The sequence below is a fragment of the Oncorhynchus masou genome, chromosome 24 (assembly GCF_036934945.1).
Source record: "Oncorhynchus masou masou isolate Uvic2021 chromosome 24, UVic_Omas_1.1, whole genome shotgun sequence".
Taxonomy (NCBI): domain Eukaryota; kingdom Metazoa; phylum Chordata; class Actinopteri; order Salmoniformes; family Salmonidae; genus Oncorhynchus; species Oncorhynchus masou.
In genome coordinates, this window is record NC_088235.1 from 65,687,543 (window position 1) to 65,809,701 (window position 122,159).

The 122,159-nt window shown below is 41.9% G+C and overlaps 3 protein-coding genes across 3 annotated transcripts; all 3 read left to right on the top strand.

The window, feature by feature from the left end:
* The first annotated feature begins 15,274 nt into the window (after positions 1–15,274).
* On the top strand, positions 15,275–50,340 carry pprc1 (PPARG related coactivator 1). Its single transcript, XM_064934590.1, is given in 15 exon segments — positions 15,275–15,511; positions 19,650–19,790; positions 19,983–20,135; positions 24,579–24,659; positions 24,903–26,048; positions 26,051–26,975; positions 27,124–27,177; positions 32,199–32,259; positions 32,523–32,590; positions 32,903–33,620; positions 37,485–37,679; positions 38,462–38,540; positions 38,839–38,960; positions 42,431–42,582; positions 48,154–50,340. Coding segments are annotated over 15 exon segments (4,080 nt in total). The 5' UTR covers positions 15,275–15,430; the 3' UTR covers positions 48,258–50,340.
* Positions 50,341–64,206: 13,866 nt separating this feature from the next.
* LOC135512503 (protein O-GlcNAcase-like) lies at positions 64,207–96,955 on the top strand. Its single transcript, XM_064934591.1, has 18 exons — positions 64,207–64,907; positions 74,376–74,427; positions 74,628–74,725; positions 75,123–75,253; positions 75,532–75,703; positions 75,800–75,898; positions 76,059–76,343; positions 77,109–77,267; positions 78,604–78,791; positions 79,053–79,307; positions 79,800–80,003; positions 82,919–83,093; positions 87,947–88,032; positions 92,301–92,405; positions 92,662–92,753; positions 92,847–93,039; positions 93,226–93,385; positions 93,739–96,955. Exons 1-18 carry the CDS (start codon positions 64,736–64,738, stop codon positions 93,873–93,875), a joined length of 2,763 nt encoding a protein of 920 aa, XP_064790663.1. The 5' UTR covers positions 64,207–64,735; the 3' UTR covers positions 93,876–96,955.
* A 4,760-nt stretch (positions 96,956–101,715) lies between these two features.
* Positions 101,716–104,584, top strand: npm3 (nucleophosmin/nucleoplasmin, 3). The gene is made up of 5 exons (XM_064934592.1): positions 101,716–101,889; positions 102,186–102,271; positions 102,541–102,660; positions 102,913–103,006; positions 103,361–104,584. The coding sequence occupies exons 1-5, from the start codon at positions 101,805–101,807 to the stop codon at positions 103,456–103,458; spliced, it is 483 nt and encodes a 160-aa protein (XP_064790664.1). The 5' UTR covers positions 101,716–101,804; the 3' UTR covers positions 103,459–104,584.
* The last annotated feature ends 17,575 nt before the right edge of the window (positions 104,585–122,159 follow it).

The window sequence follows — 122,159 nt, forward strand, 5'->3', positions numbered from 1 at the left end:
CTCTTGTGTAAGAAGTCTTGGACACCAGGGTCAGCATATCTAGGATCCAGGTTAACTCTGATAGCAGTCTTGTCATCCCTTGACAACTGTGGGTTCATCTTCATCAGATGCCACCATTGATTTCATAGGCAGGACCATGGAAACTGATGGGATGCTCTCAGTGCATATTAGTGTTGTGACTGTTTAGAGAGGTTTGCACACTTGGATAACTTCCTCTGCTAGTCTTGAGTCATTTTCAGACAAAGTTACAATATCTTTGATATTCTTCCTCACAGCTTGATCAGTCAGTGTAGAATACACCACAACTTTCTACTCAAGCTATCTCTCAAACATGTCATGGCTTGAATTCCATCTTGTAGGGACATATTGGATTAGTTTGTGGTTTGGCAGCTCCAGCAACTCCTGTTTTGTCTTGAAAACATGTGCAGCAGTTGTGCTTTTATGAACAAAGAATTCCACCTTCCTGATCTTCGCTGGGAGGCTAGAGATTGGATTAATTGACATTGCATTTTGAGATGCTAGATAAAGTGAGCAAAACATCCTGTCTGTGGCCCCAATCCAGCTAGTGCAACTGCATTTACAATATGTCTAGTGTTGTCAGTGGTCACAGGAATCGTTACATTATCCCTCTCCTACTTCCACACTGCAACTACTTCCCTTAGCTCTACCCCCAAGTTTACACTGGTGTGACTCCTCTCAAGGGGAAGTGTTTGAAGGACATGGCTTTTTATCTCCCACTCTGCCGTAATGAAATGATCTGTTACAGTAAAGTAGCTCTCTGTAGCTCTAGACGTCCAACTGTCTGTTGTTAGAGCAACAGACTGCGTTTCTGACAACTCGCTCTCAAGGTGTTCTTTTGTATAAGGCAGGTATTAATGTCTGGGGAAAATGTGTACGGGAAGGAATAGTGAAGCGCGGCTCGTCCAGTTTTCTGAACCTCGCATTCTCTGCCACAGAGAAGGGTCTCATATCTGCCGCTATGAATTTTGCTATCGCTACGTTGATTAGTTTAGCCCTACCGGAGTCAGAAGCATATTGTTGCCAGAAGGCTGAGTCAAATAAGAATGCGCAAATGTGCTTGCAGGCGGTCCAACGTGGTCCAACTGCTAAATAAACAGCTGCAAGCGGTCCTGCAAGCGTCAAATTAACGCCTACAGCTGCTAAATATACACATACACAAGCTAAATTAATGCATTCTTTAATATGCTAAGTTTACAATCCAATTTCTCTAGCTCCTACTTTCAACCAGATTTCATTAATCGGTGTACAGTCAGTTTGAAGCAACAACACCATAATTGAAAATGGCGAGAAAGACTTCCTTATCCACAGCAGGGAGACCCTAAATGACTGCACTCTCCTTCTGCTCTCCGATAATCCTGGAGTTGATGCCCTTCAGTCCACGTTATAACAAGGTTGATTCTTTTTAAATACTATTATTACTTAATCATAAAGTTGATCAGCTAGCTAACACAGAGGACGGATCTGTTTATGGCTATGCAGCTATGTTGGAGGCTCAGACATTGAGACAGCAGTACAAGTGTCATGACTTCCTCCGAAGTCGGCTCCTCTCCTTGTTCGGGCATTTTTCATATATACATTTGTCTTGTCTGGTTTTCATTCCCACCTAGTTTTCATTTCCCCAATCAATCTAATTGTATTTAACCCTGTTTCCCATCATGTTTTGTGTGTAATTGTTTCCATGTCATACGATGCTCTTTAGCGTTTTACTTTATTGTTCCATGTTTTTGAGCGCGTTTGGTTTGTTGTGCTCCCGTTTTGGAACTTTAATAAAGTGTGCTTTATTTATTATACTCTGCTCTCCTGCACCTGACTTCGCTTAAAGACACACCTTGACAGAATTAAACACAGAGAAAATGGAGTCAGCAGAAACAGGTACCCCGGTTAGAGGAGTCGAAGAACTCGTCCAGGAACATTCGGCCATGCTACATCATCTTGGTGCCATGATGGATCGCGTTGTCCAGACCACGGACCACTGGGAGAGACAGGAGGTCTCTCCAGTGCCTCGACCAGCACAACCGGGGTTGTCTCCACCCTTTCCATCCGGAGGGAATTCCGGGGTGCGGGGGGTGCGTCTCTCCCTTCCCAGGGAGTATGATGGTACGGCAGCACAGCGCAAGGGATTCTTACACACCTTGACAGCAAGTAACTTAGGCCTATGTGTTGCTAATATTGTAAGTCTGATTAGGCCAAGAGAGTTTATATATATATATATATATATATATATATATATATATATATATATATATATGAATGAATAAATAAATAAATGCTGGTATTTAAATGGCTTAATTACAAAATTAGTTACTAGTTAGCTTGCTAAAGTTCCTTAGCCACAAACACCAGCCATAGCTGCAGTAAACGGCGCCGTCTTGTGACATTTTTACAGCCCGCATGAAAAAACATGTAAATGAACTTTTACAACCACTGAAACATGGCATGGCTATGCTTTAAGACTAGCTATTTAAAGGTGACTTATTATCGAGAAGTACTGACGTCAAACATGTTTTTGTATTTTTAGGCAAAACAACAGTTGAAGGTATAAAACTTCAGGCAGGCTGACTGGCTAGCTATAATTTCAGTGCTACTAGCTCGCAATTAGCATGAAAACACTTACAAAGCTCATATAAAGCTTATTTCACCCAGAACAACCCTGTAAAAACTTTGCTCATATCTACAACATATCTTTCCAACAGCACAGATATTATTTTGAATACCTTTTGAAATATTACTATTACATCTAAGCCTATGATGTAGAAATTAACAACTTCAGACATAAGGGAGTGTGGCGAAGTCAGGTAGGAGACCTGCGCCAACTCCCTGTGCTTACCGTGGAGAGAGAGGGACCGAGAGAGGGACCGGGCAGGCACTGTGTTATGCCGTGAGGCGTACGGTGTCCGCGGTGCGCAGGCATAGTCCGGTGCGATATACATAGCAGTGCCTCGTATCGGCCGGGCTAGAGTGGGCATCGAGCCAGGTGCCATGAAGCCGGCTCAGCTCATCTGGTCTCCAGTGCGTCTCTTCGGGCCGGGGTACATTGCACCAGCCTTACGCATGGTGTCCCCGGTTCGCCAGCACAACCCAGTGCGGGCTATTCCAATTTGCCGCACTGGCCTGGCTACGGGGAGTATTCAACCAGGTAAGGTTGGGCAGGCTCGGTGCTTGAGAGCTCCAGTGCGGCTTAAAGGTCCGGTCTATCCGCTGCCACAACCACTCACCAGCCCTCCGGTGGCAGCCCCCGCACCAGGCTGTCTCTCCGTCTCCTTCCTACAGGTGCTCCCGCCTGTCCAGCGCTGCCAGAGTCTCCCTCCAGTCTGTCCGGATCTGGCGGAGTCTCCCTCCAGTCTGTCCGGATCTGGCGGAGTCTCCCTCCCGTCTGTCCGGAGCCGCCGGAGTCTCCCTCCCGTCTGTCCGGACCCGCTGGAGTCTCCCTCCCGTCTGTCTGGAGCCGCCGGAGTCTCCCGTCCATTCGGGACCCACGGCGAGGGTCGCAGCGTTAAAGAGGCCACTGAAGCAGGTAAAAGGCGGAGAAGGACTATGGTGGGGTCCACGTCCCACGCCAGAGCCGCCACCGCGGACAGACACCCACCCAGACCCTCCCCTATAGGCTTAGGTTTTGCGGCCGGAGTCTGCACCTATTGGGGGGGGGGGGGGGGGGGGGTACTGTCACGTTCTGACCTTAGTTCTTTTATTATGTCTTTGTTTTAGTATGGTCAGGGCGTGAGTTGGGTGTGTTGATTATGTTAGTTTTTCTATGATTTGCTATTTCTGTGTTTGGCCTGGTATGGTTCTCAATCAGAGGCAGCTGTCAATCGTTGTCCCTGATTGACAACCATATTTAGGGAGCCTGTTTTCTATTGTGTTTCGTGGGTGATTATTTTCTGTTTTCTGTTGTGTGTCTGCACCAGCCAGAACTGTTTTCGGTCGTTCTCTTTGTTCGTTTTGTTATTTCCGTGTTCATTTAATAAATATGGACACATACCACGCTGCACCTTGGTCCTCACCTTCTTCCACCAACGATGACCGTTACAGTACCTCAGATGGCAGATATTCTACATGTGTCCCGATCGACAGTCAAATGTCGTCTAAGGTCACTTGTGCTTGGGAGTAACGCTATATATGTTTCCAAGATGGCGTAGCAGTCAGACGTTGTGTCCCGTGTATATATTTTTATATATTTTTTCTTCGCATATCTTGAAAAATATATTTTTTCTAAAACTCAACTTCAAAACACCCTCCTGCAATCCGCCTCACCCAATATGGTGCGGATCTGTTTTTTTTCTTCTAAAGTATTATACACCTCGAATCCGGAATCCCCCAACAGAAGCTAGCCAGCTCACTAGCTACTAGCTAGCAGTCAGCTAATTAGTGCTAGCGGTCATCAGCTAACCTTTAGCTCAGAAAGCTCTCGCCAGTTTGTACAACGCGTGTCAAACCAGAGCATACCGGACCTATTTTCTCTCCATATCCCCGGATTCCTACCACAAGCTCTGGACATTTTCACCTGGATCTTCGTAGCTAGCTCGCTGCTATCCGAGTACTGCCTAACATCGGTCCCGGAGCAAGCACCAATTAGCCTGGAGCTAGCCCATGCTAGGCCCTTTCTCCCGGCTTGCTAAAGAGGCCCATCAGCCACCCCTGGGATACAATACCCGGACCCGTTCTTCTGCCGGTACGGGGCACGGAACCCCACCAATCCTTCACGACTGGACTACGACTTAATCTGCAAGAAGGGGTAGTCAACTGGCCTCTACATCGCGACCACCCATGAATGCCCATATGCAAGCCGCGGCCCGCTAGCTGTCTAGAGCATATTGGACTGTTAGCTGTAGAGATCCATCGGCCAATTTCTTGGGCAACTATACCTATTTTGCCAATTGGACTTGGACCCCTCTGCTACTCAGAACCATACTAATCCATCACGACTGGTCTATCAACGTCACCAGCGCGGAGGCCAAAACAGACTTTACTCCGTCGACGTCCCTCTAAGGCCCTTCTGCTAGTCCCGGTCTGCTAGCTTGTAGCCCCTGTCTGCTAGCTTGTAGCCCCGGCCTGCTAGCTGTCTGAATCGCCGTAGCTCCAGCCAGCCCAACCACTCACTGGACCCATATTGATCACCCGGCTACGCATGCCTCTCCCTAATATCAATATGCCTTGTCCATTACTGTCCTTCACTGTAGAGCCTCTAGCCCTGCTCAATATGCCTTAACCTACCATTTAGTTCCACCTCCGACATATGCTGTGACATCACCTGGCTTAAACGTCTCTAGAGACAATATCACTCTCATCATTACTCAATGCCTAGGTTAACCTCCAATGTACTCACATCCTACCATACCTCTGTCTGTACATTATGCCTTGAATCTATTCTCTCACGCCCAGAAAACTTTAGCCGTACCCTCATCCTACTCCTCCTCTGTTCCTCTGGTGATGTAGAGGTTAATCCAGGCCCTGCAGTGCCTAGCTCCACTCCTACTCCCCAGGTGCTCTCATTTGTTGACTTCTGTAATCGTAAAAGCCTTGGTTTCATGCATGGTAACATTAAAAGCCTCCTCCCTAAGTTAGTTTTATTCACTGCTTTTTTATTTTTTTATTTATTTTATTTCACCTTTATTTAACCAGGTAGGATAGTTGAGAACAAGTTCTCATTTGCAACTGCGACCTGGCCAAGATAAAGCTTAGCAGTGTGAGCAGACAACACAGAGTTACACATGGAGTAAACAATTAACAAGTCAATAACACAGTACAAAAAAAGGCGAGTCTATATACATTGTGTGCAAAAGGCATGAGGAGGTAGGCAAATAATTACAACCTTGCAGATTAGCACTGGAGTGATAAATGATCAGATGGTCATGTACAGGTAGAGATACTGGTGTGCAAAAGAGCAGAAAAGTAAATAAATAAAAACAGTGTGGGGATGAGGTAGGTGAAAATGGGTGGGTTATTTACCAATAGACTATGTACAGCTGCAGCGATCGGTTAGCTGCTCAGATAGCACATGTTTGAAGTTGGTGAGGGAGATAAAAGTCTCCAACTTCAGGGATTTTGCAATTCGTTCCAGTCACAGGCAGCAGAGTACTGGAACGAAAGGCGGCCAAATGAGGTGTTGGCTTTAGGGATGATCAGTGAGATACACCTGCTGGAGCGCGTGCTACGGATGGGTGTTGCCATCGTGACCAGTGAACTGAGATAAAGCGGAGCTTTACCTAGCATGGACTTGTAGATGACCTGGAGCCAGTGGGTCTGGCGACGAATATGTAGCGAGGGCCAGCCGACTAGAGCATACAAGTCGCAGTGGTGGGTGGTATAAGGTGCTTTAGTGACAAAACGGATGGCACTGTGATAAACTGCATCCAGTTTGCTGAGTAGAGTGTTGGAGGCAATTTTGTAGATGACATCGCCGAAGTCGAGGATCGGTAGGATAGTCAGTTTTACCAGGGTAAGTTTGGCAGCATGAGTGAAGGAGGCTTTGTTGCGGAATAGAAAGCCGACTCTTGATTTGATTTTCGATTGGAGATGTTTGATATGAGTCTGGAAGGAGAGTTTACAGTCGATCTTTAGCACGCTCTGCCTAGCCGGATGTCCTAGCCATGTCTGAATCCTGGCGTAGGAAGTCCACCAAAACCCCTGAAATCTCCATCCCTTACTATAACATTTTCTGACAAGATAGAACTGCCAAACGGGGCGGTGTTGCAATCTATTGCAGAGAGAGCCTACAGAGTTCTGTCTTATTATCCAGGTCTGTACCCAAACAATTCAAACTTCTACTTTTAAAAATCCATCTTTCCAGAAACAAGTCTCTCACTGTTTCCGCTTGCTATAGACCACCCTCTGCCCCAAGCTATGCCTTGGACACCATATGTGAATTGATTGCCCCCCCCCCCCCATCTATCTTCTGAGGTGACCTAAACTATGACGTGCTTAACACCCCGGCCATCCTACAATCTAAGCTTGATGCCCTCAATCACACACAAATTATCAATGAACCCACCAGGTACAACCCCAAATCCATAAACACAGGGACCCTCATAGATATCATCCTAACTAACTTGCCCTCAAAATACACCTCTGCTGTTTTCAACCAAGATCTCAGCGATCACTGCCTCATTGATGCATCCACCCCTCATCACTGTCAAAGGCTCCCTAATACACTTCAGCGAGCAGGCCTTTCTAATCGATCTGGCCTGGGTGTCTTGGAAGTATATTGACCTCATCCCATTCGAGGATGCCTGGTTATTCTTAAATAAGCATGACCCATTCAAAAAATGTAGAACCAGGAACAGATATAGCCCCTGGTTCTCTCCAGACATGACTGCCCTTGACCAGCACAAAAACATCCTGCATTAGCATCGAACAGCCCCCGTGATATGCAACTTTTCAGGGAAGTGTTGTGTCTTTACTATCATTAAATTGAAGACTTAGTTTTATCAAAGATTCTCTGTAATTAGTATTAGGTGATTAGACTGATTAATCATGTACCCGTAATTAACTAGGAAGTCAGGGCACCAAGGAAAATATTCAGATTACAAAGTTATAATTTCCCAATATAACCTTTCAGATATTTTCATGTCTGATCAATAGTCTTCTGATTAATTAATTATTTATTTTACCTCACGTTAGTCTCATTCCAAACGTCGGAAATTGTTGGTTATCTGCACAAACCCACTCTTCACTATGGGTCATCCATACATCAATTGTCTTAAATAATTTATTTTATTAATAACTAAGTAATTCACAGAAATGCATAAACAAAACAACAAAGTTAATATGGTTACAAGAAATGATAAGAGAATGTGCCCTAGTGGGCTAAACCGGCATCGCAGCTTGGTGGACATGGGGAGTGGGGGTCAGCTGAGAAGTCACTACAGAGTTGATAATTATAACAATTGAAATGATAATCATTTGCACGTGAACGCTCACTCATTCGGGAACAATTGCTATATATATTTACGCTCAGTGTGTCATCTTGATCGTTGGTGAAAAGTTTGTTTCTTTTGTAGAATTGTCCATCTCTCTCCCTCGCTCTCTCTCTCTGTTGTGGTTAGAGTGGATTGTTTAGAGTGACATTCCTTCATTCGTAATAGAATGTATGTTTCGGCGGTTGTCGTTCTTCATGTTCAATGATACCGAATTCCTAGCTGCAGACTAGTAATTAATATCAAAGACTTGTTCTTATTCTGTTGGTATAGATAGTCTAAGAGTTTAACCACATGCATGGTTAAAAGATTCAGCAATGGTCTACAACCTTTGTACTCCCGTAATTGAGAGAAACATGGTCTACTTGAGAATTTCTCAAAATTGCAGAAAAGGGGCTGTCCCAGGATGCCTGACCCTAACTGGGCTCATAGGCGGTCCTCTGATTTAGTTCAACTCAAAAGGGAATAGGAATTTCCTTAATTAAACAGTCCCAAAATCACATTACACAATTTTACAACCATTATCATACTCACTCATTCATCTTATACAACAATTAGATGTAAACCTCATATCTGAGGCTATTATATAAACAGCCTTATGGTAATGTGGCCACACCGTCTCCCATGAGCTTCCCCAAAATGTAACAAATGGACCAGTTCATAGCTGGATTCTTCACCGATCTTTTATACCTTGTCCGGAACATGAAATTTGTTCGGACCTCAAGTTCTGTGAGGTGGAAGAAATTCCTTTGTTCTCTATGAAAATGTATTCTGCCTCTTATACTGTATGCATGAGGAGATCCTCTCCTCAGGAATTTACGACCTCTCTCTGACCACAGCCAACTAGTTGGGGGAGGCAGGGAGAGGGGGATGGGGCTTGCTGTACCCAAAGAGGGCAACGTCATGACAGAAGTTGGGAACAAATATACACAGGCAGTTAGGAAAGCTAAGGCTAGCTTTTTCAAGCAGAAATTTTCATCCTGTTGCACAAACTCAAAAAAGTTCTGGGACACTAAAGTCCATGGAGAATAAGAGCACCTCCTCCCAGCTGCCCACTGCACTGAGGCTAGGAAACACTGTTACCACCGATAAATCCACAACAATTAAGAACTTCAATAAGCCTTTTTCTACGGCTGGCCATGCTTTCCACCTGGCTACCCCTACCCCGGGTCAACAGCCGGAAAGCTGCCGCGGTCATCCCCCTCTTCAAAGGGGGAGACACTCCAGACCCAAACTGCTACAGACCTATATCTATTCTACCCTGCCTTTCTAAGCTCTTTGAAAGCCAAGTTAACAAACAGATTACCGACCATTTTGAATCTCACAGTACCTTCTCCGCTATGCAATCTGGTTTCAGAGCTGGTCATGGGTGCACCTCAGCCACGCTCAAGGTCCTAAACGATATCATAACCACCATCAATAAGAGACATTACTGTGCAGCCGTATTCATCGACCTGGCTAAGGCTTCGACTCTGTCAATCACAACATTCTTATTGGCAGACTCAACAGCACTGGTTTCTCAAATGATTGCCTCACCTGGTTCACCAACTACCTCTCCAATAGAGTTGAGTATGTCAAATCGGAGGGCCTGTTGTCCGGACCACTGGCAGTCTCTATGGGGGTGCCACAGGGTTCAATTCTCGGGCCGACTCTTCTCTGTATACATCAATGATGTTGCTCTCACTGCTGGTGATTCTTTGATCCAACTCTACGCAGACAACACCATTCTGAATACCTCTGGACCTTCTTTGGACACTGTGTTAACTAACAACCCTCCAGACGAGCTTCAATGCCATACAACTCTCCTTCTGTGGCTTCCAACTGCTCTTAAAGTAAAACTAAATGCATGCTCTTCAACCGATCGCTGCTCGCACCTGCCCGCCCGTCCAGCATCACTTCTCTGAACGGTTCTGACTTAGAATATGTGGACAACTACAAATACCTAGGTGGTTAGACTGTAAACTCTCCTTCCAAACTCAGGTTAAACATCTCCAATCCAAAATTAAATCTAGAATCGGATTCCTATTTTGCAACAAAACATCCTTCACTCATGCTGCCAAACATACCCTCGTAAAACTGACCATCCTACTGATCCTCGACTTTGGCGATGTCATTTACAAAATAGCCTATCCAGCCCATCTGTAAATAGCCCATCCAAATACCTCATCTCCATACTGTATTTATTTATTTATCTTGCTCCTTTGTACCCCAGAATCTCTACTTGCACATTCATCTTCTGCACATATTACCATTCCAGTGTTTAATTGCTTTATTGTAATTACTTCACCACCATTTCCTATTTATTGCCTTACCTCTCTTATCCTACCGCATTTGCACATGCTGTATATAGATTTTTCTACTGTATTATTGATTGTATGTTTGTTTATTCCATGTGTAACTCTGTTGTTGTATGTGTCGAACTGCTTTGCTTAATCTTGGCCAGGTCTCAGTTGCAAATGAGAACTTGTTCTCAACCAGCCTACCTGGTTAAATAAAGGGGAAATATATATTTTTTTAAATAAAATAAACTACATAGACTTTAGATGCATGGTTTCCAGTTTCTTACCAATCAAACCATTTTGTATGACTACAATCAAGACAGGCCTTTTAAAATACTATGATGATATATGTTACCTCATCCCTGGCCATTGTTACTCTTTTTTTATCCAGACACTTCAATCTGTCACATGCACTGTTATATTTTGACATGTCAGAAAAGATTAAAGGACTTTGTGGCTGGGAGCAACGAACTTGGACCGGAGGCTGTTCGAGCACAATTTAGGACAATGGGAATCCGGGTGCAGAGACGCAGAGTGAGGGACGGCATGCTTCGTGTTTACCCAAGTGTGGCTGCCCTCAGCCATGTCGCAGAGGCTGCATAGAAGGTCATACCGTACATTGTAACATTGTACATTGTCACGTCTCAAAATGTTCATCATCAACTTGTTCATCAACAACTAACAGTTCAGTTTAGCAAGCAATGGCCCTTGATACCATATGTCACTAATGGATAATAATTGTTTTATTGTGGTTCTGCTACTTCTGTGATAGAATATCTGCACCATGAAATTAACAAACATGCTCACATTGAGGACATACGGAGGTAAAAACAGTTGGAGAAAAGTATTTGTGCCTAAGTGTGAACAACAGGTAAGTCTGTCCTTTTGACTCATCAAGATAAACATGGTTATTTTTCCAATTGCAGTAGATATAGTAATCACACATCTACCGCTGCAGGAAACAGTCTTGCACAAACCCTTGTTGTAGCCTTTGGAGGGCTAACAGAAGTACTTATAGTTGTGATCCGCGTTTAACATTGTTCCACATTTTGGATGTTCATTTAATATTCGGTCTGCTGCTTTGTTATATACTGCAGGAACCTTTTACAGCATCTAAGCGGTAAAGGAGGATGGTGATGTTTGTATATTTAATGTGTCTTCAGCTTTTGTATCAACCAGTGCTGTATTTTCTGATTTAGGTGGAGGATAGTCATACATGGTGGCATTGATGGATACAGCCGCCTCGTTGTGTTTTTCCGTGCTTCCAGCAACAAACACAGCAGTATTGTAATGGATTGCTTCATGAATGCTGTCTCTAGATATGGCATTCCCTCCAGAGTTAGGATGGACCATGGAGGTCATAAACAAGCAGATAACACTGTCTGCTTGTTCATTAATATTTTCAGAGGCTCTGGGAGAGGCAATGCTCTCAGAGGAAGGAGCATGTACAATCAGCAGATTGAGAGACTATGGGGTGACCTGTGGTTTGGTATGACCAATGTGTACCATGGCCTGTTCAATTTCTTTAAGTGCGAGGGCATTGTGGATGTGGACAATGAAATGCACCTCTGGGCTCTGTATTACGTGTGCCTGCCGAGAATCAAGAGACTTAACAGAATTCTGCAACCAGTGGAACCATCATGGTTTAAGGACTGAGATGCACCAGTCCCCTCTGCAAATTTTTATTAGGGGTTGCCTTGCACAGCAAAGACTACCAAACACTGCAATGCATGACCTGTTTGCTGCCATACCCTCAGAAGTTGAAGGTTGGTAGATCGTTAATGAACAATCTACCAACACCAACAGGTGCTTCCGGGACAGGAGACTGCGGTGCTTCCGGGACAGGAGACGGCGGTGCTTCCGGGACAGGGGATGGTGGTGCTTCTGGGACAGGAGACGGCAGTGCTTCCGGGACAGGAGACGGCGGTGCTTCCGGGACAGTAGACAAAGGTGCTTCCGGGACAGGAGACGGCGGTGCTTCCGGGACAGGGGATGGCGGTGCTTCTGGGACAGGAGACGGCGGTGCTTCCGGGGCAAGAGACCGTTCTACAGCAGTAGAGTCTGTTGTAGCCTGGCTAGAGAGAGTGATTTTACATCAAAAACCGTTTGTTTAGGACAATGCTCACATGCAACTAATTGTCGAGCAAATTAATTTCCTCCAGAGGCTCTAGAGCAGGCCTAGGTATGGACATTCTTCAAGTCATATCTTTCCTTGGGTCCTCAAATGTTCAATAACTGTTGCGCATGTAAGATTTATTTTGCGTCTTGCTAATGCATACAAAATGCATGTTGAAAATTTCAACATTGTTTTCTTATTCCATAACTTTTTTAATGTTTTAATTCAGTCTATGCTCAGTGCAGAAAATGAGTTAGGACTTCACTGCTCACTTTACTGTTACTATCTAGTATAAAGTACACCCATTCATTAAGCTAACATTGTATGACGGTCATTAATAATCGCATTTTCATGAATAGCTGTCTAATGCTGTCTGTATTATCTACGTAACTGAAGCTTTTTATTATTTCACTGAGTATCCGTGTATTCTACAGTCAAGTCAGATTGACATCTATTGGACAAATTAATACCTAAATGTTAATTTTGTTTTTACCTTAATACAGATCCCTTCTATTCCACCCCCGCTCAAATCCCATAAACGGGATTGATTTGACAACACCCAGTGAAATAGCAGCGCGCCAAATTCAAAAACAGAAATACTCATAATAGTAATTCATAAATCATACATGTGTTAGACATGGGTTTAAAGATTAACTTCTTGTTAATCCAGCCACAGTGTCAGATTTCAAAAAGGCTTTACGGCGAAAGCAAACCATGCTATTATCTGAGGACAGCACCCCAGCAAACATACACATGAATGTCACAATTCAACCCGCCAGGCACAACACAAAAGTCAGAAATACAATTCATGCATGCCTTACCTTTGAAGATCTTCTTCTGTTGGCACTCCAATATGTCCATTAAACATCACAAATCGCCCTTTTGTTCGATAAATTCTGTCGTTATATATCCAAAAATGTAAATTTATTTGGCACGTATGATTCAAAAAATACACTGGTTCCAACTCGTTCAACATGACTACATATTATCTAATTAGTTACCTGAAAACTTGATCCAAACATTTCAAACAACTTTCCTAATCCAACTCCAGGTATTTTTAAACGTAAATAAGTGTGCAGAAGGGCATGAGACAAAGGAATGCGTAGTATTGAGGAAAGTTGTGGAATGTGTTAATTGTAGGGGTGCCCATGGAGCTGGGGATCAGACATGTTCCGTGCGAGAGAGGCAGGTTGAGGTTTCCAGGGTTAGAGTAGTGCAGAAGTTGTCATATGCTGAGGCAGTGAAGAAAGTAGAGGAAGATGGGTCAAGGGGGCGGAGTGGTGAGAATAGTAGAGATATACAAGTACAGAGGGATAGGCCAAAAAGTGATATAAATTCCAGTAAGATTTTAGCATTTATAGCAATGGTTATCAACTGTACTGCAGATGTAAAGGATGTGAAACGGCTAGCTTAGTTAGCGGTGTGCGCTAAATAGCGTTTCAATCAGCTCTGAGACCGTAGTTCACTTGCTCTGAGACCTTGACTGTTGTTGAGTGCAGAGGGTAGTTCCCCTTGCGGTTTAAAATTATCTGCATTGAGATCACTGGTTGCCCGGATCAGCTTAGTTAGCGGTGGTTGCTGCGGACGTCACTTGCTCTGAGACCTTGGGGTGCTCTGCAAGGCCGCAGCTTTTGTGGAGCGATGGGTAACGACGCTTCGAGGGTGACTGTTGTTGCACCCGGGTATGGGCAAGGGGGTTACATTGATGCTGTTGACCCGGATCACTGGTTGCGATGGGTAACGACAATCGGTGACGTCACTTGCTCTTTGAGTTGGTGACTGTTGTTGATGTGTGCAGAAGGTCCCTGGTTCACGCCTGGGTATGGGTGAGGGGACAGTTTAAAAAATTACTGTTATCCAGAGATGGAACAGAAGTTGCAGAAAATTGATGTTGTGGTGGCTGCTGCAAGTGTGGGTGTGTGAGACTTGACATCAGAAGAGTTACAGGGTGTGTTTAGTGGTGATATTCCATCCTTTCAGGTTGATGTCATGAGGTAGGAATACATACATTGAATTAGTGGAGCAAATCAAATCAAATTTTATTTGTCACATACACATGGTTAGCAGATGTTAATGCGAGTGTAGCGAAATGCTTGTGCTTCCAGTTCCGACAATGCAGTAATAACCAACAAGTAATCTAACTAACATTTCCAAAACTAATATCTTATACATAGTGTAAGGGGATAAAGAATATGTACATAAAGATATGAATGAGTGATGGTGCAGAGCAGCATAGGCAAGATACAGTAGATGGTATCGAGTACAGTATATACATATGAGATGAGTATGTAAACAAAGTGGCATAGTTAAAGTGGCTAGTGATACATGTATTACATAAGGATGCAGTAGATGATAGAGTACAGTATATACGTATACATATGAGATGAATAATGTAGGGTAAGTAACATTATATAAGATAGCATTGTTTAAAGTGGCTAATGATATATTTACATCATTTCCTATCAATTCCCATTTTTAAAGTGGCTGGAGTTGAGTCAGTGTCAGTGTGTTGGCAGCAGCCACTCAATGTTAGTGGTGGCTGTTTAACAGTCTGATAGCCTTGAGATAGAAGCTGTTTTTCAGTCTCTCGGTCCCAGCTTTGATGCACCTGTACTGACCTCGCCTTCTGAATGATAGCGGGGTGAACAGGCAGTGGCTCGGGTGGTTGTTGTCCTTGATCTTTATGGCCTTCCTGTAACATCGGGTGGTGTAGGTGTCCTGGAGGGCAGGTAGTTTGCCCCCGGTGATACGTTGTGCAGACCTCACTACCCTCTGGAGAGCCTTACGGTTGTGGGCGGAGCAGTTGCCGTACCAGGCGGTGATACAGCCCGCCAGGATGCTCTCGATTGTGCATCTGTAGAAGTTTGTGAGTGTTTTTGGTGACAAGCCGAAGGTGGTGTTAATATTATAAAATGTAGAAATTAGTGAGTGTAGTGTTTGACGGTAGGGTATTTATTAAGTACATTTGTATTTTTCCAGAAAAGTGCAAGGGAGTTGTACTCCAGTCTAGTAGGTGGCGGTAATGCAACAAATTGGATGCCAACCACCGTTAAACCTCATAGAAGAAGAATTTTCACAGCGCGAGAGTGTTGTAAACTAAAATGGCTGCGCAGTGGGGAGCAGGCGATGAGATTTTAGCTGCCTGCAACATGGAATTTTTCTCTACAAATACACTAGACGAGGTAAAGTACAGTGGTACTATATTTGGTATCATCCGTGTATCTGCTGTATGGGAATGTCTCGTGTGCTGGGAATGATGCGCTGGAAAAGTGACACGTGGATACAGCCACTGTCCAGAACAATCATGGCATGGTTGATTATTAGCAGCCGGTTTGAGAATACCGATTACATCTCATCCCTTGATAAGTAGATCGATATGTGTGTTTGTTTTAACTGCTATAGTGACTCGGTAGCATCCAAACCGTATGTGAAGTTGCCGGCTGGCTAACTAATGCATTGCTAGCCCGGTTGTGTAGTTAGCTAACAGTTAGACAAAGTGCTTTTTGGCTTTAAATGCGTTGAACCCAGTCTTTTAGATTTCATTGTTTACTAACTGCCTCGGTCAAACGAAAGTGGATGATTTATATAGTGTAGTTATCCAATGGCCGTTCTTTAATGTACAAATATACTAAACGTAAAACCACTTGGACGAGTAACGTTCGCTAGCTACTTAAAGCTACTCGCTTTAAGTTGGGAGATGTCCAGTTTGTTCGTCCGAGATGAGGCCATTGACAGCTAGTTGGACGTCTGTAAAACATCGTGAAAGTCAATGTTTGGCATTGACATGATTGAACCAAATGTGCTGATTTTAATATCTATCTATATGCCTCATGTTGGTGGATGTTTCTTTAGCCTGTGCCTCTTCAAATTCAGTCTCGAGTCGGAGTCATTTACACGTGGTTCTAAATCCATGCCGTCGTAAAACGCTAAATTAGACTGCGTTCTTGTTATTAGAAGTATTGTTAATAGCTAGTTACAATATGTAATGTACAAAATTGTCACTACCGGTTACGTTATTTTACAGTTGGCTGCAGGTAACTCGAGCTTGATGTGTGGAAATAAACGAAATCCCTAGCTAACTTGCACTGAGTTGAAAACATGCAGGAATGTTTGTTTAAATAAATATGTTGGCACCACCTTGGGTGATTTGCAGCAACACATCTCTTCTTGCCTGAAGTTGTATATGATTATAATAGTTTGTAAAAAAAAAAAACAATCCTCTGCCATGCAGGGTAGCCTAGTGGTTAGAGCTTTGGACTACTAACCGGAAGGTTGCGAGTTCAAACCCCCGAGCTGACAAGGTACAAATCTGTCGTTCTGCCCCTGGACAGGCAGTTAACCCACTGTTCCCAGGCCGCCATTGAAAATGAGAATTTGTTCTTAACTGACTTGCCTGGTTAAATAAAGGTAAAATAAAATATTTTTTTATGAGAAACACGTGGTGGGCAATGCATCACATGTTGACGGATTCAAACAGCTATACATTTACTCGTTCAACTCAGAAACCAGCATACCAGTCATTGTGTACATTTCAGACCACAAAAATATATTTGCGGTATTATGAGCACAAGTGTGTTTACAATACTGCCTGTCTAGATTCCACGAGGTACCTTGCTTCTGTGATAACGGAGCCCGGTTTGTTGTAGTGCAAAACGTGATAATTAGGAAGGAGATCTCTTGGGGAAAGGTGCGTGGTAGCAACATTTCCTTCTGGGCAGGGTCCAGTTCAATGGTGCACATAATGACACGTGGGTTACATATATGTTGGTTGCTTGTGTAACGGATGTGAAATAGCTATCTTGTTAGCGGTGGTGCGCGCTAAATAGCGTTTCAATCTGTGACGTCACTTGCCCTGAGACGTTGAAGTAGTCGTTCCCCTTGCTCTGCAAGGGCGGTGGCTTTTGTGGAGCGATGGGTAACGATGCTTCCTGGGGTGACTGTTGATGTGTGCAGAGGGTCTCTGGTTCGCGCCCGGGTATGGGCGAAGTGACGGTTTAAAGTTATACTATTACACTTGATACTGTGTTTGGACCATGAGTTTGTTGGTGACACTAACATCGGCGGGAGTTTCAAGTTAATTGGTGTCCAAAGGGCAATACTAAGCCTACTGTTAATTAATGATTATTATGCCACTCTAATTTCCTCCATCCAAATCAGAGCAGCAGGATCAACGTACAGCGAGCGCACTTAGCTTGCCTGCCTGTAAAGATATCTATTTCATTTATTTAGATCACGTAGCACATCGCACTTGATTGAAAGATGTGTGCGGGCACCTGAGAATTATATATTTTCCGATCGTGGATAATTACGATTAACATCAGAGTACTTTTTGTATCAGGAATATTGGCCATACCGGTTATGAAACTCTGACCTCTTCAGAAGGTTGCAGGAAATACGAAACACTGATCCATTCTATTAATGTCTTATGATAAACTTGGGCTAATTATTTGTCAATACATTAAGTTTATTCCCTACGAAGTTAGCATATGGTTGTCTGGATTCCCCGTTAACGGCCGTGTTCTCCGCATCCCAGATTTTATAGCCGCCCCCTCGCACACTATCTGGATTTCGCTGTCATTATTTTGTATACCCTTACTTCACGTTCTGTGGGCAGTTGGTCATTTGCGTCCGAATGCTCCCCTCAAGGCTCATTTTCATATTTGTTGAGGGGGGAGTTTTTGTCCTGGCCTGCACCCATCGATTCAGCCTAATTTTGGTAAATTATGTTGCTGAAATTCTAAGGGGTCGACAAACAGTCACATTTTTGCCATATAGTAAAAAACAAAACAAAAAAAACGTGACCAACAGAAAATACTGTGCAAGTAACTTAAATTTTTCATTAAGAGCTTAATGAAAACAGGCTTGCTATTGTTGCATATTGTTGTAAAGTCAAAAGGCTGTAGCCCATTATTGAACATGCAACTGCTCTGATGAAGAAGCTTTTTCCAAAATGCTTTTAGCAGGAAAACACTTCAAAACAGCGCATCTAATGCCAGCGGTGCATACATGTGACCGATATGAAGATCTCCTTTAAACATTTTGCTATTATGACAAGGATTGTGCCTTTGGGCTTCTGGACAAAGAAGTTCATGAAAACCAATGCAACAGGAGAGAAATGCTGGTTATTCCTCAAGTCAATTTCCACTGCCCCACAGAAGTTTAATTACTATAATAATAATAAAAAAATCCTAATTAAAAAAAGTGGTAGAATTTTAATTACTATAATAAAAAAATCCTAATTAAAAAAAAGTTCATTTTTTTCAATATACATTGGTTGGGTCTGTCTGTCAATATTGGCCTTCTGCATCTGCAGTGAAAGGTGGCAGAGCAACAGCGGTCTTTCAGACCATGAGACATCCCGAAAATCTGTCTTCTCATGAAAATATCTAGCGTCTGAACAGTTTGTCCTACAAACTATTATGAAGGTGAGATTCACAAACATGTACAGTAACAGTCAAAAGTTTGGACATTTACTCAGTCAAGTTTAAAAAAAAATATATTTCAATTTTTACTAGATTCTACATTGTAGAATAATAAAGACATCAACACTATGAAATAACACGTGGAATCATGTAGTAACCAAAAAAGGGTTAAACAAATTAATATATTTTAGATTTTTCAAAGTAGCCACCATTTGCCTTGACAGCTTTGCACACGCTTGGCATTCTCTCAACCAGCTTCACCTGGAATGCTTTTCCAACTGCCTTGAAGGAGTTCCCACATATGCTGAGCACTTGTTGGCTGCTTTTCCTTCACTCTGCGTTTCTATGGTCTAATGGCAGTAACAGTAAGGCCCATATTTTAATGTTTCATCAAATCATTATTTTACCATTACACTCCAGTATCAGCTTTTTGAGGAGCTGCTCTCACGCTGTCTGACAGATGATGGGCCATTTTCTTCTGCAAACTAGGCTCTGTATGCTATGCATGTGTGGCAACTAACGAAAATACATGGGCCAATTTAAATTCCACAAAATTATGCAAACCTATAGACTGATAATAATGACCGGTAAAATGTATTTTCGGCAGCTAACCAATTTTAAAGGTTAACAGCTAACACCCCTAACGGACTTCATCATCATCATTCATTCATCATAGGCCCTCTCTCCATGTGTAGGTTTGAGAGGAATTGAGCATGGTTAAAGTAAAAACAGTGAAAAATAAATACCACCCAGCCTGTCAAATGGCAAGATGAAGCTATCAATAACTACTGGATATACTTCAAATATGACTTAGACACGACTTGCTTAGGTGCTTGGGGGCGATTTTTGGATCGTTTGACTGTCTCCGGGCTTACTGACCCAATCCCCCCCCCATCAGGTGGTGGATCTCCACGGGGGCCTGTCCAGTGAAAGCCTGGCCAGACTGGAGCTGGATACAGGAGAGGCCCTGGAGGCCCTCCACTGCTTTGGCTTGGACCCCTCCATTCTGTCCATCTTTGAGGACACACCCTCAGGAGAGGTAATGCCCCAAGGACAAAGTCCAAACTACGCCCTGTTTCCAATACAGTACACTACTTTACTTTACTTCAGACCAGAGACACATTTATGTAGTAATTTTACTTTTTGGTAATTGTACAATAGTTCTAACTTTTAACAAACTCGTCTGCTACTTAGCTGAATTGTGTGAAATGTAACCCCCCCCCTCTCACAGAATACATTTGGACTTGATGAGGTGAACCAGGCTACGCTGCTCACAGCTTTGACGGAGATCCTGGATAACGTGGACAATGAGAACATATCACACTTTGACACACTGTCAGACTCAGACCTACTGTCTGGCCAGAAACGTCGGGAACACTCTCCGGTGAGTCCTAATGCACACCATACACATAGGAACTGTGACCGTATCCCTGTTTGACATACTGCCCGACTCTGAACTATTATCAGTTCAGGGAACACACCCCGTGAGTTCCCAGCTGGTCCTGGCCAACGTGCAAGCACAGCTTGCACGAGGCTTGGGCAGTGTACTGGGGTATATGGAAATAGCCCCATTGTGGTTTTTCAATACAGTTGAAACTATTTCTTTCAACTTTTTCTATATTTTAATATTTGCAGCTACTTAATCTCTCTAGCGTAAGCGTTCTGCTAGCGGAAACCCTCGACAACATTCCGCTGAAAAGGCAGCACGGGAAATCCAAAAATATTTTTGGGAAATATGTTAATGTGTGAAAGTTACAAGTCCAATACAGAAAATGAAAGATAAACATCTTGTTAATCTAACCATCGTGTCCGATTTAAAAAATAAAAAAATGCTTCACAGCGAAAGCAACAACATGAGTATGTTCGGTCATAGCCAAGTCAAAAAAACACAGCTGTTTTTCCAGACAAAGAGAGGAGTCACAAAAAGCAGAAATATAGATAAAATGTATCACTAACCTTTGATCTTCATCAGATGACACTCATATGACATCATGTTTTTTTCTTTTTTGCCTTTATTTTACTAGGCAAGTCAGTTAAGAACAAATTCTTATTTTCAATGACGGCCTAGGAACAGTGGGTTAACTGCCTGTTCAGGGGCAGAAGGACAGATTTTGTACCTTGTCAGCTCGGGGATTTGAACTTGCAACCTTTCGGTTACTGGTCCAATGCTCTTACCACTAGGCTACACTGCCGCCCCATGTTACACGATACGTGTATGTTTTGTTCGATAATGTGCACATTTATATCCAAATATCTCAGTTTACATTGGCGCGTTACGTGCAGTAATATTTTGATTCCAAAACATCCAGTGATTTTGCAGAAATACTCATAATAAACATTGATAAAAGATACTAGTGTTATTCACAGAATTAAAGATGGACTTATCCTAACGTTTACTAATACCTAAAGTTGGATTACAGAAGTAGTTTGAAGTGTTTTGTCAAAGTTTATAAGCAACTTTTTTAATTTAAAAAAATAACGTTGCGTTTAGAAACAGTGTTTTTCCTGGATCACACAGTCTTCATAAATGGACATTTTGGGTATACAAGGACCGATTTTAATCGAAAAAAAGACCAAATTGTGATGTATATGGGACATATAGGAGTGCCAACAAAGAAGCTCGTCAAAGGTAATGAATGTTTTAAATTTTATTTCTGCGTTTTGTGTAGCGCCGGCTACGCTAATTCTTTTGTTTTACGTCCCCTTCAGGTATTTCGGGGTGTTGCATGCTATCAGATAATAGCTTCTCATGCTTTCGCCGAAAAGCATTTTAAAAATCTGACTTGTTGGCTAGATTCACAACGAGTGTAGCTTCAACTGAGTACCCTGCATGTGTGTTTTAAATGAACGTTTGAGTTTTAACGAGTGCTATTAGCATTTGGCGTAGTGCATTTGCATTTATTGTTGGCAAGGTGGGACGCTAGCGCGTCGGGTTGCCCAGAGAGGTTAATTCAACCGCTGTGTCAGATTTTTAAAACTTTATGGAAAAAGCATGATCTGAGAACGGCGCTCAGAGCCCAATCCAGCCAGAGAAATATCTGCGATTTTGGAGTCAACAGAAGGTAGAAATAATACTAAATATTCACTTACCTTTGGTCTTCATCAGAAGACACTCCCAGGAATCCCAGTTTGACAATAAATGACTGATTTTGTTCCATAAAGTTCCATCATTTATGTCCAAATAGCCACTTGTTGTTAGCGTGTTCAGCCCAGTAATCCATCTTCATTATGCGTGAGCACTTCGTCCTGACAAAAACTCAAAGTTCCGTTACAGGTCGTTGATTCAATACATCGTTTGACTTGTTTCTATCTTTAGGATGTTTTTAACATAAAACATCAATGTCCCAACCGGAGAATTCCTATGAAGAAAAGCACTGGAACGAGCGTTAACTCTGTCGGGGGCTCTCGTCACGAGCCTGAGACACTCTGCCAGACCACTGACTCAAACAGGCCTCATGAGCCCCTCCTTTATAGTAGAATCCTCATTCACGTTTCTAAAGACGGTTGACATCTAGTGGAAGCCGTAGGAAGTGCAACTTTATCCATTTCCCACTGTGTATTCGGTAGGCCAAGCTTTGAAAAACTACAAACCTCCGATGTCCCACTTCCTGGTTGGATTTTTCTCAGGTTTTCACCTGCCATATGAGTTCTGTTATTCTCACAGACATCATTCTAACAGTTTTTTTTAGAAACTTCAGTGTTTTCTATTCAATACTACTACTACTACTACTAATATGCATATATTCTCATCTGGGACAGAGTAGAAGGCAGTTACCTCTGGGCACGCTATTCATCCAAAAGTGAAAATGCTGCCCCCTATCCCAAAAAGGTTTTAACTTCTTGACGCTACCCATCCCTTAAGCAGGATAATTGTCATCAGCAACCGCTGAATAGCATAGCGCCTCAGTCAAATAATATTACTAAAAATGTTCATGAAATCACAAGTGCAATTTTGCAAAACACAGTTTAGCCTTTTGTTAATCCACCTGTCGTCTCAGATTTTGAAATTATGCTTTACAGCAAAAGCAATCCAAGCATTTGTAAGTTTATTGATCGCATGACAAAACATTAAGTACACTTAGCATCAGGTAGCTTGGTCACAAATCAGAAAAGCAATCAAATTAATAGTTTACCTTTGATCTTCGGATGTTTTCACTCACGAGACTCCCAGTTAAACAACAAATGTTCCTTGTGTTCCATTAAGATGATTTTTTTTATATACAAAGTACCTCTGTTTGTTTGGCGCATTGTGTTCAGAAATCCACAGGAAAGAGTGGCAACGACAACACAGACAAATTCCAAATAGTTTCCATAATGTCCACAAACATGTCAAACATTTTTTATAATTAATCCTCAGGTTGTTTTTAAAATATACAATCGATAATATATCAACCGCAAATGTCTTTCACAGTAGGAGAGGGAAAAGCAATACCTATCTAAACTATGTTGCGCGAGTAAAACTCATGTGACCACTTGACGCGATGTTATCGTTCTGGCTCATTTTTCAAAATAAAAGCCTGAAACTATGTCTGAAGACTGACACCTTGAGGAAGCGATAGGAAATAGGATTCTTGTTGATATCCCTTTAAATGGAGCAATGGGAGGCTATGGAACATGGAGTTTTCAAAATAGAAGCCACTTCCTGTTTTGATTTTCCTCTGGATTTCGCCTCTAATATCAGTTCTCTTATACTCACAGACAATATTTTGACAGTTTCGGAAACTTTAGTGTTTTCTATCCTAATCTGTCAATTATTTGCATATTCTAGCATCCGGTTCCTGAGAAATTTACTTTGCATTTACGTTTACTTTGGGAACGTTATTTTTCCAAACATAAAAATAGTGCCCCCTGGCTTCAAAACGTTAAGTAAATACCTGCAGTCAACTTGTGCAATATGTTAGAAGATAAAGCAGACTGTGATCTTCATTTAACCTGTCACATTATGAAGCTTTCCAATCTTCCCCTGTAACAGCTGAGACAGTACACGTGTTTTACACGCTTCAGCACTAGGCAGTCCCGTTCTGTGAGCTCGTGTGGCCTACCAATTCGCTGCGGAACCGTTGTTGTTCCACTTCACAATAAGATTTACAGTTGACCAGGGCAGAAATTTGACAAAATTACTTGTTGGGAAGGTGGCATGGTACAGGGTTCAACGTTACTGAGCTCTAAAGTACGGCCGTTCTACTGCCAATGCTTGTCTATGGAGATTGCATGGCTTTTTGCACCTGTCGGCAACGGGTGTGGCTGAAATAGCCGAATCCACTAATTTGATGGCGTGTCCACATACTTTTGTGCATACATAGTGTATTTCTTATGCTTTTATCTTATTTTCCTGTGTGGAAAAATGAGTTTAACTTGCTAGTTACCTAAGTGGCTGAATTAATAAGGTGACTGGGCATCATATTGTGTTGACTTTCTGCCATGTTTGAGAAGTCAAAGCCCATTGGATGAGTTATCTGTACAGCTGCCACTGCTGTTTTTTTATTTATTTCTTTGCATTTTTTTTCTCCTGACATCTTTGCTGCAGTTCTCTCTTTCAAAACAAGATAATTAGCTCACTGACGACTAGCATTTATTTAGGATTTATAATTTGGATATGCCATGTAGTAGTGCATATGTCTTAGTCACTTGGTTGCAGAAGGTTGAATGGACAGTGAGTATAATCTAGTGGAGGATAAGATGGACCCAGCTTTAAGAAGCAAGGCTGTCTAAACGAATAGGCAACTGGAATTAATGACAACGTTTTATGCTTAAACTGTGTTGTGTTGATTCACTGTTGAGGTTGTCCTATATGTGATTGTAATGTTTGTTTATTCTCATATTGCAGCTGAGGAGAATGCTGTGCTTGTCCTGCTCGCCTCCAGAGAGAGAGAGAGACTGCAACACACGCCAGTTCTCCACAGGAAAGGTAGTTCATCTGCTTTCATTACATCCCAGTTGTAAATGCATTAGACTGTATCACTTTAGTTATTTTGGTATTTTCATATTGACACATGCATACGAAGTTCATGCAAATCATAATTATTGCTAGACATAACAAATAGTGTAGCTGGTGAGAAAGTCTGCATATACAGGTGGTCCAGGCATTTTAAACCTCCAAGCTGAACGGAGAAAGCCCCAGACGTTGACCTGATGTTTCCCCTCTATCTAGAGTCTCCCCAGGACACAGAAGTCCGTCCAGAGGAGTGATGGAGAGGAGGAAGAGGATGGAGAGCAAGAGTTCCTGAACTGGGATGGCCTGAACCTGCCTCTCCCACTGGCTCTGGAGCAGCACATGGAGGAAGAAGGCGAGGATGGAGAAAGCATGTCAGTGAGTCTCGGAGAGCTGGTCAGACATATGCACCCTTGCTGCATGGCCGTGTGCATGGAGAATGGAGAAGGGGAAGAACAGATGCTGGCAGAGAAAAGGATACTGCTGGAGGTGGTGGACCAGGGAGCACATCGAGAATCTATATTTGCCCTCCCAGATATGGGCCTCTCCCTCTGTCATCCCTCTTTCTTCCTGCCTGGAGTAGAAGACTCGTCCGAAGCGGAGCAAAGGGTTCCAGATGAAGTTTTGGAGGCCACCCTTTTGGAGACGCCAGAGTCTGCGAATGATAATGTCGTAGTTGAGGATGACCCAGCAGAGGTGGCCGGCCCTTCTGACCCCGCGGTGACCCTGAGGTCAGAGGCAAGGGGTGAGAAGGTCATCAACAGGAGACCAAAGGAGGAGACTGCAGAGAGATGTCTGTCTCGTAGGAAAAGGAAACGGAAAAACAAAATGGAGAATTCACCTCCAAAAGTCACACATGAACCTGACCAGGCAGAGGGGAGAGTCCTGAGGAGAGTAGCCCAGGAATCCTCGCCCCTCGAGCCTGTCAAGGAGACAACCAAACCAAAGAAAAAGGACAAGAACACGTCATTAACTTCCGCCATTTCTACGGCCACCCCCGAGGCCCCAAAACACAAAACGAGTGCGACACATGCCGCCGAAACACAACGCCATGTGGAAGTCACCACCCTAGTACTGCCCACACAACCCAGCATTAAGGTCATCCCCGCCTCTGACCTGTTGCCAATGACTATGACCCCCGAGAAGGTCTCCCAACCAACCACAGCCTGCAGGAAGCCTCAAGGCCCCCCAGCTTCTACAGCTAACCCAACTGCCCACCAGATGATGGAAGACTCCAAAGCAATGACAATTAAAGCTCACAGTGCCAACCCTGTATCAGTGGCCCCTCAGCCAATGATACAGCTCAACGTTGCCCCTCTAGTGGCCCCCAGGCGATCCCACAGCCCATTGAGGCCCCTCAGGCTAATGAACCCAAACCCAAGCCCCTGTCCCTCCAGCAGTACCGGCTGCTGCGCCAGCAGAAGAAACTTGCCCCCCTAGAGAGACTGGTGGACCAGAGCGTCAAGTGGCCCATCCTCCTTGAGGCCCCTACAGAGCTGCCCCCCATCCCCTGCCTTCCCACCCCCTCCAGAGGCCCCCACCCCTCCCTGGGGAAGAATGATATGGAGGAAGTGAAAGCTGCCTGGCAGCCCATGGGGCCAGGAGCACCTCCTACACCTGAAGCCCTGCTGGTGCATCCTACTTACATGCAGTCCCCCAAATCATATTCCTCTAGCAAAGTTGCTAGTGTAAACGCGGCCCTTACCACCCCTCCCCAGCAAGCGGCTGTTCCTACTCCACAGTCATCTAAAGCTAGCCAACTCCAGCCCCTAATCTCTGCTATGCCTGCATCCAGTACTGTGAAGGTGATACCACCCCAGACCCTTTCTTTGAAGTATTGTATACCCCAGGCCCCCCAGCTTGCACTCTCAAACCCCCTGCTCCAGTCTCAGTTACACTACTTGAAGCCCGTGGCCCTTATTAAAGGAGCCTATTCTAAAACCACTACAGATGCCCACAGGTCCACCTTAATTGCTCCTATACCCCAAACACCTATCCCCGACACTACTACTGTACCCAAGAGAACTTTAAACCCCAATGCTGCTGCTGTTTGTGTACAGAAACCTACCCCTGCTGCTCCTCTGAAGGTGGCTACTAATCTCCAGAAGGGAGTAGTTGCTCTGCCCCAGCCTAGGGTGCCTGAGCTACCTACCATCACTCCTGTGTCTACCCCAGCCAAGCCCTCCAACGCCCAGGCCTTCAAACCTCCAGTGAGGTGTTCTCCAGCCCAGGAGGCCCCCAAAGCCAAGAGTCCTACTCAGGAGCTGATGGAGGCTTTCACCATTGAAATCGGTGAGAGGATATACTGAATTTACTACTGAGCCTCTGGTTGCTTGGATGCCACATCCGTAGAGCAATTACCAGCATGTAAAGTGTTTTCTCCTGGCTGAAGTTGTTGTGGTTTATTGGTATAGTAGTGAGTGGTTGTTCTCTCTCACAGGTATTGAAGCTGCAGACCTCACCAGCCTGCTGGAGCAGTTTGAAGAGACACAAGGTGAGTGATATGGACTCAGAGCTATTGACACGAGTTCTCTCTGGCTGTAGGGGAAACCGTAAAAAAAAAAAAATGACTGCCAAATTTCTTCAGTGGTTGCCATTTATTTTATATTATGTTTCTTTGTCATTGCCGATATTTCATATATGACAAAGTACCGAAAAATAGCATTTCTGTTAGAAAACAGCCAGGAATTCTTCTTAAAATGGCTGACTGTTTCCCGCTGAAGTAAAATCCATGTAACCCTTCAATGGCATACTAGTGGCTTAATGGTCTTAGCGTTGTCTAACATCTGTGCCGATTAAATTTGTTTTTTTATAGAATAATGACAATTACAACAATACTGAATGAATACTTATTTTAACTTAATATAATACATCAATAAAATCAATTTAGCCTCAAATAGATAATGAAACACGTTCAATGTGGTTTAAATAATGCAAAAACAAAGTTTTGGAGAAGAAAGTAAAAGTGCAATATGTGCTCTGTAAGAAAGCAAACGTTTCACTTCCTTGCTCAGAACATGAGAACATATGAAAGCTGGTGGTTCCTTTTAACATGAGTCTTCAATATTCCCAGGTAAGAAGTTTTAGGTTGTAGTTATTATAGGAATTATAGGACTATTTCCCTCTATACCGTTTGTATTTCATTAACATTTGACTATTGGGATGTTCTTATAGGCACTTTATCATTGCCAGTGTAACAGTATAGCTTCCGTCCCTCTCCTCGCTCCTCCCTGGGCTTGAACCAGCAACATAACGACAACAGCCACCATCGAAGCAGCGTTACCCATGCAGAGCAAGGGAAACAACCACCCCATGGCTCAGAGCGAGTGAAGTTTGAAACGCTATTAGCGCGCGCTAACTCGCTAGCCATTTCACTTCGGTTACACCAGCCCCATCTCGGGAGTTGATAGGCTTGAAGTCATAAACAGCTTGACGCACAACGAAGAGCTGCTGGCAAAACGCACTAAAGTGCTTTTTGAATGAGTGCCTGCTTCTGCCTACCACTGCTCAGTCAGATACTTAGATACTTGTATGCCTGTATGCTCAGTCACATTATATGCAACGCAGGACATGCTAGATAATATCTAGTAATATCATCAACCATGTGTAGTTAACTAGTGATTATGATTGATTGTTTTTTATAAGATAAGCTTAATGCTAGCTAGCAACTTACCTTGGCTTACTGCATTCGCGTAACAGTCAGTGTGGAGTGCAACGAGAGAGAGGCAGTTTATTGCATTGGACTAGTAAACTGTAAGGTTGCAAGATTGGATCCCCCGAGCTGACAAGGTGAAAATCTGTCTTTCTGCCCCTGAACGAGGCTGTTAACTCACCGTTCCTAGGCTGTCATTGAAAATAAGAACGTGTTCTTAACTGACTTGCCTTGTTAAATAAAGGTATACATTTTTTTATCAGCAAATCTGCGCCCAAAAATACCAATTTCCGATTGTTATGAAAACGTGAAATCAGCCCTAATTAATCAACCATTCTGATTAACCGGTCGACCTCTAGTCTCCAGGATCACTTTCACTGGATTGTGTGATGGAAAAGCAGGGTGAAGGGTTGCAGAGCAGGGCTACCTCTGGCCTTAATTGACTGATGAGATGGTTGGAGGAATTTAGTGCCAAGACTCTTATGGTCCTTAAGAATTTAACCCAAGCATTTGGCTTTGCAGGTCGATCTGGAACGTGCTCATTGTCTTAGGTGTTTTGGTGCAGGTTAGGAGCTTGAGAAGCAGCGCTAGACGTTGTCTTTATTATTCATGGGTTATCTAGAGGGTTGTTCATACTTTGGTTTTGAGAACCACATTTCCCTTGGTTAGTGAGGATGCTGGTTAAGTCTTGATAATGGGATGTTTATACATGAGAACTGTTCACATGTAAGGAGCATTCTCAGTAGGTTATCAGTGTCCTTCCTGGAGGCCTTTCTGTGTTTTAGCCTAGTTTTTCCATTCCAACACACTAAGGCAATTGAGTTCATTGTTGGTTACTTCATATGCTGTTTTATGCTAGTGTATATTCTACACATGAACATGGTGGTGACATTATCTAATCTAGCTACGTGCCACCTCTGGCATTTTAGAAAGCATTGGTTTTCAGGTCCAAACATTGAGGTGTCAGTTGGAAACATGGGATATGGCTGTTTCAGGAGATGGATTTTGAGAACACTATGCTTTTTAGTAACCTGTTCCCATGTAATTATCGCCAAGGAGGAAATTGGGTTAACATTTTCTACCATTACTACTTTAATGTGTGAAGGTGCTGCGTAGTGAAATCAAATTGTATTCGTCAACAACAGGGTGTAGACTAACAGTGAAATGCTTCTTTACGGGCCCTTCCCAACAATGCAGAGATTGAAAATAAAGAAATAATAGGGAAATTATAACGTAATAATAATAAATACACACACAATGAGTAAAAATAACGTGGCTATATACAGAGTACCAGTACCGAGTCGATGTTCAGGGCTACAAGGTAATTTTGGTAGATACAGTTGAAGTCGGAAGTTTGCATACTTTCGCCAAATACATTTACTCAGTTTTTCACAATTCCTGATGATTAATCCTAGTAACGATTCCCTGTCTTAGGTCAGTTAGGATCACCACTTTATTTTAAGAATGTGGAATGTCAGAATAATAGTAGAGGATTATTTATATCAGATTTTATTTCTTTCATCACATTCCCAGTGGGTCAGAAGTTTACATGCACTCAATTAATATTTCAAACCAAAGTTTATTTGTCACGTGTGCTGAATCCACAGGTGAAATGCTTACTTACAGGCTCTAACCAATAGTGCAAAAAAGGTGTTAGGTGAATAACAGGTAGGTAAAGAAATTTAACAACAGTAAAAAGACAGGCTATATACAGTAGTGAGGCTACATATGATAAACAGAGAGTAGCAGTAGCATAAAAGAGGGGTGGTGGGTGGCAGGACGCAATGCAGATAGCCTGGTTAGCCAATGTGCAGGAGCACTGGTTGGTCGGCCCAATTGAGGTAGTATGTACATGAATGTATAGTTAAAGTGGCTATGCAAATATGATTAACAGAGAGTAGCAGCAGCTTAAAAAGAGGGGTTGGGGGGGCACGCTGCAAATAGTCCGGGTAACCGTTTGATTACCGGTTCAGGAGTCATATGGCTTGGGGGTAAAAGCTGTTGAAGCCTTTTTGTCTAAGACTTGACACTCTGGTACCGCTTGCCATGCGGTAGTAGAGAGAACAGTCTATGGCTGGGGTCTTTGACCATTTTTAGGGCCTTCCTCTGATACTGCCTGGTGTAGAGGTCCTGGGTGGCAGGCAGCTTATCCCCAGTGATGTACTGTGCTGTACGCACTACCCTCTGTAGTGCCTTGAGATCAGATCCCAAGTGGTGATGCAGTCAGTCAAGATGCTCTCAATTGTGCAGCTGTAGGACTTTTTGAGGATCTGAGGGCCCATGCCAAGTCTTTTTAGCCTCTTGAGTGGATGAGGCGTTGTCATTGCCACGATTGATCCTTCGTGATGTCGACACTGAGGTACTTGAAGCTCTCGACCTGCTCCACTACAGACCTGTAATGTGAATGGTGGCGTCCTCGGCCCCTCAATTCTTGAAAGGAGTCCACGATCAGCTCATTTTTATCTTTCTGGCGTTAAGGGGGAGGTTGTTGTCTTGAGACCACACTGCCAGGTCTCTGACCAACTCCCTATTGGCTGTCTCATCGTTGTCGGTGATCAGGCCTTCCACCGTCGTGTCTTCAGCAAAGACATTGCGCTGCAATGCAGTCATTGGTGAACTGGAAGTACAGGAGAGGACTAAGCATGCACCCCTGAAAGGTCCCTGTGTTGAGGGTCAGCGTGGCAGATCTGTTGTTGCCTACCCTCACCACCTGATGGTGGCCCGTCAGGAAGTCCAGTATCCAGTTACAGAGGGAGGTGTCCCAGGGTCCTTAGCTTAGTGATGAGCTTGAAGGACACTGGTGTTTAACGCTGAGCTGTAGTCAATGAACAGTTTCTCACTTAGGTGTTCCTCTTGTCCAGGTGGTAGTGCAATTAAGATTGCGTCATCTGTGGATTTGTTGGGGCAGTATACGAATTGGAGTGGATACAGGGTGTCTGGGATGATGGTGTTGTGAGTCATGACCAGACTTTTGCAGCATTTTATGGCTACAGGTAGTCATTTAGACAGGTTACCTTGTTGTTCTTTGGCACATGGACTATGGTGGTCTGCTTGAAACAGGGAGCGTTTAAAAATGTCAGTGAAGACAATTGCAAACTGGTCAGCTCATGGTAATCTATCTGGCCCTGTGAATGTTAACCAGCTTGCCTTGTTCACATAGGCTATGGTGAGCATGTTCACACAGGTGTCTGGAACAGCTAGTGCTTTCATGTATGTTTGTCCCGTATTAAGGCTTTGCCTGCTTGATGGCTTGTCATGGCGGGATTTCTTATAAGCGTCTGGATTAGTGTCCTGCTCCTTGAAAGCGGCAGCTCTAGCCTTTAGCATAGTCCAAATGTTGCCTGTAATCCATTGCTTCTGGTACGTACATTCACTCTGTGGTCGACGCACTTATTAATGAAGCCGGTGACAGATCTGCTAAACACCTCAATGCAGTTGGATGAATCCAGGAACATATTCCAGTCTTTGCTAGCAAAAAAGTCCTGTTGCTTAGTCAGGGCAGCTGGTATATGGTCATGTCGGCTGAGCTGCTGGAATTCTGCCCTGTCCACAATTCCATTTAACTCACACACCGCTGCCTTTCGCTGGATGGAAGTACCGGCCCCAGCTAGAACAAGGAGCCAGGTGTGTTTGTCGGCCCCTACATTGGCGCGTGTGTAATGACTCCACAACTGACTAGTCCAGGCCTAGCAAAATGGCTGAAACCTCCATGTAGATGTCCCGAAATCTAAATTATATAATGGAAACAAGTCCTTATGAATGTTTTGTTGGTGGAGAATGGTTACTGTGCTCCCCTACCCCCTTCCTCCATCCCTTGCTTTTACTCATGCTTTCTCTTCCCCCCCCCCCCCCCCTCTCTCCAGCAAAAGAGGAGCAGTGTGTTCCGGAGGTCTCTGGTAGAGCAGCCGCTGTAGGAAACTCTAGGTGAGTTACCCTACAGCCCCATGCTGCTCTGGATCGGTATGTGTGTGTGTGTGTATGGAGGGCCTTCGCCAAGACCTACCGCAAACCGAAGACCTTGACTTTTGACCCCACAAAGTGCTCAACTATTTTCTATTTGTTTCTGTTCAGCAGTTCGAAAATGTTCTACTGTCTTCGTCTGTGTGGTTTCTGGACTAAGCCATAGGCTCCTCTTAGACTGTACATGTTCAATAAAGCACTGTGTTGAAGGTTTGTTTCTATCACAGTATGGCGCCGCCATGTGATAGGACCCCTGTGGAGAGAGTCCGAGCGCACGACCTGACAGGCACTGCAGGTACGAACTATTGTACACACACTGGTCACCCTGTTAGCTGCTAATGGTAATTTTATAGTGCAAATGCTAATCACAAACCAATAACCCTGTACATTGCTAATAATACACTGCTAACATACTAAAAAACAAGGAAGAAGTTTACACCACTAACCTAAATCGCACTGTCACTCAATGGAGTAAATGAAAAGTTACCTGTTTGTCTTGGTAAAATGCTGTATATCCATTTGTCTTATGAAATCTTCAAATGGCTGCCAGAGGTATTCTGCTTCAGGTGGAACAGTAGCTGACAACTCTGTTCCCATCTCTTACCAGGTCTGACTCCTCCAGCTACCCCTCCTCACCAGATGTGGATGCCCCTCGTCCCAGTTGCCCTCCTTGGTAAGAGTCGAGCCACTGAGGCCCCCAAATCATCGCCCTCAAAGGCAATGCAGATTGACGCACGGCCCCTGCCCTCCAACAAGCTTCAGAGCAAGCCCCCCAGCCCCCCTATAACTCCCACCCCCAATCCAGTGTCTCTCACCCTGGCCTTCTCAGACCACGACTACTCCCTCCTTCAGAAGGAACCCATGGCTATTGCAAGAGAATCAGGCAGGCGCTGGAATGTCAAACAGCAAGCAGCCATCACCATCGAGCCACTTGGCAGCAACACTACCTGGGTACCCCAGAGGATCCCTGCCCCCTCCCTCCAAACCCTCACAACTGCCCTGGGTACGAAGAACCATCAGGCCCCCCTAGGTCCCCAGCCTCTGGATGTAAAGACTGACAGGACTAGCTCTGTGCTGGAGACCCCTGATGCCTCTCCCACCAGGCTGATGGACCAGGCTGGTCCCCTGGAGAGGAGTCCCAAGGCAGGGAGGTCTTACCGGGGCTACAATAATACCTTCTCCCCCAGGCCTAGCCCAAGCCCCAGGGAAGGAAAGCGAGGAAGGAGGAGGAAAAGGAGAATCCACCGTTCCTCCAGCCCTGGCTTTACTGACTCTGAGTCGGACTCCTCTTCTCAGTCTAGATCTCGCTCTCTACCCAGGAAGAGGTGAGATGCTCATCCCCTCTTTTATTTCTGTCTTTATAGCTATCTGTCCCCCCTGTCACTGGGCAAGGCGGTGTCCTCTAATGGCACAGAGTCTTATATCTGGCAGGGGAAAAGGGAATGTCATTTATTCATCCCAGTCATCTCTATTCAGTGAGGAAAAAGGCTGGTTCATGGGCACAGATTAGAGGTCGACCGATCATGAATTTTTAACGCCGATACCGATTATTGGTGGACCAAGAAAGCCGATACCGATTTAATCGGGCGTTTTTCAAAAATATATCTATCTGTAATAATGACAATTACAACAATACTGAATGAACAATGAACCCTTTTTATTTTAACTTAATATAATACATAAATAACATCTATTTAGTCTCAAATAAATAATGAAACATATTAAATTTGGTTTAAATAATGCAAAAACAGTGTTGGAGAAGGAAGTGCAATATGTGCCAGAACATGAGAACATATGAATGCTGGTGGTTCAATATTCCCAGTTAAGAAGTTTTTGGTTGTAGTTACTATAGGAATTATGACGCGTCGAATATTTCTCTATATCATTTTTACACTGCTCAAAAAAAATAAAGGAACACTTAAACAACACAATGTAACTCCAAGTCAATCACACTTCTGTGAAATCAAACTGTCCACTTAGGAAGCAACACTGATTGACCATAAATTTCACATGCTGTTGTGCAAATGGAATAGACAACAGGTGGAAATTATAGGCAATTAGCAAGACACCCCCAGTAAAGGAGTGGTTCTGCAGGTGGTGACCCACAGACCACTTCTCAGTTCCTATGCTTTCTGGCTGATGTTTTGGTAACTTTGATTGCTGGCGGTGCTTTCACTCTAGTGGTAGCATGAGACGGAGTCTACAACCCACACAAGTGGCTCAGGTAGTGCAGCTCATCCAGGATGGGACATCAATGCGAGCTGTGGCAAGAAGGTTTGCTGTGTCTGTCAGCGTAGTATCCAGAGCATGGAGGCACTACCAGGAGACAGGCCAGTACATCAGGAGACGTGGAGGAGGCCGTAGGAGGGCAACAACCCAGCAGCAGGACCGCTACCTCCGCCTTTGTGCAAGGAGGAGCAGGAGGAGCACTGCCAGAGCCCTGCAAAATGACCTCCAGCAGGCTACAAATGTGCATGTGTCTGCTCAAACGGTCAGAAACAGACTCCATGAGGGTGGTATGAGGGCCCGACGTCCACAGGTGGGGGTTTTGCTTACAGCCCAACACCGTGCAGGACGTTTGGCATTTGTCAGAGATCACCAAGATTGGAAAATTCGTCACTGGCGCCCTGTGCTCTTCACAGATGAAAGCAGGTTCACACTGAGCACGTGACAGATGTGACAGTCTGGAGACACCGTGGAGAACTTTCTGCTGCCTGCAACATCCTCCAGCATGACCGGTTTGGCGGTGGGTCAGTCATGGTGTGGGGTGGCATTTCTTTGGAGGGCCGCACAGCCCTCCATGTGCTCGCCAGAGGTAGCCTGACTGCCATTAGGTACTGAGATGAGATCCTCAGACCCCTTGTGAGACCATATGCTGGTGCGGTTGGCCCTGGGTTCCTCCTAATGCAAGATAACGCTAGACCTCATGTGGCTGGAGTGTGTCAGCAGTTTCTGCAAGAGGAAGGCATTGATGCTATGGACTGGCCCGCCCGCCCGTTCCCCAGACCTGAATCCAATTGAGCACATCTGGAACATCGTGTCTCGCTCCATCCACCAACACCACGTTGCCCCACAGACTGTCCATGAGTTGGCAGATGCTTTAGTCCAGGTCTGGGAGGACATCCCTCAGGAGACCATCCGCCACCTCATCAGGATCATGCCCAGGTGTTGTAGGGAGGTCATACAGGCACGTGGAGGCCACACACACAACTGAGCCTCATTTTGACTTGTTTTAAAGGACATTACATCAAAGTTGGATCAGCCTGTAGTGTGGTTTTCCACTTTAATTTTGAGTGTGACTCCAAATCCAGACCTCCATGGGTTGATACATTTGATTTCCACTAATTTGTGTGATTTTTGTTGTCAGCACATTCAACTATGTAAAGAAAAAGGTATTTAATAAGAATATTTCATTCATTCAGATCTAGGATGTTATTTTAGTGTTCTCTTTATAATTATTTTGAGCAGTGTATTTTATATACCTTTGACTATTGGATGTTCTTATAGGAACTTTAGTATTGCCAGTCTAATCTCAGGAGTTGATAGACTCGAAGTTATAAACAGCGCTGTGCTTCAAGGTTTGCTAAGCGCTGCTCGAATGAATGAATGCTTACGAGCCTGCAGCTGCCTACCACCGCTCAGACTGCTCTATCAAATATCAAATCAAAAACTTAATTATAATAAACACACAGAAATACAAGCCTTTGGTCATTAATATGGTCAAATCTGGAAAATATAATTTTGCAATGAGTTGCAATGAGGTTAGTGGAAGAACAGCATCTAGTAAAGATGAGGTCGAGCGTATTGCCTGCCTTGTGAGTAGGGGGGGAAGGTGAGAGGGTGAGGTCAAAAGAGGAGAGGAGTGGAAAGAAGGAGGCAGAGAGGAATGAGTCAAAGGTAGACGTGGGGAGGTTAAAGTCGCCCAGGACTGTGAGAGGTGAGCCGTCCTCAGGAAAGGAGCTTATCAAGGCATCAAGCTCATTGATGAACTCTCCGAGGGAACCTGGAGGGCGATAAATGATAAGGATGTTAAGCTTGAAAGGGCTGGTAACTGACAGCATGGAATTCAAAGGAGGCGATAGACAGATGGGTAAGGGGAGAAAGAGAGAATGACCACTTGGGAGAGATGAGGATCCCGGTGCCACCACCCCGCTGACCAGAAGCTCTCGGGGTGTGCGAGAACACGTGGGCGGACGAAGAGAGAGCAGTAGGAGTAGCAGTGTTATCTGTGGTGATCCATGTTTCCGTCAGTGCCAAGAAGTTGAGGGACTGGAGGGAGGCATAGGCTGAGATGAACTCTGCCTTGTTGGCCGCAGATCGGCAGTTCCAGAGGCTACCGGAGACCTGGAACTCCACGTGGGTCGTGCGCGCTGGGACCACCAGATTAGGGTGGCCGCGGCCACGCGGTGTGGAGCGTTTGTATGGTCTGTGCAGAGAGGAGAGAACAGGGATAGATAGACACATAGTTGACAGGTTACAGAAGAGGCTACGCTAATGCAAAGGAGATTGGAATGACAAGTGGACTACACGTCTCGAATGTTCAGAAAGTTAAGCTTACGTAGCAAGAATCTTATTGACTAAAATGATTGAAATGATACAGTACTGCTGGAGTAGGCTAGCTGGCAGTGGCTGCGATGTTGACACTACACTAATCAAGTCGTTCCGTCGAGTGTAATAGTTTCTACAGTGCTGCTATTTGGGCTAGCTAGCTAGCTAGCAGTGTTGATTGCGTTACGTTACGTTAAAAGAACGACAATAGCTGGCTAGCTAACCTAGAAAATCGCTCTAGACTACACAATTGTCTTAGACGTTAGCTAGTTGCTTAGCTAGCTGCTGGGCAGATAGCAGTGTAGACTACGTTAGGACGACGAAATACGATAATTACGCAATTATCTTTGATACAAAGACGGCTATGTAGCTAGCTAAGAAGAAATTGCTAAGATTAGACAAATCAAACCGTTGTACTATAATGAAATGTAATGAATGTAATGAAATGTAAATGTAATGAATGTAATGTAATGAAAATGTAATGAAAGGTTATACTACCTGCGGGGTTATACTACCTGCGGACCGAAGTGTAGATGCGACCGCTCGCTCCAACCCGGAACCGGAAATGGCGATATCCAGTCCATCCTAATCTGACATTACTGACAGATTCCCATTCTCCTTCCCATTCATCTCTCCTCCAGGTACAGGCCCCGTCACTCTGATAGCAGCTTCAGTGCCTCATCTTGCTCCTCTTCTCGTTCCTCCTCTCCTTCCCTGGACTGCTTTCCAAGGCGGCGGCGATATTCCTACTCATCTTCCCGATCAAGATCATGGAGTAGGTCCCGTTCCCGCTCTCCCCACAGACGGGCGTGGAGTAGATGCAGCAGACAACGCAGGTAAATTAAGCACTTTCCTCATAAACAACCATGAGTTTCATTTTTTTCTATGGTATTGGTCAGTTCAAATTAACAAAAAATGCATGCAGTGCAGTCAGATCAGTGTATGTTTTCCTGACTACTTGGGATAGGATAACATAATTTACAGTGCATTCGTAAAGTATTCAGAACACTTGACTTTTTCCACATTTTGTTGCGTTACAGCCTTATTCTAAAATTGATGAAATAGTTTTTTTCCCATACCCCATAATGACAAAGCAAAAACTGTTTTTTTAGAAATGTTTGCAAAATTATAAAAAATTAAATATAAAATGTATGTAAGTATTAAGACCTTTTACTCATTGTTTTGTTGAAGCACCTTTGGCAGCGATTACAGCCTTGAGTCTTCTTGGGTATGAAGCCACAAGCTTGGCACACCTGTATTTGGGGAGTTTCTCCCATTCTTCTCTGCAGATCCTCAAGGTCTGTCAGGTTGGATGGGGAGCGTCACTGCACAGCTATTTTCAGGTCTCCAGAGATGTTTGATTGGGTTCAAGTCCTGACTCTGGCTGGTCAACTCAAAGACATTCAGAGACTTGTCCCGAAGCCACTCCTGCATTGTCTTGGCTATGTGTTTAGGGTCATTGCCCTGTTGGAAGGTGAACCTTCGTCCCCGTCTGAAGTCCTGAGCACTCTGGAGCATGTTTTCATGCTTCAGAATGCACTGTACTTAGCTTCATGGATACAGATTTTTTTCAATTGTATAACATTGACCACGTCTCCTATTCCATTTCTTTCCACAGCCCGTTTTTCAGACCAGGCTACCGGCCTGAATCTAGAGAAAACAGTGAGGTGGTGAAGAGACTCAAAGATAAAGCCATTGTGAGTACATACTTTTCTATTAAAGTGAAGTTGGCCAGTGATGATACGATGGTAAGTCGGAACAGGACAGTCTGTCTCTGGGGGTCACTGGGTCAAGGTCACGTTCTGTCTCTGGGTTCAGTTCCCCAGAGCAGCGTCTCCTTTTCAGTTGAAGACATAGGCATTTGTCTGAGAAGGGCCCCTTCTCAGACATTGAAGTCAATAGTGTCTTGTCTGATACTGTGTGTGTGTGTGTGTGTGTGTGTGTGGTGCAGAGAAATAATTGTCAGCTGACTAATGCCGTGCTCTCTCCCCTCAGGAGGAGCGTAGGGTTGTTTACGTAGGGCGAATCCGAGAGACAATGACTCATAAAGAGCTGAAGGAACGCTTCTCTCTGTACGGAGAGATTGAGGAGTGCACTTTACATTTCAGAGGCCATGGGTAAGTACTCTGAAACACCGGTCATGTTTTGTTTCAATAACGAGTAATGCCTGGAACGGCACGATATGCAAAAACATTTTGAAACTAAAAACGAGTTCTATTGAACAGGTCTGAATCCTACCTAGGGCTGTTACGGTGATCATTTTACCTCCACACCGGCAGTCACGAGTCATGATTGCAGTCAAATTCCACTTGACCGTTGAGTCATGGTAACGAGGCTTCTCCAAAACTGCGCTCTGATGGCTAACTTGCTAACGGCTAACTTGCTAACGGCTAACTTGCTAACGGCTAACTTGCTAATGGCTGGTACTCAATGCTCTATTGTCCCTCTAATCACGCTGACATCAATGTAAATGCAATCGAAAATCAAACATTTCATGAGAGCCCTGGCATTGAGATTGAGTGGAATAGGATCACTTGTTGTGTAGCGAGAGCCAACTCCTCATAGCTGGTTGATGCATGCAATTAAATAAGTGGTCCTATAAGTCCACATTGAGCAACATTTCTATAGGCTATGCAATTGTGTAAAAACAGTTTTGATGGCCTCCATCAGCTTTCTATAGACTAGACCTACTATTTTATTTCTCAATTTTCCTAATGTTGATAATATTAAGCACAACTGGAGTAGCCTACCTAGCTGGAATGAAAATTAACCCATTCGTTATTCAAGTGTGTACGGATGTCTTTGTTATCCTGTTCCAACAGGTGCATAATGGCCCATTTTCTAAATCAAATGTGATTTCACACATAATATTTAGTGCATGTAAAGACGAGACTAAATTGAATAGTCTGGAGAGCCCATAGCCTACAGAACCTAGTGAAATGTGTTCTTATAAGGCTAGTCATTGTGCAATTGCATGTGAAGTGTTTTGACTGCTCACTATATGAGGGTCCCAGCTTTCTCGTCCTGCTATATTTATTGATAAATACCTTAAATTAAGCACATTCATTCACTTTACAACTGGTAAAGCCTACCTGGCATATTAAAAACATAATCGCACATATTCGCTACTTGAGTGCAGGCAACAGATTACTTTTTTTTTGTGGCCCATTCTAAATAAGAAATAATTGCACCTGTGGCGATCAGTGCCGTTTTAAGAGGACGATTTGTTTCTCATGAGTATGGCCTTATTTCTATTAACAACCTATTGGGTGACTGTTACTCAAATTCCATTCACCCAGTTCAATGTAACAGCGATAGGTTTAGAGTACTCAAATTTTCCCTATACCCATCAGGTTGCTACAACAAATTTGATGTGACAGACAGTAACACATGGACAGACGGTGTCATTCAATACCGCACACTCTTGCCTGCATCTAGCTGATATAGGCTGTATTCATTAGTCCAACAGTTGCAAATGAGCATTAATGTTGGACAAATTCAGGTGTTTATCCCTGTTGTTCCGTTTGCTTCTGTTTAAGTAACATTTAACAGAATCCGTGGAATGAATACAACCCTGATCACGTGAAAGTACAGTGATATTTTACAGCAGTAGTATTCCTTCTCACATTTATGCGCTTTACCTCTTCCCTTTGCTTGTGGACTTCAATACACAACACATCAGCTGTGTGTCACAAGCCAAACCGCTACACACAGCCTACATCATTGTCACCGTATTTGCTAAAGTAACCTCATAGTCAGCATAGCTAATAGAACTAATGCGTTACTAAACCCGCTACAATCATGCAGTAACGTTAGTAAGCAGTTACACCAGCTGGCCGCAGTGGCAATACATTTGTAAAACCAAAAGCTTACCTTGATTTCGAAGAGTTCCAGTGTTGTGTTGGATAGTCATAGCCAGCTAGCTAACATAACATCCCTCTTGTTTCAGCAGGGTGTTTGAGTAGGTGACAATAGCTAGCTAAGTGAAACTGGGGAGGGGACACTTTCTCACTAATCCATTTTTGAAGAAATTAATTTGTTCAAACTGTTCAACTATCATCTTTCTCTCAACTACTCACTACATTTTAATGCACCGTAGTTCTAGCTAGCTATAGCTTATGCTTTCTATACTAGATTCATTCTCTGATTCTTTGATTGGGTGGACAACATGTCAGTTCATGCTGCAAGAGCTCTGATAGGTTGGAGGACCTCTCTGGAAGCTGTCATAATTACTGTGTAATTCTATGGAAGGGGGTGAGAACCATGCGCCTCCTAGGTTTTGTATTGAAGTCAATGTACCCAGAGGAGGACGGAAGCTAGCTGTCCTCCGGCTGCACCATGGTGCTACCCTACAGTCCTGTTGAGGCTACTGTAGACCTTCTTTGAAAAAGTGTTTTAATCAATTATTTGGTGATATGTGATTATATTTAGTATAGTGTAATCTAAAAATGTTTACTTTTTAAATGTTTGAAATGTAGTTTTTACAAATTCACCGAGGATGGTCCTCTAATTACACACATTTAGGTCATAAGTAAAGATGAGATTACTTTGAATAGTCTGATGGGTGAGAATATTATGAAGTGCTTGTCAAATTGCAAATGAGAATGGTGAAGTCTGTGCAGCCTGCACAAGAAACGGAGCAGAGTGCATGGCTTCACTTTTTTCAAATCATCATTAGTCGCATCATGCAGCCTTAGAATGTATTAGAAATCAAAACAAGGTTTGTGTCACACAATTTTTTTTCAAATTCTCAACACCAAATTGCAGCATGTGCACACTCTATTGGAAATCGTTTGTAGAAAAATATCCTTTTTATTTTATTCAGCTATGTTGAATTTTATTCTTACTATAAAATAATGCCACGGGAATTATAAGCAAATCTTGTCTGCTTAATAACTAGTGTAGCCCATAGTCACATGGCATATCAAGGGCAGAGCCTAACATAAGGATGGCTCAGAATATGCTATTCTGTTTTGTAAAATGTGCTACATTTTCTTTGTTTTTTTAGACCCGCCTAAAATGGATCTATTGTGATGGTCTAGGCTATATTGAATGGTTTTATTTGACTTTTTTGAAGTGTAGATGTTTCAAAGGTTTGCATTAGTTGCTTGTTGGCTAAGCGTGGAACCCCGAAGATGCTAAACGTGTTTGTTAATTAACGGTTAATGACTGTAAGACCAGCAGTTACTTGTATGATGGTTATGACAAAATTTGATGACCGCCACATCCATGGTCTTACCACTTCCACCGCTAAACATTTTGTGCTTGCTGAACACATCTTGAAGACTAATTTTCTTCCCAGACCCAGAACACCAACCCTTGCTTGACCCTTTCCGTGGTCTCTCAGGCCAAACTACAGCTGCTACCGCAACAACCAGGCTAAACCACCCAGTGGCTCTTTTAAGAACTCACACCTCAACACGGTCTAGTAGTGTTCATGTCACCAAGCAGCAGAAGACCAACCAACAGGGAGGGACTACCCAACATTGTCCACTAATTAATGCAAATGTTTCTTTTGAATTTTAAAATGTCTTCCAACCCTCTGTCTCCTGCATGTTTAATATTTGCTATTCAATCTCTGTGACAGGGATAACTATGGGTTTGTGACCTACTACGATGCGAAGGATGCATTCACGGCCATCGAGAACGGCAGCAAGCTCCGTAAGCCTGACGAACTCCCCTTTGACCTTTGCTTCGGAGGAAGGAGACAGTTCTGCAAAACGAGCTATGCTGATCTAGGTAAAACATGGCTTATAGAAATAATTTATGTAAATATGAATGCCATTTTTTTTGGTTGTCAACACTGGTACTAGTTGTCAGTATTACGATAAAATTATCATATTGTACTGTCATCTTTCTTGGTATACACCTACATCTGATTGCAGTGATGCAAGGAGAGCTAGCAAAGATTAGGTTCCCTCAAATCCTGCAGGTGATGCTAATTAGGGTTGGACAGTATCCAGATTTCCATACCTACTGTTCCTGTACCATACCAGGGTATATGGTATTACTGGAAATGCACACAAGGGGTGCTATTTCTTAACCAAAAAATGCAATCAAATGCTAACAAAATACTAGCAAATTCCCATAGTGGATGCTAGCTAAATGCTAACAAGCTCAAGCGAATTCCATGGACAGACAACCATGCTCCTAGTTGTGTAACTATCTCAAAGGGGTACTCACATTTTGATGCTCTGCTCGAACCAAGATGCTTAATCTTGCAAGCTATGTAGGTGGCTAGCTGGCACATTAACAAACCAAATGCATAGTTGCACTTATTTACAAGCTTCCTCAGACCACTCATAGAACAACTGTGTCATTTAGGTCTGGTTTTTTTTTAGTTCATTACTTTATACATGTTTCCGCTAAACAGAACGCAGAACTTTATTTTTGTATATTTTTTTTAACCTTTATTTAACTAGGCAAGTCAGTTAAGAACTAATTCTTATTTTCAATGACAGCCTAGGAGCAATAACTGCCTGTTCAGGGGCAGAACGACAGAATTGTACCTTGTCAGCTCGGGGGTTTGAACTTGCAACCTTCCGGTTACTAGTCCAACTCTCTAACCACTAGGCTACGCTGCCACCCCACCTTGCCCCACTTCACAACAAAGTTGGCAATGTCTTTGTAGTTGTTATGAACAAGGAGGGATGGGGGTTTGAAATAATGTCCCTATTTGAATAGTATGATTCATTTTTGCCAGATATTCGAAATACAGGGCATTCAAAGTATGTAAACCACTTTACTTTTTACACATGTTGTTGCTACAGCCTAAATATTAATTCAATTGAGATTTTGTGTCACTGGCCAACACACAATACCCCATAATGTCAAAGTGGAATTATATTTTCAATTTAATGTTTATCAATTTAAAGCTGACATCTTGAGTCAAGTATTCAACCTCTTTGTTATGGCAAGCCTAAATAAGTTCAGGAGTAAACATTTGCTTAAGTTACATGGACTCACTCTTTGTTCAATAATAGTGTTTATTATGATTTGTATGTTGCCTCAGTCGAGCAGTGAATTTTAGACCCAACAACATAGACCGGGGAGGTTTTCCAATGCCTCGCAAAGAAGAGCACCTATTTGTAGATCGGTAAAATGAAGACATTTTAATATCCATTTGAGCATTGAGAAGATATTAATTACACTTTGGATTTTCTAACTTTCTAAGATTTTTTTTTTTTTTTACATCCAACACAAGAATGGGGAATAAGTCGAAGGGTGTGAATACTTTCTGAAGGAACTTAAACTTGTTAACTTGAGCTCTGCTGCGCTGTATTGCTACAGGTGGGCCGGTTTGTAACATACAGTTGAAGTCAGAAGTTTACATATACACTCGGTTGGAGTAATTAAAACTTGTTTTTAAACCACTCCGCAAATTTCTTGTTAACTTGTTATGGCTGCAATCCCACTAACGGGATAAGTGTCATCAACAACCGCTGAATAGCATAGCACTACATTCAATAAATATTACTAAAAATATTCATATTCATGAAATCACAAGTGCAATATCGGAAAACACAGTTTAGCCTTTTGTTAATCCACCTGTCGTGTCAGATTTTGAAATTATGCTTTACAGCGAAAGCAATCCAAGCGTTTGTAAGTTTATTGATCGCACGACAACACATTAAGTACGCTTAGCATCAGGTAGCTTGGTCACAAATCAGAAAAGCAATCAAATTAATCTTTTACCTTTGCTCTTCGGATGTTTTCACTCACGAGACTCCCAGTTACACAACAAATGTTCCTTTTGTTCCATAAAGATGATTTTTATATCCAAAATACCTCCGTTCGTTTGGCGCGTTATGTTCAGAAATCCACAGGAAAGAGCGGTCACGACAGCGCAGACGAAAATTCCAAATAGTTTCCATAATGTCCACAAACATGTCAAACATTTTTTATAATCAATCCTCAGGTTGTTTTAAATATATATAATCGATAATATATCAACTGCAAATGTCTTTCACAGTAAGAGAGGGAAAAGCAATACCTATCCAAACTCATGTGACCACTTGATGTGATGTTATCGTTCTGGCTCATTTTTCAAAATAAAAGCCTGAAACTATGTCTGAAGACTGACACCTTGAGGAAGCGATAGGAAAAGGAGTCTGGTTCATATCCCTTTAAATCCAGCAAAGGGAGGCTATGGAACATGGAGTTTTCAAAATAGAAGCCACTTCCTGTTTTGATTTTCCTCAGGGTTTCGCGTCTATCAGTTCTGTTATACTCACAGACAATATTTTGACAGTTTTTGAAACTTTAGAGTTTTCTATCCAATACTAATAATACTATGCGTATATTCGCAACTGAGGAGCTGGCTGTTTACAATGGGCACCTTTTCATCCAAGCTACTCAATACTGCCCCTGCAGCCATAAAAAGTTAACAAACTATAGTTTTGGCAAGTCAGTTAGGACATCTACTTTGTGCATCACACAAGTCATTTTTCCAACAATTGTTTACGGAAAGATTATTTCACTTATAATGCATTGTATCACAATTCCTGTGGGTCAGAAGTTTACATACACTAAGGTGACTGTGCCTTTACACAGCTTGGAAAATTCCAGAAAATGTCATGTCTTTAGAAGCTTCTGATAGGCTAATTGACATAATTTGAGTCAATTGAAGGTGTACCTGTGGATGTATTTCAAGGCCTACTTTCAAACTCAGTGCCTCTTTGCTTGACATCATGGGAAAATCAAAAGAAATCAGAGAAGACCTCAGAAAATAATTGTAGACCTCCACAAGTCTGGTTCATCCTTGGGAGCAATTTCCAAACGCCTGAATGTACTACTTTCATCTGTACAAACAATAGTACGCAAGTATACACAACATGGGACCACGCAGCCATCATACCGCTCAGGAAGGAGATGCATTCTGTCTCCCAGAGATGAATGTACTTTGTTGTGAAAAGTGCAAATCAATCCCAGAACAACAGCAAAGGACCTTGTGAAGATGCTGGAGGAAATGGGTACAAAATGATCTATATCCACAGTAAAACGTGTAGCCACTGCTCCAAAACCGCCATAAAAAAAGACTGGTTTGCAACTGCACATGGGGACAAAGATAATACTTTTTGTAGAATAGTCCTCTGGTCTGATGAAACAAAATTAGAACTGTTTGGTCATAATGACTATCGTTATGTTTAGAGGAAAAACGGGGATGCTTGCAAGCTGCATAACACCATCCCAACCTTGAAGCACGGGGGTGGCAGCATCATGTTGCGGGAGTGCTTTTCTGCAGGAGGGACTGGTGCACTTCACAAAATTGATGGCATCATGAGGTAGGAACATGATGTTGCTTCAAGAATGCCACATCTCAAGACATCAGTTAGGAAGTTAAGCTTGGTCGCAAGTGGGTCTTCCAAATGGACAATGACCCCAACCATACTTCCAAAGCTGTGGCAAAATGGCTTAAGGACAACACAGTGAAGTTATTAGAGGGGCCATCACGAAGCCCTGACCTCAATCCCATAGAAAATGTGTGGGCAGAACTGAAAAAGCGTGTGCGAGCAAGGAGGCCTACAAACCTAACTCCGTTACACCAGCTCTTGTCAGGAGGATTGGGCCAAAATTCACCCAACTTATTGTGGGAGACTTGTAGAATGCTCCCCGAAACGTTTAACCCAAGTTAAACAATTTAATGGCAATGCTACCAAATACTAATTGAGTGTATGTAAACTTCTGACCCACTGGGAATGTGATGAAAGAATTAAAAACTGAAATATATATCTCTACTATTATTCTGACATTTCACTTTCTTAAAATAGTGGTGATAACTGACCTAAGACACAGAATTTTTACTAGAATTAAATGTCAGGAATTGTGATTTGGCTAAGTTGTATGTAAACTTCCGACTTCAATTGTATGAGATGGGAGTGATCAGATGTCAGATGAGAAAGATGCCGAGGCAACTCGGTTACAGCAAAGACTAGCTAACTTGTAGCGGCCACATTGTTATCACATAACAGTTACTGTCTTTAATGGAGTAGCCGAGACAAGCTGGCTTGCAAGCTAAGCTGGGTAGCAGTAGCTAGCTGGGCTAGTTGAGGCCACATGCTCCCCAAACCCTTTCAGATAAAACTGCATCCTACCTATTGGTTGGTCGTTTTTGCCCACTCCTCATTTCGCTAACTTCATTCCGAAATGTTATTTCATCTTGCATTATATTGCATTAGTGAACCATCACTCCACTTGCTACACATTGAGTGTCTTTGCCACTTTCACTTTTTGATTGTCCAACATAAACAACAAGCTTCACATGAAGTCTTCCGGTCTGCTACTAGGTACTTTTACGGGGTGCATTTCAAATTAATAATTTGAATGGTCATGGTATATTCATGTATGCAACCATGTCAGGTGTATACTTTACTTTATTTGTATAGTCTTTTCAGTGTTAAAATAGGGCTTTAATTTCTCACAAGTATTCGAATACTAATGTCTGTTCGGATATTAAAATAACAATGCACATCCCTACAAACTAGCAAAGAATAAAAAGATGTTTCAAATTAAAACTGAAATGACTGCATTAAAAGATAAATAGCCTACATTATTGGCCTATAAATAAATAATAATGAAAGTGTCATTTTCATTCAGTTAGCCTACAATTTTTCAAATGGATCTCGTCTAATTTTTGCCCCAGTATGTTGTATGTTGCATGATGTGTAATATTGCCACAATGAGGTGCCTATTATAGGCTAAGCATTAGTATTAGATGACTGAATATTTGCAGCCATAGTTGATATCTTTCTAGGAGCTGATCTGTCGTCAGTGTTGTTGAATAATTATGTTAAGCTAAGATTTGAATGGAGATAGCTGATCTGAGAGCAGCGCTGCCTGTCGATCCTGTCCGTATCGACGTGCGCCTCAGCGACACACTTGGCGAGCGCTCTTTCTACGTGGTGTTTTGAGAAACGCATGTTACGTCTCCGGTCGTTCGTAGGAAAGCTGCATCAATAAAACACCTGTAAGCCCAAGTTCCCTCGCTATCAGGAAATCGGGCCCAGAGCTGGAGAAAATGTATTTGGCACATTTTAGGTAGTTAAGATATTTAGCTGGGTAACATTAGTTGTGGGACTTTCAAGTGTAACTTTATCACCTCTTGCGCTGCTCAACAGTAGATCGTCATGTCAAGAAACTTAGATCGCGCCGTGTGCTCTTTGTTAACAAACATGCCATGTGACTTTCTCAATTGAATACTGACTTAAAATTTTTAAAAATACAAATTATGGCATTAAATCATAGTGGGTATTGCAAAATACCCCGGTATACCGCCTAATGCTAATCTTCTTTCCCTCTTCACTCCTCCAGATTCTAACCGCGAGTATGACCCGTCGGCCTCCGTGACTGGCAAGTTTGATGCCCTTGACTTTGACACTTTACTGAAGCAGGCCCAGAAGAGTCTAAAGAGGTAACCGAGGTCAGCCCACTGGGGGCGCCACACTAAGACTTACCTCAGAGCCGTTGGCAGGCTCCTCCCACTATCATCGTTGGCTTTGCCTTGACCGAGGGGTGGACCACAACGCACGGTCGATACATTAGCCAGCTAACATTAATTTACATGCAGAGAGAGCTCTTTTCTGGTTCATACAAGACAGTTTAAAGCTGCAATCAGAAATTATAGAGGAATGGAACCTTTACATCTTGGTTTAAGGCATAGAAGGTGATTTCACCAATTTGTAAGTCGCTCTGGATAAGAGCGTCTGCTAAATGACTTAAATGTAAATGTAAATGTAATTGTACGAAGCTAATAAGGCATAGTTCTATTCAAGAATCAAATGTAATCAATGTCATTGATTGAAGCAATATATCAGAATCATTATTTGGAAATGGTTGAATTGAGGAAGTCTGCCTTTTTAATATGGGTTGTTTAAGTATGAAATCATTCATGCCATGTTCATTTCAAGCCTGTCTATCTTTGAACTCTGAAATGCTATTTCTGAATGTTTTGACATGTTAGCTATATAACACATTTTCCTGCTTTGTGATATACAGTGCATTCGGAAAGTATTCAGACCCTTTGACTTTTTCCACATTTTGTTATCTTACAACCTTATTCTAAAATGGGTTAATAAAACTTCTCCCCCTCATCAATCTACACACAATAACCCATAATGACAAAGCAAAATCCGTTTTGAAAATTTTGCAAATTTATTAAAAATAAACTGAAGTATTCAGACCTTTTACTCAGCACTTTGTTTAAGCACATTTGGCAGTGGTTACAGCCTCGAGTCTAATTGGGTGTGACTCTGTAAGCTTGGCACACCTGTATTTGGGGAGTTTCTCCCATTCTTCTTTGCAGATCTGGACTCTGGCTGGGCCACTCAGGGACATTCAGAGACTTGTCCTGAAGCCACTCCTTCATTGTGTACTTAGGGTCGTTGTCCTTTTGGAAGGTGAACCTTCGTCCCAGTCTGAGGTCCTGAGCTCCATGGAGCAGGTTTTCATCAAGGATCTCTTGTACTTTGCTCCGTTCATCTTTCCCTCAATCCTGACTAGTCTCCCAGTCCTAAACATCCTCACAGCATGATGCTGCCACCATTCTTCACCTTAGGGATGGTGCCAGGTTTCTTCCAGACATGACGCTTGTCATTCAGGCCAAAGATCTTGGTTTCATCAGAGCAGAGAATCGTGTTTCTCATGGTCTGAGAGTCCTGTAGGTGTCTTTTTGCAAACGCCAAGCGGGCTGTCGTGCCTTTTACTAAGGAGTGGCTTCCGTCTGGCCACTTTACCATAAAGGCCTGATTGGTGAAGTGCTGCGGAGATGGTTGTCCATCTGGAAGGTTTTGCTATCCATAGAGGAACATTTGAGCTCTGGTTCTTGGTCTCCTCCCTGGCCATAGCCCTTACGCCCCGATTGCTCAGTTTGGCCGGGCGACTGGTGGTTCCAAACTTCTTCCATTTAACAATGATGATGGCCACTGTGTTCTTGGGGGCCTTGAATAGTGTCGACTTTTTTTGGTACACTTCCCCAGATCTGTGCCCCAGCTCTACGGACAATTCCTTTGACCTCATGGCTTAGTTTTTTCCTCTGACATGCACGGTCAACTGTGGGACCTAATATAGGTGTGTGTGTGTGCTTTCCAAATCCTGTCCAATCAATTTAATTTACCACATGTGGACTCCAATCCCAGTTGTAGAAACGGCTCAAGGAAGATCAATGAAAACAGGATGCACCTGAGCTCAATTGAGTCTCATAGCAAAGGGTCTGAATACTTATGTAATTAAGGTATCTGTTAATACTTTGGCAAAAATGTCTAAACCTGTTTTGCTTTGTCATTATGGGGTGTTGATTTGATGAGAAAATAATTTAACCATTTTATTAGACTAATGTGGAAAAAGTTAAGTGGTCTGAATACTTTCCGAATGCACTGTAGCTACCAGTCTTTGTTTTGGTTGTTTCTTTTGTTTTTGCAAGCTTACACCTTCTATTGAAGTGAAGATTTGTATGAAAAGATTAAAAGCAACAAAAAAAATAAAGGAAATGAGAAACTATGATTAACATAAGATTTGTCCTTTTTAGATAACTACTAAATATTTTCATGTCACAATAATTGATATCAAACACTGTTTTTAGGTCTACAGTAGCATCAACAGCACTCAGAAGGGTAGCGTCATGATGGAGCCGAAGGCCAGCTAGTTTCTGTCCTCAGCATACGTTGACTTGGATACAAAACCTAGGAGGCTAATGGTTCTCGCCCCCTTCCATAGATTTAGAGTAATTATGACAACTTCCGGAGGACATCCTCCAACCAATCAGAGCTCTTGCAGCATGATCTGACACCCAATAAAAGGATCAGAGAATGGATCTATACTGAACAGAAATATAAATGCAAAAATGTCAAATATGTTCATAAGGAAATTAGTCAATTGAAATCAATTCATTAGGCCCTAATCTATGGATTTTACATGACTGGGAATACAGATATGAGTCTGTTGGTCACAGATACCTTCCCAAAAAATATATAGGTAAGTGTGGATCAGAAACCAAGTCAGTATCTGGTGTGACCACCATTTTCCTCATGCAGCGCGATTATGGGGTCAATTTCACACCATATGTATTGAATTCAAAATAAATAGTGAACATGAAATAAAGTTGAGAATGTAAATAAATAAGGACATTCTCAAGGACAGGTGAAGTAATGAATGTTTATCAAAAACCAAACTGACTTCCCTAGTTGAATAAAGGTTACACACACCACACTGAACAAAAAGTTATTTTGTTGGCATTTACTTATGTCCCCATTACCAGTAAAACAATCAAAACCTATTTCTTTCACTTTCTTGCTGTGCTGTTTTGTTAATTTGTTCAGTCGTTTCATTCTCAAACAGGATTTCTATGGAACACCGTATGGGTCTTTGACGTGTCAAATAACACTTTGACGTGTCAAATAAGCTTATTGACCAATCAGGACCTGAATATGACTGCACGTCACATAATAATTTAACGCTTTCATACATTTTTTACATAGTTATTAAACATTGATTACACTCACTTGTATTTCATATGTCACAGCGATTCATCAATACATATGCTGTGATGCTGGTAAAGTTGTCTCGCGCACCTACAGTGCTGGTCATAAAAAAAGCTAGCTAGCTCATGGATGCAAACAATGTTCTTCCCCAGAAACATAGCAAAATGACAAGCGAGCTAACTAAACTCCGCAAAAATAACGTCCTTTTTCAAAACTGTCTTTCAAAGATAATTCGTAAAAATCCAAATAACTTCACAAATCTTCATTGTAAAGGGTTTAAACACTGTTTCCCAAGCTTGTTCAATTAATCATAAAAATGTTATGAACCTGTGGAATGGTCATTAAGACAATAACAGTTTACAGACGGTAGGCAATTAAGGTCACAGTTATGAAAACTTAGGACACTAAAGAGGCCTTTCTACTGACTCTGGAATAACACCAAAAGAAAGATGCCCAGGGTCCCTGCTCAGTTGAGGAATGTGATGTTAATACAAATATTTACACATGTTAAGTTTGCTGAAAATAAATGCAGTTGACAGTGAGAGGACGTTTATTTTTTTTGCTGGTTTTTTTTTATAGCTAGGTGTCATCTAAAATAACCCAAATTTTATAAGACCGTTCTTATTTGATTATTGGTGATCGGACCCATCTATGTGACGCTAGCCACAATAAGGATTAGCCACAATAGTGGACTTTGCGGTTAGCCATCAAAATAAATGTATGGCATGGTTCTACTATTTGTATTCATTTGCATCACTGTCAATTTCATACTTTTATTTTGAAAGCAACCCGCAAATTCCACTATTGTGCCTAATCCTTATCGTGTCTAGCTTCACAACACATAATCCAGTCCGGTCGAGCCTTACTAGCCAGATGAAGCTAGCTGGCTGCTTATGACATTAGCTTTGGGAAACAGGGTTAACCTCTCTGGCTAGCTATTTATTTTCATGAACAAGTGGCAACCTAGCTAATACTTACAAGGATTCCTAAATCATTTCTAAGAATAATGATGATTGCAGTTTTTACTTGAAACAGGCTTTCAGGCTAGCTAAAGCTAGCTATCCCAGAAGTTGCGGTCAAACAAATGATGCTTTATTACCAACGCAGTATTGTAAACACATTCGTGGCCGGTGATTGCTGACGTTTTTGTACAGCTTTGACAGTGTTACTGTGTATTTTTTGACACGCAAAGACCCAAATGGCATTCCATAATATGTATGTCGTGAAGCTCATAGCAGGGACGCTATTACTGTGTTCCTCCGGTAGGGCAACATCGGAAAAATAGCGCACTTGGTAGTGTTAACCGGTACTCGACCAGTCGGCGAAAGCCAACATCACCCACGTGACAGAGAACAGTTAATTGTCAAGGGCAATGAATTCCGTCATGTACCATCATTATATAGGTATGCACGTCAGCTTTGACATCGATTTTGCACATTGGGCGTTAAACTAGACATTAGTTTAATATGTTGATATGTTCACCGATTTATCACGCATCCCAAGCTGTAACATAACAAAATGTGGAAAAAGGTTAGGGGTCTGAATACTTTCCTGAATGCACTGTAACTAACGAGATTACAGTGATCGAAAATGTACACTCAATCCAGTATAAATTAATGTATATAATTTATTATACAAGAAACAACATTCACAAATTCTACAGCACAATGGCAGAGTCATGTCTGAAGTGTAAAACTAATAATGACTCAATAATCCAAGCCTAGGGCTATTATGGTGACCATATTACTGCCACACCAGTGGTTATGAGTCATGACCATAGTCAAATCCAACATGACCATTCAGAAAATGGAAATGCAAATGTAATTGAGAATTGAGAATTGAATTCAATTCTCAATTACATTTGCATTGATGTCAGAGTTATTATAGGGACAATAGAGTGCTGAGTAGCAGGCAGTTAGCAAGTTTGGTAGACTACGAATGACCATCAGCAGCATCAGAGCTTGGAGAAGCCTAGTTTCCAGTTCTTCATTTCAGCATATACCATGGATATTCATATACCAGGACTCCAATACGTCATGGGTACCAGACCCTAAGGACTCTATGCCTCACAGCCCTCCATTCTACTCCCCTCAGGCAAGACCCCCAACACCACCTAGATGTACACTGCCTGAGGATGTGTTTGATGGGGTGGTCAGTACTATTTTGGTGGACGCCATCAAGGCCTCTGTAGCCGCACTTTTAGACATGGTGATTGAAGACTATAAAAGAGAAAAATGCATCAGTTGTGAGCTCAAACACCCCAGCCAATGACGACATCCATGTTTATACGACCCCCCACGGTACTACTTCTTCAAACATTTTGAGGAGCTGGTGAAAAGACTGGTCCAGCCGGTTTATACCTTCGACGGTCAGAGCCCTGGAGTCTATGGGTCTTGTGCCGTCTATTCCCAGAGTTTACGGGGTAACCAAGGCTTTCCTACATGAACTGAAGGAGGCGATCTACATCCACGAGGAACTCAAAGAAATCCAGCACACCCTGGTGGACGACAACAAATGCAAGGAAGCTTTGGTTGCTGGTGTGGTGACTTTCTGGCTCAATAAACTGCAAGAGACCGAGTAACAATACATATTTTTTATTTAGATGTAAAGCAATGGGTAACTATATGCATACGCTAGAGAGAATAAATAAATCAAATATTTTGAGAGAACTTACAAATGTTATGCAGCAAATTATTGAAAATAAAGTGAACAATATATTGTTTTACACAACCCACAATACATGGGCTAATGCAGAGCGTGTGCTAAAATGGAGCAAATCATGAATCATGTACGACATATGGGCGAGTCGACAATGGACACAACTGGTATCCCGTCTTGTGGATGATTCTGAAGAACAAGAAACAACCTTGTCTAGGATTTTACTTTATTTGTTTGAAACACCATTAAAATGTAACACGTATCATATGTGTTTATATACTTATATAAAAATAAAAAATTAATCGACACAAGCCTGTAAATATAAACCAAATATACAAGGTGTTGCATGCCTGGATCGTTGAGAAAACGGAGACTAGTATCCTGCTACGTATCCTGAATTGTCTGTATACATCATAAATTCAAAATGAAAATGAAATGTTCTCGTTATTTGAAAGGAGCTTGTTAACGTTGTACATCAGAGAGGCAAGAAGAATGGCGGAGCAGATGTTGAAAAACATTTATTATACCCCCCCTCTAACCCAGGGTCTTATGGGGGTAAGGAGCGGTTACAGAGAGCTATACCCGAAGAAACAGGTAGCAGGTTAGGCACTGCTCAAGTGAATGAATGAGCAGAGCAGGATGCTTACACTGCATAAACCTGTGCGAAAACCCATTCCTTGTCCCAGTTTCAGGCGGATCTATGTGACATGCAGGCCCTTGCAGATAAAAATGATGGAAATCGCTACATGTTAACGGTTATAGATACAGTATATGAATAACCAAAGTTAGAATTATACAACCAATTTTCCAAAGCCTATAGAGTTATCAGAGGCTTGGGAAGTAGGTCTCAGTGAGATAACATACCCCCATAGTTGGTATAATATCAAGGATAAGGACTGTGATATTTATTGCAAAAGGATATTGCAACCCCCGAAACATATAAAGGTTTAAAAAAAGGGTTCTATAGAACCGTCGACAGGATTGTCTCAGAGTTGAATGAACACCTAACCCTGAACAATATGGAAATACTCTTGAACAACAACCCTTTTCATAAACATATACAAATCTCAGTGGCTGCTGATGGGGGTATAAAGACCAGCGGTAATTTAGCCTACATGTGGGGATGAGTTCAAATAAATGGACGTATGTGAGAGAGAGTTTATTCCCATTCCCTGCGGATATACATGCTGGGTTTTACAACATTTGTGTATACCGACATCATATCCTATCAAAGGGTAGGAGACAGATATGTGCCCCTCCTGAGAACAGTGCATATAGAGGGAAAGGATGGTTATGTAGTCACTGTTAACTATGACAAGCCATACTATGTACCTGTAAGCAACAAATATATTGAAAACATTCTGGATGATCTTAAAATGGATCAGAACGAAAACATCGAATTTACATATGGTAAAACTCCACTTTAGACCCACCAAAACCTCTCTACATATCTAATATATTATTAGTATTATATATATATATATTATAAACATAATGCAAATAAATTAAAATGGTTATGGAACACAACCACCATCTCGACCCTAACCGCTATGTCTCATACTATGTTGATGAAGTGGGTAATGGATTACCCGGCTGTCACGGATCCCCGACCATGTACGGTTCGGGGATAGGAGACATTTCGTAACCTCTTGAGGATGGTTTTACCGTTTATAAAGAGAGGCCTCAATATAGCCAAACCACATATAAAATCAGCTGCTAAAAATATTGTGAGGTTGTAGCCAATGCTATGACCAGAAGGGCGTCGTGAGATGCTTTTTTAGTTTAAAAGTGTTGGGGGCAACGCTTTTTCTAAATAAAATGTCTGTATCTCCGGCCGTTCCTCTGGGTCATTCACAGACTTTGATGAAAGGAAATGTCCTTTACCCTCTCCAAAGAATTACCATTTAAACCTTTGGCATACCGGTGGGCAGTAGAATCTGTAGTCAAGAAAACCTTTTTTCTAGGCCCTTTACCCCGCTTCATGGTTATGGGTTTGGTTGATCACGCCTCTAATACAGGCAGCTTACATAAAAAAAACATTTATTTTCAACACTTCAATGCACAGTATGTAGCTCTCTGTCAGGACGGACGTCAGGTCGCTGCTAAGGCTTTCCAACCGCAATTTAATAACAACATGTCACGTTCTGACTCTAGTTCTTGTGTTATTTGTTTGTTTTAGTTGGTCAGGACGTAACTTGGGTGGGCATTCTATGTTTTGTGTTTCGAGGTTGGTTTTCAGTGTTCGGTCTAGTATGGTTCTCAATCAGAGGCAGGTGTCGTTAGTTATCTCTGATTGAGAATCATACTTAGGTAGCCTGGGTTTCACTGTTGTTTTGTGGGTAATTGTTTCCGTGTCTGTTTGCCACATGGTACTGTTTAGGTTTTGTTCACAGTTATTGTTTTGTAGTCATTGAGTGTTCATTCATTTTATGTTTTAAAATAAACAACCATGGGACACTTACCACACCGCTTCTTGTTCCTATCTTTGCTACACCTCTTCAGACGAAGAGGAGGAAAACCCTTACACAACAACATATGTGTGAGAATTTTACAATCTATTCATGGCTACCGGGAGGCATCTAAAAGATCTCTCTTAACCTATTGACAGAAATTATTTTGCAGAGGGTTACACCCTCTGTATGCTTTCAATTTATCACCTGATGATGACACCTCAGGAAATCTCTCTGTGGTGTCCCAAGGTACCCTCAGGCTGGAAATGGGTTTCCGTACACCTTTAGCCTGTACAGTTAGCATGATTGTTTATACATGCTCTGATTCAATCTTGGAAGTGAATGCCTGAAGACAAGTCTTAGTGGATTATTATTAAGGATCGTTGAGCAAAGACCTCAATACCCAAGAGCTAGAAGTTTTCATGAGCCGCTTGATTGGAAAACTATTTTGTGGAGAATTACCTATTGAGAAATGGCCGGAGTGACCGGCCATGTTTATTGTCAATACCCATCCCAAACACATGCCGGGTGAACATTGGCTAGCTGTGACATTAGAAGACGAGGGAGGGGAAAAAAACATTTTATTTTATTATTCCTACGGCTTTCCCCCCGGATTTTCACATTTCCCCAAATCTATTAAACAATTTTTGACCAAAAATGGATCAAAGATCTACTACAGCATCAAACAAGTACAAGATAACCTTTCCACTACACGTGGTCAACACTGTGTATTCTACCTATGCCAAAGAGCCCGTGGAGTTTCTTTTGAAGATGGTATGTCTCTTTATAATGATGATTTAAGAAGTAATGATAGCGTTGTAGATTGTTTTGTTTGAAAATATCAAGTGTTAAAGTATGTGTCCTTTAAGACCCTATAATCAAGGCGTATGCTCACGTCAAATGTTTCAAGAATGTCACATGTTAAATTGTATTTTTTTTTTAAATAAAATGTATTGAATTTAATCATAGTCATTCAAAAGTCTAACCACCCTGAGAGATCAGGATCAAGAAAAGGTCCGGAGACGTTCAGGGATGTAAATGAGTTTCAGTCCTTTCAAAGGGGGGAGGGGTTGTTAGAACATCTTTAGGGGTGCTGTAAGCTCATTGAAGGTTTTTGTTTTAAAGTTTGAATCTGTTGACGAAGCTTATAGTTTGGTACACCCGAGAGAATGGAATGTTGAAGATTGCCAGCGCAATCTTGCGGGCTGCCGTGGTACTTTTAAGCAAGTCCATCATATGAGAACCCTTGACAACAGCGCCCTGAAATATAAACTCTCCTTTGTCATTCCAAGTAGCGGCCCCCTTTGAGTCTTTTGGTTGGTCTCTCTCTCACCTTGTTTTACCAAGGCCAAATACCTTTGCAAGAGTTTTGTGTATTTTTGGACGTTATCATAGGGGTTCAATCCTTTTCGGTTCAAAATATCCTTCATGGCCGTATCGAAATCATTTTCCGCTGTTTGTCTGATATTTTCAGGACCCTGTAATTGCTGTTTAAGTCTATCCAACTCTTGTTGAGGCACCAAGTACATTTTATTTGCCATCACACATGGTGTTCAACCCCCACTTCTGGCAGCAATTAGGCTGGTGATGAAGGGCTCGGCGATAGTTAGTAAAGGCAGAAGAAAACCCCCAGACTGTTGTATGCTATGTCTTTTCTTGTGAAGGCTGGCCCTTTTATTGGCAAAGAGTTTGATCGCGGTCTTTTGTCTCTTTAATTGTTTTAATTTGGTCAGGGTAAGTGGAATGTGGCCTTTGAGAAGATTCAAAGCAATCTCACATAGGGATAATATGAGATCTGAAGAACAGTGACCCAAGATGGCCTTCCGTTCTTTAGCGGAAGCCCCAACTAGGCTTCTCAAGAGCGGCAGGTTTCTTTTTAAACGCAGAGACACAGCGGTTACTTTTTAGGAATGTTAGCCGCCAGCCACTCCCATGGGAACAAGCCGGTTCGGCGCCTCAGGTGTTCTGGAGTATTTGATTTTAAATCCACGATGAAATAAGAAAATGGCACTTTGGTAGCGTCCTCATAGCTCTCCACAAAGTAGGATGTCCTTCCTGGGTACATCTGCTGAGCTAGAGTGTTTATTTGTAGTTTGTCTCTAGGGTTATTGAACAAAACCATGTAATTGGCGTTTAAACTAATGGTACGGCTATTTTTACCTTGGTGAAACACATTCTGCACCAAGTAAATCACGGACAGGTTTCTATGATTAGCATATTGGGTAAAAGCTTGTGCAATTTCAGGATGTTTGCTACCTGCAAACAGCATATCGTCCAAAACTAGCAGATTGTTTTTATGAGGTAAAAGTTCATCATCAGACAGGCATCATGTGGGTACTCCTTCAACAAACTAGATTTTTTATTTTCTTCAACAGCTCATCATACAAAGATTGATAACATGAATAACACCACACAATATTGTCAGGTTTCTGAGATAATACATGTTCAGAATTCACTAAAATACTTTTTACAAAACAAGTTTTACCGCTATTGGATGGGCATGCGATTAAGGCTGAAAATGGTAGTTGCAACCGGAGATCAAAACCTTCTACAGCAGCCATTATATCTTAAACTTTAAGACACACGGGTCTTGTATCATAAGTCAGTAGCCAAAGGGCAAAGTGGTATATGACAAGAGATTGCTTTTAGTAAGTGGGGCATTCATTAGATGGAAGCCCTTTTTATCTCTAACAATCTTTTTTGTAGGAGATCAAAATATCCAAGTCACTATTCCGGTCGTTTATGAACCCTTCGACCAAGCGTGTGATTGATTCCAAGTTTACACGTGGGGCATTTTCATAGTTTTGATTCACGCCTTTGGCTTTCAACACCACGTGGTTGTCTTCAGTCCCGGTAGTCCTGTTAAGGCTTTCAATGTTTTATTGACAGAGTTTTATGGATTTGCATATGACTGTATGCATATCACATATGATGCCGTAATAGGGAAGAGGAATCTGATCACGCCTATTGGTATTCTTGATCAATTATTGATCCAAAAAGACACACACCTGTTATGGGGTTAATTCCACATCTGTTTCCATTGCTTGGTAGTGTATTAGCATGGTATGAGACAAGATAAATAATACAATTTAAGTAAAGTATAAAATAAACAGTATTATCCTAAATTGTGAGATGATTAAAAAATATACAGTGGGGTAAAAAAAGTATTGTCAGCCATCAATTGTGCAAGTTCTCCCACTTAAAAAGATGAGGCCTGTAATTTTCATCATAGGTACACTTCAGCTATGACAGACAAAATGAGAAAAAAAAATCCAGAAAATCACATTGTAGGATTTTTAATGAATTTATTTTCAAATTATGGTGGAAAATAAGTATTTGGTCACCTACAAACAAGCAAGATTTCTGGCTCTCACAGACCTGTAACTTCTTCTTTAAGAGGCTCTTCTGTCCTCCACTCGTTACCTGTATTAATGGCACCTGTTTGAACTTATTATCAGTATAAAAGACACCTGTCCACAACCTCAAACGGTCACACTCCAAACTCCACTACGGCCAAGACCAAAGAGCTGTCAAAGGACACCAGAAACAAAATTGTAGACCTGCACCAGGCTGGAAGACTGAGTCTGCAATAGGTAAGCAGCTTGGTTTGAAGAAATCAACTGTGGGAGTTATTATTCGGAAATGGAAGACATACAAGACCACTGATAATCTCCCTCGATCTGGGGCTCCACGCAAGATCTCACCCCGTGGGTTCAAAATGATCACAAGAACGGTGAGCAAAAATCCCAGAACCACAAGGGGGGACCTAGTGAATGACCTGCAGAGAGCTGGGACCAAAGTAACAAAGCCTACCATCAGTAACACACTACGCCACCAGGGACTCAAATCCTGCAGTGCCAGCTGTGTCCCTCTGCTTAAGCGAGTACATGTCCAGGCCCGTCTGAAGTTTGCTAGAGAGCATTTGGATGATCCAGAAGAAGATTGGGAAAATGTCATATGACATTTTTGGTAAAAACTCAACTCATCGTGTTTGGAGGACAAAGAATGCTGAGTTGCATCCAAAGAACACCATACCTACTGTGAAACACCATACCTACTGCAAAGGGACCAGGACGACTGATCCGTGTAAAGGAAAGAATGAATGGGGCCATGAATCGTGAGATTTTGAGTGAAAACCTCCTTCCATCAGCAAGGGCATTGAAGATGAAACGTGGCTGGGTCTTTCAGCATGACAATGATCCCAAACACACTGCCTGGGCAACGAAGGAGTGGCTTCGTAAGAAGCATTTCAAGGTCCTGGAGTGTCCGAGCCAGTCTCTAGATTTCAACCCCATAGAAAATCTTTGGAGGGAGTTGAAAGTCCGTGTTACCCAGCAACAGCCCCAAAACATCACTGCTCTAGAGGAGATCTGCATGGAGGAATGGGCCAAAATACCAGCAACAGTGTGTGAAAACCCTGTGAAGAATTACAGAAAACATTTGACCTCTGTCATTGCCAACAAAGGGTATATAACAAAGTATTGAGATAAACTTTTGTTATTGACCAAATACTTATTTTCCACCATAATTTGCAAATAACTTCATTAAAAATACTACAATGTGATTTTCTGGATTTTTTTCCTCATTTTGTCTGTCATAGTTGAAGTGCACCTTTGATGAAAATTACATGCCTCGCTCATCTTTTTAAGTGGGAGAAATTGCACAATTGGTGGCTGACTAAATACTTTTCTGCCCCACTGTATGTAGGCATCTTAATGCACTGAAAGATCTCTCACAGCTCCTTTACTGGAATGGTTAGCGGGGCCTGTATGATTGCTTTCAGTGATGGGAACATATCAGGGTCTAACAGTTTAAACACACAGGACATGTCAGAAGTGGCATTTTTCTTTTTGAGGGGTAATGTTTAGCAAGAATGACTTCTTCTGGCTTGAGAGAAATATGACATGTTTGTCTTGTGTGGACCTCTCTATGCTCTCTCCGTACCTCCTGCTACTCTCTCTCTCGCTCCCTTCTCTTCTTTGCTGTCTGAAGTTCTGCTTTCCTCGAGCTCCTATATTATTACAGAGACGGCATAGTCTCAGAGCCTTCTCAGTGAGTATTCTGATCAGACAAACACATACACAAGCAATATACAGTTGAAGTCGGAAGTTTACATACATTTAAGTTGGAGTCATTAAAAGTTGTTTTTCAACCACTCCACAAATGTCTTGTTAACAAACTATAGTTGTGGCAAGTTGGTTAGGACATCTACTTTGTGCATGACACAAAGTAATTTTTCCAACAATTGTTTACAGACAGATTATTTCACTTATAATGCATTGTATCACAATTCCAGTGGGACAGAAGTTTATATACACTAAGTTAACTGTGCCATTAAACAGCTTGGGAAATTCCAGAAAATGATGTCATGGCTTTAGAAGCTTCTGATAGGCTAATTGACATCATTTGAGTCAATTGGAAGTGTACCTGTGGATGTATTTCAAGGCCTACCTTCAAACTCATTGCCTCTGCTTGACATCATTGGAAAATCAAAATAAATCAGCCAAGACCTCAGAAAAAAATTGTAGACCTCCACAAGTCTGGTTCATCCTTGGGAGCAATTTCCAAATGCCTGAAGGTAGCATGTTCATCTGTACAAACAATAGTACGCAAGTATAAACACCATGGGACCACGCAGCCGTCATACCGCTCAGGAAGGAGAAGCGTTCTGTCCACTAGAGATTAACATACTTTGGTGTGAAAAGTGCAAATCAATCCCAGAACAACAGCAAAGGACCTTGTGAAGATTCTGGAGGAAACAGGTAAAAAAGTATCTCCATCCACAGTAAAACAAGTACTATATCGACATAACCTGAAAGGTCGCTCAGCAAGGAAGAAGCCACTGCTCCAAAACGGCCATAAAAAAAAACTGTGGTTTGCAACTGCACATGGGGACAAAGATTGTACTTTTTGGAGAAATGTCCTCTGGTATGATGAAACATAATGTATAACTGTTTAGCCATAATGACCATCGTTATGTTTGGAGGAAAAAGGGGGAGGCTTGCAAGCCAAAGAACACCATCCCAACCGTGAAGCACGGGGATGGCAGCATCTGGTTGTGGGGGTGCTTTGCTGCAGGAGGGACTGGTGCACTTCACAAAATAGATGGTATCATGAGGTAGGAAAATTATGTGGACATATTGAAGCAACACCTCAAGACATCAGTCAGGAAGTTAAAGCTTGGTTGCAAATGGATCTTCCAAATGGACAATGACCCCAAGCATACTTCCAAAGTTGTGGAAAAATGGCTTAAGGACAACAAAGTCAAGGTATTGGAGTGGCCATTACAAAGCCCTGACCTCAATCCTATAGAAAATTTGTGGGTAGAACTGAAAAAGTGTGTGTGAGCAAGGAGGACTACAAACCTGATTCAGTTACACCATCTCTGTCAGGAGGAATGGGCCAAAATTCACCCAATTTATTGTGGGAAGTTTTTGGAAGGCTACCCGACACATTTGACCCAAGTTAAACAATTTAAAGACAATGCTACCAAATACTAATTGAGTGTATGTAAACTTCTGACCCACTGGGAATGTGATGAAAGAAATAAAAGCTGAAAGAAATCATTCTCTCTACTATTGTTCTGACATTTCACATCCTTAAAATCAAGTGCTGATCCTAACTGACCTAAGACAGGGAATGTTTACTTGGAATAAATGTCAGGAACATTGAAAAACTGAGTTTAAATGTATTTGGCTAAGGTGTATGTAAACTTCCGACTTCAACTGTAGCTAGCTAGATGCTAAATAATGGTATTGTAAACACACACAAAATCTATTCACTTACTCCTGCAAATACAGCAGTCTCTGTGTTTGCCGAGCTGCATCTCTCACCTTCTTTCTCAAGAATAAATACCATATATCCATCTTCTATAAATTATCCGTCAGTGCAGCTTTTGGCTTACTTGTGAGTTCAATAACTCTGAATAACATCTTCATGCGCTAACAACATGTGCTATAGTAATAGCATGATAATTAAAAGATTAAAAAAAGTTTATCTCTTGTTCCCAACTTTGCGCGCGCCAAAATATAATTTCTTAGGACAAATCAAAAATGACTTTGGAAAACCACTTTCACTCCTCATAAAGTGCCACCGTACACAGACGTTGTGGTTTTAGGCAGCACTAAAAGGGTAGGGCACATGATTGGAGTGTTCATTGCAGTGTTGCCTAGTTTGTTTTACACCATGCCAGCAGAGGAAAAGAGTCAGGGCTAAAGCCCTGAAAGCCCGAGTCTGGTGACTCCAATGCCCATGGGACTGGAGATCGGTGGTGTCCGGTGAGAGAAAAGCAGGTTGAGGTTGCCGGGGTTAGAGTAGAACATAAAGTGTTGTATCCTGAATCAGTGAAGAGAGTGGTAGAGAAAGATGGGTACAGTGTGAGGTTGGTGGCAGCTGCATTCGGGATTGAGAGATTTTACTGCAGAAGATTTGCAGGGGGTGTTGAGCGGTAGTGTTCTGTCCTCCCAAACCGTTGGCATGGAGTAGGCAGGGGTAAATTGTAGAATGGGGTGGTGCTTTTCACTTTTTTGTGGGCTAATAGCTGGCAGGGTAATTCTCCTTTTCCCCAATTTTGTATTACTGGACGTTAATGTTGGTCAGCTGTGACTGGCCTCACACTCCAGTACAGTAGGTGGCGGTGTACGCACCCAAAAGTTGGATGCGAACCGCCAACCCAAAGAAGAAGATGTCCACTATCTTGGTTATGGAACTCTACTATCTTGGTTATGGAATTGTGTTTTGCCACAAAAGTCCGGTTGTGACTGGTTTGATCCAGTCTTCTGAGCATGCGCAATCGGTGTAAACAGGAAGAAGCTGCGAAAACCAGGGAAAATCTAGAAGACGAATATATATTCAACGGGGAAAAAATCTTAACGTTCATTGATTACTCGTAATTTTATTATTTTAGCGCACGAATATGTCAACGAATATTATTCTGAATGAAGTATTTTAGCACAGCGGTACACGACGATAGTCAGCAACGTTACATTATAGACCTTTTCTTTATTTTTTTTACAGATTGGCAACTAACGGAAGCTAGTAGCTTTCGTTTCGTTTTACTAGAAAATAGTTTGCAAGAATCTAATTTGGACAGACAAGTCGAGCAATATTTTTTCACACTGCGGCCTGTGAACAACGCCGGGGATTGTCAGTAAACTAACGTTACACGGTTCATTTCCCCTCTCCTTTCAAGTCGTCCGGATGGCCTGCTAACCTATTGTCGGAGTTTCGGGTCAGACTCCCCTCGTCCAAGCACGTTTTTTTCCCTAAACCCTGTCTGTTGCTAGCTACGATAACAGACAGTCTATAGAAATGGTTCAGAAAGGTAAAGCGGTGGTGGGGACGTCTCAAGTGGAGGTTGAGGCGAGCCCAAGCTCGGGGCCGTCTGAGGCTGGTTCAGAAGCCCCTGGCTCAGTGGAAGAACCGAGAAGCATCGGGGTGGAACTATCGGGCCGCAGGAAATTCATCAGTGGAGTCGTGGAGGGCGAGTAGAACATATTATATTGAACAAAAATCACATTGATTTGGTATAGCTAGTGATTTTCGTGTTGTTATGTTGATGCATACAAGATTTGCATACTGGTCAAATGCAGAAAGAATGCCAGAATAATTGTGATTATGCAGGACACTTATTAACACTCCATTGTACTATTAACAACTGCTCAAGGTCGATGACCCATTCGGAGGAATTATGGGATGTCATTATTTTTTAAATCGATCACGGTCTGCTTTCCCAAAAGCATCATAAGGCTATCATTAGAAACTTCGTAGGAGCAATTTAAAGCTGCAATATGTAACTGCTTGGGCCACCTGACCAAATTCACATAGAAATGTGAGTTATAGATCTGTCATTCTCATTGAAAGCAAGTCTATAAGAAGTGATCTTGTGTGCAACTGCAGCCCGCAATTTGGGGTGTTCCTGCATGTGGGCATTCCACATGCAATGGGATTCTTGAACATACCCCCCCCTCTAGCATCCCATTTAATGTATTATCTGAATTTTTTCGCTAGCGGGAGCGAAACCGGGAGACTGTTCTTCGCTCCCGCCTGCCGAACACCTGCACTCACTGTAGTTAACTACAGCTTCAAAATGTACCGACAGAGAAGTATAGAGGGTGTCCTGCATGCCCACATGCAGGAACGCCACAAAATGCAAGCTGCAATTGCACCCTTCTCCTAAGAAGCTGTAGATCTGAGTCACTTTAACAATTCTACCTACATGTACATATTACCTCAATTGCCTCGTCACCATTGACTATGTACCGGTACCCCCTGTATATAGCCCCGCTATTGTTATTAACAGATTTTTATTTTTTTTTTTATTTAACTAGGCAAGTTAGTTATGAACAAATTCTTCAAATCCCGGGGTCCGGGATATATTTTTTAAACAATAAATACAATATAATTATAGGCCAAAAGAGACCTAAGACCACAACATAGCAAGGCAGCAACACATGACAACACAGCATGGTAGCAACACATCATAACAACAACATGGTAGCAGCACAAAACATGGTACAAACATTATTGGGCACAGTCAACAGCACGACGGTAGAGACAACAATCCCTCACACAAAGCAGCCACAACTCTCAGTAAGAGTGTCCATGATTGAGTCTTTGAATGAAGAGATTGAGATAAAACTGTCCAGTTTGAGTGTTTGTTGCAGCTCGTTCCAGTCTCTAGCTGCAACAATCTGAAAAGAGGAGCGACCCATGGATGTGTGTGCTTTGGGGACATTTAACAGAATGTGACTGGCAGAACAGGTGTTGTATGTGGAGGGTGAGCGCTGCAATAGATATCTCAGATAGGGGGGAGTGAGGCTTTAGAGGGTTTTATAAATAAGCATAAACCAGTGGGTCTTGCGATGGTTATACAGAGATGACCAGTTTACAGAGGAGTATAGAGTGCAGTGATGTGTCCTATAAGGAGCATTGGTGGCAAATCTGATAGCCGAATGTTAAAGAACATATAGCCTTTCGAGAGCACCCTTACCTGCCGATCTATAAATTATGTCTCCGTAATTTAGAATGGTTAGGATGGTCATCTGAATCAGGGTTAGTTTGGCAGCCGGGGTGAAAGCAATTACGATAGAGGAAACCAAGTCTAGATTTAACTTTAGCCTGCTGCTCTTTAATTATTTGTTATTCTTATCTCTTACTTTTTGGGGGTATTTTCGTAAAACTGCATTGTTGGTCAAGGGCTTGTAAGTAAGCATTTTACTGTAAAGTTTATACCTGTTGTATTTGGCGCATGTGACATAACATTTGATTTGATCTGTTCTAATTGTTCTCTCTGTTCTGTGTGAGCTATTTCTTAGCTTCCCTTTACTAAGTTTCGATCTTAAGTTTTGTACACCAGCTTCAAACAGCTGAAAATACAATATTTTTGGTTATGGAAAATACATTTTACAGCTCTTTTAGATGGTACAATGATTCTCTACACTAGAGAACCTACACTGCTTGTTTTGTCACATAAACTGAAATGAGGTGAACTATTAGAATTTTAGCAACCAGGAAATTGCTGAGCGTTTCCTGCATAGTGCTTCTTTAAATCTTCGAGCTGTTTCCCAAAGCCATTTAACTTTGTATTTGAAAAGTTCGTAATCTAACGCCTACCTCAGACCACTTGTTGAATCAAATCAAATTGTATTAGTCACATGCGCCGAATACAACAGGTGTAGACCTTACTGTGAAATGCTTACTTATGAGCCCCTAACCAACAGTGCAGTTAAAAAATATATATGATTAAGAATAAGAGACAAGTAATTAAAGAGCAGCAGCAAAAAAATAACAATATATACAGGGGTTGCCTGTTCAGAGTGAATGTGCGGGGGGGCACTGGCCAGTTGAGGTAGTATGTACATGTAGGTAGAGTTATCAAAGTGACCATGCATAGATGACAACAGAGTGGGGGGGGGGGGCAAGGCAAATAGTCTGGGTGGCCATTTGACTATTTGTTCTGGAGTCTCATGGCTTGGGGGTAGAAGCTGTTTAGAAACCTCTTGGACCTAGACTTGGTGCTCCGGTACCTTACCATGCGGTAGCAGAGAGAACAGTCTATGACTCGGGTGGCTGGAGTCTTTGACAATTTTTACGGCCTTCCTCTGACACTGCCTGGTATAGAGGTCCTGGGTGGCAGGAAGCTTGGCCCCAGTGATGTACTGGGCCGTACTCACTACCCTCTGTAGTGCCTTGCGGCTGGAGGTCGAGCAGTTATGCAACCAGTCAGGATGCTCTCGATGGTGCAGTTGTAGAACCTTTTAAGGGTCTGATGACCCATGCCAAGTCTTTTTAGTTTCCTCAGGGGAATAGGTTTTGTCGTGCCTGCTTCACGACTGTCTTGGTGTGCTTGGACCATATTAGTTTGTTGGTGATGTGGACAGCTCTCAACCTTCTCCACTGCAGCCCTGTCAATGAGAATGGGGGCGTGCTTGGTCTTCTTTTTCCTGTAGTCCACAATCATCTCCTTTGTCATGATCACGTTGAGGGGTAGGTTGTTGTCCTGGCACCACACGACCAGGTCTCTTCCTTTTATAGGCTGTCTCGTTGTTGTCGGTGATCAGGCCTACCACTGTTGTGTCATCAGCAAATTTAATGATGGTGTTGGAGTCGTGCCTGGCCATGCAGTCATGAGTGAACAGGGAGTACAGGAGGGGGCTGAGCACGCACCCCTGTGTTGAGGATCAGTGTGGCGGATGTGTTGTTACCTACTCTTACCAACTCGGGGCGTCCAGTCAGGAAGTCCAGGATCCATTTGCAGGGGTAGGTGTTTCGTCCCAAGATCTTTAGCTTATTGATGAGCTTTAAGGGCACTATGGTGTTGAATGCTACGCTGTAGTCAATGAATAGCATTCTCACATTTGTCCAGGTGGGAAAGGGCAGTGTATAGTGCAATAGAGATGCCATCGTCTGTGGATCTGTTGGGGCGGTATGCAAATTGTAGTGAACAGCTAAGTGCGTGGTTAAACCAAAAAAACAACATCTATCTGCCCCTCTGTTTTTCTTTGTAATGGCAGTAAAAAATGTATAACATTTGTTGGCACCTTCAATTATTACACATTTTCTCATAAATAGTATATTTCAACACTGCCTGCTAAACTAAACCAACCAGAACTCCTGTACATACCCCTTGTGATGATGGTAGCCAATGGCCTGCTTCTATCTACGATGTAAGCACAGCCTCTTGTGAAAACGCAAGCTACTGTCTGATGAAGAGGAACGGATATAGGTAGCTAGCTTCCAGACTGAAATAAGAAATATATGTTTGGGTGCATTTGAAATATGCAGCGTACCATATGAATGGTCTTGTTCCCATGAAGAGGTAACTACATTGACCATTTAGCCAATTTATTGAAAGCTTGCCAATGTTTTAGACTATCCTTCAACTGTAAATGTCAATTTGTGTTTCATGAGCCATCTCTTTGTCAGTGAGTTCAATTGTTGAATCATGTTTTGGCGTGATTGTCTAATTTCAAGTAACTAACTGCAGACTTAAAGAAATTCAATCATATACTTTGAATAGAAGCCCAAAATAAAAGCCTGTAGAGAGAATGGAACTTTAAAAATGACAGTTGCATATTAGCCAGTACATATGGCATAGCATACCTTGCAATACAATATTCTCTAAAAACAGTTGTACAATGTGCTCTGCAATAAGAAATCCAGAGTTTGAGTTCTAAACCAGCAGCTTCCCTATACCATGGTGAGCGTGCATAATGTTGGATGCATTAGAATATAAGGTATGGAGAATGACAAAGAGCCTGTAGGATTATAGAAAAAGCAGTTGGGAAATTAATGTTTTAGTTTCAAATACTAAATGTTCATTGACTGGGAGTATATTTAGGTGGTTTAAATGATTACATTTCCTACTAACCTTCTAAAAGTTGAGTGCTGAGATCTTGTCAATAAATTCATTATTCTACTAACTACGACTGAGTGCGAGACATGTTTTCCATAATGTACGTTTCATGCATATACATATCGGACAAAGAACACCATCATACATACTGTTTCACCATTTATTGAGTATGGAGATAAATAGCCAAAGTGTCTTAGGTAGTATTTGAAGTATCTAAATATAGTAATCCATGTATATCAAGTGCCGTGGAGGGCACAATGTTGCAGTCCAGGAATGAGAGCTTTACCACCTATGCCAAAAACCTGGGCCAGTGATGGAGACTACAGTCGTGGCCAAAAGTTTTGAGAATGACGCAAATAATAATTCTTACAAAGTTTGCTGCTTCAGTGTCTTTAGATATTTTTGTCAGATGTTACTATGGAATACTGAAGTATAATTACAAGCATTTCATAAGTGTCAAAGGCTTTTATTGACAATTACAAGTTTGATGCAAGTTGATGTAAAGACTCAATATTTGCGGTGTTGACCCTTATTTTTCAAGACCTCTGCAATCCGCCCTGACATGCTGTCAATTAACTTCTGGGCCACATCCTGACTGATGGTAGCCCATTCTTGCATAATCAATGCTTGGAGTTTGTCAGAATTTGTGGGTTTTTGTTTGTCCACCCGCCTCTTGAGGATTGACCACAAGTTCTCAATGGGATTAAGGTCTGGCGAGTTTCCTGGCCAAGGACCCAAAATATCGATGTTTTGTCTTATGGCAAGGTGCTCCATCGTGCTGGAAACGGCATTGTTCGTCACCAAACTGTTCCTGGATGGTTGGGAGCAGTTGCTCTCGGAGGATGTGTTGGTACCATTCTTTATTCATGGCTGTGTTCTTAGGCAAAATTGTGAGTGAGCCCACCCCCTTGGCTGAGAAGCAACCCCACACATGAATGGTCTCAGGATGCTTTACTGTTGGCATGACACAGGACTGATGGTAGCGCTCACCTTGTCTTCTCCGGACAAGCTTTTTTCTGGATGCCACAAACAATCGAAAAGGGGATTCATCAGAGAAAATGACTTTACCCCAGTCCTCAGCAGTCCAATCCCTGTACCTTTTGTAGAATATCAGTCTGTCCCTGATGTTTTCCTGGAGAGAAGTGGCTTCTTTGCTGCCCTTCTTGACACCAGGCCATCCTCAAAGTCTTCACTTACTGTGCGTGCAGATGCACTCACACCTGCCTGCTGCCATTCCTGAGCAAGCTCTGTACTGGTGGTGCCCCGATCTAGCAGCTGAATCAACTTTAGGAGACAGTCCTGGCGCTTGCTGGACTTTCTTGGGCGCCCTGAAGCCGCTTTCACAACAATTGAACCACTTTTCTTTTCACCTTTATTTAACCAGGTAGGCTAGTTGAGAACAAGTTCTCATTTGCAACTGCGACCTGGCCAAGATAAAGCATAGCAGTGTGAACAGACAACACAGAGTTACACATGGAGTAAACAATTAACAAGTCAATAACACAGTAGGAAAAAAAGAGTCTATTATACATTGTGTGCAAAAGGCATGAGGAGGTAGGCGAATAATTACAATTTTGCAGATTAACACTGGAGTGATAAATGATCAGATGGTCATGTACAGGTAGAGATATTGGTGTGCAGAAAAGTAAATAAATATAAACAGTATGGGGATGAGGTAGGTAAAATAAATTGGGTGGGCTATTTACCGATACACTATGTACAGCAGCAGCGATCTGTTAGCTCCTCAGATAGCAGATGTTTGAAGTTGGTGAGGGAGATAAGTCTCCAACTTCAGCGATTTTTGCAATTCGTTCCAGTCACAGGCAGCAGAGAACTGGAACGAAAGGCGGCCAAATGAGGTGTTGGCTTTAGGGATGATCAGTGAGATACACCTGCTGGAGCGTGTGTTACGGGTGGGTGTTAGATAGCACAGTGTCCAAGGACGGGCCGGAAGTATACAGAATGGTGTCGTCTGCGTAGAGGTGGATCAGGGAATCGCCCGCAGCAAGAGCAACATCATTGATATATACAGAGAAAAGAGTCGGCCTGAGAATTGAACCCTGTGGCACCCCCAGACTGCCAGAGGACCGGACAGCATGCCCTCCGATTTGACACACTGAACTCTGTCTGCAAAGTAGTTGGTGAACCAGGCAAGGCAGTCATCAGAAAAACCGAGGCTACTGAGTCTGCCGATAAGAATATTCAGATTGTGTTCTGAAAGAGCTGCAAAACCTGGACCCGTACAAATCAGCTGGGCTTGATTTGTACGGGTCCAGGTTTTGCAGCTCTTTCAGAACACCTGCTATCTGGATTTGGGTAAAGGAGAACCTGGAGAGGCTTTGGCGAGTAGCTGCGGTGGGGGGGGGGGTGGAGCTGTTGGTGGAGCTGTTGGCCGAGGTTGGAATAGCCAGGAGGAAGGCATGGCCAGTCGTTGAGAAATGCTTGTTGAAGTTTTCGATAATCATGGATTTTATCGGTGGTGACTGTGTTACCTAGCCTCAGTGCAGTGGGCAGCTGGGAGGAGGTGCTCTTGTTCTCCATGGACTTCAGTGTCCCAGAACTTTTTGGAGTTAGAGCTACAGGATGCAAATTTCTGCCTGAAGAAGCTGGCCTTTGCTTTCCTGACTGACTGCGTGTATTGGTTCCTGACTTCCCTGAACCTGCATATCGCGGGGACTATTCAATGCTATTGCAGTCCGCCACAGGATATTTTTGTGCTGGTCAAGGGCAGTCAGGTCTGGAGTGAACCAAGGGCTATATCTGTTCTTAGTTCTGCAGTTTTTGAACGGAGCATGCTTATCTAAAATGTTGAGGAAGTTACTTTTAAAGAATGACCAGGCATCCTCAAATGACGGGATGAGGTCAATGTCCTTCCAGGATACCCGGGCCAGGTCGATTAGAAAGGCCTGCTCACAGAAGTGTTCTCTCCTTGAAGTTCTTGATGATCTGATAAATGGTTGATTTAGGTGCAATCTTAATGGAATCAATATCCTTGCCTGTGAAACCCTTTTTGTGCAAAGCAATGATGACAGCAAGTGTTTCCTTGCAGGTAACCATGGTTTATAGAGGAAGAACGGTGATTCCAAGTACCACCCTCCTTTGAAGCTTCCAGTCTCTTATTTGAACTAGAGGTCGACTGATTAAGATTTTTCAACGCCGATACCAATTTATTGGAGGACCAAAAAGCCGATATCGATTAATCGGCAGATTTATATTAAAAAAATCTATATAAAAAAATGTATTTGTAATAATGACAATTACAACAATTTTGAATTAACACTTTAAAAAAACTTAATATAATAAATCAATAAAATCAATGTAGCGACAAGTAGATAATGAAACCTGTTCAATTTGGTTTAAATAATGCAAAAACAAAGTGTTGGAGAAGAATGTAAAAGTGCAGTATATGCCATGTAAGAAAGCTAACATTTCAGTTCCTTGCTCAGAACATGAGAACATATGAAAGCTGGTGGCTCCTTTTAACACGAGTCTTCAATATTCCCAGGTAAGAAGTTGTAGTTATTATAGGACTATTTCGCTCTATACCATTTGTATTTCATTAACCTTTGACTATTGGATGTTCTTATAGGCACTTTATCATTGCCAGTGTAACAGTATAGCTTTCGTCCCTCTCCTCGCTCCTCCCTGGGATCAAACCAGCAACACAACAACAACAGCCACCACATCGAAGCAGCGTTACCCATGCAGAGCAAGGGAAACAACCACTCCAAGGCTCAGAGCGAGTGAAGTTTGAAATGCTATTAGTGCGTGCTAACTAGCCAGCCATTTCACTTCGGTCACACCAGCCTCATCTCAGGAGTTGATAGGTTTGAAGTCATAAACAGTGCAATTCTTGACGCACAACGAAGAGCTGCTGGCAAAACGCACGAAAGTGCTGTTTGAATGAATGTTTACGCGCCTGCTTCTGCCTACCACCGCTCAGTCTGATACTTGTATGCTTAGTCAGATTATATGCAACACAGGACACGCTAGATAATATCGAGTAATATCATCAACCATGTGTAGTTAACTAGGGATTATGATTGATTGTTTTTTATAAGATAAGTTTAATGCTAGCTAGCAACTTACCTTGGCTTACTGCATTTTCCTAACAGGCAGTCTCCTTGTGGAGTGCAACGAGAGAGAGGCAGGCTGTTATTGCATTGGACTAGTTAACTGTAAGGTTGCAAGATTGGATCCCCCGAGCTGACGAGGTGAAAATCTGTCTTTCTGCCCCTGAACGAGGCTGTTAAACCCACCGTTCCTACGCCGTCATTGAAAATAAGAATGTGATCTTAACTGACTTGCCCAGTTAAATAAAGATTAATTAAAGGTGTTAAAAAATATATATATAAAAAAGGCATCCAAAAATACAGATTTCCGATTGTTATGAAAACTTGAAATCGCCCCTAATTAATCGGCAATTCCGACTAATCGGGCAAACTCTAATTTGAACTCAATTGCATGACAGAGTGTTCTCCAGCCTTGTCAACACTCACACCTGTGTTTAACGAGAGAATCACTGACATGATGTCAGCTGGTCCTTTTGTGGCCAAAACTTTTGGCCACAACTGTACAAAGTAGCCCAATGATATGACCTGGCAGAATTATATTATTATTTTCATCAATCCAGTGGGTATTTGTTTCACAAACTCTACCATCACACGAGCTACAAAAAACACTGCTAAACAACAGCCTCTTGCTACACTATGTGTGGAAAACACTGATCAAGGAGGAGCCTGATGCAACACCCATACAGTCTTCAGGGCACACACATGGCAGCTGAATGTACACAGCCAGGGAAATAGATAGGGGTGGATGTCTGCAGGCCTGGAATGTTTGCTGTGTGTGTTAAAGGGATGCTGCGAGATTCTGTAATTTAAGATTCTTTAATTTCTCTACTTACCCAGAGTCGGATGAACTCGTGGATACCGTTTTTATCCAGTCATTGCGCTCACTAGTTAGCTGAAGTTTCGCGAGATAATGATAACTTCCTTCATACTGCACACTGAGACATTCAAATAGCATCCACAAGCCTCTGGGTAAGTAGAACAAGGGCTTAAATGACAATCTTTCTTCTTTTGTTTGCAACAGGCTTCTATGGCCGGCCATGGACAATGGAACAAAGGAAAGAGTTGTTTAGGAGGTAATTTAATGGTTATGTACAGCAGGCTGGCATATGGTGTTGAATAGTGCTCTATCATAATGGGATCAGTGAATGTACTGAAGTTTTCAATATCATCAAATTAGAAATGGCTTAAATCAATTTAGTCAATATGTTCTGTGATAAACAAAACAAACCATGTCACACAAAGCCTGTGTTAATCACTATGTGTTGTTCCCCAGACAGCAGAAATGGGGCTTGAACACATACCTCTACGCGCCTAAAGATGACTACAAACACAGGATGTTCTGGAGAGAGATGTACTCAGTAGAAGAAGCAGGTAAGGTTGTCTCATCATGGCCATGGACTGGACTGATTCCTGTCACATGTACAGACAAATATGTAATAAACAAACAAAAGTGCACAGGTGTTCCTGCTTGTGATTGTTGCAGAAGTGCTCTGCTTTGATAAAGAAGCTTGCTCTGAAACGCGTCAGCATGAAACATTTTCGAAGGGAATTAAGTTCCCGCTTTGAACCTACTCATAGCATTTGTTTTACATTCCTATGTCTGAGCACCCCTTCAGCATTTCAGGACATATTTGAAATATTAGTTACAATACAGCGATGTAATAAACAAACTATGCCTCACATATTTCACATCCATACTGAGTGTGTGTGAGTGGGTGTCACGCTGTTGTGAAATAGTATCTGAAACTAATGCATCTCTCTCTTATAGAACAACTGATGACCCTGATTAGTGCTGCAAAGGAGTATGGGACGGAGTTCATCTATGCCATCTCCCCAGGCCTAGACATCACCTTCTCTAACCAGAAAGAAGTGTCCACACTCAAGAGGAAACTGGACCAGGTAACCAACTATTATTTTTTTTTTTTAATGCATCTCTCCTTCCGCCTTGCAGACGACGCACTACAATAACTCCTTATGTGCGTATAGAGGTTTTAGGATTGGGTTAGAGGAGTACTGTCTTGCTAATAACAATAATCTTTAACCACAGTTAAGAATGCAGGCCTATAGTCTAATCTACATCCTTGATGGAATACATAGCCTCTACATCCTTGACGGTCTGCACTCACTCGTTTGCCGGAGTCTTAACATAAAATATAATTATTCATTCTCTCCATTAGGTAACTCACTTTGGCTGCAAGTCATTTGCCTTACTGTTTGACGACATCGACCACAACATGTGCCCCGCCGACAAGGAAGTGTTCAGCTCCTTCGCCCATGCCCAGGTGTCCATCACCAATGAGATCTTTCAGTACCTGGGAGAGCCTGAGTCCTTCCTCTTCTGCCCCACAGGTAACCCTGTATGTTGTTACTGAAATTTGGTCTAGATTCAAAGTTGAAGGAAGATATAAATTTCATGTATGTTTTTCAATGTCTCCCTAAAACCAGAGTACTGTGGAACGTTCTGTTACCCCAATGTGGCCCAGTCTCCCTACCTGCACACAGTGGGAGAGAAGCTGCTGCCTGGTATTGAAGTGCTGTGGACAGGTACAGTAGATCCAAACTAGTTCATATCCAACATGTTTTGGCACTCATTAGATGGAATTAACCTTACCATTATAAGATAAACACAGTAACGGACCGTGTAACATATTTTTAAATATACTTTAGAACTTGCATGACTCCTACATCGGACATAATTTTCTAGGTCCTAAGGTGGTATCCAAAGACATTACAGTGGAGTCCATAGAGGAGGTCTCTAAGATCCTGAAGAGAGCTCCGGTGATCTGGGACAATATCCATGCCAACGACTATGACCAGAAGCGTCTGTTCCTGGGGCCGTACAAGGGGCGCTCCACAGAGCTCATCCCCCGCCTCAAGGGGGTTCTCACCAACCCCAACTGTGAGTTCGAGTCCAACTTCGTGGCCATCCACACCCTTGCCACCTGGTACAAGTCCAACATGAACGGAGTGCGCAAGGATGTCGCCATGAGTAAGTCTGACTTGATTTCTGACACATTTGGATCGGGTACTATGAAATTACACATATCATCGTCATGGGTACGTCTGACCGGGGTGGACTTCATTTATTTATTTATCCACTTACTTTATTAGATTTATTCGTCAGGGAAATTATGTTCTGTAATGTGCCCGATTGAGCTAAAAATACACATTTCTTAAAGCAGGGATGTACAGCTTTGGTTCTCACGACTGCTGTGTGTGTTGGTTTTCATTGATGTCCTGAATCTGAGAGTGTTATTGCCAATTAATGACGACAATTGAGTGAATATTTTGGTATTTGTAGAGTAGGGTCACTCACCATCACACAAGGTACATGAAATGGCTGCCAAAGTCTCGTCTGTTTGGTTTTTAAGAATGACACAAAATATTATATATATTCTCGAAAGAGGACAGCGTTGTGTCTATTCAGATTACATGGCTTTCAATTAAATCCAATCACGTTATTGATTACTCCAATAGAGGAAGGGAAGGAGGCACTTTCACAGTATTCAAACAGGCCTGTACATTACACCTGGTAATGGGGATCTGTTTGGTTATCAGTGTGGCAGCCCCCCGCACCTCTCCAAAACCTGAATGTGTCTTTCGAGGGGTTGGGTTAAAAGCAGAAGTCAAATTTCGGTTGGATTTTTTGTGAAATGTACCAATAAAGTCATCTTAATCTTATTTATCTCCCTTCCTCTCTTCCTCCTTTTCTCTCCCTTCCCCCCTCTCTCTCCTTCCTCCTCCCTCCTCTCAGCGGATGGAGAGGACAGTACCGTGTCTATCCAGATCAAGCTGGAGAATGAGGGCAGTGATGAGGAGTTAGAGACAGACATGTTGTACAGCCCTCAGCTGGCCCTGAAACTGGCCCTCACAGAGTGGCTGGGGGAGTTTGTAGTGCCTCACCAGTACAACAGTAAGAACCGTCACCAACCTATCATCTCTCATTTATACAACTGGTGGGTCTAATCCTGAATGCTGATTGGTTAAAAGCACATTCCAGCCGGTGTCTGTTCCACAAGTTACCATCGGCTAAATCTATGACGTTAAAATGCATATTTACTTTGTTCCCTCTGACTGCGCAATCTACTGTGTCATTAGCCCAGTTAGGCACTTTATAAACTTCATCTCCTATAAAAGCATCTTGACATTATCTCACGTTTCTTTTTGACTAACATTTTATTTTCAACAGTGGAGATTTGTATAAACCTTGCTGTCTGTCTCTGACATTTGCAACATTGTTTCAATATTCAAATTCGATCTCCAACTGTCCCATAGTAATGAACGTGTCGAGGTCGGGACTAGACAGAGGAAGGCAGCTTTTCCTCAGCCAGTCGAAATCATGAATCAGCTGGCATATTTTTTTATGGATATATACAAACTAGACTGCTAGTTTGCAGTCTTTCCTGCTTCAATTTGAAGATATTGTGTTAGCTGTGTTGTTTACTAGCTCCTCTGAGTAACAGTGTCCTGATGTGAGAGTCCATTTTCTATGCCAGGTGAAATCGTGCCTCATTATCTTATTGTTCAGGATGTATCCAAATAAATTACACTAGAAAACAGCTTATGCAAATGCAGCTACTGTTGTTATTCTGTCTGCACTGTTTGACATGACTGTAAGTTAGCCGTAGTTGGTTTGCTTTTTTATATATATATTTTTTATTAGGGGATGGATCATCTTTAATATTGCGGATAGATTGTTGCTTTGTAGTTGGCAAGCTAGCAAGGAAGGGATAAGAACATTGCCAGCCAGTATGGCAATGGAACATTTTAGAACGAAGAATTGGGTCGCGTCCATAGATACAGAACAAAAAGACTGAACGACTGGGTCGCATCTCTGTCAACAGAGCCAATAGAACGAACGACCAGCTGGCTTGGGTAGCAACCCTAGACTTGTGTTGGGACTATATCTTGTGGGAGGATGAAATAGTATGAATAAATGCATCAAAATAATGTTTTTAATGAAAAAATCGTCTTGGGCCTAAACACCCGTGCCAATATATCCTCCGATCACCTGCTTCTCTGGCATTGTCACTTAAATAACGTGTGTGTGTGTGTGTTTCCTTACTTCATACTGTATCATTTGAAACAATGGTAAATGTCTCTCGAAACATTCAGCACTGGATTTTAAACACTTATTTCACTCATGCATTAAAGCTAGCCATTCTATTATTGTCTAGTATGTTGATATTTGTTATAAAAGCCTCTTGTATAGCATGTTGACAATGTCTCTGTTCTTGTCTCCTCTCCAGGTCGCCAGGTACCCCACAGCGGAGCTAAGATTTCAGCTATTGACGTGTCATCACTAGGTGCCTCCTCCCTCTGCTCTGCTACTACAGTCACTACAGTGTTCCAACAGCCCATCATGACTCCCACAGGCGCCCCTGACCCCAACAACCACCCCATGGCCAAGAGACTGCAACAACAAGAGGTGGAGGAGGTAGTTACTGATTTAACTTAGATCATTTTATATTAGATAGGGTAGAACATACAGTATGCAGTGCACATCCAATGGTTTTAAGTTGGTTTCCATGGTTTGTCTCTGTTGTGCCAAGTCTCACAGTCTACATACAGTACAACAAAACAAAATATTTAATTACAACTGATCAAGAATAACACACAATTCTACATGGGCTCACCAAGATGGTGAGGCAATAACTTGTTTCCTAAAAGTTTTCTAAGCGTTTCTAATGTTGTTCAGGTGGATGTTGAGAAGAAGGAGTCTGATGAAGAGCCCATGGAGATGGTTGTGGAGAAACCAGATGAGACGGACCCAGAGTCAGACCCTGTAGCAGAGGCTGCAAATGAGACCAAGAGCAGCCTGGTCCTTATAGACAAGATGGCAGAGGATCTGAAGCCCATGGACACAGACAGGGAAGTCCTGGTTCCCGAGTCCAAGTCTCCAGAGGAGGACATTGACATGGCCCCCATGCAGACAGACGAACAGCTCAAACAGGTAAGTTGTTTGTGTGTGTGTTGGAACTGGGTTCAAATACATGTTTTATTATTTGTTATTTAAATACTTGTGTTCTGTGTATTTTCAAATAATACGGCCCTAATCAACTACTTCTATTGAAAGTATTTGAAAGTATTTTCAAAACAATTCCTTCAAATAGCTTAGTATTTGAAACTATTTTCAAATACGTTATTTCAAATACCAGACCTGGGTTCAAATGCATTGGAGTATTTAAATATTTGTATTTTAAAATACTCAAATACACAGACAAGTGTATTTTAAAATAAATGCCAATACTTTCCAAGTGTATTTCCAAATGCATTCCAATATTCAACTACTTGTATTTTCAAACAAGAAATATACAAATACTTACTTTCAAATGTCTTTGTCGGGAATATATCTTAAATAGTGTTTGAACCCAGTATGTGTGTCCGTGACTCAGATTTTCCAAAGTGACTTGTGTTTAAACAATTACTTGTATTTGTCTTTCAGGATGTCTTTGTACCTGGTCCCAATGAGAAGGCATTGTACACGGCAGAGCCTCTCTCTCTGGAGGACCTGACCCTGCTAGCTGAGCTCTTCTACCTGCCCTATGAATACGGACCCAAAGCCCTGCACATGCTCAAGGAGTTCAACTGGCTACGGGCCAATAGCAGCACTGTCAGCGTCAACTGCGAGGGCAAGGAACCAGAGAAGGTAGGTGTAGGGGATGGAGGGATGGGTAGGGAGGAGGGACATTATCCCTAGATTAGCCTTGTTAGTCATTAGAATTTTTTTCTGATATTCAGAGCTATGAAATATTCAGGTGTGGTGGTGATCACCACTGCGGTACAAAATGGTAGTTGTGTAGTACCTTTATGCAGCCATTGGGGGTGGGTCTAAAACACTGAAACTGTATCCATGCTGTGGCACACACAATGTAAAATCTCCTCACGGAGATGACCGTTTTGCCGTGTCGATACATTTAGTTCTAACTAAGGCTGTGGATGAGGGGTCGCTCAAGAAGGCGGCATGAGAGGTCGTAAAATTTCTAGCTGAGGAACAATTTTAGAGGTTTCTCACAAAGTTGTTCATTTTAGGCTGCAGTTGCAACAAAAACAGCGTTTGGACACACCTACACATTCAAGGCTTTTTCTTTACAACTTAACAACACATGGAGTCATGTAGTAACCAAAAAAGTGTTAAACAAATCAAAATATATTTGGAATTCTTCAAAGTAGCCACCCTTTGCCTTGATGACAGCGTTGCACACTCTTGGCATTCTCTTAACCAGCTTCATGAGGTAGTCACCTGGAATGCATTTCAATTAACAGGTGTGCCTTGTTAAAGGTTCATTTGTGTAATTTCTTTCCTTAATGCGTTTGAGACAATTAGTTGTGTTGTGACAAGGTGGGGGGGGTGTTATACAGAAGACTGCCCTATTTGGTAAAAGACCAAGTCCATATTATGGCAAGAACAGCTCAAATAAGCAATGAGAAACGATGGGGAAAGAAATTTCTTGTGTCAAAAGAGAGAAATAATATAACATCATAAAGGGAATAATGGATTGTACAAAAAAAATGATCTAACTAATCAGGAATTACTGGAGTTATCATCACTGCAAATGCAGTTAGACTGTATCTACGAGGAAAAGGCCCGGGGAGCAAATTGTAAGATCTAGACAAAAATGGATGGAAGAGAGAAATACAAAATATTTCTTTAATTTAGAAAAAAGTACAGGGCGGAATGACTTCTGATGTAAATAAATGAATGATCAAATACTCCAAATGAAAATCCAAAAGAAATCTCTCAGCATGTTTCCCAATTTTATCTGTATACATCAGCCCAGTCAACTTCCAATATGGATTTTTTGGGGGACAATGTAGCAAACACCGCTAAGAAGATTTATAATGATTTCAGGGATTTGTTATTTGCCCTTGTATTTGCGAAGAGGTGGAAACAAGATTTACGTCATTTAATTGATGAAGAACCGTCTAGTTTTATGTATGGTCAACACATTAGTAATAACATCAGGTTGATCTTAGATATGATTGACTATAATAACCTCATCCTTGATCATTTTCTTAAGTTTGTAGATTTAATAAAGCTTTTGACACTGTATAACATGAGTTTATGTTCATAGCAGTATGTTTTTTTGTGGTTTGATTACTTTTTTAAGTAGTCAACTTCATACAGTGGTTGTACTAGCTCTGTGAAATTAGCGCACGGGACATCTCAAAGATTTGATGATTTGATGTTGGACGTGGCATTAGGCAGAGGTACCCAATTTGTATTTGTTACTCAAATTATGGCTTTTCATATCAAGAAAGGGAGTTTTCAAGGTATTTCAGCAATGAATTTAAACTATGACACCACCATATTTTTGAGAGACAGGAATGGGGTTTCTAAAGCAGTTTCCTGCATGATAGAGTTTTTTTTTTTGAGAAAACAAATAAGAAATTAAACCTAGTTACTGAGAGATATTTCAAATGGTCAGGTTTTATTGTCTGAAGCTGATGGTTATCCAGGTCGGTTTATGTCTCGTTATCACTTGACTTATCCCGATTTATAATTTTATTGGAGGAACAAGCCTCACTATCTATGGAAAGATATTCTCAGTAATCCAAAGAACACGGATACCTTGAGGTTTTAGATTTCAATACTCTAAATAATACTTTGACAATAAATTGGACTCTGAAGTATATTAAGAACCAGAATAGTATTTGGAATGTCATCCATAAGTATTTATTTGACTCTTGGTGGTTTAGAATTTCTGCTCCGGTGTAATTTTGATGTTGATAAAATCCTTCTAGAATTGGCCAAATTCCATGAGCAGGCACTTTTTGCTTGGATGTTATATTATTATATTGACTAATTGTGATTTCTGTGGAATGGAGGAAAACCATTTTTCATTTGTTTTTATAACTGTATTTATAGTATAATGTTTTGGATTGACATATATAACTTTGTTACAAAGAAAACAGGACCGGTTGTTATATTTAATTGTTTTGATATAATGCTTTATTTGAGAAATAAACATAATTTTCCCTCTCACAGATACTTTCTATGGAACAACAAAGATATACTATTTAAAAATAAGTATTTTTTTTCTTAACTTGTTTAAGAACAAAAATATTTTCTTTGTGTAGTTACTGAATGAGGATGGATATCTACTCTCATATGGGGAATTTCTTGATAATTATAGAATTCCAATAACCCTATGCAATTGTTTTTGATGCAATTCCAAGATTATTTTTATTATTTATTTTTTGTATTCCTCTGGTTGATGTAAGTAACATCGGTTTACATGAAAATATATTCTTTGGCAATATTAACATCCTAAAAGATAAATAATAGTAATCAACAGATTAGGAATATTGTTTGTGATACTACATTTCCCTCAACAAGATTGTTTTGGTTGAATATCTATGGTATATACAAAGGGGGAAAGCATGGAAAATATTGTATCAGTAACGGAAGCTTCATTTAAAATTATACCTAGAATTTATCCTGTGTTTTGGAAAGATTCAAGCTGAATATTGACTAATTGTGATTTCTGGGGGTGTGTATTTAAGATTCTGTTTAAAGAGATAGGGTGCCCTAAAGAACACCACCCTGTTGTCTGCCCCCAGGTTGCGGAGTGGAAGTGCCGGGCTGAGAAGTTTGAGGAGATGTGTTGCTCGGTCATCCAGATGTTCACCAGGCTCTCTAATTCAGCCAACCGCACCATCCTCTACGACCTCTACCCCTACATCTGGGACATCAAGAGCATCACCTCCATGGTCAAGTCCTTTGTCCAGTGGCTAGGTACGCACGGACACACACACACGCTCACACATCCACACTCATATTAGGCAGGGCAAACCCGTTTTGGTGATTTCTGATATATCATCAAAATAAATCAATTGCGGCACATTTTTGGAATCATTCAGCAGTTTTTACCCGATTAAGTACAATGCCATTGGAAATTAATGCTGACGCTTCCTCCGGTTGACAATACATTTTCATAAATAGCCCAATGTCAAAACCATTTTAATGTGTCCAAATCAATAACTAATTTGCAGAAACAGTTTATGACACTTAGAACATTTTATGTTTCTGTTTTCAATCTACACATGCATGTACAACAATAGTAATCATATAATCCCCTTATAAACTGCACATGCACCAAAAATACAGTTGTCTTGACAAGTGTCAATAAATCATTGAAATAGCGAGGAAATCATGTTGTACATGCTTTTGAAACTAACACAACAAAAAAAATGTTTTTTTAAATATATTTTTTTTACATCACTGGTGAGACAACAACCTGTAAAAGATAGTCAGTTACATTTTGGAGTGATGCATTTTGATTTGTGGGTCACCGAAACAGAAAGAGAAACACAACACTTATTTCTCAACCATTCATATTGATGTCACGTTGAAATCGATTGCGTGAGAGGGGGGAGAACTAACACAGCTAAAAAGAAACACACTGAATCTGGGAATAATGTGTACATCACGGGTTATTTTGATTCAAGTGGGTCGCCAACGCGGTCAGTGTACGCAACACTTTTTTTGTTAATCACTTCCATCGATATCACGCTAAAATCAATAAAGCAGGGGCCAAATGTTTGGGCTGTAGCGCTGTTCAAACTAACACTATTGAACGGCCACACTGAAACTTGGAATAACCTATACATGGTTGGTTAGATGAGAACTTATATCTATGTATTGGATGTTGATTTCGGGAGGCTACCATCATGGAAAAGGGGACAGACTTCATTTTCTGTTAGTTAATGTAAAATAATCACGACGTGGCATAGGACATCAACAGTGACAATGGTTGGATGCTATTTAAGTGATAGTCTGAATGTCAAATCCATGTATTGGTGTGTGGCCAGCGACTTTGATAGAGAGACCGCTCCGAATGTTCCGTGCCATTTCATTAACTCTGCGTCCTAAGTCATGTGCATCCCATCATGTTACAAAATCAATGGTACAAAACCTATCATATCGATATGCTTTAAGCAGTCAATCTTATGTCATTGTGATGACTATAAACGTTTATACTAACATCACCAATCTGAGGTAAAAAGGATGTGTAATTCCACTTAATGTTATAGGGTGACAATGCAAGCTTGTGTAAGGTAGTAACACAAACTGTCCACGTTAGGGAAATTAGCGCAATATACAATAATTTGATGTAAAATACTAAGTCATTCAACATGTCACTTTAAGATGATAGTATATGTTGCCCACTCACGAACTAGTACAACAATGACATCTGTTTCTCACTTATTTAACCATTTAGAGAGTTTAAAAATGCTCTAGACTAGAGTCTCCATAGTTTCCGTGCAGCAGCCTGAATGTTTGACGTCCCCTACTCATACACACAGACCAACTAGGTACGTATGGTATGGACACCTGGAACGATTCAGCATGACTCCGACTCCTCAGAGCAGCAGAACAGTTAGTAAGTGTAGGACATGAAATGCATATACTGTAGGCATGAACAAATAAATGTCACGTCTTTAAGCTTCATGGTGAAGTTATTAATCCAGTGAAAATGCAGCTATTCTCTAGTTTTAGATGAGCTGAAAATATACACAAAGGTGAATACCATTGAGGTAAGCATGTTTATGAGCATTACAGATATGTTTATAACCATATTACACTTTCTCCATGCTAAAAATTGATAGTGCAGCTGTATGATTTTTCATCTGCCGTCCAGTCTTAGGTAGTTTAGTCATGCACATATTAAGCATCTGCACAGGTACTGTAAATATAGTGCCCACTGCCCAGTCTGCTTAACAGATGGATAAAGCATATTTGACTTGGCAACGCAATATTTCACTTCTCTTGGCTTTCACCTGTGTTCAAGGTGAGTCTAGAGCACTCTTGTTGTCAGCTCTTACGGGCTCGTATTAGGATAACTTAGGCTTAGTTTATATATCCACCAGTGCCAGACAGACATCTGCTACATTGCTTGTCAATCGTTGTTTTGATTCTGTTTTTATTGCACTTTTTGATTTGTTCATTTTACTTTTCGACTGACTGAATGCCGCTTGCACTGCTCGCCACACCGAAATAAATTGGTCCACCACAACTAAGTGAAGAGTCCGTATCAGTGGTGATGGTTCCAGATATGGGGTACTGCTGCTTGCTGTGTGTCAAGTAACAGGCTTCTGCGTTCACTCCCACCCCTTAGCGTGCCAACGAGCTTGGAGAGCAAGGTGACTGACTGTGGAAGGCCATTCTGGTGCAAGAACAAAGATAACAATGAATGCTCTGAGACAATGTGTTACCGTATTGAAACTATTAATTTCATAAAATGCCCCCACTAATGCAGTAACTGCAGAGGTCTGCAAGGTCAATGCAGAGCCTATTCTCAACACATGCTCTGTGTACCAGTGTTATTGCTGGCTCTGAGTGCCTGGCCTCTCTTGAATAGTTTATTCTAGCTGTATCGGAGCCCATTCTCTTTGGACTTAAAAACACTCCGTCTTACACACACCTCAACTACATGTAACATGTCTTGATAATGAGTCAACCAGTCAGGGATCCCAAATGCACCATTATACAGTTAGAACAACTTTTCTGCGAGAGGTCGTCTGCAGCCATAGAAAGCTGTTTTGATCAACCCTGAAGCACTAGCATGGCCTGTAGGTTACACAATAACCATGTTTCATTCACAGGTTTCTGTCCAGAGCAGAAGACTCTAACCTATACAGTAAACAGCAGGCAGCAAACCCACACTGGCAGAACCACTGCTATATCATAGCTATAATGGCATTATAAACCAGTATAACATTTTAGACTGTAGAGAACCATGTTGTAGGTCTTTGTGAATAATTTAGTGGAGGTCTGTCTTTCTAAACAGCACTGGCTGTGGGCTAGCTAAACAGAACATTAAGCAACATAAAGGCTTTCCCTCATCAGGTCAATCTATTGTTTTGTAGACAACACCTTCTCTTTTATTACTAAACTGCCATCAAGGCCCTATCTATGTGTTCATCCCCTTACTGGTCTGTAGTTGTGCAACCGGCAGTCAGTCTTACCTTCTCCTCGCTGGTGTTGTTACTTGGACACATTTGCTAACGACTATCTTCTACTGTTCTCTCCTTTCACCGTGTGCAGATGGACAAATCCTCAGTACCAGTTTCTACTGCTATTGGATCGCAATGGCCAACGTATGCTCACTGCTGGCCTTGTCACCTTTGTAAATGTTTTTTGTTTTGATTGATTTTCATATCAGATTAAGAGATTTGATTTGGGTGATGTAAGGAAAGCTGCCCTCCGGATGAAGTCACAGTCACAATTTTGCGCAGCGATCTGTAGTAGCGGGCGATAAGCGTTAACGTATTTTATTCTTTTTTTCTCTGACAGCATTTGTTTCTCTCTAGCATGTATGTTTTTACCAGTAGGCCAAACCATAGATGTGGTTTGGACAGGCACTGGGTGCACCTACACACTGGGGTTCACACCAGGCTTTCAGATTGTTAGTCTCTCTACCATCCTCTAGTTTTGGGGTGCTAACTACAGTATACACATTTTTCAGTCTGTAATATGCTTTGAAAGTGACTAATCGTTCCTTCACAAAGCGACTAGCAACTTACATTGCAACATGACACGCTGAGGCAAGCAGAACAAAACTGTGAAATAACAATTTTATTAAGCTAGAGATCTGTGTCTCCAGTGATTCACTCCCAAGCAGCTAAAAGCTAGCTGTGAGTTCCTCTCTGTGGGTGCATCAGTGTGATGAGTGAAGCCAGCCTCGTCAGAGGAAGTGTTCTAGTCAGGGTGAGGTTGTTACTGTATGTTATAGCAGGAGTGTTAACTCTACTGTAATGTTCTCGTGCTGCATCTGTGTCTACACATGACAGGAGACCTCACCAGATGTGGCATCGTCTATCAATCTGATCTTACTCTATATAGCACTTTTTTTTGGAACAAAGTGCTTCACAGGCACAACAACCAATGATGGCAATCACTCATATATTTGAAAGGTGTGACTGACAATACAATTTTCAAGGCTGCTCTTGTAAGAACGGAGCAGAGTGCCAACACCACAGTAGGTACTCCCCAGTCAAGCGAGCACTTGAGGTGCACTGAAACTGCACCCCTTTTAGTTATGTGTCTACATGGAACTGTCCTCTCTGTGTTGAGTTTTTAAAAATTCAAAGCCTCTCACTCTTCCTGGTTTGAGTCCTTCTCCCTGGTCATGTGCTGAGGCAGGTTAGATGAGAATGTGACTTCAGATGAGGTGCTGGGATCAGTGGGGCGACGGCAGCTGAAGCTTACACAGTAGGACGAGTTCCTCCTAAACACTGATCTAAGGTCAGTTAAGCTAGTTAGAGTATGGATGACTGGGAAGTTCTCACTGCAAGTGAACCAGAATCCGTTTGAGTCAGGCTTTATAACCTCAATGATTCTTCCCAGTGAGAGACACAAAAGTAAGCTTTAGTTGCTTGAGCCCCAAGTCCAGCCAAACCCATTTCATATACATTTTATTATTTAAAAAAGCTTTTTATTTTCTTTAGAGTTATTGAAAAATAATGATAACCTGACCCTCCTTGAACCCCCCCCCCCCCCACCACCACCACCTCTCTGCAAGTTCTGCTCTATTTCTGGGTCCCATGGTAATGCTGTGTCCATCCACCGCTGTGTGCTCCTAACAGGGTGCCGTAGTCAGGCCACTGCACAGTTCCTTAGTGGAGACCAAGAGCCTTGGGCCTTTAGGGGCGGTCTAGCAGGAGAGTTCCAGGTATATACCAATGCACTGACTTCACAGATCATAAATGTGATGTAATGCTAGTAAAGAAAATAAGAGTTTTGTGTTGAAGAGAAAGTGGTTGTTGCGCACAGCAGACGCGAGAGGGTTTGGTCTGTCTAAGGTGGGCTTATTACTAGGTTTAAGTCTCTTTAAAGGGTGTATACCTCAGAATCCTTATATAAATAAGTCCATGTCTTGGACAGAGTGCCTGTGAATTTGTAAAGATATTGGTCCAACCAGCATCTGGTATGGCCTGATCAGTCTAAAATTGGAAAGGGTGAATTGACATCGTAAAAAGCTAAAGCAGTCACACTGGTTTTCTAATCTCCAAAGTGTCTCAAATTCGAATTTCTTTCAGCTGACTGCCCAAAGGAGATGCTGCTTTTCCTTGGCGCACGCGTTCTGCCTCCTCTCCCCTGAACGTGTGGCATGGCTCGTGTCATGGAAATCCAACATCTCATTTCTTTGCAGGAAACGCTCAGTGCAAAAATCCCCCCTTTGCACACGGAAGCGTATGCATCACAGCGCCAGCGAGAACGCAAGCGAGTCCGCCCGCACAAAAAACTCTGTGAGCAAACACGATTCTCCTAGCCTAGAATATACTGTTGGACGATCCTCCTAGACTGTTGGAAACAGTTTTCTTCCCAACTCTGTAGTAGATGATCTTCAAAAGACTTGGTGGTTAGTCTTTAGCTGTATCTAATGTTTAATATACATTACCAGTCAAAAGTTTGGACACCCACTCATTCCAGTTTTTTCTTCTATTTTCGACATTGTAGAGTAATAGTGAAGACTTCAGCAGAATGAAGTAACACATGGAATCGTGTAGTAACCAAAAAAGGTTAAAGAAATCAAAATATATTTGGGATTCTTCAAAGTAGCCACCCTTTGCCTTGATGACAGCTTTGCACACTCTTGGCATTCTCTCAACCAGCTTCATGAGGTAGTCACCTGGAATGCATTTCAATTAACAGGTATGGCTTGTTAAAAGTTAATTTGTGGAATTTCTTTCCTTCTTAATGCGTTTGAGCCAATCAGTTGTGTTGTGACAAGGTAGGAGTGGTATACAGAAGATAGCCCTGTTTGGTAAAAGACCAAGTCCATATTATGGCATGAAAAATATCTAATAAGCAAAGAGAAACCACAGTCCATTGTTACTTTAAGACATGAAGGTCAGTCAATCCGGAAAATGTCAAGAACTTTGAAAGTTTCTTCAAGTACAGTCGCAAAAAACATCAAGTGCTATGATGAAACTGACTCTCGTGAGGACCGCCACATGAAAGGAAGACCCAGAGTTACCTCTGCTGCAGAGTATAAATTCATTAGAATAACTGCACCTCAGATTGCAGCCCAAATACAGTTGGAGTCGGAAGTTTACATACACCTTAGCCAAATACATTTAAACTCAGTTTTTCACAATTCCTGACATTAGTAAAATTCCCTGTCTTAGGTCAGTTAGGATCACAACTTTATTTTAAGAATGTGAAATAATAGTAGAGTGATTTATTTCAGCTTTTATTTATTTGATCACATTCCCAGTGGGTCAGAAGTTTACATACACTCAATTAGATTTGATAGTATTGCCTAGAATTTTTTTAAACTTGGGTCAAATGTTTCGGGTAGCCTTCCACAAGCTTCCCATAATAATTTGGGTGAATTTTGGCCCCTTCCTCCTGACAGAGCTGGTATAACTGAGTCAGGTTTGTAGGCCTCCTTGCTCGCACACGCTTTTTCAGTTTTGCCCACATATGTTCTAAAGGATTGAGGTCAGGGCTTTGTGATGGCCACTCCAATACCTTGACTTTGTTATCCTTAAACCGTTTTGCCACAACTTTGGACGTATGCTTGGGGTCATTGTCCATTTGGAAGACCCATTTGCGGCCAAGCTTTAATTTCCTGACTGATGTCTTGAGATTTTGCTTCAATATATCCACATAATTTTCCTTCCTCATGATGCCATCTATTTTGTGAAGTGCACCAGTCCCTCCTGCAGCAAAACACCCTCACAACATGATGCTGCCACCCCGTGCTTCGCGGTTGGGATGGTGTTCTTCGGCTTGCAAGCCTCCCCCTTTTTCCTCCAAACATAAGATGGTCATTATGGCCAAACAGTTTTATTTATTTTCCATCAGACCAAAGGACATTTCTCCAAAAAAGTACAATCTTTGTCCCCATGTGCAGTTGCAAACTGCAGTCTGGCTTTTTTATGCTGAGAGGCCTTTCAGGTTATATCGATTTAGGACTCGTTTTACTGTGGATATAGATACTTTTGTACCTGTTTCCTCCAGCATATTCACAAGGTCTTTTGCTGTTTCACACCAAAGTACGTTCATCTGTAGGAGACAGAACGCGTCTCCTTCCTGAGTGATATGACGGCTGCGTGGTCCCATGGTGTTTATACTTGCGTACTACTGTTTGTACAGATGAATGTGGTACCTTCAGGCATTTGGAAATTGCTCCCAAGGACGAACCAGACCTGTAGAGGTCAACAATTCTTTTTTTTTTTTCTCTCATGATGTCAAGCAAAGAGGCACTGAGTTTGAAGGTAGGCCTTGAAATACATCCACAGGTACACCTCCAATTTACTCAAATTGTGTCAATTAGCCTATCAGAAGCTTCTAAAGCCATGACATCATTTTCTGTTATTTTCCAAGCTGTTTATAGGCACAGTCAACTTAGTGTATGTAAATGTGTTACCCACTGGAATTGCGATACAGTGAAATAAACTGTCTGTGAACAATTGTTGTAAAAATGAATTGTGTCATGCACAAAGTAGATGTCCTAACCGACTTGCCAAAACTAGTATGTTAACAAGAAATTTGTGGAGTGGTTGAAAAGAGTTTTAATGACTCCAACCTAAGTGTATGTAAACTTCCGACTTCAACTGTAAATGCTTCATAGAGTTTAAGTAAGAGACATATCTCAACGTCAACTGTTCAGAGGAGACTGCATGAAGCAGGCCTTCGTGGTTCAATTGCTGCAAAGAAACCACTGCTGAAGGACACCAATAAGAAGAAGAGACTTGCTTGGGCCAAGAAACATGAGCAATGGACAATAGAGCGGTGGAAATCTGTCCAAATTTTAAAAAATTTGGTTCCAACCGCTGTGTCTTTTGAGACGCAGAGTAGGTGAACGGATGATCTCCGCATTTGTGGTTCCCACCATGAAGCATGGAGGCGGTGATGTTGGAGTGTTTTGCTGGTGACGATGTTGGTGATTTTATTTAAAATTCAAGTCACGCGTAACCAGCATGGCACCCACAGCATTCTGCAGCAATACGCCATTCCATCTGGTTGCGCTAAGTGGGACTATCATTTGTTTTTCAACAGGACAATGACCCAACACACCTCCAAGCTGTGTAAGGGCTATTTGACCAAGAAGGAGAGTGATGGAGTGCTGCATCAGATGACCTGGCCTCCACAATCACCCGATCTCAACCCAATTGAGATGGTTTGGGATGAGTTGGAGTGAAGGAAACGCAGCCAAAAAATGCTCAACATACGTGGGAACTCCTTCAAGACTGTTGGAAAAGCATTCCAGGTGAAGCTGGTTGAGCGTATCCCAAGAGTGTGCAACGCTGTCATCAAGGCAAAGGTTACTACATGATTCTTCAAAGTAGCCACCAAACACCTTTTTTGGTTACTACATGATTCCATATGTGTTATTTCATAGTTTTGATGTCTTCACTATTATTCAACAATGTAGAAAAAAAGGACAAATAAAGAAAAACGCTTGAATTAACTTTTGACTGGTCCTGTATGTTAGACTTGTGTAGTTTTGCTCCTGGAGTTTTGTCAGTGTCAGCGCCAGCATCATGACTTCTCTCTACAGGAGGGCCTTGCCCTGCCCAGCGACTCAAAGTGATGCCTTAGACCAGACACGGGGAATGGAGCAGCAGTATCTCCTTTAGCCAGTAGCACCTTTCTCAGACCAAGCCTTTACTCCTCCCATATACACATGTAACTCATATTCCTCTGTCTTTTAAAAGAAAACATTCTTTATGTGCTATGCCTTCATAAAAACAGATGTGATGATTTGCTACTGCTGCTCACTGTCTAGCCAAAAGTGCCACAGAAGCCATTTTTAGTCATGTTTACTTCCATGTCTTGGGTCATTGGCTGGTTTAACCTTCCTTTGACACCCAGCTGTTGTTGGTGCCACAGTGTCTTAGCAGTAGCAAAGGAGCTCTGAGACAGTGAATGCTGAGACCGTGCCTGATGTCAGTTATACTGAACCTTTCTGTTTTGATCCCTCGACAGAGATTATTGCCAATCGACGGGGCAAATGATCTTTTCTTCCAGCCTCCTCCCGCACTGCCAACATCCAAAATCTATTCCATCAGGCCCTACTATGCTAAAGATGAGGTAAGGAGAGTTTTTATGGCACCTTTGCCAGTAGATGTGTCTGTCTGTGTGGGTATGGGTGGGTGTTATTTCCCTGTATGCAGTCAGTGATTAGCTGAACAGACTGGGTGTAACTACACGCTATTGGTATCTGAGCTGTCCTCACTTAAACACTGCTTTGAGGTTCATCTGTAGGCCTGTTTACCCATTCTGCACTGTCAGCAGTCCTCCATTCCTGTGTTTTCCTGAGTCCTTTCTAACTGCTCGTGTGTTCCAGCATGCAGTTTATAAGATCTGCAGAGAGATGTACTCTGAAGGAGTGGAGGAACTGCCCTTCTGTGGAGAGGAGCCAGACCTCATAGGCGACAGGTAAGAACCTTTTTATTTTAGTTGTCATCTAACATTTATTTTGAAAACAATGGAAGTGGAGACAATTCACCCTAATGTGAATTATATCTTCAGGTTAGTCGGAGGGTTCCTAAACCTGAGTCCAGACTATGGGTTTGTCCTGGAGGACGAGGAGGGGATCTGTGGTTACGCTCTGGGCACTGTGGACGTCAAGCCCTTTGTCAAGAAGTGTAAAATGAGCTGGATCCCCTCCATGCAGGAGAAATACAACAAGCCCGACTGCCAGAAGGACCTCTCTGAGGCTGAGGTAGGAGACTGGTTTGACGGAGTCTCTTTCGCTTGACTGTTGTTATTCTAGTTCTGTGATACTTTTTTTATATAGTTCTGTGATACTTTGGTCAAATGCACAAATACCCCTTTCACACAATTGCCCTGGCTGAGAGTGTCTGTTAAATTACTAAAATGGCAAACGATCTCTCTCCCCCTCCTGTAGAAGATGATGTTGAGTTTCCATGAGGAGGAGGAGGGCCTCCCAGAGTCATTCCTCTCCAACTTCCCGTCCCTCATCAAAGTGGACATACATGCCAAGGTCACCGACCCCAGCGTGGCCAAGAGCATGATGGGATGCCTGCTCTCCTCCCTAAAGGCCAATGGTAGGCGGAGTTGACAGAACCTGTCTTAATCAATCAAGCACATTTGCTCTGGGGAACTAATCTACAAATCATCCCTAGCAAACGTCTATGATCCATTATCGAAAACTTCAGTCGTCCACATCCCAATTAATGTATAAGGATGCTTGTCATGAGCATGTATGACCCCCTTATGTTGTATCCTCATCTCATAATGGTCCTAGCCAAATACCAGCCATAACGTAACATTATTATCCTTATAATAGTATATAAAGGCTCATACATGCTTATACCAAATTCTAACGCATATTTGCAGGTTTTAAGTAGTGTTACCATAACTGTTACTTATGTTGCTACGCTGTTTACTTTCCCCCCAGGTTCCATTGGTGCGTTCTGTGAGGTGCGTCAGACAGACAAGAGGATGATGGACTTCTACAGTAAGCTTGGCTGCTTCGAGGTTGCCAAGATGGAGGGCTTCCCCAAAGACATAATCATCATGGGCCGCAGTCTTTGAGAACAACTACGAGATCATCAACACGGGACGCAGCTTCTGAAACAGTTAACAGCCTGGCTATCCAAGCAACCATGGGGCTGTATAGAAAGCTTAAGTCAGCCAGGCTAAGGATCACTGTCTGTTACCTTTACAAAACAACCAATACTTGATGATTTTATACTTAAACCACCTGGACTAGACGAGGCTAGAGGCCGCCTGTTTTTAGACCGTGTTCAGAAACATCGCATCTTGTACAGATTCACTGTGCTGCCGCTAAAGGCCTAGAGCTCTGCCGGATTGAAACAGAATCCGAAACTGTTAAGAGCCACAGAGGTTATCTGTAAAGCCCTGTGTGTGTTGATTTGAGCCAAGATGGCGGACGGTTTCCCTCTGTCTTTGGTCTCCAGAATGGAGGTGATGACTGTTCCCCATGCGGCTGCAGGAAGTAGGAGCTGGTCAGGTGCCATCCACTCCCATTAGCCTTTCAGACCATTCAACTTGACTGTCAGTAGCCCCGAGTGGGGGTCTGTCTGTGTCTCACTCAGACACAGTCAGGGGGTGTATTGAGATATTACTCCATCTGAAATTGCACCGTATTCCCCATGTAACACATTACTTTTGTCTGGTTAAAGGTAGTGCAGTTAATAGGGAGTTATTTGAGACTTGGTAGTAGATCCTGACACCACACCCTAGTATAGGCCTAGCTGACATGGTGCTGGTTGGGGAAAAGGGGCCTTTAAAGTATATTACAGTTTTCTCCTGCACCACCTCTTCACAGGTGGTCCTCCTAGCTAAGAGTGGAAAGTGGTTTATGATTCCACCTATACTGTTTTCTAGTGTGTCCATTTCACTCTTGAGTTTGAAAAATTATCTTTCTGGTGTGTTAGATTCCTCAATAGTTTACCTAACCATGACAGACATGCAGATGAAATCATATGTTTGAGTGTTCAAGGAAACTTCTGAAGACTTAAGTAACGAGTTGTTTGCTTGAAACCCACCTGAGTAGAAATGGGTAACCTTGAAGAGAGAGAAAGGAATATGTGGAAGTTGTCACTTAAGTTATGGTTTGTCTATTCCCTTAACCCTTTGCTTTTGGCCATGCTTTTTTACTAGGGATGTAACGATTTACCCAATACGCATCGGTCCCCGATTTGAAATGTTTTAAGATATAAGTGCACCGGTCCATGGACCCCAAACCGATCCAAATGTAGCATGCATCGGTCAGAAAACGATTTAAACGTTACAAATGGCCAGTTCAACCAAAATGTTTTGCTCATTACATTCTTTCTACCTTCTGAAAATACTTCTCAACTTTTGTGACAACTGATGCGTCGTCTTTCCTTCAATGTCGAACTGCATGTAACTGTTGACAGTCATTGATCTACAAGGCGTTTTGCATGTCGAACAACCCCAGGCAATATCAGTAGCCTAGTCAAACTGATACCCTACAGACAGACTTAACGGTATGTTGCCTGTAAAAAAAAATAATGTTTTTTTGTTTTTTTAAACAGGCACTGTTTTTTAGGACCCAATTCATAGTCACATTCTTGCCAGGATAAGCCTTTTTTTTAATATCTCCCGTGCACATGCCGGCAAGTGTGGGAGTAGACGTGGGGCCAATGTGGGTGGACATCCTATTTTAATAATTCCATTATTAATTCAGTTTAGGCTGGACCTAAGAAACAACTCATTTTTCCCCCCAAAAAATAGAATGCCATGTATTGAGTTTAAATATGTTACTGGTCTGTGTGGCCTATATGGCTGCAGCATGCACGTGAAATCAATATTTATTTTGTTAATTAAACAGACAACATACTTGGGCTACATTATTGCATGCTAAATGTTTCTGATCTGTGATGGATGAGCAAACCGATCGATGAGCTATACCACCACTTATTTTCCCAGACAGAGAATTAACAAAATATACAGACGAGATTCAGTGAAACAAAATCACATTAATTAAGACAAGTCAGAGGCTTTTGGTCGGGAGTAAGCCTAGGCTACTAAGTGACTGCCAGTGAAGAGCAAAATAATCCACTTAACATGCTGGCAAAATGTTCTGGTCACTGCTAATAAATGTGCCAACCAGACAAGATGATCATGAGCAGCACTCACCTCAACTTAGCTAACATTACCACAGCCTAATTGTAGTCTTACCAATGTCCAAACAGAGGTTCGGTGAAAAGAAAAATCTGACTTTGATTTATCAAGACCCCATGCTTGTCTCAAAGCGGTGCTGAAATAGTTGACCACGCAGGAAGGCCGCTGTGTCAATCAAATGTATTATAACAGTTGGATGACTGGGAGTTTCAGTAAGCAACAATTTGATGCCTTCAATTGGATTGGCCTACTTTTATTCCAATATTTTTGTCATTCGGTGATGTCTATTCCAACGATAATTCTTTATGGATCCATCCAGTTATAGTTAAGAAAAGTGTGTATATGGTGGGCTACGCGAAGATGGGTGAAGTGACATGTCTCGCCAAGTTTAGAACTGCCAGGATGATAGTAGTAACTGGTGGTGCCTAGCAACCATCAAGACCTTAAGAGCGTGCCAATGCCACCTCAGCATTACGGCTACATTTCATACTAAGCCTAGGGCAGAACTGTACCGCAACCAAGTCGCCAGCAATACCTTTCATATATAAAGAGAAGTTGGCAAAATGTTATCGGGATGCTAAATTAAAAAGATAAGATCTTGGTTTGGAAGGTGTATGAGAAGGGTGCAATTGCGGCCCGCAATTTGTGGTGTTCCTGTATGTGGATATTCCTGCATCTGCATATTCAGGATAAGAATGGCCACATTCAGGAATGCCCCAAATTGCAGGTTGTATTCACAAACTGTTGGTCAAACTGCGCACAGTGCCCAGTTTTGCACGCTGACCAGCACAATGTAGGCGACCTGTTCCTGCTCTTGCACATCTGTGCGGCACCTTCAGCATGCAAATGCTAAAATGGCTTGCATGATATCAAGCTTTATTAGTTGAGTGACAACTTATGTATTTTGCTACGTTATTGCTATCTATGTGCTGTTGAAAATTGTGTTTTACCAGAATAAAAGTAAGCTACCAGAGACAACTCATCTGGCTATACCTGCTGAACAGGGATTACACTAGATTGTTTTGATTATTCAGGTTCACCATCAGCAATAGTTTTGATAGTTTTGCTTTTAGCAATCTGTGTAGATGGTCATTTTTAGATATACAGGGTAAATTTGATAATTTCATGACAAGGATACCAATCACTTTTGCGAGGTGCACTGCATGGTCCACACGAGGATATCACTCCATAACTTCCAAACGGTCAAAACCATTCAATTTTGAAACAAAGTTATTATATATATATATTCATTGCCTAGGTCATAGCTAATTTGTGAACAATAAATATTGATACTTTGCTAGCTCAAACACTTAATCTGCACAATTTCTCAATTTTGATTTCAGAATCAGTGGGGGGACAAAAAAACATGCCTCCCCCCCTCCCCACACACACACACACACACACACAAATCTGGTAATGGGGTGGTAGATGCCGAGTCTCCCTTATGGCTCATCTCAGGTGCCTGCATAGTACATACACCGCATAGAAATAAATAATTTACACGAACACACACATACAAAGGCCCAGCTCATTAGCTCCATCAACAGCAGATTTTAATTTAGAATGGAAAATGAATGTGTTTATGCAACAAATGTGAGTGCATCGCCTCGACCGAATCGCATCGATTCCTTCTCTAATCAAACCTAATGGCACAGAATTGTTTCAAACTAAAACGTATCGTTCCTGTATAGTATCTAGATATGTATAGAATAGTCTTAAAAAGGAAAGATGCGCATCCCTATTTTTTACAGTATGTTTATATTGCTTTTTTATTGCCTTTTGGTTCATTGCCTTTCTATATGATTTTTCTACCTGTGGATATCTCCAAGGGGCCTATTGCCCTGTACTGTTGCTCACAGGTGATTATCATGCACTCTTATCTACTGTCAATCCACCTGACATATACATAAGGGGACTTGAGAATGGGTGGGTTCATGAACGCACCTTGAATCAACGGTGGGCCATCTGCTCTGAAAGGTCTCTAGATTCAGTCACAAATCCAGTGCTCTGGCTCTTAAGCCAAGAGAGATGAGCCAAATCTTAATGTTAGAAAATGTGAAAATAGGACGGAACAGTTTGCAGATGCTTTAGCACTCCCACTATAATACAGCTGCTCTATTTCCCAACTTCCCATGATGTGCTGAGGAAAGCTAACCACTAACCAGAGTCTTATCCAGGACAGCATGTTCAGTTAGAAATATACTGTGTAGAACAGACGCGATTCAAAGCAAAGCAGAATGAGGAACCATGTCGGCTCTGTACGCCACATCTGCAACGTCCTACAACATTGCACCCACTTGAATACCATTGCTGCCCTTCTCCCAGTTAGGGTTGTTAAGCTAGAGTGACATTGACTGACTATCTTCACTGGCCCTGGCTGTGTCAAGAGAAATGGAGGGAGTGATATACTATACCTAGGCCTTTTGTATCTACGTATGTGTTAAATGTTTTATACTCAGTGTTTCTCATTTTGCTGTTTTTGTTCATGTAAAGCACTTTGATCCTAACATGAAGCCTTCTTTTTGTAACAGAAGGATCAGCTGTAGCTCATGTTGTTGCTTTGTCCTAGCTGCCTGCCAATGTGATGTTTTGATACTGCTACATACAGTACATCTGTGCTATGCATGATGCTTATTAGATTTGTTTGGTTTAGCAAACAGAAGAAAAAAAAAAAATCACATCCATATTAGTCTGTGGATGTGGGGGGGGGGGGGGGTTGATAGCTTGATGCCCTTCCTCAACCTATGACGTCACCGCAGACGAGACAAGTCAATTAAAAGGAATAGGGGGAAAAGATGACAAGTATTTTTGTTAACAAAAATGAGCTTTCTGATTTGTCATTTCTCAATGAGCACAAGCCTGAATCAGTTCAAACATTTTAAACACTAGTTAGATTGAAGTATATTAGTCTGCTCTATTCAACACGTCACCCTCCATACTATATTATTCTGTGGTGGTCAAGTAAATTTCCCAGAGAGAATAGGAACATGTATCCTCCCAGTTCACCACATATTGAAGGATTCACTTTTCCATAACGTCTGACATTTTATCATTGCTTGTGCTATTGTGACGACTGCTTTTTTTTCTGCCTCCTGATTTTGAAAGTATAGCTGCAATTGGATGGGATTATTGTAGGCCTGCATTTGATGATACATACATAGGGACATAAGTTTTTTTGAGGGGGATGTTTACTGAAACTCATTTCTGTAAAATGTGTATGTAAAATAAATGGTTTATAATATTAAACAATTTAAAAAGTGTTGTAGTGTATTGTATGAACTTGTGAAAAATGTGTTATGATTACTGATATGACTGGGTGAGTTGTGTAAACAGCTGCAACTATTTAACAGGTATTGTGTAGACTACTGTATTTATTAGGATCCTCATTAGTTATAGCCTAAGCAGCCGACAGTGCATGTGTGCGATATCTGCACTAGGCTGGATGTGCCCAGTAATACATGTGTTTCCCATGGACTGGCTCCAGCATTCTCCATTCAGGCTGCAAATTTCCCTTAACTAGTTTTAATTTCAATAAGGTGGCGTAGGTCTGAGGAGTTTCCTGGCCATGGGCCCAAAATATCGATGTTCTGTTCCCCGAGCCACTTAGTTATCACTTTTGCCTTATGGCAAGGAGCTCCATCATGCTGGAAACGGCATTGTTCGTCACCAAACTGTTCCTGGATGGTTGGGAGCAGTTGCTCTCGGAGGATGTGTTGCTACCATTCTTTATTCATGGCTGTGTTCTTAGGCAAAATTGTGAGTGAGCCCACTCCCTTGGCTGAGAAGCAACCACACACATGAATGGTCACAGGAAGCTTTACTGTTGGCATGACACAGGACTGATGGTAGCACTCACCTTGTCTTCTCTGGACAAGCTTTTTTTCCAGATGCCCCAAACAATCGAAAAGGGGATTCATCAGAGAAAAGTCCTCAGCAGTCCAATCCCTGTACCTTTTGCAGAATATATCAAACTGTCCCCAATGTTTTTCCTGAAGAGAAGTGACTTCTTTGCTGCCCTTCTTGACACCAGGCCATCCTCTTTGCCTCACTGTGCGTGCAGATGCACTCACACCTGCCTGCTGCCATTCCTGAGCAAGCTCTGTACTGGTAGTGCCCCGATCCCGCAGCTGAATCAACTTTAGAAGACAGTCCTGGTGCTTGCTGGACTTTCCTGGGCGCTCTGAAGCCTTCTTCACAACAATTGAACCGCTCTCCATGAAGTTCTTGATGATCCGATAAATGGTTGATTTAGGTGCAATCTTAATGGCAGCAATATCCTTGCCTGTGAAGCCCTTTTTGTGCAAAGCAATGATGACGGCACATGTTTCCTTGCTGGTAACCATGGTTTACAGAGGAAGAACAATGATTCCAAGCACCACCCTCCTTTTGAAGCTTCCAGTCTGTTATTCGAACTCAATCAGCATGACAGAGTGATCTCCAGCCTTGTCCTCTTCAACACTCACACCTGTGTTAATGAGACAATCACTGACATGATGTCAGCTGGTCCTTTTGTGGCAGCGCTGTAATTCAGTGGAAATGTTTTTGGGGGATTCGGTTAATTTGCATGGCAAAGAGGGACTTTGCAATTCATCTGATCACTCTTCATAACATTCTGGAGTATATGAAAATTGCAATCATACAAACTGAGGCAACAGACTTTGAAAATTAATGTGTCATTCTCAAAACTTTTGGCCACGACTGTACATAGGATTCGATCATGTTCTCTAACCACGTTTCCATCCATAGTTTTTATTTGCGTAAAGTCATACCAAAGATGTTTATAACTAACCCAAAATAGACCAGAGCCTGTCGTTTCCAATGGGAGCAAGTGTATCATAGTGGGCATAACAAGCAAGTAAACAGCTGTAACTATGTAACAGGTATTATGTAGACTACTGTATTTAGTAGGATCCCCATTAGTTGGGATGAGTTGGACCGCAGAGTGTATGAAAAGCAGCCAACACGTGCTCAGCATATGGGAACTTCTTCAAGACTGTTTGAAAAGCATTTCAGGTGAAACTGGTTGAGAAAATGCTAAAAGAGTGTGCAAAGGCTGTCATCAAGTCAAAGGGTGGCTACTTTGAACAATCTCAAATCTAAAATATATTTTGATTTGTTTAACACTTGTTTGGTTACTACATGATATGTGTTATTCTATAGTTGTGATGTCTTCATTATTATTCTACAATGTTGAAAATAGTAAAAATAAAGAAAAACCCTTGAATGAGTAGGTGTGTCCAAACATTTGACTGGTACTGTATATAATAGCATCATGTAGAGTACCGCACAGTCTACCCGCACTGTATCTGCCAGTTGTTGGCTAGAGTACACTTGCCAAGACCAAAGTAGGCATATTTGCTATTTAACGCAAAAGTGTTTGTAACAAAACTATCAGTAGAGTTGAACATGCGATGGAAACATGAACTTTTTATTTGGTGCATGAAAACTGTAGTGAAAAATATATTTTGTGTGCACTATGCTATCACGACCTGATTTTTAGCCACAAGTCCATTTGGTGGAAACACACCACTGATGGGAAAATGCGAGTATTTTCGTGATGTGGATTCTAGAATATTCGCATGAAAATCTGTCGCCAATTGGATGGAAACCTAGTTTATAAGGAATTAGTTGTTCTAACTTCTTATATTGATAGACCAACAATAACTCATCCTGTAACAAGTCAACTCCAGATCCACACCAAAGCCCACTGGCCCCTCCCCTTCAAACACACGTTGAAACGTATTTACGCCTGCGACGCGATTTGTTTTGACGTCATATGTTGCATCTCTTGAAAGCGAGTCTGATCTTCAATCGAGCTAATACATTTACTTTATTTTCACACAATCAATTATGTCGCACAGTCACGGAGAAGATGATTGCTGCTCGGAAGACCACGGGAGTGTTGGCCAATCGAGACTGGAGAGCTATGTATTCAGTAAGGATCGCCTTTTATAAAACAATCTGTTGTATAAAATGCTTGGTAGCAGCACACGTGGGGATGCCATCATGTATTTTGGATCGTGTTTGATTGCATTTTTTATATTTTTGTTTTACAATGAGAGTAACCGATTTAGAGAGAAATATATTGTAAGAAAGGCTGCTGAAATATATTTAGATTTTGTCGTCATAATTCTTATACACCCCAACTGTACGCGCTAATGTTAACATCCGTTTCTGAAACACGTGTAACGTTAGCTAAAATTGCAACATTGTAACATTGTATCTTCGTAGGTTGTGAATTATCCTCCAAAGTACCGTTCTACACATTCCAAGGGGACGAAGAGGAGGATTTGGAACACTTTCTCGAGCTACGGACGGTAGGTTTTACTTTAAGTTAGCTAACTACATCACTTCACTCTCTTTGTACAATTAGACTAACTTTTTTCTGAAACATGATAATCATGACATTGGAACCAGTGGTATCAGGTGTGCCAGGGTCCAGAGTTATGTTGCTGTAGCATAGCTTACATGCCTCTGATACAGAAAAATTAGTGAATCAATGATGTAATGCCTCTAAAAAAATCCACTGTAATGATTCTATTTTGAGGGAGCGAAGTTCCTGTACAAATGTTGTATACATTTCTAGGTTTGCTTGGGAGAGGGAGCGAAGGAGGAGAGTAATGTGGTGGAGGTGACCGCTATGAACCACCAGGGGAAAACTATTTCTGTACCTGTCGCCAACCTCCATATCAACTGCCTGCCAATGGTGAGTGGCACACATACACCGTGAGGGGAATGAAACATGAGATTCAAAAGAAGACAATTCTACATTCTCCTACACACTGCTTATTTTAAAGTTTCTGACTTTCCACGTGGGAAATGCATTGGCCACCTGAGGTTTCAGATGTTTGTGTGGATCTGAAAGTGCTAGGGATTGATTTTGGATTAAATGTCTGCCTTGCCGGTCTGCCGTGTGTGTGTGTGTGTGGTTGGAAATCTCAATTGTTTTCTTTCTCAGGTGAGTCTTGGGGAGTTTGAGCTGAAGGCCCCTGTCACCATTAGACTGAAGTCGGGTACCGGACCAGTGACAGTTAGCGGTCTGCACCTCATTGGTAAAATGATTGTTTTAATAATTGGCCTGTAAGGACATGATCATGACCACATATACATTTAAAGGAGAAGATTCACCCATCATATGATGCAAAACTCGTCATACCGGCTGTATTTCTGCCTATTTAAGCGTCAATGGCTCAGATACACATGGAAACATGAAATGACCCTGGGAATGGGTGTAGCAGTGTTTAGAGATGCACAAAAAAACTAACATTCAAAATTGGTGAATCTTTCCTTTTAAAGGGATAGTCTGTAAGTTCTCTGAGCTGTTGACAGTGAGACAGAGTAAACAGTCCTAACTGAGGAACTGCTTTTTTCCTCGTGATTTGATAACTTGTGTCCTCCTCTACCAGCCTCTGACAACGCTGACTCTGACTTGTCTAGCGAAGAAGAAGACTTGGACGAAGAGATAATCCCCATCAAACCAGCCAAAAAGAAACAGAAGTTGTAAAGAGACTGGATATCTGATTAATAAATGTTTATTTAGGGAATAAAGATTCTTGTACCAATAGGAAACATGAAATTCAGATTCTCTATCCCACAAGAAAGTTGTTTAGGAATGTGGGAAGAAACATACCGGGGGGAAATTATGGATGAAAGATGCACGAATATGGGCCTAATTTTTTATCTTTGGCTGTGGCCATGTTTGGGTTGTGGTTACTGAACCATGTCCTCGGGATTAGTCTACTCTCTTTGGCCTGTTGGAGTGAGCTCTTGTTTTCAGCTGTGGAATTGTTTGGTTCCATTATAAAGAATCAATTGCAATGTATTAAATACAATCAAGATCCTAAGATGGTTTTATTATTATTGTAACAAGTGTTTGGTTGAGTGGAAATGGATAACTAAACTTTTGGTCCTGTGTGGCTCAGTTGGTAGAGCATGGCGCTTGCAACGCCAAGCGTCGTGGGTTCGATTCCCGCTGGGGCCACCCATATGTAAAAGGAGTGGTCCCAGCCAACTTGTAAGTCGCTTTGGACAAAAGCGTCTGCTAAATGGGATATATTTTTGGGAAATATTAGGCTGGGACCCAATCCGATCGGCCATGCGGAAACCACATTCACGGTAAATGGTACACATGTCGGTTCAGTCAGAAATTACCTTTTAGTTGTCAATGATCTGAATGAATCCCTGCCATAGTTTCTTACATACTTTCTTGTGGTTACAGCACCATCAGTTGACTGAATTTTTTTACTGTTGACTTTCAGAGTTGAAATGTACCTTTGTTGGTGAAAGTGGATATACATTCATGTTTGCATGCTATCGTTTATTTGGATAACATTAAATCTAATTGTAAATGGGGTTTCCAGGTTGGTGGGGAAGGGGGTTGGAGAGGTGGGGGTTAATGTATTGGTTTTCTTGCTCTTCTGGCTGGGTTGGATTTGAACAAATCAGGATAAATAAGTTAGCCAGGTAGCCTTGAGAAACACTCAAGCTTACATTGGTTATTGAAAGTAGCCGCACAAAAAAGTTATGGTCCGTTTTGTACTATTTAGGGAAATGAAAGCTTGCTAATTGATCCTTTGGTCATTTTTGTTGTACATTTTCAGATTCTATAAATAAAAACACTTTTGGTATTATTAGGTCTCATTTATTGGCTTTTTAACAAATCAATTGTACATTTGAGTCTGACATCTCATGTTGCGCCCAGTGTTGATTGGTCATCAGAGGCTATGGTATTTCATTGAATTGTGTTATTCTTAAGATATGCCTTGCCCCTTCACACATAAACAATAGGCAGATGTACCCTTACACATAGCTTGAGGTGTAAGACAAGAGTTTCCCAAACTCGGTCCTGGGTGCACGTGTTGGTTGTTACCCTAGCGCTACTCAGCGGATTCAAATAAGCAAAGCTCGATGGTGGGTTGGTTATTTGAATCAGCTGGTTCAAGGACCGAGTTTGGGAAACCCTGGTATAAGGCATTCCATTTGGCTTAAATGCAGGCACTTGATAAACACAGCCCAGTTTCAAAGGTTAATAGATGTGAGCTTCTCTTTCTAGACATTTATTGGTCTGGAGAGGGGAATCTGGCTGAACATAATTTATGGGAGAGAACTTTAAGAGCTTCAGGAATAGTTTCACACATAGAAGACATTTGTTTTCCCTCACTTAAGGCTTGCAGATGTACTATGGCGTATAGCAGGACATGGCTGAGAACTGTAGGAGGGTAGATCTGACATTATCGACTATATAAAATTTAAAAAACCAATATATATAAACTAATAGGTGAGAAATATGAACACTAGGGGGTCTAACATAACTGCCTGTGTAAAATCCACTAAACAGAAATCCTCTGCACAGACAGAGCTGTTGGTGCTCTCTCTACAGAATAGATCCAATGACTTACTGTGTTTGTCTGACAACCCAACAACATGTAATTCACCACACAAAACAATGCTATTTTGCATATAAACATGATTTGTACAGAGGGGCAAAAAAGTATTGTCAGCCACCAATTGTGCAAGTTCTCCCACTTAAAAAGATGAGGCCTGTAATTTTCATCATAGGTACACTTCAACTATGACGGACAAAATGAGAAAATAAAATCCAGAAAATCACATTGTAGGATTTTTAATGAATTTGCAAATTATGGTGGAAAATAAGTATTTGGTCAATAACAAAAGTTTCTCAATACTTTGTTATATACCCTTTGTTGGCAATGACAGAGGTCAAATGTTTTCTGTAAGTCTTCACAAGGTTTTCACACACTGTTGCTGGTATTTTCACCCATTCCTCCATGCAGATCTCCTCTAGAGCAGTGATGTTTTGGGGCTGTTGCTGGGCAACAAGGACTTTCAACTCCCTCCAAAGATTTTCTATGGGGTTGAGATCTGGAGACTGGCTCGGCCACTCCAGGACCTTGAAATGCTTCTTACAAAGCCACTCCTTCGTTGCCCGGGCGGTGTGTTTGGGATCATTGTCATGCTGAAAGACCCAGCCACATTTCATCTTCAATGGCCTTGCTGGTGGTAGGCTTTGTTACTTTGGTCCCAGCTCTCTGCAGGTCATTCACTGGGATTTTTGCTCACCGTTCTTGTGATCATTTTGACCCCAAGGGGTGAGATCTTGCGTGGAGCCCCAGATCGAGGGAGATTATCAGTGGTCTTGTATGTCTTCCATTTCCTAATAATTGCTCCCACAGTTGATTTCTTCAAACCAAGCTGCTTACCTATTGCAGATTCAGTCTTCACAGCCTGGTGCAGGTCTACAATTTTGTTTCTGGTGTCCTTTGACAGCTCTTTGGTCTTGGCCATAGTGGAGTTTGGAGTGTGACTGTTTGAGTTTGTGGACAGGTGTCTTTTATACTGATAACAAGTTCAAACAGGTGCCATTAATACAGGTAACGAGTGGAGGACAGAGGAGCCTCTTAAAGAATAAGTTACAGGTCTGTGAGAGCCAGAAATCTTGCTTGTTTGTAGGTGACCAAATACTTATTTTCCACCATAATTTGCAAATAAATTCATTAAAAATCCTACAATGTGATTTTCTGGTGCACCAGTCCCTCCTGCAGCAAAGCACCCCACAAACAGTTATATTTGTGTTTCATCAGACCAGAGGATATTTCTCCAAAAAGTACAATATTTGTCCCCATCTGCAGTTGCAATCCGAAGTCTGGCTTTTTTATGGTGGTTTTGGAGCAGTGGGTTCTTCCTTGCCGAGTGGCCTTTCAGGTTATGTCGATATAGAACTCGTTTTACCTTGGATGTATATATACACTTTTGTACCCGTTTCCTCCAGCATCTTCACAAGGTCCCTTGCTGTTGTTCTGGGATTGATTTGCACATTTCGCACCAAAATATGTTAATCTCTAGGAGACGGAATGCGTCTCCTTCCTGAGCGGTATGACAGCTGCGTGGTCCCATGGTGTTTATACTTGTGTACTATTGTTTGTACAGATGAACATGGTACCTTCAGGTGTTTGGAAATTGCTCCCAAGGATAAAGCAGACCTGTGGAGCTCTACAATTTGTTTTCCTGAGGTCCTGGCTGATTTCTTTTGATTTTCCAATGATGTCAAGCAAAGAGGCACTGAGTTTGAAGGTAGACCTTGAAATACATCCACAATTACACCTCAAATTGACTCAAATTATGTCAATTAGCATATCGGAAGCTTCTAAAGCTATGACATAATTTTCTGGAATTTTCCAAGTTGTTTAAAAGGCACAGTCTACTTAGTGTATGTAAACTTCTGACCTACTGGAATTGATACAGTGAATTATAAGTTAAATAATCTGTCTGTAAACAATTTTTGGAAAAATTACTTGTGTCATGCACAAAGTAGGTGTCCTAACCGACTTGCCAAAGCTATAGTTTGTTAACAAGAAATGTGTGGAGTGGTTGAAGAATGAGTTTTAATGACTCCCACCTAAGTGTATGGAAACTGCCGACTTCAACTGTATCTAAATTACTTACGCTTTATATGGGCATATATGGTGGAAACATAGGCTTTTTATGTGTCCACACATACAAGTACATATAAGTATGACACATGTTGAAATATAAAATAATTGGCATTTTTCATACAGTATATACAGTGCATTCGGAAAGTATTCAGATCCCTTGACTTTCCACATTTTGTTACATTATTCTAAATGGATTAAATAAAAACTGTCCAACTACTGTCCTAATCAATCTACACACAAAACAAACAGGTTTTTAGAAATGTTAGCACATTCATTACAAATAAAAACAGCCTTTTACATACCTTATTCTTATTCTAATCTCACTTCTTGACAATGCCGGCTTAATCCCACCACAGGAGTCGCTAGAGCATGATGGGACAAGGACAAACCCTCCCCTAACCCGGAAAACACTGGGCCAATTGCGCGCTGCCCCATGGGTCTCCCATGGGTCTCCCGACTCGAACCAGGATCTCTAGTGGCACAGCTACTAGATGCAATGCAGTGCCTTGGACCACTGCCCTACCTGGGAGGCCCCTTCTAATGCATCTTAAGGGGAAAGTTATCTGCAAGTAACTGAATGTAATCAGATTACGTTACTGAGTTTGGGTAAGCCAAAAGTTCCAAATCCAATATTATTTGTCACATACACATGGTTAGCAGATGTTAATGCGAGTGTAGCGAAATGCTTGTGCTTCCAGTTCCGACAATGCAGTAATAACCAACAAGTAATCTAACTAACAATTCCAAAACTACTGTCTTATACACATAAGTGTAAGGGGATAAGAATATGTACGTAAAGATATATGAATGAGTGATGGTACAGAGCAGCATAGGCAAGATGCAGTAGATGGTATCGAGTACAGTATATGCATATGAGATGAGTATGTAAACAAAGTGGCATAGTTTAAATGTGGCTAGTGATACATGTATTACATAAAGATGCAGTAGATGATATAGAGTACAGTATATACGTATACATATGAGAATATAATGTTTACATACCCTACATTATTTAAGTAGCATTGTTTAAAGTGGCTAGTGATATATTTTACATCAATTCCCATCAATTCCCATTATTAAAAGAGGCTGGAGTTGTGTCAGTGTGTTGGCAGCAGCCACTCAATGTTAGTGGTGGCTGTTTAACAGTCTGATGGCCTTGAGATAGAAGCTGTTTTTCAGTCTCTCGGTCCCAGCTTTGATGCACCTGTACTGACCTCGCCTTCTGGACGATAGCGGGGTGAACAGGCAGTGGCTCGGGTGGTTGTTGTCCTTGATGATCTTTATGGCCTTCCTGTGACATCAGGTGGTGTAGGTGTCCTGAAGGGCAGGTAGTTTGCCCCCGGTGATGCGTTGGGCAGACCTCACTATCCTCTGGAGAGCCTTATGGTTGTGGGCGGAGCAGTTGCCGTACCAGGCGGTGATACAGCCCGACAGGATGCTCTCGATTGTGCATCTGTAGAAGTTTGAGTGCTTTTGGTGACAAGACGAATTTCTTCAGCCTCCTGAGGTTGAAGAGGCGCTGCTGCGCCTTCTTCACGATGCTGTCTGTGTGGGTGGACCAATTCAGTTGTCTGTGATGTATACGCCGAGGAACTTAAAGCTTACTACCCTCTCCACTACTGTTCCATCGATGTTGATAGGGGGGGTGTTCCCTCTGCTGTTTCCTGAAGTCCACAATCATCTCCTTAGTTTTGTTGACGTTGAGTGTGAGGTCATTTTCCTGACACCACACTCCGAGGGCCCTCACCTCCTCCCTGTCGGCCGTCTCGTTGTTGGTAATCAAGCCTACCACTGTTGTGTCGTCCACAAACTTGACAATTGAGTTGGAGGCGTGCATGGCCACGCAGTCGTGGGTAAACAGGGAGTACAGGAGAGGGCTCAGAACGCACCCTTGTGGGGCCCCAGTGTTGAGGATCAGCGGGGTGGAGATGTTGTTGCCTACCCTCACCACCTGGGGGCGGCCCGTCAGGAAGTCCAGTACACAGTTGCACAGGGCGGGGTCGAGACCCAGGGTCTCGAGCTTGATGACGAGTTTGGAGGGTACTATGGTGTTAAATGCTGAGCTGTAGTCGATGAACAGCATTCTCACACAGATGGGTTAGGGCAGTGTGCAGTGTGGTTGAGATTGCATCGTCTGTGGACCTATTTGGGCGGTAAGCAAATTGGAGTGGGTCTAGGGTGTCAGGTAGGGTGAGGTGGAGGTGATATGGTCCTTGACTAGTCTCTCAAAGCACTTCATGATGACGGAAGTGAGTGCTACGGGGCGCGCTCACCGGCCAAGCACACGCAGTGTCGTGGATGCAAGGTCCGATCACTTCTGACACCAATGTAATGAAATAGCAGGGAGCAGGTCTCAAACCCTCGACCTGTGCTGCAAAAGCATGCTAAAGCGGCAAAGTTGATTTCTTTTTGACAATATGATCATACATTTTTTTTATATGTCACATTCTTTGATATATAAGGCCATATGTGACATTTAAAAAAAACTTTGTGTCATCTTCAGTCCAGCCAGAGAACAGGAAGTTACCAAATAACAGAACATGAAAATGTGTTTTCGGCAAGTTTCTATTTGCATATATGTTTATATACCCTGGGATTGCATAGAATGATTCTAATCCTTTTTATACTGTAGCCTACATGTTTTTGTGTTCTATGTTGTAATATGTCTTGCATGTACCATTCGTTACCACACACGAAGGTTCCTCCCAGGAATAAAAGTTATTTCAATGCAATTGAACATATAGCATCTAAACAATTACCCATTCCCATGAGTACTAATTTAATAGTAAAGCTAAATAATACACACTGGCTGGTAAGTCAATTATGACTGTTGCCTCATGTTTAAGTTATTGTTTATTTTTTATTTCACCTTTATTTAACCAGGTAGGCTAGTTGAGAACAAGTTCTCATTTGCAACTGCGACCTGGCCAAGATAAAGCATAGCAGTGTGAACAGACAACACAGAGTTACACATGGAGTAAACAATTAACAAGTCAATAACACAGTAGAAAAAAAGAGTCTATATACATTGTGTGCAAAAGGCATGAGGAGGTAGGTGAATAATTACAATTTTGCAGATTAACACTGGAGTGATATATGATCAGATGGTCATGTACAGGTGGTAATGACATTTGTTTATGATAATTATTAGGGGGAGGTCACTAGCTACAATGTATCTTCAACCAAGCCTAGTTTTTAGCTATTTAGCTGCTCTGCAGTTAGCTTGACTTGCTATAAACATTTTTTTTAAAGTAACTAAACAAAACATGTTTTATTATCACCTGAAACAATATATTTATCCTGTCTTGAATGAAAAGGTCATATTTTGCAATCTTCCTAAATAAATGTGATCTCTGATGAGACCGGTTCTCCTCCATCTTGCATTACAAACACTACAATTTTCCATTCAGCAGCAGGTTAAGACTCCATGAAGATGACCAACCGCATAATGAAATATGTCACAGGAGGATGGTGGCTCCTCAATTGGGAGAACGGACTCGTGGTAACGGCTGGAGCAGCATTAGTGGAATGGCATCAAATACATGGTATTCCAGCCATTATTATGAGCAGTCCTCCCCTCAGCAGCCTCCACTGATGTAAACAGGGCAGAATGAGTTTGAGACAGGTTGTGGCTAGGAGAGGGCAAGAACGAGATGTACAGTGCCTTCAGAAAGTACTCATATCCCTTGACTCATTTCACATTTTGTTGTGTTACAACCTGAATTTAAAAGTGATTAATTTGAGATGTGTCAGTGGTCTACACACACAACAATCCATAATGTCAAAGTGGAATTGTGTTTTTAGAAATTCTTACAAATTAATAAAAAATGAAAAGATAAAATGTCTTGAGTCAGTTAAGTATTCTCCCCCTTTTTTATGGAAAGCCTAAATAAGTTCAGGAGTAAAAATTAGCTTAACAAGTCACATGAGTTGCATGGACACACTATGTGCAATAATAGTGTTTAACATGATTTTTAAAACGACTACCCCATCTCTGTACCCCACGCATACAATTATCTGTAAGGTCCCAAAGTCGAGCAGTGAATTTCAAGCACAGATTCAGCCACATAGACCAGCAAGGTTTTCCAAGAAGGGCATGTATTTGTAGACGGGTAAAGAAAAATAGAATATCCCTTTGAGCATGGTGCAGTTATTATTTACACTTCGGATGGGGTATCAATTTACACAGTCACTGCAAAGATACAGGTGCCCTTCCTAACTCAGTTGTCAGAGAGGAAGGAAACCTCTCAGAGATTTCACCATGAGGCCAATGGTGATTTTAAAATAGTTAGAGTTTAATGGATATGGGAGATAACTGAGGATGGCTCAATAACATTGTAGTTACTCCACAATACTAACATACATTTAAATAAGAGTAAAAAGAAAAAAAGCCTGTTCAAAATAAAACATTTCAAAACATGCATCCTGTTTGCAATAAGGCAATAAAGTAATACTGCAAAACAAGTAAAGTAGTGGGTTCTTCCTTGCTGAGTAAAGTAAATTTTTGTCCTGAATACAAAGTGTTGTGTTTGGGGCAAATCCAGCACAACGCATCACTGAGTACCACTCTTCATATTTTCAAGCATGGTGGTGGCTGCATCATGTCATGGGTATGCTTGTAATCGGCAATACTAGGGAGATTTTTCTGGATAAAAAGAAACGAAACAGGCAAAATCCTAGAGGAAAACCTGTTTGTCTGCTTTCCAACAGACACTGGGAGACAAATTCACCTTTCAGCAGGACAATAACCTTAAACACAAGGCCAAATATACACAAAATTTGCTTACCAAGACAACATTGCTCCTGAGTAACTAGGCCTAGTTACAGTTTTGAATTAAATCGGCTTGAAAATCTATGAAAATGGCTGTCTAGCAATGATCAACAAACAACTTGAAGAATATTGTAAGGGAATAATGGGCATATTACACAATCCAGGTGTGCAAAGCTCTTAGAGACTTACCCAGAAAGACTCACAGCTGTATTCGCTGCCAAAGTTGATTCTAACATGTATTGATTTAGGGGGTTGAATACTTACCAAACTATATTAGTGTTTTATTTAGTATTTCTTTCATATCTCCATACAGAATCCCTTTATAACATTATAAATCTTTAGGTTTTCACCTTTACACTGCAGCAACAATCACAGCGCAGCAGCCCGAGAGGTACACATATATATTTCAATGGCTACTCCTGTCAGTGCTCACTACATGTAGATCGATGGGTGGTGGTGGACAGAACCCCTAGATCACGTTATAGATCTGAAAACTCAGCTCACACAGAACTGGTTGGGTTATCCATTCTTTCACACACTCCGTAATCCTCTTTCACACTGGAGCTAGTCCCCTGACAGCTATCATTCACTCTGTACAGTTCGCTTAACATCCCAATTTCAATCAATCATTCTACAATTCAAATTCCAATGAGTTTAACACCCAAATTTCAATCAATCAGCTTATTATCCGAATTTCAATCAGCGTAACAAGTCCTTTCCACACTGACACATCCATACACAACTTTCACATCCACTTAGTACTATTCCCAAACACACTCGGTAATCTCCCTTATTACCCCATGTTTATCTTCAACAATTATCGGTTGTTACCTTCTATGCACTATATGCATCTTCACTATACACATAAAAGAGCACAGAGTGCATCTTATGCTATTCTCTACCAGTGGCTGCAGACATAGGCATTTATAAGAGAAATGTCTACTAAAGACAGCTGTCAGTGGGGCATGGTACTGTTACTTGCCCTCGCTCTAGTCTTCTCTCTAAGACTAGCCTTCTTCTACGTCATATGCATCTTCAAAGGTTCCTCTATAGTCATCATAATCTCTACAGTATCCATGGTCCCTGAGAATCCATAGTCCCAATAGCATCCATGGTCCCTACAACATCTATAGTTCCTCAGCATCTACAGTCCCTAAGCATCCATAGTATCAATAGTTTATTTAGTCATAAATGCTATAATCTCTATAGGCACTCGTCTTGCCACTTCCCATACATGTAAATAACACCCGTATTCAAAAACACCTTGTGTTATTTTGTAGGCTAGTTGTACCCTCCTTCTACATCTTAAATATTTTGTTTAATTGGTTTTACACACACACACGTCAGACGGGAATTTCCCTCACGCTTCATAAAATGCGCCACCGGTTTTCCTCGCATACCCCCCACTGGAATTCTCCGCAGGCAGGATCAGTCACTTAATGCAACATTGACATATGTCAATCAGGAGCTCTGCCTGGGCAGTCCCAGCAGTTTTCATATATACGGCTATACATAGACAAGTTATATTTGCATGATTTAGCATGATGAATGAATCATTACAGTTTTGTTTCATTCATGTGACCGACCAATACTGGTTCATAGCATGTGACAGACCAATTCCTCACAAGGCTTCTTCTCTCTAAGCTGAGACCTTGAAATTGAGAGATCTTTCGTTCTCAAAACAAAGTCTGGGAGTACTGCCAAATTAAAATTGCAGCTACTGATGGTGAGAATTCGTTCAGTGAGCCACTTGCATGAACACAGAAATGGTTTTATAGAACAGCACATGAAGAGAACACAGAAATTAGTTATAAGAAAAGCACCACTTTGTAGTACTTTCTGAAGCACTGCACTGTATGATTGGCTTTTTAGCATTCATAGAAATTGTTATCAACTGTACCACAGGGATGGAATGTTAGTAGCAGAAAATAGAGTTTGTGGTGGCAGCTGAAGAGTGGGTGTACAAGATTTTACGTCAGAAGAGTTACAGGGTGTTTTGAGTGGTGGAGTCCCATCCTCCCAGGCCGTTGGCTTAAGGTAGGACCAGGCAGCATTGCAGTTCTTGACACAATCAAACCGGTGCACCTGGCACCTACTACCAAACCCTGGTCAAAGGCATTCAACTATTTTGTCTTGCCCATTCACCCTCTGCATGGCACACATACACAATCCATGTCTCAATTGTCTCAAGGCTTAAACATCATCCTTTAACCTGTCCCATCCCCTTCATCTACACTGACTGAAGTGGATATAACAGGTGATATCAATAAGGGATCATAGCTTTCACCTGGATTCATCTGGTCAGTAATGTTCCTCAAATTTTCACTGGTACTGAACAAATTTCAGGTCTGTTGAGCTCAAAGTTGAAAGTTGTGAAAATTCTGTGCAACATCCAGCACGCGTTTACTGTGAAAAAACTAACTTAAAGCAGTTTTAGTTAACAGTGGCCATGTAGGCTACTGTGGCTATTTGATCAAAATGTAGGCCAACCAGAGTGGCCTAACATCAAAAACAAAGGAGAAAATGCCTCCCCTAACAATTTAACATGGAAATAGCTGTTCTATCATTCAGCATACAGTAGCAGCCAATGTGTAGTGTTCAAAGTAGGTCTGCATTCCATGAGACTTTTGAAAATATGCAGGGCTTGACATTAACCTTTTTATCCGTCCTACAGACAAGGTGACTGAAAATATAGTTGTGTTGTTTGATGCCAGAAACCACTTTACAAAATAAAATGCATTATTGTTCCCACACCATTATTACAGAAAATCAGGCAAATTATGCTACCCTCTGCATGCTGGCTACTTAGCTTATGCAAGCCTGTCTCAAAATACAAGCTTTTTTCCTTACTTGATTTTCAAAGATGTCTAGAAATGTGTATGTTTTGTGCTCTTGTAGGAAGCAATCATTCCCCTATTGCTGACTACAAATTATCTATAACTGGGCTATTAACTCACTAACTAGCAAAGGATATGAACAAAATGTGCACACGTGGCTACATGCAGCTCTCGCTTTGATCTCAGAACAAGCGCATCGACAAATGAGCGCTCATGCTGTAAACACATATAGCATGGAAAAAGCAGGTGGTCCTAATGGTTTGTACACTTAGTGTATATAGCCAATTCAAAACATAACTAGCTATACTACAAATTATCTTGCTTTTACTACATGTACATAGACTTTTTCACACTGTACATAGACTTTTCTATTGTGGTATTGACTGTACATTTGTTTATCCCATGTGTAACTCTGTTGTTTTTGTCGCACTGCTTTGCTTTATCTTGGCCAGATCGCAGTTGTAAATGAGAACTTGTTCTCAACTGGCTTACTTGGTTAAATAAAGGTGAAGAAAAAAAAGAACAAATAAGTGAACTATTTAGTAATGTCGCCTTTGCACCGGTACTGTTGATAAATACATCTTACACTGTTATTGGAAAGCTGTGATTCCCCTCTATTAAACAGTAGACTAACCATGTAATTCTGACTGTTAAAAAATATTTTAAAAATAGTCAAATTGACAAATAACTTCCATAGATCTCCACTTTAACATTAATATTTTAGCCTTAAGGCTATAGATAAACATATCTTAATTAACTACCTTGCTTTGAAACAGCCTACCTTATCCATTTTTATCCCTGATTAATTGAATGAGGCAATATTTGTATAAAGACATAAAAGTATTTGGTTGTATGTTGCTATATTTTTATATCAAGGGTGGCCGAACATTCTCCAGGAGAGCTATTGGGTGTGCAGGCTTTTGTTCGAGCCATGCTCGAACACACCAAATTCCCACTGGGCACACACTTGAATTAACATTGTTTCAATTAAATTACATTGAACAGATGTCAATTCAATGTCTATTCCACGTCTTTGTCCAGTGGGATTGTAGACTACACATGCAGACTCGGGTGTGTTTCAGGGCTGGATCTTTTCATGTAATCCAACACATGTAAACACCTGGAGTTAGCTAAATGGCATTGGCACTTGGATTGGAACCGGTGCTATGGTCAGATGACATGAAAATAGACCTCTTTGGCCACACACACCAGTGGTGGGTTGTGTGTCAAAATAAGGATGCATAAGCAAATACCCATTGTAAAATATGGTGGTGGATCTTTGATATTATGGGGATATTTTGCTTCCACTAGTCCTGGAGCCCTTGTTAAGATCAATGGCATCTTGAACTTTACCCAGTACCAGGACATTTTAGCCAAACACCCGGTCGCCTCTGCCAGGAGGCTGAAATTGAAGCCGCATGTGGATCTTCCAGCAAGACAAGAACCCAAAACAAAAATCTAAATCCACAAAGAAATTGATAATTGACCACAAAAATCAACATTTTGCAATGGCCATCTACCTCTGGACGTGAACCCTATTGAAAACCGGTGGTTTGAATTGAAGAGTGCAGTCCATAAGCGCAGGCGACAGATAAAGATCTGGAAAGATTCTGTATGGAGGAATGGTCTAATATCCCTCCCAATGTGTTCTCCAGTCTTATAAAACATTTTAGTGTCATTATCCTCACAAGGTGAGGTATTGAAAGGTATAGAAAACAGTGGTGCCAATAATTGTGACTTTAAAAAAAAAGAAAATAAACATTACTTCCAAATATTTTTTTGCATACAACATATAGAGTGGGGCAAAAAAGTATTTAGTTGGCCACCAATTGTGTAAGTTCTCCCACTTAAAAAGATGAGAGGCCTGTAATTTATCATCATAGGTACACTTCAACTATGACAGACAAAAGGAGAAAAAAAAAATCCAGAAAATCATATTGTAGGATTTTTAATTAATTTGCAAATTATGGTGGAAAATAAGTATTTTGTCACCTACAAACAAGCAAGATTTCTGGCTCTCACAGACTTGTAACAACTTCTTTAAGAGGCTCCTCTGTCCTCCACTCGTTACCTGTATTAATGGCACCTGTTTGAACTTGTTATCAGTATAAAACCTCAATCACACTCCAAACTCCACTATGGCCAAGACCCAAAGAGCTGTCAAAGGACACCAGAAACAAAAATTGTAGACCTGCACCAGGCTGGGAAGACTGAATCGGCAATAGGTAAGCAGCTTGGTTTGAAGAAATCAACTGTGTGAGCAAGTATTAGGAAATGGAAGACATACAAGACCACTGATAATCTCCCTCGATCTGGGGCTCCACGCAAGATCTCACCCCTTGGGGTCAAAGTGATCACAAGAACGGTGAGCAAAAATCCCAGAACCACACAGGGGGACCTAGTGAATGACCTGCAGAGACCAAAGTAACAAAGCCTACCATCAGTAACACACTATGCCGCCAGGGACTCAAATCCTGCAGTGCCAGACGTGTCCCCCCGCTTAAGCCAGTACATGTCCAGGCCCGTCTGAAGTTTGCTAGAGAGCATTTGGATGATCCAGAAGAAGATTGGGAGAATGTCACATGGTCAGATGAAACCAAAATATAATTTTTTGGTAAAAACTCAACTCGTCGTGTTTGGAGGACAAAGAATGCTGAGTTGCATCCAAAGAATACCATACCTACTGTGAAGCATGGGGGTGGAAACATGCTTTGGGGCTGTTTTTCTGCAAAGGGACCAGGACGACTGATCCGTGTAAAGGAAAGAATGAATGGGGCCATGTATTGTGAGATTTTGAGTGGAAACCTCCTTCCATCAGCAAGGGCATTGAAGATGAAACGTGGCTGGGTCTTTCAGCATGACAATTATCCCAAACACACCGCCCGGGCAACGAAGGAGTGGCTTCGTAAGAAGCATTTCAAGGTCCTGGAGTAGCCTAGCCAGTCTCCAGATCTCAACCCCATAGAAATTATTTGGAGGGAGTTGAAAGTCTGTGTTGCCCAGCAACAGCCCCAAAACGTCACTGCTCTAGAGGAGATCTGCATGGAGGAATGGGCCAAAATACCAGCAACAGTGTGTGAAAACCTTGTGAAGACTTACAGAAAACGTTTGACCTCTGTCATTGCCAACAAAGGCTATATTAAGTATTGAGATAAACTTTTGTTATTGTCCAAATACTTATTTTCCACCATAATAAGTCATTTGCAAATGTATTCATTAAAAATCCTACAATGTGATTTTCTGGATTATTTTCTTCTCATTTCTGTCAAAGTTTAAATGTACCTATGATGAAAATTACAGGCCTCAACTTTTTAAGTGGGAGAAATTGCACAATTGGTGGCTGACTAAATACTTTTTTGCCCCACTGTACCTCTTGACATATTCCACTTTGTTGTTCCAGCCTGAATTCAAAATAGATTAAATATAATTTGTATTATTTTTTAATTGAAATTGACAAATATCTCATTTACAAAAGCATTCATGCCCGAGTCAGTCCATGTTAGAATCACCTTCGGCAGCCGGGTAAATCTAAGAGCTTGTTACACCTGGATTGTACAATATTTGCACAATATTATTTTCTAAATTCTTCAAGCTCTGTCAAGTTGGTTGTTGATCATTGCCACACAACCTTTTTCAAGTCTTGCCATGGATTTAAGGCGACTTAATTTAACTAGGCCACTCAGGAATATTCAATGTTGCCAATGTATAGTTGGCCTTAGTTTTTAGGTTACTGTGTTAATGAAATGTGAATTTGTCTACCAGTGTCTGTTGGAAAGCAGACTAAACCAGGTTTTCCCTAGGATTTTGCCTGTGCTTAGCTCTATTCCATGTCTTTTTATCCTAAAAAAAACTCCCTAGTCCTTGCCAATGACAAGTATACCCATAACATAACGCAGCCTCCCGCATGCTTGAAAGTTTGAAGAGTGGTACTCAGTGATGAGTTGCGTTGGATTTGCCCCAAACAGAACATATTCAGGACATAAATTAAATTTTGTTGACATTTTTTGTGGCAGTTTTACTTTAGTGCCTTATTGCAAACAGGATGCATGTTTTGCAATATTTTTTATTCTGTACAAGCTTCCTTTTCACTGTCATTTAGATTAATATTATGGAGTAACAACAATGTTGTTGATCCATCCTCAGTTTTTTCCTATCACAGCCATTAACTGTAACACAGCTATAAATACACAGGGGACAATGGGAGACACCTGAAGGGGAGTGGAGATAAGTGAACCAGATCAGGGTGTGACAGTACCCCTCCCCCTAGGGGCCCCACCTTGCATCCTACCCGGGCTCGCTCTGACTGGCCATTAGATGAAAACCAGAGGACAGGCTGGCCGACATCCCAATGGAGGGTGCAGAACATCTTCCAGAACCGGGAAAATAACTGAGGCCATGTCGACTGGAAGCTTATTGATCCGGAAGATGTGCTGCACCATGAGCTGGGCCGTCTCCTTGGCTGAAGATAACTTGGGAAGGGGAATGAAATGGGCGGCTTTGGAAAACCTATCCACCACCATAAGGATAGTGGTATTGCCATCTGACGGAGGGAGACCAGTGACGAAGTCCAGGGAGTGGTTGAAGGAGGCCAGCCGGAGCTTGCTGTGGAGTCTTATTCTGTGCACACACAGTGCAGGCGGCGACGAATGCAGAGACATCAGGAACCATGGTGGGCCACCAAAAACATGGATGGTCTCAGGTTCAGACGGTGTAGCAGCGGGGCTATACAGGCGTGAGCGCACCAGGTTTCACATTCTTGGGCAGTAGGAAACAGTAAAATTGAAACGAGTGAATAACAGGGCCCATTGAGCTTGTCTTGAGGCGTTTAGCGGTGCGGAGATATTTCAGGGTCTTATGGTCAGGCCACACTACAAATGGATATTCCACCCCCTCTAACCAGTGCCTCCACTCCTCCAACGCCATCTTGACCGTGACTAGTTCTCAATTTCCCACGCCATAGTTCCTCTCAGCGGGATTAAGACGATGGGAAAGGAAAGCGTAGGGATGCAGCTTTGGTCCTGGGACAGGACTTCCCCCACTGATGGGACAGGTCCGGATGGATTAAGATGGGAGCTGTAGTGAATCGATGCTTGAGGTCTGAGAATGCCTGGTCAGCTGCTGGAGAACACGTGACTGGGACCTTGGGAGAGGTGAATGCTGAGAGGGGGGAAGCCAGGGTGCTTCAACCCTGGATGAGGCGACGGTAGAAATTAGCAAGCGATGTTGCAGCTACACTCTGGATGTGGGTTGAGGCCAATCCACCATCGCGCTCACCTTGTCAGAAGCCATCTGAATATTTCCTGCAGTGATGACGTATCCTAGGAAGGAGATGGTGGAGCAATGGAACTCACATTACTCTTCTTTATCAAAAATCCGGTTCTCCAAGAGAAGCTGAAAAACCTGTTGGACTTTTTTGAAGGTTGTACTGATTATAATGAAAACGTCAAACTGTTTCACCGCAGAGAAAGCATTTTAGGTGTCCATGTCCTTCGACTGTTTGCTCGGCGCTTTATTCTAGTCCCATCTCTGCAAATATTTAGGCTGTTCTTTCTTTCGAGCTCTCCAGGTGAGAGAGGAATGAAACACATGCTCAGGATGAAACTCCCAATGAAGCAGCGCCAAAGATTTTATGTGGCAGCGCTTCCAGTCCGATAACGTGACCTGTCTGACACGGGAAGGAGTCGAGGGAAATGGATGGTGACAAAAACAACTCATCCGAGATTCTCGTGATTCCAGATGGGAAAAAAAAAAAAAAAAAAAAAATCACATCAAAAGTAATCTTTCAGTTTTAGTCTTCGTTTCTAGGTTCACCGCAAATGCATGCATCAGACCTACCTAAACTGAGAAAACTACAAAAGGAAATTATGAAGTAGCAAAATATTCAATATACCGAAATTAATTCATTATACATACACAATTAATGTACTTACATTAGTATAGACCATCAGACCAAAAACCACCGACGTGAATGTCGATTTCTGTTTAATGCACTTGTGATTACAGAAACAGGCAGTTTAGTGATTCCTTCATTCATCATAAAACAACAATAAACAGTATTATGAAGACCACACACAAAAATAAATCCCAATCGGAATTTAAAAAAGACACGGTAGAATACATGTGAACAGGTATAGAAAAAAGGAGTCAGCTCCTGTTCTTGACTAACTAGCTATGGAATGCACTCATGGCATAACAGATATCTGGGATGCTGTATGTGTATAAAGACAGAGGTCCTTGATTGAAACTGATATATATTAAAATACAGGAGCGGTTGACAGTGGATACAGTCTATACAATGCATGGAGCCTATACACTTCAAGGCCATGGCAGACTGACTCTGGTTCTGTTTCTACCATAGCAAAACAATATAATCATGCAACAGTTGACACGCATTGTGACAGTGAAAGAAAGAACAAGTTTCTGTGAATAAAGTGGTGATAAAAAAACGTGGCGTGGACCTAGGCTTTGACAAGTTCTAGTGGCTTCCTAAAAACACAGAGGCACTGATGTCGGTTCTATCAACAAAAATTTGATCCAACTAGGGACAGGAAACAATGCAGTAAATGTTCCATCAGTAAAAATGTCAGACTAACTTTATTTGTGGACACATGGGGAGTTCTCTGAAACACTTTCCAACATTTCACTCTGACAGGCTTATAAACTCTTACAAACACAATATTTCCTCTAATAGCAGTTAACAGTCATTGTAGAGCTTCAGATACATTTCATAAAATTAACAGTAAAACATTACATACACAAAATATTACTCTGTAAAATAATCAGGCTCTTGGCACAGGGACAAAGATTTGACAGGACACAATAGAATGAGAGGATCATGTGGTTTGATTGGTTGTATCCCAAATTACACCATATGCCAAGGGTCTTCAAACTTTTTTCCCAGCGACCCCCATCATATGTTAGCAAAAAATGATAGTGTATTATAAATGGCAAGGAGAGGTATAATAAAAAAATTGATCTGGGAGATATTAATTTGACCTCCCCAATTATAATTGGAAGAGGAAGTGTACACTAACATCGGAATTACTTTAATAGCTAGTAGGCCAACATGTCTGCAAAAAGTGACGTCCACGTCAAGAAAGCTTACCAGTAGCCATCGGCACTTTCCCGGTACATGGATATTCAC

What these genes read in the sequence shown, in the direction of transcription:
- LOC135512503 (XM_064934591.1), top strand. Translation starts at nt 64,736, where the DNA reads ATGGTTCAGAAAGGTAAAGCGGTGGTGGGGACGTCTCAAGTGGAGGTT. An exon ending in CATCAGTGGAGTCGTGGAGG is followed by an intron (nt 64,908 to 74,375) that starts GCGAGTAGAACA and finishes TGTTTGCAACAG; the next exon opens with GCTTCTATGGCCGGCCATGG. An exon ending in CTCCTCCCTAAAGGCCAATG is followed by an intron (nt 93,386 to 93,738) that starts GTAGGCGGAGTT and finishes CTTTCCCCCCAG; the next exon opens with GTTCCATTGGTGCGTTCTGT.
- npm3 (XM_064934592.1), top strand. Translation starts at nt 101,805, where the DNA reads ATGTCGCACAGTCACGGAGAAGATGATTGCTGCTCGGAAGACCACGGG. An exon ending in ACTGGAGAGCTATGTATTCA is followed by an intron (nt 101,890 to 102,185) that starts GTAAGGATCGCC and finishes GTATCTTCGTAG; the next exon opens with GTTGTGAATTATCCTCCAAA. An exon ending in ACTTTCTCGAGCTACGGACG is followed by an intron (nt 102,272 to 102,540) that starts GTAGGTTTTACT and finishes ATACATTTCTAG; the next exon opens with GTTTGCTTGGGAGAGGGAGC.